Source organism: Bufo gargarizans, chromosome 3 (genome assembly GCF_014858855.1).
Source record: "Bufo gargarizans isolate SCDJY-AF-19 chromosome 3, ASM1485885v1, whole genome shotgun sequence".
NCBI classification, from domain to species: Eukaryota; Metazoa; Chordata; class Amphibia; order Anura; family Bufonidae; genus Bufo; species Bufo gargarizans.
The window spans coordinates 482,581,382-482,725,560 of record NC_058082.1 but is presented as its reverse complement, the minus strand read 5'-3'; positions in this window follow the sequence as shown (position 1 = coordinate 482,725,560).

Below are 144,179 nucleotides of genomic sequence, written 5' to 3'. Positions count from 1 at the left end.
ACACATGCATGATCTGCTTGCGTGCATGCTGCAGAGCACCCATAACTAGTGTGCTCATTTACAACTGCACATTTTTTATTATTTTTTTTTCTGTGAAAAAGACCTGCAGTTAGTGGTAGGTAGTTAGTTTTATCTCTTATATATATAAAAATGAATTTCTGTCTGTTTGTCTAGACGTCTGTCTGTCTGGGCGTTCTTTATGCGCGACCAAACGACTGGACCGATTTTCACCAAATTTGGCACACAGGTACATCAGGAGTCCGGGAAGGTTTTAAACTGGGTCTCAGCTCTCCGTTCCTGAGATATTCCCAAAAAATAACCCACATTAGCCAATACAAGCCTGCAAATCTTTCTCTTTAAATCCCAACTGCCATAAACACAGTTTTACTCCAGGTTTCCATAACAACCCAGCCATTTTTATTTAATGCTTAAAGGGGCGGTCACTGTGAAAGTCACTGTTAAAGGGTCGGTCACTGTGAAAGTCACTGTTAAGGGGGTGGTCACTGTGAAAGTCACTGTTAAAGGGGCAGTCACTGTGAAAGTCACTGTTAAGGAGGTGGTCACTGTGAAAATCACTGTTAAAGGGGAGGTCACTGTGAAAGTCACAGAACCCCAGTAAATTCAGCAGAGGCGATGACCTTTTGGGGGCTCTTGCTGCATATGGGCTTAGTAAAATACCCAAAGATTAATCAGTAGTGCAGATGTATTGTACCACACTCCAATTTACAGTAATGCCATGGCCCGTAATCGATTCCAAGCAACACTGAAATTTCTGCATTACAACGATAATGCACAGTCCCTATCCCAGAATGACCCTGCATTTGACCGTCTCTTCAAAATTAGGCCCATCCCTGACCACTTCAACGGAAAATTCTCAGACGTGTACTGTACACCCCAGAACAAAATTTCTGCATAGACAAATCCCTATTACTTTTTAAAGGGAGGGTAATATTCGGCCAGTAGGTGCCCAGCAAGCGGGCAAGGTATGGCATAAAAATGTATAAAGTCTATGAGAGTAGCTCTGGGTACACTCACAAGTTCTGGGTTTATGAAGAGAGGGACTCCCGGATTTAACCCCCAGAATGCTCCCCTGTCCTAGGAGTTAGTGGGAAGATAGTGTTGGACTTACTGCACCCACTGCGGGATGAGGGTTACCATCTCTACATGGATAATTACTACACCAGTCTACCACTGTTCCAGTCGCTAGCTTCCAGAGGTACTGTAGCGTGCAGCACAGTATGCAAAAATCTGAGAGGCCTCCCTAGATCGATGGTAGGGCAACCACTAAAAAAAGCAGAAAGCCGAACTCTCCTCAATCAGAACACGTTGTACCCTATACGAGGTACCACAACCACTGTCCCCAAGCCAAACTGCATCCTGGACTACAATAAACACATAGGGGAGATTGATCTTTCAGATCAAGTTCTGAAGCCCCACAATGCCACACGAAAAACAAAAGTGTGGTACAAAAAGCTGGCTGTACACATAGTACAGATTGCGCTGTACAATGTGTTAATGCTTTTTAGATCTTGAGGCCATCCAAGATCATTCCTACAATTTTAAGTGGTGGTGATAAAAGCCCAAATTTTTTCAAACCAAGCAATGGAGGGTCCTAGGACTTCTGTAAGTTACCCTGCCCGAGTTGTACCAGGGCAACATTTCCCTGGTGAAGTCCCCCAAACAGCGAGAAAGGGAAGGACCCAAAAAAGATGCAGGGTGTGTTCCAAAAGGGGGATAAGAAAAGACACCATTAACCATTGTAAAACCTGCCCTAAAAAACCTGGCCTGTACATCAAATATTGTTTCAGAATCTATCACTCATCCATGGAATAATTTTATCCTTGATGTACCCTGTAGTTTTAACACCTTATAACTGAATTTGTCCACTGAGCTTACATATCCTCTTTTCACCAACCAATACATATTAATTTCTGTAATACACCTGTTTGGTCAAAGGTGCCCTTTCCACCACTTAAAATGTTCATACGGGGGTGCTCTTTCCAAAATGGGGTCACTTCTTGTGGTTTTTAATTTCTGGGGACCTCAGGAATTTTTTAACATGCAACATGTCACCTAAAATTCATGTCTATTTATTCAGACCTGCCAAATCCATATTTTGCAGTTTGCCTCAACAGCCCTGCTGTGTGCCTATACAGCAGGCTACAAGCACATATGGGGTGTTTCCTGAATGGGGAGAAAATGGTCAAGATCGGGAATACTAAACCCTGGGATTACTCCCGTGAACATAAATCGATCCCAGGAAGCGGTGAGATGGACAAATTCATTAAAAAAGCAGCGGCCGCTATCATGGCTAAATAATTAAAGATGGCGCCAGGCGCATAGGATAGAGATAGCGAGGCGGAGGAGGCAGGAAGCAAATATAGTCTCCCGATATCCAGAAAATTTCTGAAGACGGCTCTAGCCAGAGCAATGGAGCTGGTCCTTAACGAGCTCTCCTCCCTCTGCAAAGATATTAGACATGTTGGGACCAGAGTGGAGGCCCTGGATACGACACAGTCTGCCATTGTGGACTTTCAATTCGCTACCTCCACCAGCCTGCAAAAGTGCAAATCTTACCTTAATGTGGTCCACACAGCACTGGAAGACCAGGAGAACCGTGGAAGGAGAAACAACCTAAGGTTCGGTGGAGTCCCGGAGACTGTCCCAGCCTCTGAAATACCTGAGGTAATAAATAATATATGTGAAGATCTTCTAGGCCCAGGACGCCCCTTGCCTGTTATTATAGAAAGGGCTCACCGTGCTCTCCGCCCGCGCCCTAAACCCTCAGAGCCCCCCATGGACATTATTTGTCGCTTTCTTAACTTTCAATAAAAAGAGGCAGTATTATCTAAAGCACGGGATGTAGCTGAAGTGCTTTTCGCAAATAACAAGATAAATATATACGAAGATTTAGCACCAGTGACCCTAAAAAGCACAGAGCAGTCAAACCTTTAACTGACTGGCTCAGGTCTCACAATGTACCATACTGCTGGACATTTCCATTTGGCCTATCCTTTTTCCACAGTAGTCGCAGAAATCGGGACAATCCTATTCTCGGATCACTCCCTTAGCCAATCCTAAGCATCAACACACCTCTAGGACCTGGAGCTTGAATGAACAACTTTTGGGTTTGCCTGGCACTAAATCCCGTTATTGTCTGACTATTTCACTTTAAACGATATTCCTAAAATTTTACACCATACCCTGTGGGACTCCCATAAAGCCTTCATAAAAGGCCATCTGATTAGCATAGAATCTCACATCAAAAAGGAAAGAGCCAAACAAATTGAGGACCTAAATAATAAGCACAGAAACAATCCTTATTACAGGTCCACCTGACCAAATTATCCTCATACAGAACCACCCTCAAAAACCACCTTAACACAACATCAGCAAAGTATTATCCTCACTCTCAACACAAAATCTTTGCACATGGCAATAAAGCTTCTAAATTTATGATCCAAAGGATAAAAAAGAGAAGATTAAGCAATTATGTCCACAAACGTACTAGTATGTCTGGGCGCCGCTCCGTTCGCCCGGTATAGGCTCCGGTGTCTGCAGCTCCCTCTGTTGTACTGGATGGATTTTTTGTATTAGGCATGTCCCTTGCTGCAGCGCTGGCCAATCGCAGCGCACAGCTCACAGAGGGAGCTGCAGACACCGGAGCCTATACCGGGCGAACGGAGCGGCACCCAGACATACTAGTAAGTGCAGGGGGACCCCTGGGCGCCACTCTGCCCACTGATATAGTTAGTTTGTAGTCTTTAAACTAGTGAAAGGTCCTCTTTAAAGGATAACTGTCACATTTAGACCCTTATTTCAATTTTCATATATGTAGTTACTAATAACATGATATTCCACAATCAGTTACTATTAGACTGACTTACCCCATATTTAATAAGATTCAGCCCTTAGCAACCAGTCTGCATAAAACTGCAATTTCACTATTCAGTTGAGATGGCCGCCACTGCCCTCACCCTGAGGCTAATCCCGCCTGCCCTCACTAGCCAGTCACAATAGCTGTAAACAGAATGGAAATGGTGATTTTTATTTAACACCTAACTTTTAATTACTCAGGTAGAATAAGGTCCCTAAATATTTAGATTTGATACACAAAAGAAGTGCATGATAACACAAGGGATAGAAGATAGATTACTGCACGGCGGCACCTTAAATAACCAGTGGTCCTACCGTTTTAGCTGGGATCCTCCGGTTTCGTAGATATCCAGTAAGTATAGGCTTACTGTGAAAAAGAGCAGTTAAGGCTGGGAAGGGGTATTAGTGGGTTAGAGGTACCTAGACAACCCTAACATATAGGTGCTATCTCGGCTCTAGCATCCTATTCACGGAGCACCTGTTCTAATAAGAACGACCCCGTCCGGAACCTTGCCCTTTTGCTACTTGGCCCTATTTTGCCCTAGTGTAGCTAATCCCTACACGCATGTTTCGTAAAAGAACTCATCAGGGGAGTATTAGGCACACACAAAGGGGCAATATAATGTAATAACATCAGGTGTTGATATCTTTAGTTAGTGGTCAACACACACAGTTATACACAGTTATGGTAGAAAATGGATGACACAATTGATACCTTAAGGTGGTAGCCTTTAACCCAGGCTCCACTCATGTATCAGGGCGCAGTGCTTGCCTAGCGATAAGCAGACAGTGTTGAGATGGCAGTCTGGTGATGATCGGGTCCCTCTCATGAAGCGCAGCGATGTGTCCAGAGGCCGTGACATCAGGCTGCCTCTGGACACATCACAGCCTCTGGACACATCGCTGCGCTTCATGAGAGGGACCTGATCATCACCAGGCTGCCACCTCTCCCCACCTTATCTTAAACTGATAGACAAAGTCTAGCTCTCCCGTTTACTTCCTAAGAACTCTCAGAAGCCATCCAACAATCCCCCAAAGGGAAAAGCCCAGGCCCAGATGGCCTCCCAACTCCTTACTACTCCACACTTCTAGCTATATTAACTCCGCATTTACTCAAAGTATTCAATTACACATTTGACGGTACCTCCTTATCTATTGAAATGACCAAAGCCAATATAACACTCACCCCAAAGGAAGGCAAAGACCACACTCTTTGCCAAAACTACAGACCAATTTCACTCCTTTATGTGGACCTTAAACTCTTGGCCAAGTTTTTAGCAAATAGACTAGCAAACCTCCTACCCTCTCTGATACACAGAGACCAAGTGTAAAGAGGAGAGAGGGAAGAGACAATATAGCTAGAGTTCTAAACATCCTATATTTCGCAAAACGTGAACACATCCCCCTTATCCTTCTCAGCACAGACGCTGAGAAGGCCTTTGATGGTCCTTCATGAAGCAGGTACTAATAACTCAAAACTTCAGCATCCATCTCGGTCAACAACCAAATTTCCGACCCCTTCCAGATAAAAAACGGCACTCTACAGGGATGCCACCTATCCCCCCTTTTATTCGTATTAACTCTAGAACCACTTCTACAGACAGTTAGAACTGACAAAGAGATTCAAGGCATAACACTAGGAGACCAGGACCACAAAACAGCCGCATTCGCGGATGATTTGCTTATTATGATTAGCAATCCAGACATTGCTCTCCCTAAGATTTACCAACACCTAGAGTCTTACAGCTCCTTTTCCAACTTTAGTATTAACCTTAATACTTAATAAGTCCCTGATTTTTATAGTATAGGCATTTCAGCCCCTCATAAGAAAAAACTGGAACAGAGATCCCCTTTCAACTGGTCCTCGCCCTACTTAACTGATCCCTAAAATGTACTACAATCCCCTAAGATCTATCGTCAGATCTTTCATCTGGAACAAAAAGAAAGCCTGTCTCTCATATCACACTCTGAGCCACCCCAAAAATATAGCTGGGATAGCCCTGCCAGACCCCGAATGCTACAGTAGAGCAATCCCCCTCGCTAGAGTGATTGATTGGCTGAGAACCCCTCCAAGCATATCCTGGGTCTCCATGGAACAATCAATGCTAGGTTCTTCTTTCAGAGCTTTACTCATGGGCTCCAAAACTAGCCAACTGGCCCTCACCACCCCATACCAATTCTCTGTACCAATTCTCTCAAAACGTTAACCAAAGTGACCTATATAGGCCCCAGGTATGGTTTGAGAGCCTAGTTTGTAATTCCCAAAACGCCCTGAAGCCTATATCACAATTATATAAAAGACTTAGAATCCCTCCAATTAGGACTACCCCAGCCTTCATCAGACAATGGGAAAAAGATTTCGATATTACTTTCTGCAACCCAGAAATAGAATATATCCTCTGCTCCCCCCCCCCCCCCCACAAATCCTCCAGATGAATAATATTACAAGAAAATGGCTATTATATTATAAGATTATCACAAGATGGTATAAAACCCTTGATAAAACCTGCATGTTCTCGATGTCTGCCTCCGACACTTGTTGGAGATGCCTGAAAGAAAGAGGCACCTTCCTCCACATCTGGTGGTCATGCCCCAGTATCAGCCAATGGTGGTCGCAAATTTTCCAAAAGAGTAACCAAATTTGCGGGAGCGCGTTTGAACCCTCTCCTGAATCCGCCCTTCTAAACCTTTATCCATCTACCTACATCAACCCCGACAACTGTTTAGATACTTGATAATGGCAGCTAGGTTCTTAATCCCGAAACATTGGCTAGAACAAAACATCACTAGAACAATAGTGTCACGGACGGTGTACAGGAAACAAGACAAAGCAACATGCATATATTACTCACTGGATCCAAAGCTAAGGAATCAAAAGGGAGACCCCTGCACAAGACCTGAGACTTTCCCTGGCTGCTCAGCCTATGCAAAGATCCCAGAGGTGGATGGTTGCATATCCACGTACCTCGACTATATAACCCCTGAACACCCTACAATAGTGAGGGGACACGACCACCGGCTCCCTACACCAGACACGGAGGGAGTCAGGGTCACCTGGGATCCAGCAAACAGAAAATAACAGATAAATGTTCAGCACTTAACTTTGTAATAGACTGGAAAACAGGATCAGCATGCACACACACTCCAGGAAGTAGTATAAGCCGCCCAGTAATGCATTATGGGGAGGAATTTAAAGGGAAGCAATCAGTCCAACTACATGACAGCTGAGAGAGGCTAACGAGATGAGGAACTGAACATCACAACAAAGAAAACTCAAGGAGGAGGTTCTGAAAGGCTTCTGTCAGAGCTTCTCAGCTGTCTGGTTGTGACAGTACCCCTCCCTCTACGAGTGGACTCCGGACACTCAGAGCCCACCTTCTCAGGATGGGACCTATGGAAAGCCCTGATGAGACGAGAGGCCTTAATGTCCGTCACTGGGACCCACATCCTCTCCTCAGGACCATAACCCTCCCAATGAACAAGGTACTGAAGAGAACCGTGGACAAGACGAGAATCTACAATCCTAGAGATAGATCCTAGACCATAATCGGAGGAGGAGGAGGCAAAGGCGAGGATACAATGGGTTGAACATAAGGTTTCAATAAGGACTTATGAAAAACATTATGGATCTTCCAAGTCTGAGGAAGATCAAGACGGTAGGCAACAGGATTGATGACAGACAGGATTTTGTAAGGCCCAATAAACCTAGGACCCAACTTCCAGGAGGGAACCTTCAATTTGATATTCTTGGTAGACAACCACACCAGATCACCAACATTCAGGTCTGGACCAAGCACACGTCTCTTATCTGCCACACGCTTATATCTCTCACTCTTGCTCTTTAGATTATCCTGAATCTTTTGCCAAATAGATGACAAAGACGAGGAGAATCTGTCCTCATCAGGTAAACCAGAAGACCCCTCTCCCGAGAAAGTCCCAAACTGCGGATAAAACCGATATGCACCAAAAAAATGGTGACTTATCAGAGGACTCCTGACGACGGTTATTTAAAGCAAACTCAGCAAGGGACAAAAAAGAACACCAATCCTCTTGATTCTCCGCCACAAAACAGCGCAGATATGTCTCCAGATTCTGATTGACGCGCTCTGTCTGGCCATTCCACTGCGGGTGGAAAGCAGAAGAGAATGACAACCGAACCCCCAAGCGAGAACAGAAAGCCTTCCAGAATCTGGAAACAAACTGCGTGCCCCTATCAGAGACTATGTCTGAAGGAATACCGTGCAATTTGACAATGTGATCAATAAATGCCTGCGCCAGCGTCTTAGCATTGGGCAAACCAGGAAAAGGGATGAAATGCACCATTTTGCTAAAACGGTCCACCACCACCAGAATCACAGTCTTCCCCGAGGAACGAGGCAGGTCCGTTATAAAGTCCATGGACAGATTTGTCCAAGGACGGGAAGGAATGGGTAAGGGAAGGAGAGGACCTGATGGCCGTGAATGAGGGACTTTGGCACGAGCGCAAGTCTCGCAGGCTGCCACAAAACCCTCAACCGACTTACGAAGCGCAGGCCACCAGAATCTCCGAGCGATGAGATCCAGTGTGGCTCTTGCCCCCGGGTGCCCAGCAAGGACCGTATCGTGGTGTTCCTTAAAAATCTTGTGTCTTAAAGCGAGAGGCACAAACAACCTCCCAGGAGGACAAAGATCAGGAGCCTCTGACTGGGCTGCCTGCACCTCTGCCTCCAATTCAGAAAAAAGAGCAGAGACCACCACACCTTCAGCCAAAATGGGACCCGGGTCTTCAAAATTCCCGCCTCCCGGAAAACAACGTGACAGGGCATCTGCCTTCACACTCTCCTTGATATTAGAAAAAGCCTTACGCGCCTCTACTGACCAAGAAGAAAAATCTACCCCCTTTCTGGTCATATCAGTGAGTGGTTTAACAATAGAGGAATAATTCAAAATAAACTTCCTGTAATAATTGGCAAAGCCCAAAAAACGCATCAGCGCCTTCTGATTCTCAGGAAGCTCCCACTCAAGCACAGCGCGGACCTTCTCGGGGTCCATGCGAAAACCAGAAGCGGAGAGAAGAAACCCCAGAAATTGAATTTCTGGAACCGCAAACACACATTTTTCCAGTTTCGCATATAATTTATTCTCCCGCAGGATGAGCAAGACCTGACATAAATGTTCCTTATGAGTTTTGAAATCAGGAGAAAAAATCAAAATGTCATCCAAATACACTAATACAAATTTTCCCATCAAATGATAAAAAATGCTGTTCACGAAATGCTGAAAAACGGCTGGGGCATTCATCAAACCAAAAGGCATAACCAAATTCTCAAAATGGCCCTCAGGGGTATTGAAGGCCGTCTTCCATTCGTCTCCTTCTCTGACCCTGACCAGGTTGTATGCCCCTCTTAGATCTAATTTGGAAAAGACTTTAGCCCCAACAACCTGGTTAAACAGGTCCGGGATCAGAGGAAGCGGATAAGGGTCACAAAGAGTGATACGGTTTAGCTCTCTGAAATCCAGACAAGGTCTTAAAGAACCATCTTTTTTCTTAACAAAGAAAAAACCAGCGGCAACAGGTGACTTCGAGGGTCGTATGTGTCCTTTTCTCAGACTCTCAGAGATATAAGCACGCATAGCGATCCTCTCAGGTTGGGAAAGATTGTATAAACGAGATTTAGGCAGTTTGGCACCTGGGATGAGATTAATAGGGCAATCGTACTCCCTGTGCGGGGGCAAATCCTGAACTCCACTCTCAGAGAGGACATCCGAAAATTCAGAGAGAAAAGATGGTACAGTCTTAGTAGCAACCTCAGAAACAGATGTCGTGAGGCAATTCTCTCTGCAAAAGTCACTCCAACCATTTATTTGCCTCGCTTGCCAATCAATGGTGGGGTTATGTTTAGTGAGCCAGGGTAGCCCCAACACTAGAGGAGTAGGCAAACCGCTAAGGACGAAACATGACACATCCTCAACATGAGCATCACTCACAATTAAACGGATATTGTGAACTATGCCCTTTAATGATTTCTGAGAAAGTGGAGCGGAATCAATAGCAAAAACAGGAATATCCTTTCCCAAAGTGCGCACCTGGAAACCATGAGTTATTGCAAATTGATTATCAATGAGATTGACAGCTGCTCCACTATCCACAAAAAATCTCACAAAAAATGTTCTTGCTCTCTATCAAGACGGGAACTACAAGCAAATGGAAAACCTACAATTTCCGCCTCAACCCTGCCAATAGTAACAGACGGAACATTTTCAAAAGATTTTTTCCTGTTTGTTTCTATATTACTCCCAGAAAACTGCCTGAATCTCCTAGAGGGACAAACATTTGCCAAATGATTTATACCTCCACAACAAAAACAAACCCTCCCATGCGAGCTGAATCTTCTATTGTCAGAAGCAATCAACCCCAGCTGCATGGGCTCCTGCTCAGCAGGGGCTGACAGTGACCGAGACCCCTGCGCACAGAATGAGACCGCTGCACTGTCCTGGGACTGAGTATGACAGGAAGGGGACATCTCTCCTCCCTCTCTAAGACGCCTGTCAATACGCACGGCCTGAGACATAGCAGAGTCCAAAGAAATAGGCCTCTCATGAAAGGCAAATGCATCTTTCAATCCCTCTGAAAGACCATGGCAAAATTGACTTCGGAGTGCAGCATCATTCCAACCAGTATCAGCTACCCATCTCCGAAATTCTGAGCAGTATATTTCTGCGGATTGTTTACCCTGGCATAATAGACGTAGTCTAGACTCAGCCAGAGCAATATGATCCGGATCATCATATATCTGACCCAGGGCTAAAAAGAATTCATCCACTGAACGGAGAGGCCGTGCCCCCTTCGGCAGCGAAAAGGCCCAAGACTGAGCGTTACCCCTGAGCAGCGATATAATGATCCCCACCCTCCGTTCCTCATCACCAGAGGAATGGGGAATAAGGCGAAAATGGAGTTTGCAAGCCTCTCTAAAACGCACAAAATTCTCACTACCCCCGGAGAACGTATCCGGGAGCGAGATCTTAGGCTCAGAACAAACTCCATGAACGCAAGCTGAACTGGTCACTTGAAGCTGAGAAAAAGTCTTACGGAGATCAGCTACCTCCAATGAAAGACCCTGGAAGCGTTCAGCCAAAAGTGAAACCGGATCCATGCTTGAGACGGTTTTGGCGGCTTATAATGTCACAGACGGTGTACAGGAAACAAGACAAAGCAACATGCATATATGACTCACTGGATCCAAAGATAAGGAACCAAAAGGGAGACCCCTGCACAAGACCTGAGACTTTCCCTGGCTGCTCAGCCTATGCAAAGATCCCAAAGGTGGATGGTTGCATATTCACGTACCTCGACTATATAACCCCTGAACACCCTACAATAGTGAGGGGACACGACCACCGGCTCCCTACACCAGACACGGAGGGAGTCAGGGTCACCTGGGATCCAGCAAACAGAAAATAACAGATAGATGTTCAGCACTTAACTTTGTAGCAGACTGGAAAACAGGATCAGCATGCACACACACTCCAGGAAGTAGTATAAGCCGCCCAGTAATGCATTATGGGGAGGAATTTACAGGGAAGCAATCAGTCCAACTACATGACAGCTGAGAGAGGCTAACGAGATGAGGAACTGAACATCACAACAAAGAAAACTCAAGGAGGAGGTTCTGAAAGGCTTCTGTCAGAGCTTCTCAGCTGTCTGGTTGTGACAAATAGTCTCTTAAAGTAGACCAGATCTACAAGTTTTAAGAAATCTCCTCATGGGAACTGCATGCAAACCATAAGTTTACTAAAATCTGGCATAAATGGAAAGTCTTAAGAGAGCAATGATTCACCCAAAAACTGAACAGTACATTCACTGAAACACATTTCCACCCCCCAATCACAAGGACCTGCGCCCGCCCCAGAACACCCACCCTAGAACATCTATCCAAGGAGATCTGCATCGATTTGCTCAACCCAAGTTCATATGTCTTTAGCTAGCTTGTGAACTGTATTTTTCCAGATACAACTATACATAGAACCACAACAGAGACTCAATGTTTAAAACCTCGTTCTTGATATGTTCTTTACGATTTATCTTTAGGAGGAAAGTTCGACCCTCCAAGATCTGTATTGAAGATTTTACTCAATAAAATAATAAAAAAATACATAAATAATAATATTCGCACGGGCCTCAGGAATTATTTAATACAAACCTTTAAATACTCCTTGAGGGGTCTAGCTTCCAGAATGGGGTCACTTTTTGGGCATTTTCACTGTAGGGGTACCTCATGGTGTCTTCATATGCAACATAGCTCCAAAAAGCCAATGCTGCAGAATCTGTCCTCCAAAAGCCCTCTGGCGCTCCTTCCCTTTTGAACCCTGACATGCACAAAAAAAATCAATTTTTTAGCACATGTGGGGTGTTGCCATATTCAGGGGGAAATGGGTAACAAAATGTGGGGTGCATTTTGTCCTGTTACCCCTTGTGAAAGTGAAAAATTTTCACAGCAAAGTATTTCCTAATTATGTGAAAGGCCTGATGGGTCAAAGTGCTCACTACAGACCTTGAAATTCTCCTTGAGGGGTCTAGTTTCCAGAATGGGGTCACTTTTAGGGGGTTTACACTGTACCTCAGGGTGTCTTCAAATACAAAATGGCGCCTAAAAACCATTCTAGCAAAATCTGCCTCTAAAATCCATATGGCGCTGCTTTCCTTATGACCACTGGCGCATGCCCATAGAGCAGTTTTCTGCCACATATGGGGTTTTTCTGTAAACTGCAGAACCAGAGTAATGCATATTGAGGTTTATTTTGCTTTTAACCCTTGCTGTGTTGCAAGAAAAATTTATTAACATAAAAAAATCTACCAAAAAAGTGACATTTTTAAATGTAATTTAAATTTCTTTCTTGTGGAACACATCAAGGGTTAACAAAGTTTGTCACATCAGTTTTGACTAATTTGAGGGGTATAGTTTCTAGAATGGGGTCATTTATGGTGGTTTCCATTGCATAAACCCCTCAAAATCACTTTATAACTGAATTGCTGCTTAAAAAAATGATTTGGGAAGTTTTAGAAATTTTTTAAAAATTACTTCTAAAATTTGAAGCCTTCTAACGTCCTAAAAAATGAAATGACATTTACAAAATGATGTCAACATAAAGTAGCCATATGGGGAATGTTGATTGATAGCTATTTTATGAGGTATTACTATCTATCTTAAAAGTAGAGAAATTCAAATTTAGAAAATTGTGAATTTTTTAAGATTTTGGTAAATTTGGGATTTTTTCATAACTAAAGGTGTAATATATTGACTCAAATTTATGACTGTCATGAAGTACAATGTATCACTAGAAAACAATCTCAGAATGACTTAGATAAGTAAATGTGTTCCAAAGTTAGTAGCACATAATGTGACGCATGTCAGATTTGCAAAAATCGGCCTGGGATTTAAGGTGAAAAGTGGCTCGGTGCTGAAAGGGTTAAGTACGTGAACGCCATCAAGCATAGAGATGGGGGATTGGGAGAGAAAAAGCAAAAATACATAAAAAATTAATGAAAAGAGTTAACAAGTTTTCCTAACAATTCTGCTTCCTAGGAAACAAGGGCAATTGAAGCCACTTTGGTCCAGGCCAAATTGACGGGTTCCAACCAAACTTTAAAAAAAATCTCGACAGGTTCTCCCATATCTACTTTCTTTCTTTTCCAGTAAGTTGAATGGTAAATATTCAGATTTGGAAGGTTTTTTTGGGTAGGACAGTATAAAGCTAGATTGTACTGCATAATGATTAGAGATGAGCGAATTTTAAAAAAATTTGATTTGGACAGTTCGTCGAATTTCTTGAAAAAATTTGGTTCAATCTAAATTTATTTGCAGTGAATCGGTTAGGAAAAAGGTTATTTCCTGGCTGCAGAGAGTCTTTATAGTGGTGTAGAACACTGTGCCTTGCAGTAACACCCATAGGGAGTCTGCTCTGGTAGTGAAATAATACTGTGAGTTAGTATGACATTCAGATGACAGGCGTCGCTTTTAGAATCACTGCACACTTCACTTATTTGGGCAGTCATGGGCCAAAACTGACCAAATTACTCAAGTATGAACTCAGCCCTACAGGTTGATGTCCGCGCCAAGAAGAAGCACACTCCTTTTACACCGTCATCACTCGTCAGCTGATTCCACATAGATGTCTACAGTACCTATTCTATTAAACGCTTATACAAGTAGAGCCCCCCGGACAGAGTGGAGAGGTGTCAGGAGTAAGTTTGTGTTGACGTCACAGATCATTTTGCCCTTCCTCTAAACAGTCAGAACAATAACCCCCAAAAAATGGATCCTGTCTGTAGAGCATCCGCCTTCACTCGGTCAGCAATCCATCAGTATTTCTAATGCCAAAAAAAACAGGAGTGGATCCAAAACAGAGATGACCGAGTCAACCATTCAAGAACCGCTGGGTTGCTGGTCAAGACACGACCGCTGGCTGACACTGGGAGCTCAAGCCTCTCGAAGTGACATTTAGGCCTCTGCCACTACCCTGTGCAGGGCCTGGCACTTCTCTAAATAAATAGGAAATTAAAACACCCCAAAAAAGTCTGTAATTTTCTCACTTCACCACACAACAGCTAATAAGTTCTTTTTTCCCCCACTAATACACACAAAAAGGGCTTTAGTACATATAACTGCACCAGTGAACGGCAAATATATTTTACTTTTGCCACTATTTCACGGCAAAAGGGGCTTTAGATTATATAACTGCACCGCTGAACAGCAAATATTTTTTTCTTTTGCCACTAATACATGCCACAAAAGTCTTTAGAACATATAACTCCACCGGGAAATAAAATTATTTTTGTGCCACTAATACATGCCAAAAAGGGCTGTAGTGTTCTCACTTCACCACACAATGGCTAATAAGCCCTTTCCCACTAATACAAGCCAAAAAAAATGCATTAGAACATTACTGCACCGCACAAGAGCAAATAAGACATAGAAATATTTCCTTGTAATAAACCCTGTTAATGGCTGAATCAAACAGCACTTGCACCCCAATAACAAGAATAGTTTGCTGGAATTGCAGAGCTGTACAATGGCAATTTGTATCGTCAGTCAGTGTGGTAAGGTGTAATAGGATTCTTCCTATTAACCAGGCTGTAACCTCCCCTACTGAACCCTGTTCAACATAAATGCTGTGGAATGATTCCTCCTTATCCTTTCCCTACACCTTGAATAATCTTTCCCTGCACTTGTAAATACATGTTTTTTTTGCACAATAAAGTTTTTTCTATCACTGTCCCTAGCGCCTGCTGACGTCTATCCCTGCACTAGGTACACTGGAAAATGACAGAATCCAAGATGGTTGAGGCTATTTATAGGGCTGTAACATCACAGGGCTGGCTGGCTGCTGATTGGCTGCATGCATGGCAGTATGGGTGATCCTGCCTTCCCAGAGTTTCTTGCTCCAAGTCCTCGCACGTGCATCAGCCATTTTAGGAAAAAATGCAATTCATTACTACATAAATCACAGAAAAAATGCACCAAACAGATATGTCACTGACTAGCTGGTCATACAAGCAGATATTAAAAGCTGAGACTTTTGCCAATATATTCCTGTCAGGAAGATATCGGAGCCCATCATGCACCACGTCACGGTCACTCAGCATGGCAAGGGGTCCTACCACTGCGCTAACTCTGGTTCACTAACTATGGTGTGAACACAGTCTGAACATGATGAAATCCAGCTCACAGCCTAGCTTCCACACAACCGCATAGCAGGACAACTAATGCAATGTGAACAAAGCAAGACTGTGAGCCACACCCATATCAGACCATGTGATGGAGGTCTCCAGGTGCAAAAGAATGCACACATTAAATACATATAAACAAAAATATAGTGGCCAATATGGGGGAACCACCCAGGCCCCAAACACTGTAGCGTGTTTCTCATTGGGGCGAGCAGTGCCACCACATATGAACCACAGAAATACAGTGGCAAGTATGGGGAAACTGCTCAAACCCCAAACACTGTAGCGTGTTTCTCATTGGGGAGCAGTCCCACCGCATGTGGACTGCAGCAAACGACCATCCCGAGCAAATAATGCATACAAAGGAAGCCAGTGTAGTCCACATGCACCACAAAAACATTCTACACAGACTGGAACATTGTGCGGATGAAAATACAATTATATAAATCACTGAAAAAATTCACCAAACAGATATGTCACTGACTATACTAGCTGGTTATACAAGCAGATATTAAAAGCTGAGACTTTTGCCAATATATTCCTGTCAGGAAGATATCGGAGCCCATCGTGAGAAACACGCTACAGTGTTTGGGGCCTGGGCGGTTCCCCCATATTGGCCACTATATTTTTGTTATATAATTGTATTTTCATCCGCACAATGTTCCAGTCTGTGTAGGATGTTTTTGTGGTGCATGTGGACCACGCTGGCGTCCTCCTTCGCTCATCTCTAATAGTCATCTACGGATTTTCTGAAATTCATACACTGATATGAATATGGTACTGTACATGTACATGCAAGGTGAGGCCGGAGGTCTCCTTGACTAAGCGCCACCCCTCTTTTAAGAGCTGAGAACTACTGTTGCTCGGATGTGCAGAAATGGGGATGACACTGCAGTCGCTTATGTTTCTCACGTTGTGCTAATTCAGTCTGACATGTCACTAAGGCCTCATGCACACAGACGTTGTTTTGGTCCGCATCCGAGCCGCAATTTTTGCGGACCCATTCACTTCAATGGGGCCGCAAAAGATGCGGACAGCACTCTGTGTGCTGTCCGCATCCGTTGCTCTGTTCCGTGGCCCCTCAAAAAAAATATAACCTGTCCTATTCTTGTCCATTTTGCGGACAAGAGTAGGCAGTTATAACAATGGCTGTCTATGCGTTCCGCAAATTGCAGAACGCGCACGGACGCCATCCGTGTTTTGCGGATCCGCAACTTGCGGACCGAAAAAAAAAACACACAACGGTCGTGTTGCAGCATACGGGTAGGCTACCCGACACTGCTAAGATTTGAGTGCGTAGTTCCCTTTAAGCCAGTCAGGCCGGTTACCGGCAATCCTTATCACAGCCAGCAGAGGGAGCCCCCAGTTCAGTATAAATAGGCTAGGGCCTAGCTCAGGAAGTGGGAAGTTTCCAGACTCAGTGCAGAGAGGGTTCCCTCCTGAGTCCATGCATAGAAGTCAGAAGGGCATAGCTAATCAGCCTGAAGACACAGAATACCACAGAAGCCGATCAGATAAAGCAAGAGGTACTCAAGATAACAGAGGAGGTACTAGATAAGGACAGCTTCAAGGGTACGCCAGATAAAGGGCATTAGACCTTGGAGAGAAAGTCACATGTAGCAGGACCAGTCAGGAATAGTGAGCAAGCCGCCTGTACTGCATCTCCTGTAATCAACACTCTGTATAATGCCTTGCTAAGACCGGCCATTCTGTACTTTCAAGAACCAGCTGTATTCACTGATATTCAGTAAATGTTCCAGTTTTTGTTGGCTACCCTATGCTTGCTTCATTCTTTTATAACATCATACACGGCGTGTCACCGTTTAATTGACACTGGCGTCACGAACTCTTTAACTACCTGCCTGTTCCAGCATTTGACCAAAATTTGAAGACGACAGTGGATCCCAGGTTAGTGGTCAATCTGCACTACAAAGCCCAGCATACACTACTGACCCCCTGGGACACTGCATCGCTCTTTTTGGCGTCACGAACAGGATCCGCATACTTCGACAGTGCAGAGAAGTGTGAACTGTGTGCTTTAACTATTCCACCACCGTATTGCGAGGACTGTACCCTTTATTTCCAAGCCGGTGGATTGAAATTGTGCCTGGGAGGAATCAGAGACGCTGTACTGTGTTGCGCTACCCCCAGAGAGAAAATCGTATTTGTGGACTGTGATTTATTGGACTTTGCAACACCCTGCTTGCTGTCAGGGAATCGTGATCAAGATGGCCACCGGCCGCCTGGAGTAAAGTTTCCCGCGCTGCTGAGGACCTCCGTGGGCGGATCCCTTCAAAGACACAGAGAATCCCGCCCCTCTTCATCATCACACCGCCGCGGCCCTGCTTTTCCTGCGTCAGCAACGTCACCGCGTACACAGGACGTCCGGAGTCTCACGAGATTTGGCCTGCGCACACCCGGCGAAACCGGTAAGAACTTGTATCCGGAGGGAAGGGGATTGTTCCGGCCCCTTTAGTCACCAGCGGCCACCTTGTAATAAGTTAACATGTCAGATCCGGGAGTTGCCGAGCGGCCGGACCCGGGAGAGCTTGCGGCTCCTAATCATCCTATAGCCCCCAGCATGATGCCCTTTACCATGCCTTACTACTTTGGGGCCCCATGGTTTCCCCGCTATAACGGAGAGGTCCATACCCTAAGAGACTTTAAAGAAAAGTTGCTGGCATTATTCAAACTATACCCCGTAAATGCCGATCAGCAAATGGAAATCTTGCTAGCGCAACTGGAGGGGGCTGCCCGCAGAGAGGTATTATCCTGGCCTGCTGCTGAAAGGAGTACTCTGGAGCAGATATTCACCCGCCTCAGGGCCACTTTTGAAACGAGGACTGCCTCAGAGATAAAGATGCACTTCTTTGGCAAGAAACAGAAGTCCGGTGAGTCCCTCCGTGACTATGCCCTATCACTTCAGGAGGCTTTGGGGGCTGTAATCCAGATAGATCCCAAGGAAGCTGATAACCAGGATCAGACCCTGAGGGAACAATTTATTACCGGAGTGTCTAGTGAGCAAATAAGGACCCAATTAAAGATGCTGTCCGCCCAACACCCTAACAGTACCTTTCTGGACTTTAAAGAACTGGCTATAAAAATTCTGGGGTCAGCAGTATCTACAGAGTTGAGCACCCCACCTGAGTTATCAGCCTGCAGGTCAAAACCGTTTATTATTAACCGAGCTGAGGCCGGTCAAGCTGTTCAAGCTACAGCTACCGATACTATCGCCATGCTGACAGAGCAAGTAAATCACCTCACTAAAAGCCTAGAGAGAGTGTGCAGAAAAATGGAGGAATGGGAAAAACCTATGATGTCAGAAGAAGAGTTCCTGTCACCCTCTAAGCCGTTCCCACCTCCATACCAAGAGACTCACCCCAGGGATCCTGGGAGGCGCAATAGGGGTCGCCAGCGGCCCGTGTGTACATACTGCAAAAAGATGGGACACACAGAATCCACTTGCTGGCAGTTAAACGGGCAACCCCTGAGGCTGAGGACCACCCCTCGGGAGGTAGAACACTAGGTCCAAAAGATCCAAATTGGATGCCACGGTATGTAGGATCCCATCCTAAAATCAATGTGGAGATTAACGGGGTCCCCTTTGAAGCCCTATTAGATACTGGGTCTCAGGTCACTACTATTCAGCTGCCCGCCTTTGAAAGATTCTGGGACACCAATCAATTGACCCAGCCGCCTGAATCCTGGGTAGAGATTATCGCCAGCAATGGCAAACCGGTAAAGATCCATGGATACTGGGAACCCACCCTGCAGGTGGGAGAAGTAACCTTGCCTCAACAGGGGGTGATAGTAGTACAGGCCGGCGACAGAGGAGGACATCCTGTCATTCTAGGCACCAATGTCTTCAAAAACTGTTATGCTGAAATACTTGCCGTATTACACCAGACTCTGCCCACCGCTTCCTCTGCGTCCAAGAGGGTGATTCAAAAGACTATCACTGTGTTAAGTGCCCAGCAGAGGTTTGCTAACGGGAAAGGAGAAATTTGTACTGCCAAGATTCGTGATAATAAGCCTGTGACTTTGCCTCCTAATTCCCAAACTCTCTTATGGTGTCGTGCTGTCCTGGGAGTCCAAGGCCAAGATTATCCAGCCCTGGTGGAACCTATCCAGATGGAGAACTACCCTTATGTGAGAGCTGCCAAGTGCCTGGTGAATGTCTCCCAAGGTAAAGTACCTGTCCGTCTGATTAACCTGAGTGACCATCCTGTTGCGCTTACTAAGCATTACCCTGTTGCCCAGCTTTCTCAGGTGTTCTTCCAAGACATCATCCGTCTTCCAGTGACAGAAAAGCCGCCAGCTGCAGTCAGCGGATGTCCGCCGGTGCCTCAGTCACAAGTACCCTGGTGGGAAGAGCTACATGTCGGGGACGAGACTACCCCCCAACATCAACAAGAAGGGATACTACGGCTTGTCAAAGAGCACCACCAGGCCTTCAGTAAACATGCTGCTGATTATGGAGAGGTTAGTGCCATACAACACACCATACCTACTGGCTCTCATCCTCCTATCAAGGAGAGATACCGACCCTTACCGCCTACTTCATATCAGACTGTAAAAGAAATGATCCAAGAGATGAAAGACTCTAATGTAATCCGGGACAGTCGTAGCCCGTGGGCGGCACCCCTGGTCCTTGTAAAGAAGAAGGATGGTGGTATCCGTTTCTGCGTGGACTATAGGAAGATTAACCAAATAACCCACAAAGACGCGTACCCACTGCCCCGCATTGAAGAGTCACTAACTGCTCTGGGCTCCGCTGCCTATTTCTCCACATTGGACTTGACCAGTGGCTACTGGCAAGTACCCATGGCCCCGGCAGATAGGGAAAAGACTGCTTTCACCACTCCCATGGGCCTGTTTGAATTTAATTGTATGCCGTTCGGGTTATGTAATGCCCCAGGAACTTTCCAGAGACTAATGGAGCGGTGTTTGGGTCACAAAAACTTCGAAACAGTGCTGCTGTATCTAGATGACGTCATTGTGTACTCAAAAACATATGAAGACCACCTGAAACACCTAGCAGAGGTCTTTGAAATCCTTGTCAAATATGGCCTGAAGGTAAAGCCATCTAAATGCCACTTGCTCAAACCTGCGGTAAAATACCTGGGGCATGTGGTAAGCGGAGAGGGCGTACAACCTGACCCTGATAAGTTAGCGGCTGTCCGTAACTGGCCGGTACCCACTACCGTCAAAGAGGTGAGGGGTTTCCTTGGTTTTGCCGGCTACTATAGACGTTTCATTCCCCATTTTGCTCAAATAGCCGATCCTATCCAGGAACTCTTGAGGGGGCAGCCCAAGAAAAGTCCTAGAACTCCAGTGCTCATTGAGTGGAATGAAGAAAGAGAGATAGCGTTCCAGTTGTTGAAAAAGAAACTGACCGAGCCTCCCGTGTTAGGTTATCCAGATTACAGCAAGCCCTTCCATCTGTATACTGATGCTAGCAAACGAGGCCTGGGGGCTGTGTTAGCCCAGATTCAAGAGGGAAAAGAAAGAGTGATAGCTTATGCAAGCCGCTCCCTGAAAGGAGCTGAGAAAAATGACCAGAATTATAGTTCCTTCAAACTAGAGTTCCTGGCATTAGTGTGGGCAGTGACGGAAAAATTCTAAGATTATCTAGCCGCTACCCCATTCATTGCATTCACTGATAATAACCCTCTGGCACATCTAAATACAGCTAAATTGGGGGCTTTGGAGCAAAGATGGGCCTCTCGCCTCGCCAACTATGATTTCTCTGTAAAATATCGTGCTGGACGTACTAATGACAATGCTGATGCTTTATCCAGACTTCCCACAGAGACAGCTCCTGATGATGTGCGAGATGCCTGGGAAGATGTAGAAATGCCGGCCTTCTACCATAAATTTGCTCAACAGGATCAGGCTCGGGCTACCAGTAACAGCGCTGCAGTTCCTTCACCCTCCAGTAGGCCGGAACTCAAAGAAGAAAGGTGGGTGAAACTACAGTCTGAAAGTAGAGTGCTGGGTGAATTGCTGGACTTCATTACCAGTGGCAGAACCCCTGAGAGGATTCGGCGTAAGAGTACAGATCCTGAGCTCATCAAACTGTGGAGACAGCGCCATCAACTCTTCATACAAAAGGGCCTGCTGCTACGGAGAAGCCTAGACCCAGTGTCCAACGAAAGAGTGCATCAAATTCTCATACCCCGACGAGATGCAGGTATGGTGTTGGAGATGTACCACAATCAATCCGGTCACTTTGGGGTCCAAAAGACTGAGGCAAATATCCGCCAGCGGTTTTACTGGGTGGGCATGAGAGAAGACATGGAGAAGTGGTGTCGGGAGTGTGTAGCCTGTGCCTTGAAACGAGGTGAACACCATGATCAGAGGGCACCACTGAGACCCATTGTAAGTACTCGTCCTCTTGAACTTGTCGCCATCGACCATGTGAAACTGGAGCCTAGTCGCTCAGGGTATGTGTACGCTATGACTATTATTGACCATTTCACTAAGTTTGTTGTAGCGGTGCCTGTGAGAGACCAGACGGCCAAGACTACAGCCGAACTGTTCTGGAAACACTTCCTCCTGCCCTACGGTTGTCCAGAGAAGATCCTCACCGATCAAGGTCCTGCTTTTGAGTCCCATCTGTTCCATGAACTGTGCCGCCTGCACAACTGTAAGAAGATCCGGACGACGGCCTACCATCCGCAAGGTAATGGATTATGTGAAAAAATGAATCAGACCTTGATAGAGATGCTGAGGACCGTGCCTCCTGAAACCAGGGGAGATTGGCCTAATCTGTTGCCACAGCTCATGTTCACATACAATCATACCATACACTGTTGCACCGGGTATACCCCCTTTTATTTGATGTTTGGGCGCCAAGGATTATTGCCTGCTGACCACTCCTTGGATGTACTCGTACCTGATTGCATCAACCCATTCCCTAATACCGACTGGGTTGCTGAACACCAAAGGCGATTGAATACGGCCCAAGCTATTGTTCAGGAACGTATGGACTATGCTAGAGACCGGCAGCAGAGAGACTATGACCAAGTAGCCCATGCAGAACCCTTGACAATAGGGGCTGTGGTATGGTTAAAAAATAACCGCCGTACCAGTAAACTGGACAGTAAATAGGAGCAAAGTCCTTATGTTGTCACTGCAATCCCAAATGTTGGAACTCACACTTATGAGATCACCCGGGAGGGCAGGGGATCCCAAATTGTACACCGAAACCGGTTAAAGCTCTGCCTGACACCAGGACCCAGTGCCGAGAGTTCTATATCTGAACCCCCTGTGTCAGAGTCATCGATACAGCCCGAGGATCCTATGCAGGCTGTCCGAAATCTAAGGTATGACGCCGATCCCATGCATTGGCTTCTGACACCATGGTTGAACTTGTTGGTGCCCGCTCCGGCACCTACTGTACCTTTACTTCCAGAAGAGCCGGTTCAAGATGCCCCGGATCCAGTTCCCCCTCCAGTGGATCCTGTTGTTCCTGTTGTTCCTGTTGTTCCCGTTGTTCCTGACCAAGGTCTCATGGATGGAGATCCTCCTGTTGCTACTCCCTCTTCTACCTCGGTGCTAAGGGAAGAGGAAACCCCTGTGTTGAGAAGGTCCACCCGGATGACCAGGGGACGTCCGCCAGTCCATTTAAGAGACTTTGACTATGCTGGTGGTGTCTCCTCCCGAACAGTTACTATCGGAAATAGCCTGCTTGATGTTTGTGCGCAAGAATGGACTCCTCCACGTGAGCCCTTGCCTGTTCTACACCCACGGGGAATCCCTGTGTAGTTCCCTATTATACTTCAGTCAAGAAAAATAGACTAACCTGGTTCACCTTAAGTCCGCTGTGCCAGGTCAGCGGCCGTGCCTAAGAAGAAAGAAGACGCCCCTTTTTCTTGCGTCATTTGTTGCAAATGTTATATTTTTTGTGTGAAATAGTTGTTTATCATATTTATAATGTCATGTTTAAATTACGCATCAGCTTATGTTGGTTCAGGCATGTGTGTGAGTACGAGGCCTTACTCACGTTAAAGTCTGGGGGTGTGCAGCATACGGGTAGGCTACCCGACACTGCTAAGATTTGAGTGCGTAGTTCCCTTTAAGCCAGTCAGGCCGGTTACCGGCAATCCTTATCACAGCCAGCAGAGGGAGCCCCCAGTTCAGTATAAATAGGCTAGGGCCTAGCTCAGGAAGTGGGAAGTTTCCAGACTCAGTGCAGAGAGGGTTCCCTCCTGAGTCCATGCATAGAAGTCAGAAGGGCATAGCTAATCAGCCTGAAGACACAGAATACCACAGAAGCCGATCAGATAAAGCAAGAGGTACTCAAGATAACAGAGGAGGTACTAGATAAGGACAGCTTCAAGGGTACGCCAGATAAAGGGCATTAGACCTTGGAGAGAAAGTCACATGTAGCAGGACCAGTCAGGAATAGTGAGCAAGCCGCCTGTACTGCATCTCCTGTAATCAACACTCTGTATAATGCCTTGCTAAGACCGGCCATTCTGTACTTTCAAGAACCAGCTGTATTCACTGATATTCAGTAAATGTTCCAGTTTTTGTTGGCTACCCTATGCTTGCTTCATTCTTTTATAACATCATACACGGCGTGTCACCGTTTAATTGACACTGGCGTCACGAACTCTTTAACTACCTGCCTGTTCCAGCATTTGACCAAAATTTGAAGACGACAGTGGATCCCAGGTTAGTGGTCAATCTGCACTACAAAGCCCAGCATACACTACTGACCCCCTGGGACACTGCAGTGTGCATGTAGCTTAATTGAAACATGTTTACCTCTAAATTTCCAAGATAGGAACTTGAATACATGAGTCTCAAAACTAACAGGACAGACACTGGTACATATGTTAGTAGGCAATTTGAGTATTTAATGTTATAATCTCCCACCTGAAACTTCAAGCTATCCAATTTCTTATTGTACAATTGTTTTTCGAGCAGATTTCCTTCCGTAACTGTTTAAGGCTTCTTTTACACTGGCGTTTCTAGGTCCACTTGTGAGATCCCTTTCAGGGCCCAAAACGGATCAGTTCAGCCCCAGTGCATTCAGAATGGATAAGGATCCGTTCAGAATGCATCAGTTTGGCTCTGTTGCTCCTCCATTCCGCTCTGGAGGCGGACACCAAAACGCTGCTTGCACTGACACAATATGGTGCAATTGAAAACGGATCCGTCCCCCATTGACTTTTTCAATGTAAGTCAGGACAGATCCGTTTTGAATTAGACTTTTTTTCAAAAAGAATAATGCAAACGGATCCGTTATGAACGGGTACAAGTGTTTGCATTATCGGTGTGGATCCGTCTGTGCAGATACAAGACGGATCCGCACCGAACGCAGGTGTGAAAGTAGCCTAATACAACTTTATTCAACATTATAAATGACTTTGCTTTTCAGTTTCTCACTAGTTAAAATCGCTTCATAATGTCAGGGAATAAAAATGCTATTCACATCCAGAGGCTGAAAAAATTGCATAATTAATACCTCTCACAGACTTTGTAATGTACTAAAAAAAAAAAAAAATGAGCACAGTTTTCCTCTCTTGATAGTTTCCCGCAGTGTATTTTCATAGGTAAGAACCAGTGCAGGACAGTAGTTAGACCCCTTCACATTTTCATCTTTTTGTTACACTACAGCTTTATAACATGAATAATAGTCATCTAAGGACAAAGCACAAACATTTGTGAAAATCTATTTAGAAACAACTCTAGTATTACACTTACAAAAATATCAAAACTGTCACAGGAAACCGGCGACACAATGTTCCTGCACTGCACCGCCGGCGTCCTGCCTCTCTCCCTGAGCAGCAACGCTTGCTGCGTCCCTGTCTCCCAGGTAACAGGGGGCGGCGCAGACCCGACTGCACTCCTGCTGTCTGTGCGGTCGGCGTCCTCCGTTCCCCTGGCAACAGTATCATGCTGAGCACCGAGCTGGCCACTCGGCTTCTGTGTCTGAGCGGGTCATGTGACGCTGGCCACGTCACATGACCTTAGCCTTTCACTATTTATACAGGCAGCCTGCTGGCCACAGGTTGCCTACGATTTTGGTTCTGTGCCTAACTGCTATTACTCTGTGCTTCTGCTACTCTGGATTTTGACCCTTGGCTTTTGTTCCTGACCCGACCTCGTCTGCCCTTGTGTACTGACGTTACCTCCAGGTTTGACCCTCGGCTTGTGCTCTGACCCGTCCTTGCTGTTTCTTGTGTACTGACGTGACATCCTGGTTTGACCCTAGGCGTGTTTGTTTACCGTCCTTGTTACCCCTGCTCGCCTATGTTAGTGTTGATCTCTGGCATTTCAGTATTGCTCCTGACACTTTACTTGACTTCGGATCCATCTGCAGGGTTTCTTCCTACTGCCTCTGCCTGGCTATATTCTGTCTCTGTCCGCTATGCCTCTCTGCACTTATAGAGGTTAGGGACCGTCACCCAGTTACGCCCCGTCACTTAGGACGGGTAGTGTAAGTAGACAGGGACAGAGACGTGGGTGGCAGCTAGTGGGTGCACTTCCTCTTCCCCACTCCCTAGTGCATGACAGAATCGCAGGCCTTATCTCCCTATGGACCCCCTGCAGAGCCTTACTGACAATGTCCAGAACCTCACACAGATTGTGCAGAATTTGAGGGAGAGATTACAACTCCAAGAATCCACTCAATCTCTCCCTACTTCTGATCTACCTTCAGGCAGAACCCCATGTCAAACTGCCTGATAGATCTTCTGGGGACCGCAAGTGTTTTTCTTACCTTCAAGGAGGGTTGTAAATTATACTTTCACCTGCGGCCCATTTCGTCTGGGTCCGAGCCGCAAAAGGGTGGGAATTGTTATTTCCCTCTTACAAGGGGACCCTCAAGAGTGGGCGTTTTCTTTGCCTTTCGACTCTCAGTGTCTTAGGTCGGTTGATGCATTTTTTCAGACCCTAGGGGTCCTTTATGATGAACCTGACAGAGCATCCGTAGCTGAGTCCCAGCTTAAGTCCCTAGTCCAGGGTGATCGGCCGGTAGAGGATTACTGCACTCAGTTTCGTAAATGGTGCATTCCTTCTGGCTGGAAGGAATCGGCGCTCAAAAGCCAGTTCAGGTCCGGACTCTCTGAGAAACGTAAGGATATGTTAGTGTGCTATCCCTGTCCCGAGTCCTTGGAGGACACTATGACCCTGGCTATGTCACCACCAGTTCTGTGAGAACGTCTGACAGACGTCCTTCTCTACCTCTTGCATGATGTCCTTTGTTTTGGCTTCACTTTCTCATCTCATTTCCTTCTCCCAGGTGTCACCTATTTAGACTAATCCTCTTTCCTTTATATTCCCTCCCATACTACCTCACTTTGCAGTTTATACTACTTCCTGGATGAAGTGTTCAGTGCTGGAGGCTTCTGCTGCTGCTTGTTCAGATAAGGCTACTTTCACACTTGCGTTCGGGGCTCCGCTTGTGAGTTCCGTTTGAAGGCTCTCACAAGCGGCCCCGAACGGATCCGTCCAGCCCTAATGCATTCTGAGTGGATGCGGATCCGCTCAGAATGCATCAGTCTGGCACCGTTTGTCCTGCGCTCCGCTCAGCAGGCGGACACCCGAACGCTGCTTGCAGCGTTTGGCTGTCCGCCTGGCTGTGTGGAGGCAAACGGATCTGTCCAGACTTACAATTTAAGTCAATGGGGACGGATCAGTTTGAAGTTATGGCTCAATTTTCATTTATTTTTATTTTTTTGTTCATGGTAATGCAAACGGATTAGTTTTGAACGGATCTAAGCGTTTGCAGACGGATCCGCACCTAAACACAGGTGTGAAAGTAGCCTAAGTCCTTTCATGTATTGTGTCTCCTTGCTGGCTTAATTCTAGGTGACCCTGACTCCCTCCGTATAAAGTGCAGGGAGCCGATGGTCGTGTCCCCTCACTATTATAGGGTTTTCAGGTGTCACACAGTCTTAGGTACGTGGGCATACAATCGTCTACCTTTGAGACCCTTGTATGTGCTTAGCAGTCAGGGTGAGCTCTTAGGGTTTTATAGGGGTCACCTATATGCTCCTTAGTTTGGGATCAAGCTAGTCGGACGTTTATTCGTTACTTCCAGCTATCTGCAACATCATCCGTGACAGGATATTAGATTGGACAGACGTGTTAGGGAGAGACAGCGGGAACATTTCTTTCTGTCACAGACTGTCCCTAACCCTGAATCCGTTCCAGTGGGACTCAGGGTGGAAGTGCCGACTTAAGACCCTGTGGAATTAGGTATGACCAGAAGGGAACAACGCCGACAACAAGGTACCTGCTTCTACTGTGGTGGCACTGGTCATTGGGTCCGTCAATGTCCTAAGATTCCTCCCTCTGAAAGCTTATCCATTTCTGAGGGATCCAAAGGCAAGGTACTTCCTGTGGTGGTAATAAAAAAAGTTGCTGGTACCCATTACTGTTGTTTTGGGGCCTAATAAGGGTTCAGGTAATGCTTTTATTGATTCCGGTTCTGCAGCTAGCTTTCTAGATCTAGAAGGGCCCTACAAGTGGGAATACTGGTGTTAACCTTGTCCACTCCTATAAGTCTTGTAGCCATTGACTCTACGCGGTCAGATATTGCACCCCAGAGATAACCTTGTCCGTGGGAGTGTGTCATACTGAGAAATGCTCCCTATTCATACTGGAGAATTTGCCCGTTGAAGTGGTTTTAGGAATGCCGTGGCTCCAAGTTCACAACCTGACCATCAACTGGGCAATGGGGGAATTAGAAAGGTGGGGTCCTAACTGTTCCTCTTGTGTATCCTTAGTGGTAGCGGGGGTTGCTTCTACCCCTATGGCCATTCCTCCATATATTGAGGACTTCGGCAATGTTTTTTCTACCTCCGAGGTCGAGGAACGTCCACCCCATAGGTCTTACGATTGTGCTATTGAGTTAGTGCCGGGATCCAGGTTTGCCAAAGGTCGTATTTTTAACTTGTCTGGGCCGGAACGTGGTGCCATGAAAGATTATATTAAAGAGAGCCTAGGTAAGGGGCATATCCGACCATCTACTTCTCCTATGGAAGCTGGTTTCTTTTTTGTTAAAAAGAAGGACGGTGGCCTCAGACCCTGTATTGATTACAGACAATTGAACAAGATCACCGTTAAAAATCAATATTCCCTTCCTTTTATTCCTGACTTGTTCAATCAGGTTCTGAGAGCATCGTGGTTTTCTAAACTTGATTTAAGAGGGGCATATAACCTGATTCGTATCAAGGAGGGAGATGAGTATTGAAGGCAGTTTTCCACTCCGGAGGGACATTTTGAGTACCTGGTAATGCCATTCGGACTCAGTAATGCCCCAGCAGTTTTTCAGAATTTTATGAATGACATCTTCAGGGAATTTATCGGCAGGTTTATGATTATTTATCTGGATCACATCCTTATTTTCTCTGCGGATTGGGATTCCCATATGTCCCATCTTAAACTTGTGCTCGAAGTTCTCAGAGAAAATAAGCTATCTGCCAAGTTAGAAAAATGTGTGTTTGGGGTACAAGAGATATTGTATCTGGGTTATGTTCTTACCCCTCACTCATTTAAGATGGATGTGGGAAAGGTGTGGGCTATTCTGGAGTGGGTGAGACCATCTTCCCTAAAGGCATTACAGAATTTTGGGGGGTTCTCGAACTATTATAGAAAATTTATTTAAAAAATGTCTGTTACTGCCAAGCTGCAAACCGACCTAACCAAGAAGGGGGCAGATCTTGTTAATTGGCCGACTGAGTCCATCGAAGCCTTTGAAACCCTTAAGAAGTGCTTTCAAGACGCCCCAATCTTGATTCAGCTGGATCAGGAGAGATCTTTTGTGGTTGAAGTTGATGCTTCTGAGGATGGAGTGGGGGTGGTTCTTTCTCAAGGATTGAGTGGGGGTGGTTCTTTCTCAAGGATCGCCTAAGCTAAGACCCTGTGCTTTTTTTCCCCGTAAATTTTCTTCTTCTGAAAGGAATTATGACATTGGGAATCGTACATTACTGGCCATTAAGTGGGCAATTGAGGAATGGAGACACTTTTTGGAGGGGGCCAAACACTGTGTCACGGTTCTTACTGATCATAAAAATCTATTGTACCTTGAGTCCGCTAAATGTCTCAATCCTAGGCAAGCCAGGTGGGCGATGTTCTTTACTAGGTTTAACTTCTCTATCACTTTCAGACCAGGAAGTAAGAATGTTAAGGCTGATGTCTTATCTCAAAGTTTTTGTGCCTTCCAACCTCCTGACACGCCTCCTGAACCCATTTTACCGGCTAACATAATCATAGAGAAAAAATATATATAGTGTTAACTGGTATGGAAATAGACAATAGCAGCGGTGCCCTTAAGGGAGTAGGGTCAAACTCCTAAAGTATATAAAGTTAAAGGATGCGGGAACCGCGCTCTAAATACAAAGTAAATGTCAGTGAGTCTCTCCTGCAAATATAGGGAAAAAATCCGGTAAAATGTCCAGTTAATGAAGATGGAAAGTTCACTGGACCAGGATGTTCATAAGATGTTTAAACAGTTCCCCTGCTACTGATCCATAAGTAGCATAACTGACCAAATTCCGGACCCAAATGAGAGGTGAAAGCTGCTGGAAAATGTCAGTAATTCATCCACAGACACCTCCTACTGATCCACAGATCTCGTGCTGAGTATCCAGCCTCTAAATCCAACCACCGAACCTTCAAAGGAATAAAGACAGATGGTGCAGTACCCTCGGTATCTTCAATAGTAAGGATTTTATTATACTTACAATCAAGAAGTTTAAAATTTGCACATAAAAAAGGTCCGACCCGGGTTTCGCTGTTCGCTTCGTCAGGGGCTGCGGTATACTGACCGCTGCAAACCACGAGTGGAAGTACTCTCCCACCCCGGAACTGAAACGGACTTCCGTAATCAGTCACATGTCAATCACAAGGTCGGCTATTCAAACTATAAAAAGTGCATTCAGAATCACAAATAACAATCACATATAAATACAAATTCATATATAAATATAAATAGACATATAAAATGTTCAAGGTATAAAATTCAACATAAAAATCCATATATAAAAATTGAATATATAAAACGGAAATATAGATATCATCTGGATCAAGCCATACAGACTGATTTAATGTCCCACTCAATATTCAGCCCTCGCGGTTGTAAAGTGCCCAACTCAAAAATCCACTTCGCTTCTATTTTATTAATTTGTGTTGCGGGATTACCTCCTCGCCAATGTTGTTTAACCAGTTCAATACCACAAAATTTCAAACCACTGGGGTCTTTCTGGTGCACTCTCTTGAAATGGGCAGAGACACTATGCGTCTCTAAACCTTTTTTAATATTTCTAATATGCTCTGCCACCCTTACTTTGAGCTTCCTTAGAGTCCTACCTATATATTGGAGCCCGCAAGGGCATTCCAACATATAGATGACCCCCTTAGTTTCACAAGAAATGTTACCTTTAATTTTTAAGACAGTTGCATTGGAGGTAGACACAATCTCTTTTATCTTTGACTTTTTCTTTTCGTCCCTAGAGCGGTTCTTACAACAAGGGCAAAAACCGCACCATGTGAACACACTGCAGGATTTAATAGTGCTGGGAACCTCCTTCACAAAACTATGTATAATACGATTCCTAACAGTGGGGGCTCTTTTATAAATAAATGGTGGTTTCTTGGGGATAAGATCTCCAATAATACGGTCATTCTTCAGAACATTCCAGTTCTGATGTATGATCTTTCTAATTTGGGGGCAAATAGCAGAATAAGAAGTAGAAAAAGCAAATTGATATTTATCCCTCATGATTTCTTTCTGTTCCTTTGAATCATTATTTTTATTTATTAACATATCACTATCTAATTTTATTTCTTCCTTTTGCTCATATAAAATTTCTTTTTTATATCCCTTTTCAATGAACCGATCTATGATAATGTTACTTTGATTGTCATAATCTTTAATATTGGTACAATTTCTTCTAATGCGTTTTAGTTGGCCTTTCGGTACATTACATAACCAAGGCTTATAGTGACAACTACTGCTTTCAATGTACCCATTACGGTCAGTTGGTTTAAAGTAGGTTTTGGTTACGATTTCATTCTCCTCTAGTCTAATTTCAAGGTCTAAAAAATGAATAACGGTGTTGCTTATATCCTCCGTGAATTTTATATTCCATTCGTTTAAATTCAAATGCGAAATGAAATCCAACAAACCCTCCTTTGTTCCATACCAAATGCCAACGCAGTCATCAATATATCTCCTCCAAAACTGGAGGCTGCCGCCCTCAGCGTCTCTTCCCAGGGCAGGGGAGATGGTAAAATGTTCCCAATATGACATAAAAAGATTTGCAAAACTAGGTGCAAATTTCGCACCCATCGCCACACCAGAAACCTGTAAATAATAATAATCGTCGTACCAAAAATAATTATGTCCCAAACAAAACCGTATACAATCCAGAATAAATGTTTTATGAGCCTCACTCATTCGTTCGTCACTATCCAAATAAAACCTAACTGCATCTATACCAATATTATTGGGTATTATAGTATATAATGATGTAACATCCAGTGTCATTAAAAGGGTATTTTCTGGGAATTTATCAAAAGCTTTTAACAATTCCAAAACATGCCCTGTATCTCTCAGATAATAGGGGGTGGTGGTAACAAAACGTTGTAAAAAAATATCTATATATTCAGAAACACGGCTGGTAATTGAGTCGATACCAGAGACTATCGGTCTACCTGGGGGGCGCTCTACATCCTTGTGTACCTTTGGCAAGTAATATATAGTTGGAGTTTTAGGATATAAGTTATTCAAATATTGATGTTCCTTCTGATTAAGGACACCTAGAGCTAGCCCTCTATCCAGAAGTATTTTTAATTCCTTCTTATAATCATTGACCGGATCTTTTTTTAGTCTCCTATATGTATTAACATCACTCAAAATTCTTTGCATTTCAGCATTGTAATCTGCTATATTTAATACCACTATCCCTCCCCCTTTATCGGCCGGCTTAATTATTATTTGGTTATTTTGTTCTAAACTCTTCAAAGACGCTTTTTCTTTTTTGCTCAAATTATTATATTTCATACCCCTTGTATCTATTTGATCAAGCCCCTTCAGAACCCCTTGTTTAAAAGCCTCAATACATTCATTTTCTTTGTTATCTGGGTAGAAGGTAGATTTATTCCTTAGGTCTGTGTAAATCCCTGTTCCATCTGTTTGGGGGTTTTTAATAGGGTTACTCGTAAGATATTTGCGAATGTTCAATTTTCTGATGAAACGATGTAGGTCCAAATAGGTCTCAAACTTGTTACCCCAGTAAGTGGGGGCAAACTTGAGACCCTTATTGAGGACCGACCGCTCATCAGACGATAGAACATGAGAACTTAGGTTGTATATTCCTAATGATTCCCCCTGCCCTTCTTTGCATCGGGGCTTATTGTGTCTCTTTCCTCCCCTGTTGCCTCTGTTTCTCTTTTTTTCTTTCTCGGTGTATCGTCCTTCTTTTGTGGTATTTGTGGTGTTTTTCCATTTATTAACTTGTGTGGAAAATTTTCATCATGGACACTATTGTCAATTCTCTCATTAGGGTAGGCTCGTGCCTCTTTCTTATTACTCATATCCATTTGATTTTCATAATCATAGCATCGGTGTCTGCTGACCTCTCTTCGGAGAATAAATCTGCACAACATCTCGCTCCTGCACGAACAGCCACAGATAAGTTATTTGTTCCGGGCCATTTCCATCTCTGACTTCTGGGTGAGTGCCATGATTCTGTGCTCTGTGGTCATCCTGGTGTTGAAGCCACTAAGGAATTGGTATCTAGAACCTTCTGGTGGACTACATTATTTAGTGACATCAGTTCGTATGTGTCCGCCTGCGAGATATGTGCAAGGTCCAAAATTCCTAGAACCCGTCCTGCAGGTGAGTTGCTACCACTACCTATTCCGAGTAGACCTTGGTCACACATCTCTATGGATTTCATCACTGACTTGCCACCCTCCGAAGGAAAGTCAGTGATCTAGGTCATAGTAGACAGATTCAGCAATATGGTACATTTTGTTCCTCTAAGTAAACTCCCTAGTGCCAAGACTTTGGCTTCCTTGTTTATTGATCACATTGTGCGGTATTATGGAATTCCTGAGAATATTGTCTCTGACAGGGGTGTCCAATTAGTTTCCAGATTCTGGAAAGCCTTTTGCCAGAGATGCAAAATTTCATTGTCCTTTTTTCGTCTGTCTTTCATCCCGAGACTAATGGGCAGACGGAACGCTGTCGAACAATTCCTTAGGTGCTATATCTCTGACAACTAGTGTCTGTGGGTGAAGTACCTTCCATTGGTGGAGTTTGCCATTAACAATTGGGTGAACTCATCCACGGGGGTATCTCCGTTTTAATACAATTTAAGGTTTAATCCTCGTTTTGGTTCTTGTTCTTCTGTGGCTTCACCTAATTCTGAGGCGGATGTGGTAACTTCAGAACTGTACAGAGTCTGGGCCCAGGTTCAGTCGAACCTGGAGAAAGCCCAGGAGGTTCAGAAAAAGCAAGCTAACAGGAAACGCACTAAGGGAGCTAATTTTGAGGTCGGTAAGAAGGTGTGGCTATCCACCAGAAATTTGTCCTTAAAAGGGGTGTCTAGGAAATTTGCTCCTCGTATTATAGGACAATATGTTAACCCGGTATCTTTTAAGCTGAAACTACCAGACACGTTTAAAATTCATGATGTGTTTCATAAATCTTTGCTCAAAAAGTTTGTTTCGCCTGTTGTTCCTCCACAGGAATCTCCATCTCCGGTGGAGGTTAACCGTCAAGATGAGTTTGTTGTTTCTAGGATCATTGATGTTAGGAAGGTCCGAAACTCACTACAATACCTGGTTCATTGGAAGGGTTTTGGACCTGAAGAAAGGTCCTGGGTACCTGCTCATAGAAAACACGCTGATAGGTTGATTAAGAGGTTTCATCTTGAAAACCCAGGGAAGCCGTCTCCACTGTCCTTGGGTCCTGAGGACTCTTGTGAGGGGGGGGTACTGTCACAGGGCGCTAGCGACACAATCTTCCTGCGCTACGCCGCCGGTGTCCTGCCTCTCTACCTGACCAGCGATGCTTGCTGTGTCCCTGTCTCCCAGGTAACAGGGGGCGGAGAGAACCCGACTGCACTCCTGCTGTCTGTGCGGTCGGCGTCCTCTGTTCCCCTGGCAACAGTATCAGGCTGAGCACCGAGCTGGCCACTCGGTGCTCGGCTTCTGTGTCTGAGCGGGTCATGTGACGCTGGCCACGTTACATGACATTAGCCTTTCACTATTTATACAGGCAGCCTGCTGGCCACAGGTTGCCTGCAATTTTGGTCCTGTGCCTAACTGCTATTACTCTGTGCTTCTGCTACTCTGGATTTTGACCCTTGGCTTTTGTTCCTGATCTGATCTCGCCTGCCCTTGTGTACTGACGTGACATCCTCGTTTGACCCTAGGCGTTTTTGTTTACCATCCTTGTTGCCCCTGCTCGCCTACATTAGTGTTGATCTCTGGCATTTCAGTATTGCTCCTGACACTTTACTTGACTTCGAATCCATCTGCAGGGTTCTCTCCTACTGCCTCTGCCTGGCTATATTCTGTCTCTGTCTGCTCTGCCTCTCTGCACTTATAGAGGTTAGGGACCGTCGCCCAGTTACGCCGCATCGCTTAGGACGGGTAGTGTGAGTAGGCAGGGACAGAGGCGTGGATGGCAGCTAGTGGGTGCACTTCCTTTTCCCCACTCCCTAGTGCATGGCAGAAACCCTATACTCATTACTTTGCTGAGTCCTTTTTTGCAGCAATGGAAAAATCTTCGTAGATTTGACACAATAGGTTTCGTACACTTGTATTCTGGGGAGTTAATCACATTTTTCTGTGCATATCGTTTCAAGCTTTGTCAGGTCGCATGGAAATTTTGCACTTTTATCTGGTACAGTATCTTCATAATTAGTGTAGAGGTTCGACGGGTTTGGCCGAACTTCAGAAAAAAGTTTGAGATCGGGACCCGAACTTGACCCCAACTTGACCCCAACTTGACCCCGAACCCCATTAAAGTGAATGGAGACCAGAACTTTTTAGCACAAAAATGGCTGTAAAAATGTCATGGAAAGGGCTAGAGGGCTACACATAGCATCACAATGTGGTTAAGAGAATGGCAAGTGCTCTGCAAACAAATCTGGATAGGGAAATGACTTTAAATAACATAAAATACGTAAAAAAAAAAATATATATATTGATCTAGGAGGATGAGGTCCATATGGAGTAGGAGGTTGAGGAGGCAGTGGATGTGGCGGTGTAGGTGGAAGCAGCGGTGGAGGAGGAGGTAGCCTACACTGGTTTTTGGATTTAAATTTTATTTTTTTAATTAGGGTACACCCCAAAACATTGAGAAATATAATTTGTGATAACCCCCTGCAGTCGTGCTAAACACATGTTCAGACAATACACTGGCTGCAGGGCAGGCCAGCACCTACAAGGGGTAAAGGGCAAGCTTAGGCCATGTGCCCAATTTGGAGACCCAGAAGTTGCAGGGGCTGACCCTTGTCAGTCAGTTTGTGTAGGCGTGTGCAAACTTACTGCCCCACCATGTCTAAATTATTTAAGCATAAAAGTGTGACAACTTTTTAAAGTTTAAGCATTGAGTGAAAGGATGTGGAGTGCATTAATTACTGAAGAATTTATAAAATTTTATTCCCTGTCACCTATGCAGAGCAGGGGTTTATTCACGTCTAAAATTGTATAATGTCAACCCAAGAAAAGAGTTGAGCGGACATCTGGATGTTAGGGTTCGGCAGGTTCGGCCAAACTTGAAAAAAAAGTTCAGGTTCGGGACCCGAACTTGACCCGAACTTGAACCCGAACGCCATTGAAGTCAATGGGGACCCGAACTTTTGGCCACTAAAATAGCTCTAAAATAGCCTTGGAAAGGGCTGCAAAAGGCAGCAAAATGTGCTTAAGAGCCTGGCAAATGTTCTGCAAACAAATGTGGATAGGGAAATGAATTTCAAAGACCTTAAAAAAAAAAAAAGGAATGATGTAGGAGGAAGAGGAGGTTGAGGAGGCGGTGAATGGGTGGATATGGCTGTGTAGGCTCACGTTGCGGTCTAGGTGGAAGCGGTGGTGAAGGAGGAATAGGTAGCCAACACAGATGTGTGTTGTTTTGCATTTTTACATAGGGGTATTCCCCAAAATATTGGGACATATATAAAAAAAAAAAAAAAAAGGGATAAGTGCACTAGAGGACAAGGATGGATGGTTGAGGCTGTTAGAACTGTCTATTCTGCACAAGGTCTTGTGGGATCCAGGCCTGGTTCATTTTAATGAACGTGAGCTTGTCCAGGCGGCTCCGTCTGTCTGTGATGACGCCTCCTGCCGTGATAAATACACGTTCAGCACCTCCAAGGCATACAGGGCAAGCTCTGGCCATGTGGACAATTTGGAGACCCAGAAGTTGAATGGGGCAGAACCATCAGTCAGTACGTGTAGGCGTGTGCACAGGTACTGTTACACCATGTTGTTCAAATGCTGCCTCCTGCTAACACGCTCCCTATCAGCAGTTGGGGCCGGTTGTTGCAGCGAGGTGACAAAGCTTTTCCACATGTCGGCCATGCTAACCCTGCCTTCTGAGGTGCTGGCGCTGACACAGCTGCGTTGGCAACCTCTTCCTCCTCCTCTGCCTTCGCCTGTGTTTTGCCTGTCGCTCATGTGTGCCAGGCTGCCCAGAGGTAAGGACAAGCTGTTCTCTGTGGGAGGCGTATCGTCTGCGTCCTCCGTATCCCCCCAGCCACGCACCAATGAAGGGCCCGAGCTGCGCTGGGTGCCACCCCGCTGTGAACATGCTTCATCCCCATCCTCCTCGTCCTCCAGTAGTGGGCCCTGGCTGGCCAAATTTGTACCTGGACTCTGCTGTTGCAAAAAACCTCCCTCTGAGCCACTTCTAAAAGACGGGCCTGAAAGTGTTAGAGATTACCCCTCTTCCTCCTCCTCGTCCTGGGCCACATCCTCTTCCATCATCGCCCTAAGTGTTTTCTCAGTGAGACATAGAAGTTGTATTGTAACGCTGATAATGGCGTCATTGCCATTGGCCATGTTGGTGGAGTAATCGAAACAGCGCAACAGGGCACACAGGTCTCGCATGGAGGCCCAGTCATTGGTGGTGAAGTGGTGCTGTTTCGCATTGCGACTCACCTGTGCATGCTGCAGCTGAAACTCCACTATGGCCTGCTGCTGCTCGCACAGTCTCTCCAGCATGTGCAAGGTGGAGTTCCACCTGGTGGGCATGTCGCATATGAGGCAGTGAGCAGGAAGGCCGAAGTTACGCTGTAGAGCAGACAGCCGAGCGGCGGCAGGATGAGATCACCGGAAGCGCGCACAGACGGTCCGCACTTTATGCAGCAGCTCTGAAATGTCGGGGTAGTTGTGAATGAATTTCTGCACCACTAAATTCAGCACATGCGCCGGGCAAGGGATGTGCGTCAAACCGGCTAGTCCTAGAGCTGCAACGAGATTTCGCCCATTATCGCACACCACCAGGCCGGGCTTGAGGCTCACTGGTAGCAACCACTTGTCGGTCTGTTGTTCTATACCCCACCACAACTCCTGCGCGGTGTGGGGCCTGTCCCCCAAACACATCAGTTTCAGAACGGCTTGCTGACGTTTACCCCGGGCTGTTCTGAAGTTGGTAATAAAGGTCTGTCGCTGACCGGATGAGGAGGTGGTAGAAGAGGAGGAGGAAGCCGAGTAGGAAGAGGAGGCAACAGGAGGCAAAGAATGATGCCCTGCGATCCTTGGTGGCGGAAGGACGTGCGCCAAACAGCTCTCCGCCTGGGGCCCAGCTGCCACTACATTTACCCAGTGTGCAGTTAGGGAGATATAGCATCCCTGGCCGTACTTACTGGTCCACGTATCTGTGGTTAGGTGGACCTTGCCACAGATGGTGTTGCGCAGTGCACACTTGATTTTGTGCAGGGAGGGCACGGCTCTCCTGGAGAAGTAGTGGCGGCTGGGAACAACGTACTGTGGGACAGCAAGCGACATGAGCTGTTTGAAGCTGTCCGTTTCCACCAGCCTAAATGACAGCATTTCAAAGGCCAGTAGTTTAGAAATGCTGGCATTCAGGGCCAGGGATCGAGGGTGGCTAGGTGGAAATTTTCGCTTTCTCCCAAAGGTTTGTGAGATGGAGAGCTGAACGCTTCCGTGTGACATGGTAGAGATGCTTGGTGACGGAGGTGGTGGTGTTGGTGGCACATCCTCTGTTTGCTGGGTGGCAGGTGCCAATGTTCCTCCAGAGGTGGAGGAAGAGGCCGAGGCAGCAGAAGAGGGAGCAGGAGGGGCCTGAGCCCTTTCTTGGTTTAGAAGGTGCTTACTCCACTGCAACCCGTGTCTCGCATGTAGATGCCTGGTCATGCAGGTTGTGCTAAGGTTCAGAACATTAATGCCTCGCTTCAGGCTCTGATGGCACAGCGTGCAAACCACTCGCGTCTTGTCGTCAGCACATTGTGTGAAGAAGTGTCATGCCAGGGAAATCCTTGAAGCTAACTTTGGTGTGCTCGGTCCCTGGTAACGGTGGCCAGTAACAGGCAAACTGTTTTGGCGACGGCTACTCTGCTTTTGAACCCTGCTCACTCTTTTGCTACGCTGTTGGCTCGGTCTCGCCACTGCCTCTTCCTCCGAACTCTGAAAGTCAGTGTCACGACCTTCATTCCATGTGGGGTCTAGGATGTCATCACCCCCTGCATCGTCTTCCACCCAGCCTTCCTCCCTGACCTCCTTTTCGGTTTTCGGTCTGCACACTGTAGAAAGACGCAGCAGTTGGCACCTGTGTTTCGTCATCATCAGAGACATGCTGAGGTGGTATTCCCATGTCCTCATCAGGAAACATAAGTGGTTATGCGTCAGTGCATTCTATGTCTTCCATCCCTGGGGAAGAGATAGGTGGATGCCCTTGGGAAACCCTGCCAGCAGAGTCTTCAAACAGCATAAGAGACTGCTGCATGACTTGAGGCTTAGACAGGTTCCATGATATGCACGGGGGTGATGTGACAGACTGATGGGCATGGGTTTCAGGTGCCACCTGTGCGCTTTCTGCAGAAGACTGGGTGGGAGATAATGTGAAGGTGCTGGATCCACAGTCGGCTACCCAATTGACTAGTGCCTGTACTTGCTCAGGCCTTACCATCCTTAGAACGGCATTAGGCCCAACCAAATATCGCTGTAGATTCTGGCGGCTACTGGGACCTGAGGTAGTAGGTTCAGTAGGACGTGTAGCTGTGGCAGAACGGCCACGTCCTCTCCCTGCACCAAAGGCTCCACCACCACCACGACCATGACCGCGTCCCTTATTAGATGTTTGCCTCATAGTTAGCGTTCACCAAGCAAATTAAAAAGTGGTTAAGTCTGTTAAAAATAATTAACCTCCAATAAAAAACCCTGATGTAGGGTATTGCACTCAATTTTTTTTTTTAACTCTATATGACAGCCGTATTTGTGGCCTAAATTTCACAGTCACTTATGCATGTCTAATCCCAGATGTGCAGTATATGAAACAGAGGGGTTTGTTTCACCCAGTATGCCCCAGTATGCCAAAGCTGTATTTCTGGCCTAAATGTGACACTCACTTAACCCCAGTAAGCCCCAGTATGAGAAAGCTGTATTTTTGGCATACATTTCACAGTAATTTATGCACATCCCAGATATGCAGTATATCAGAGGGTTTTTGAACCCCAGTAAGCAAAAAGCTGTATTTGTGGCCTACATTTCACAGTCACTTATGCACGTGCTGTATATGAAACAGAGGGGTTTGTTTCACCCAGTATGCCCCAGTATGCCAAAGCTGTATTTCTGGCCTAAATGTGACACTCACTTATGTACCTATAATCCTAGATGTGCACTATATGAAACTAATGTTTTTTTTAACCCCAGTATCTCAAAGCAGTATTTATGGACTTGTAGACATGCAGATATCCTGTGCTGGCAGTGGCGTAGCGTGGGCAGCCAGAACCCGGGGCAAGCAAAGTACCCCACCTGTGACCACACCCCCTTTTTTTTACAAATAATGTAGTACAGCGGTAGGCAGCCCCCGGCACTCCAGCTGTTGGGAAACTACAACTCCCATCAGGCATACTTGCTCTGCTCTTCTAAGAACTCTCATCAAAATGAATGGAGCATGCTGGGAATTGTAGTTTCACAACAGCTGGAGTGCCGAAGGTTGCTGATCCCTGATGTAGTAGATGTCACCTGCAGTCCTATGTAACACCACAGATAACACAGTGATAACTCTGAGTACAGATAATGTAGTAGATGTCTCCTTGCAGTCCTATGTAACACCACAGATAACACAGTGATAGCTCTCTTAGTACAGATAATGTAGTAGATGGGTGTGAGGCCCCAGAATTCAGAACACACACAGTGTGACCTCAAGTCTGGGGCCAGGCTGAGGCAGTGTGGGACAAATTCTATATACCCCCTCCCCCCTACCCTACCGTGAAACAGATATTTGGATGGACATAACATAAATTGCTATGAAATATACAGGAGAATACAGCACCACATACCTGTTACATCCAGTGACATCTCCTGTGATATAGACTTTCCTCAACGTCCTCATTCGGAGATAGGACCATCATGACAGCTTCTTTCAGCCGCGTCTCGTCTCTGCAAAGTTTCGCAGAAAATGTTTTCGATTTCTCACTTTACTATCATCCTCAGATAACAGATATCCTCTTCCCCCGTAGTGCCCATAAGTATAATGCTATCTGTATAATTATAATATATAATGGCCCCCTCTGTGTTATTATTATTATAATGACCACCTCTGTAGTATTATAGTAATAATTATGGGCCCCTTCAGCCCCTCCAGCATATAGTTCCGTGTAAGATACATCACTCCCCCTGCCTTCAGTCCTTCTTGCAAACAGTCCCATGTAAAATACATCACTCTCCCTTCAGCTCCTCCAGCATACAGTCCCATGTAAGATACAACCCCCAGAGGATGCCATCTGCCCATCTCTCCTGTCCATATACCAGGCCTACCAGTATTACCCCTTCAAATACCGCCTGGTCACCCCACACCTAACAGTCTGAGTCACTTGTCTCCCTGAGTGTTAGGTGGGGTGACCAGGCAGGCAGGTGGTATATCAAGGGCTAATGCTGGTAGACCTGGTATATGGACAGCAGAGATGGGCAGATGGCATCCTCTGGGCAGTACTGTCTCTCTGGTCATCCTTCACCAGCACCCTGACTGCCACGGTCCTGCTTGGCCTGGCTCTCATGGCACTTCACTGCCTGGTGCTCGGCTATCGGCACTGAGTGACTCAGTCAATGTCGCAGTGTGACTGAGTCACTCAGTGCTGATAGCTGAGCACCAGGCAGTGAAGTGCCATGAGAGCCAGGCCAAGCAGGACCGTGGCAGTCAGGGTGCTGGTGAAGGATGACCAGAGAGACAGTACTACCCAGAGGATGCCATCTGCCAATCTCTGCTGTCCATATACCATGGTAGGCCTGGTATATGGACAGCAGAGATGGGCAGATGGCATCCCAGAGAGGCAGTACTGTCTCCGTGTCCCTGGTCATCCTTCACCAGCACTCTGACTGCAGTGCCATGGTGCCATCTGCTTGGCAGCCTTGGCCTGGCTCTCATGACACTGACTGGCATATTATCATATATTACCCCTAAAGCCTGCCTGCCCTCAGCCTATACCAACACAGTACACTACTGACCTAATTACACACTCAGGGTGGGACTTTGGGACTCTGGGACAGTGACACTGACTGTCACTCACTCTGTCTCAGGGTCGCTTGAATCACTGTCTCTAGGCTGGACTACAGTCTCCTACCGATTCAGCTGCAACCATCTTCTGCTTCTTCTTGCTCCGGCTCCTGGCTCTGCAGTCTGCACTGTCTTTCCTGTCTGGAAGATGGGCGGAGCCTATCGGGAACTGCCGTGCATGCCCCGCCCCCTCTCGCCTCCTCACTCTACTCTGCAGCGGGAAGCTGTGTGAAGAAAAAAAAAAACACAGCGTCGGCGATTTAACTTGTGCAGTGTGGCGCCCGGGGCAATGGCCCATCCGCCCCCCCGCGCTACACCCCTGCGTGCTGGTGCACTATCGTTGTATAAAATGGCTGATGATTATGTATTGATGTTGACTAACTGAAGGAAAAAAAGGTTGTTTTCAGTAGTAGTTGGCTCAGGGAAGGCTTAAAACAATTGTGCACTGCACCCACAAAACACATTTGCTGTAGATCGCTGAGTAAAGTAGCAGTTCTTCATAAGATTCCTCCCTGATCTCTCCCTCACAACAGCTGCATCCTCTCCCTACACTAATCCGAGCAGAGTGACGGGCGGCACTACGTGACTCCAGCTTAGAGTCACATGCTGCAGTTGGCCAATCACAGCCATGCCAATAGTAGGCATGGCTGTGATGGCCTTTTGGGGCAAGTAGTATGACGCTTGTTGATTGGCTTTGCAGCCTTCCAAAAACCACCATAAAAATCGCCGAACACCGAACCCGAACTTTTACGTAAATATTAGGGTTTGGGTCCAGGTGCCGAAAAACCTAAAGTTCGGGTTCGCTCAACTCTACCCAAGAATGTAACAGAAAAATTATTGAAATTTATTAAGCTGTCAACTAGGTAGAGGAGGGGTATAATACACCCCAAAATTTTTGAATTTCACCCAAAAATGTAACAGACTAATTAATATTTTTTTTTTAAACTGTCTACTCGGTATAGCAGTGGTACATCACACCCATAAATTGTGGAATTTCAACTGAAAATGTAACTGACAAATTAATTTTTTTTTTTACCGTTCTTATAGGTATAGCAGTTGTACATCACACCCAAAAATTTTTGAATTTCACAAGAAAATGTAACTGACAATTAGTTTTTTTAACAGTCTACTAGGTATAGCAGTGGTACTATACACACAAAAATTGGTGAATTTCACCCGAAAATTTAACTGACAGTAGTGAAATGATATAAAATAAAATCCGTACAAATAAAAAAAAATTGATTTATAAGGTGCAGTCCCATATGGAGTAGGAGTTTGAGGAGGCGGTGGACGTAGCAGTGTAGGTGGAAGCGGCGGTGGAGGAGGACGAGGTAGCCAACACAGGTTTTTGGATTTGATTACATTTTTTTAAATTAGGGTACACTCTAAAAGAGTGTGACATATCCAAAATACAAGAATGAGCAATTGCGCTGCAGTATAACAATGGCTGGTTAGTGCCAGTATGCAAGTCTATTCTGCACAAGGTACGGACAAGTCCTGAGGGATCCATGCCTGGTTCATTTTAATGAATGTGAGCTTGTCCACATTGGCTGCGGACAGGCGGCTGCGCTTGTCTGTGATGACCCCCTGCCATGCTAAACACACGTTCAGATAATACACTGGCTGCAGGGCAGGCCAGCACCTCCAAGGCATAAAGGGCAAGCTCAGACCATGTGCTCAAATTGGAGACCCAGAAGTTGAAGGGGGCAGACCATCATTCAGTACGTGTAGGCGTGTACACACATACTACTCCACCATGTTGGTGAAATGTTGCCTCCTCCTAAGAAGTTCCATATTAGCTGGTAGTGCTGGTTGTTGTGGCATGCTGACAAAGCTTTTCCACATTTCGGCCATGCTAACCCTGCCTTCTGAGGTGCTGGCGGTGCCCCAGCTGCGTTGGTGACCTCTTCCTCATCCTCTGCCTTCCCCTTGTGCTTCCACTGTGCCCCCCGCTGTCAGGTGGAAATGCTACCAGCGTGCACTTGTACTTGCGCCTCTTACGATTACGCTCCAGTGACGGCATTAAGGACGGTATGTTGTCCTTGTAACGGGGACAATTGTCCTGGCTGGACAATTGAGTACCTGGCATTTGTGGGTGCAGGAACCCACCCTCTGAGCCACTTTGGAATGACTGGCTGGAAACCCTACGAAATGATCCGTCTTCCTCCTCCTCCTGTGCCAGATCCTCTTCCATCATTGCCAGGAGCGTTTTTTCAAAGAGGCATAGAAGTGGGATAGTAACGCTGAGAAGGGCGTTATCGACACTGGCCATGTTGGTGGGGGTATTCGATTCAGAACAACGAGGAACACAGGTCTCGGATGGAGGTCCAGTCATTGGTGGTGAAGTGGTGCAACTCACCGTACGTGCTGCAGTTGAAACTCCACTATTGCCTGCTGCTGCTCGCACAGTCTGGCCAGCATGTGCAAGGTGGAGTTTCACCTTGTGGGCACATTACATATGAGGCGGTGAGTGGGAATGCCGAAGTTACGCTGCAGCACTGACAGGCGAACAGCAGCAAGGTGAGAACGCTGGAAGAGCGCACAGACGGCCCGCACTTTGTGCAGCAGCTCTGACATATCGGGGTAATTTTTAAGGAATCTCTGCACCACCAAATTCAGCACATGCGCCAGGCAAACCAGCTAGTCCCAGAGCTGCTACGAGATTTCGCCCATTACGCTGACCGGATGAGGAGCCGGTAGCGGAGGAGGAAGCGGAGTAGGAGGAGGAAGCAACAGGAGGCAAACTGAAGTGCCCTGCAATCCTCGGTGGTGGAAAGACATGTGCAAAACTGTTATCCGCCTCAGGCCCAGCCACCACTGCATTTACCCAGTGTGCTGTTATGGAGATATAACGTCCCTGACTGTGCTTACTCGTCCACTTATCCGTAGTGAGGTGCACCTTGCCACAGATGGCGTTGGGCAGTGCACACTTGATTTTGTCCCCCACTTGGTTGTGCAGGGAAGGGATGACTCACCTGGAAAAGTAGTGGCGGCTAGGCACAACGTACTGTGAGACAGCCACCGCCATAAGGCCTTTAAAACTCTCCATCTCCACCAGAAGGAATTACACTCTACTTATTTGACGCTCTCCTCATATTTCTCAAATTTATGATCTTGCCCTAAATGGGTGTTTAATTAATAGCAGAATAGAACAACAGTATGAAAAGGTTGTATCTCACACGTACAGATGCAGACTAGGCCACAATTAAAGTTTTCCCCCCAAAATGGCTGTTTTTCAAATGGCAGAATATAACCACAGTATCTAAAGGGTGTATCTCACACGGACTGATCCAGACTAGGCCGCAATTATAGTTTTTTGCCCAAAATGTCTGTTTTTCAACTAACTGAATAGAACCACAGAATCTAAAGGGTGTATCTCATAATGACTTATGCAGCAAAAGCTGCAAAAGTAAATTGTTTGCCCAAAATGGGTGTTTGTTTAAAAACTGAATATGACAGCAGTATATAACCCTTGAATTGCTGATGCAGCAAGGGCTGTAAAAGGGCTGTAAAATTGTGCATTTTGCCCAAAAAGGGTGTTTTATTAATAGAAGAATATAACCACAGTATCTAAAGGGTGTATCTCACACGGACTGATCCAGACTAGGCCGCAATTTAAGTTTTTTGCCCAAAATGGCTGTTTTTCAAATAACTGAATAGAACCACAGTATGCAAAGGGTGTATCTCACATGTCCTGATCCAGACTAAGCCGCAATTCAAATTTTTTGCCCAAAATTGCTGTTTTTCAAATAACAGAATAAAACCACAGTATCTAAAGGGTGTATTTCACACGGACTGATCCAGACTAGGCCGGAATTTGCATTTTTTGCCCAAAATGATTGTTTTTCAAATAACTGAATAGAACCACAGTATGTAAAGGGTGTATCTCACACGTACAGATGCAGACTAGGCCGCAATTAAAGTTTTTTGCCCAACTGTTTGTTTAATAACTGAATATGACAGCAGTATATAACCCTTGTGTAACGGCATACAAGGGAATGCTCCAAACTTCGAACGGAACCTCACGAATAGATACTAGCAGACGAATAGGAAAAGCTCCCAAGCGGCTTACACTCCTAGCAATCAGTCTCTAACAGCATACAGTAAATCCCCCCAAGAACGAGACCAAGCTCCGTGTTGAGGGTAAAGCAGTGGACAGGCAGAGCTGTGGGTTTATTGTTCTTATATAACATTGTTACACATTAGTACCACCCAATAAACACGTATAATACACTCAGACATTTTGCCAAAAAAAGGTGTTTTTAAAAACCCAGAAAATCATGGCTGTATTTCTAGCTTAAATTGAACACTGACTAATCCTGCAAAGGCACCAGATGTTGGATATTGCCAAAAATTTGTGTTTTTTCAAAGCCTGAAAATTATTTAATTTTTTAAAACTTGTTTTTAACAATCACAGATACAGCAAAGTGACTGACTAGTCCTGCAAATGCACCAGATGTTGTATATTGGCAAAAAGATGTGTTTTTTTTACTAACAGAATATGAAAGCTGTATATAACGCTTGAATTTCACACGTGCAGATGCATCAAGGGCTGTAAAATAGTGTATTTTGCAAAAAAAAAAGGGTGTTTGCAAAAATCCAGAAAATTATGGCTGTATTTCTAGTTTAAATTGCACACTGACTAATCCTGCAAATTCACCAGATGTTGTATATTGCCAAAAAAGGGTGTTTTAAAAAATAAATAAAAGATTATTAGTGCAGTATTTCAAGCTTGGGTTTGAATGTCACAATAGCTGAGATCCAGTGCTGGTGCAATGAGCTTGCATAAAATGGCCGCCGCCGCCACCCAACTAACTGACGGATAAAAGTAATTTTTTTTCTGTCACTGGGCTCAGGGCACGGTAAAAAGATTGTGCACTGCACCCACACAACTAAATGTATGTAGATCGCTGAGTTCATTTGGAGTTCTGATCACAGATTCTATCCTATTCTCTCCCTCAAAGCACCAGCAGCATCATCTCCCTACACTAAGCACAGCAGAGTGACGTGCAGCACTATGTGACTTCAGCTTATATAGAGGCTGGGTCACATGCTGCACTGGCCAATCACAGCCATGCCATTAGTAGGCATTGCTGTGATGGCTTCTAAGTTCACCCAGTTAAACGCTTGTCTATTGGCTGCTCTGTAGCCTTTCAAAAAGCGCCAAGAAAGCGCTGAACCCCAAACCCGAACGTTCACTGAAATGTTCGGGTCCGGATCCCAAAAATCCTAATGTTCGGTACAAACCCGATCTTTACAGTTTGGGTTCGCTCAACCCTAGAAATAACCCCTTTTTTTTCTTTTCCACTTTGAAGCTTCCTAAAAAGACACACATAAATGAAATGTCCTTCTTTACCACAGAAAAAAACAGAATCTTCTCTGACCTCTATAGTTCCTATTATCAGGGCAAGAAGAGACCTGACCTAACTGCATAGGTTCATCCCCAGGCACTGCACTGGTTCACGTGTCACTGTGCCCCGAGGGACAGGAGAAACAATTTCTCCACATGATAGTGCATCCTGGTTGAGGGGACTCTTGCACCTCTAACTCAGGCGTCTATCAATCCGTGCAGCCAGGGATATGGCTGCCTCCAAAGAATCAGGGTTTTTATTAAATCAAGGGCGTCTTTTAGTCTCTCAGACAGCCCATGACAGAACTGACTACGGAGAGCTGGGTCATTCCACTCCGAGTCAGTCGCCCATCTTCTAAATTCAGCACAATATGACTCAGCAGAGCGTTCTCCCTGACTCAAACTACGTAGCTTAGATTCAGCCAGAGAGACCCGGTCAGGATCATCATGAATCAGGCCCAGGGCTTTAAAAAAATTCATCCACCGATCAGAGGGACAGAGAACCGATCGGCAGTGAAAAGGCCCAAGACTGAGCATCACCTTTTAGCAGAGAAATGATAATCCCCACTCTTTGATTTTCATCTCCAGATGAGTTCGGACATGGACGAAAACACAATCTACACGATTCTCTGAACCGAACAGAGTTATCACTTAACCCAGAAAACCTATCTGGGAGAGCGACCTTAGGTTCAAGGCTGGCCTGGTATCCACCAGTGGAGCCAGACACCAGAAATTTCTGACACAGTGCAAAGGAATTACGGAGGTCAGCTACCTCCCATGATAATTCCTGCATGTGATCCACCAGTGCATCAACAGCATAATGTCACGGTAGGTGATGGAAGGGAAGCAAACCAAATACGACAAAAGCAACAGCACACCATACTAGGCCCCAAAGTAAGGGAACAGGGAAAGGTCACCACCTGACAATCCCTTAGTCTTTCCCTGACTGCTTACAACATAAGCAAATCCTAAAGGTGGAAGGAAGTGCTCATGCGCTGGAACCTAAGCCTAGCTGAAACTGTAACAAACCCTCAGTAAGGGAGTGTCACCGCCAGATATCTAAGAAGCTCTGACAGACGTTCTTCAGAACCTCTTGCTTGAGGTTCTTATGTTTTGCTTTCGTTTTGTCATCTCGTTTCCCTCTCTCAGCTGTCATCTAGTTGCACTGATTGCATCCCTTTAAATCCCCTCCCATACTGCATCACTTTGCGGTTTATACAACTTCCTGGATTGTGCGCATGCTGGATGCTGCAACTGATGCTTCTACAGATAAGTCTGTTCCATTATTTGTGTTTTCCTGTTGGCTTGATCCTAGTTGAGAAACCTATATATAGCCCAAACAAAATTTAGGGCTCACCCCTAATCACAATATATATAACCGACCATAAGAAGTGAGACAAGTATAGTACAAATAAATCAAGTGATGCTAAAGTGGTCCAAAAGTCACATAATTTATTTGAAAATCACAGAAAGGACACATGATCAGCACTGGTCACAAAAGAACAATAGACACAGGTTACAATACACATTAAAAACCAAGAGGACCGATGGTGAACTGTCGATACATATATATAAATATAAAGTGCATGTGCATAAATATTACCAATTGGTCATCAAGTAAAGGATATATAGTATCCACAAACTATGGCTCATAACCACCAAGAAGATACCTACATGCATTGTACATCAGAATTTGTCACAAAGTAAGTGTGATAATACACACCACATTTGTCAAAGCTGAAGCAGTAGGATGATTGGAGTTATACTCAGCACATAATAAAAGAAATACTGACCACTTGGTTTAAATGTACCGTACAGCAGCACCACCGTTCCACTCCCCAACGCACATTTCGCGTACAGCTTTTTCAAGGGGTACTTAATCCTAGGTGACCCTGACTCCCTCCGTATTAAGTGTAGGGAGCCGGTGGTCGAGTCCCCTCACTATTGTAGGGTGTTCAGGTGTTATACAGTCGAGGCACGAGGGCATGCAATTATCTTCATAGAGATCTTTGCATGGGCTGAGAAGTCAGGGAGAGTGCTAGGGCTTTTACAGGGCTCACCCTTATGTTCCTTAGTTTGGGATCAAGTCAGTCAGATCTTCATTTGTTGTCTTCTAGTTTTCTGCAACACCGTCCGTGACATTATAAATCGCCAAAACCGTCTTAAGCATGGATCCGGTTTCACTCTTGACTGAACGCATGCAGGGTCTTTCTCTGGAGGTAGCAGATCTCCGTAAAACTGTATCTCAGTTTCAGGTGACCGGTTTAGCTTGCGTTCATGGAGCTTGTTCTGAGCCTAAGATCTCGCTTCCGGATACGTTCTCTGGGGGTAGTGAGAATTTTGTTTGTTTTAGAGAGGCTTGCAAACTCCATTTTCGCCCACTTCCCCATTCCTCTGGTGATGAGGAGCAGAGGGTGGGGATCATTATCTCGCTGCTCAGGGATAATGCTCAGTCTTGGGCCTTTTCGCTGCCGGTGGGGGTGCGGCCCCTCCGATCGGTGGATAAATTTTTTGCAGCCCTGGGTCAGATATATGATGACCCAGATTGTATTGCTCTGGCTGAATCTAAATTGCGTCTTTTATGCCAGGGTAAACAGTCCGCTGAGATATACTGTTCAGAATTTTGGAGATGGGCAGCTGATACTGGTTGGAATGATGCTGCACTCCGAAGTCAATTTTGCTATGGTCTTTCAGAGGGATTGAAAGATGCATTTGCCTTTCATGAGAGACCTGCCTCCTTGCAGTCTGCAATGTCTCAGGTTGTTCGTATTGACAGGCGTCTTAGAGAGAGAGAGGAGAGATTACTCCTTCCTGTCCTATTCAACCCAAGAACAGTGGGGCGGTCTCATTCAGTGCACAGGGGTCTCAGTCTCTCTCAGTCCCCCCTGAGCAGGAAACCATGCAGATGGGTTTGCTTGCCTCTGATAGTAGAAGATTCAGCTCTCAGAGGAGGGTTTGTTTCTGTTGTGGAGGTATAAATCATTTGGCAAATGTTTGTCCCTCTAGAAGATTCAGGGAGAGTTTTGAGGGTAATAAAGAAACTAAAATGAAAAAATCCTCTAAAAGCTTTCCATCTGTTACCATTGGCAAGGTTGATGCGGAAATTGAAGCTTTTCCGTTTGCTTGTAGTTTCCGTTTTGTCCTACCTGCCAGGGTGGCGCTAGAGAGCAAGAACATTTTTTGTGAGAATTTTTTAGATAGTGGAGCAGCTGTTAATCTCATTGATAATCAATTTGCTATAACAAATGGTTTCCAGATATGCAGTTTGGGAAAGGACATACCTGTTTTTGCTATTGATTCCGCTCCACTTTCTCAAAAATCGTTAAAGAGCATAGTTCACAATATCCATTTGACTGTGGATGATGCTCATGTTGAGGATGTGTCATGTTTTGTCCTAAGCGGCTTACCTACTCCTCTAGTGTTGGGGCTACCCTGGCTCACTAAACATAACCCCACCATTGATTGGCAAGCGAGGCAAATAAATGGTTGGAGTGACTTTTGCAGAGAAAATTGCCTCTCGACGTCTCTTTCAGAGGTTTCTACTAAGACTGTACCATCTTTTCTCTCTGAATTTTCGGATGTGTTTTCTGAGAGTGGTGTTCAGGAGCTGCCCCCTCACCGGGAGTACGATTGCCCTATTAATCTCATCCCAGGCGCCAAGCTGCCTAAATCTCATTTATACAATCTCTCCCAACCTGAAAGGGTCGCTATGCATACTTATATCTCTGAGAGCCTGAAAAAGGGACACATACGACCCTCGAAGTCACATGTTGCCGCTGGGGTTTTTTTTGTTAAAAAAAAGATGGTTCTTTAAGACCTTGTCTGGATTTCAGGGAGCTGAACCGTATCACGATTCGTGACCCATATCCGCTTCCTCGGATCCCGGACCTGTTTAACCAGATTGTTGGGGCTAAGGTTTTTTCCAAGTTGGATTTAAGAGGGGCATACAAGCTGGTCAGGGTCAGAGAAGGGGACGAATGAAAGACGACCTTCAATACCCCTGAGGGCCATTTTGAGAATTTGGTTATGCCTTTTGGTTTGATGAATGCTCCAGCCGTCTTCCAACATTTTGTGAACAGCATTTTTATCATTTAATGGGGAAATTTGTACTAGTGTATCTAGATGACATTTTGATTTTTTTTCTCCTGATTTCAAAACTCATAGGGACCACCTACGTCAGGTCTTGCTCATTCTGCGGGCGAATAAAGTGTACGCTAAACTGGAAAAATGTGTGTTTGCGATTCCAGAAATTTAATTTCTGGGTTTTCTCCTTTCCGCTTCTGGTTTTCGCATGGACCCCGAGAAGGTCCACGCTGTGCTTAATTGGGAGCTTCCTGAGAATCAGAAAGCGTTGATGCGCTTTTTGGGTTTTGCTAATTATTACAAGAAGTTCATTTTGAATTATTCCTCTGTGGTTAAGCCACTCACTGATATGACTAGAAAGGAGGTAGATTTTTCCTCCTGGTCGGTAGAGGCGCGTAAGGCCTTTTCTAGTATCAAAGAGAGTCTCTCTGCCCTTCATTGTTGAGGTGGACGCTTCTGAGGTGGGTGTGGGTGCGGTCTTGTCTAAGGGTCCCTCTCCTGCCAAATGGCGTCCGTGTGCCTTTTTCTCGAAGAAACTCTCCTCCGCAGAGAGAAATTACAATGTGGGAGATAGGGAGTTGTTGGCCATCAAGTTAGCTTTTGAGGAATGGCGCCATTGGCTAGAGGGAGCCAGACACCCTATTACTGTGTTTACCGACCATAAGAATCTGCCCTACTTGGAGTCAGCCAAGCGTCTGAACCCGAGACAGGCCAGATGGTCTTTGTTCTTTTCAAGGTTTAATTTTGTTGTCACGTTCCACCCTGGGGTTAAGAATGTGAAGGCGGGTGCCCTGTCACGTTGTTTTCCAGGAGGGGGGAACTTTGAAGACCCGGGTCCCATTTTGGCTGAAGAGGTGGTGGTCTCTGCTCTTTATCCTGAATTGGAGGCAGAGGTTCAGGCAGCCCAGGCAGAGGCTCCTGATCTTTGTCCTCCTGGGAGGTTGTTTGTGCCTCTCGCTTTACGACACAAGGTTTTTAAGGAGCACCACCATACTGTCCTTGCTGGGTACCCGGGGGGTAGAGCCACAGTGGATCTCATCGCTCGGAGATTCTGGTGGCCGGAGCTTCGTAAGTCAGTTGAGGGTTTTGTGGCAGCCTGCGAGACCTGTGCTCGTCCCAAAGTCCCTCATTCAGGGCCATCAGGTCCTCTCCTCCCGTTACCCATTCCTTCCCGTCCTTGGACACATCTGTCCATGGACTTCATTACAGACCTGCCTCGTTCCTCAGGGAAGACTGTGATTCTGGTGGTGGTGGACTGTTTTAGCAAAATGGCGCATTTAATTCCTTTTCCTGGGTTGCCCAATGCTAAAACGCTGGCAAGGGCATTTAGGTATTCCTTCAGACATAGTCTCTGATAGGGGCACGCAGTTTGTTTCCAGATTCTGGAAGGCTTTCTGTTCTCGCTTGGGGGTTTGGTTGTCATTCTCTTCTGCTTTTCACCCGCAGTCGAATGGCCAGACAGAGTGCGTCAATCAGAATCTGAAGACATATGTGCGCTGTTTTGTGGCGGAGAATCAGGAGGATTGGTGTTCTTTTTTGCCCCTTGCTGAGTTTGCTTTAAATAACCGTTGTCAGGAGTCCTCTGATAAGTCACCATTTTTTGGTGCATATGGGTTTCATCCGCAGTTTGGGACATTCTCTGGAGAGGAGTCTTCTGGTTTACCTGATAAGGAGAGATTCTCCTCGTCTTTGTCATCTATTTGGCAAAAGATTCAGGATAATCTAAAGAGAATGAGTGGTGTGCGACAACGGTGCCAATCTGCTGAGCGCGCTGGAACAGGGCAAAATGAGAGATATAAGTGTGTGGCGGATAAGAGACGTGTGCCTGGTCCGGACCTGAATGTGGGTGATCTGATGTGGTTGTCTACTAAGAATATCAAATTGAAGGTTCCCTCCTGGAAGTTGGGTCCTACATTTATTGGGCCTTACAAAATTTTGTCCGTCATCAATCCCTTGCCTACCGTCTTGATCTTCCTCAGACTTGGAAGATCCATAATGTTTTTCATAAGTCCCTATTAATACCTTATGACCAACCCACTGTACCCTCCTCTTTGACTCCTCCTTCGATTGTGGTTGATGGTAATCTTGAATTTTAGGTCTCTAGGATTGTGGATTCTCGTATTGTCTGCGGTTCTCTCCAGTACCTCGTTCATTGGGAGGGTTATGGTCCTGAGGAGAGGATGTGGGTCCCAGTGACGGACATTAGGGCCACTCGTCTCATCAGGTCTTTCCATCAGTCCCATCCTGAGAAGGTGGGCTCTGAGTGTCCAGAGTCCACTCGTAGAAGGAGGGGTACTGTCACCGCCAGATATCTGAGAAGCTCTGACAGACATTCTTCAGAACCTCTTGCTTGAGGTTCTTTTGTTTTGCTTTCGTTTTGTCATCTCGTTTCCCTCTCTCAGCTGTCATCTAGTTGCACTGATTGCATCCCTTTAACCACTTCAACCCCGCTAGCTGAAACCCCCTTAATGACCAGGCCACTTTTTACACTTCTGCACTAGACAACTTTCACCGTTTATCGCTCGGTCATGCAACTTACCACCCAAATGAATTTTACCTCATTTTCTTCTCACTAATAGAGCTTTCATTTGGTGGTATTTCATTGCTGCTGACATTTTTACTTTTTTTGTTATTAATCGAAATGTAACGATTTTTTTGCAAAAAAATGACATTTTTCACTTTCAGCTGTAAAATTTTGCAAAAAAACGACATCCATATATAAATTTTTCGCTAAATTTATTGTTCTACATGTCCTTGATAAAAAAAAATGTTTGGGCGAAAAAAAAATGGTTTGGGTAAAAGTTATAGCGTTTACAAACTATGGTACAAAAATGTGAATTTCCGCTTTTTGAAGCAGCTCTGACTTTCTGAGCACCTGTCATGTTTCCTGAGGTTCTACAATGCCCAAACAGTAGAAAAACCCCACAAATGACCCCATTTCGGAAAGTAGACACCCTAAGGTATTCGCTGATGGGCATAGTGAGTTCATAGAACTTTTTATTTTTTGTCACAAGTTAGCGAAAATGATGATTTTTTCTTTTTTTTCTTACAAAGTCTCATATTCCACTAACTTTTTTTTCTGGAAAATTGATGGGTGATTGTACACATCCTTTTACTATATGGACCGAATTACATAGTGGTGAAATTTTTTTTATGTGAAACAGGCTTTTTGGGGGAAATTTGATGGGTGATTGCACACATCCTTTTGCTGTATGGACTGAATTACATAGTGGTGATCTTTTTTTATGTGAAACATGTTTTTAAACACTGTCACTGGCCCACACCACTGTGGTCTCCTCATGCTGATGCCACCTCACTACCTTGTCACTGGGCCACTCTATGGTCTCCTCATGCTGCTGTCACCTCAACACTATGTCACCTTGCCATTCTGTGGTCTCCTCATGCTGCTGCCACCTTACCACTATGTCACTGGGCCATTCTGTGGTCTCTTCATGCTGCTGCCACCTCACCACTCTGTCTATGGGCCACTCTGTGGTCTCCTCATGCTGCTTCCACCTCACTACCTTGTCACTGGGCCACTTTGTGGTCTACTCATGCTTCTACCACCTCAACATCCTTTATTTGACCCCATTTTCGGATCCTTTTTTTTGGGTTATTATTCTGACGAATCAGAGGAAGGGCAACATAATCAGTGACGTCAACACAAACTTACTGCTGACACCCTCTCTACTCTGTCGGGGGCTCTACTTGTATTAGCGTTTGATAGAACAGGTTCTGTAGACATCTATGTGGAATCAGCTGATGATCATACTTGAGTTATTTGGTCAGTATTGGCCCCGTGACTGCCCAAATAAGTGAAGTGTGCAGTGATTCTAAGAGCGATGCCTGTCATCTGCATGTCATGCGGACTCACAGTATTATTTCACTACCAAAGCAGACTCCATATGCAAGTTACTGCAAGGCGCAGTTTTTAACTAAATTTGCCGTGAATATATTCGGATCAAACTGATTTTTAAAAAAAAAAAAAATCAGCGAACCAGCGAATTGAATTTTTTTTTTTATTCGCTCATCTCTAATAATAATAAAAGAAAAATAACATTATTCTATTGGTGAAGCAGGCAAACATGAATCATGTAAAAATATGAATCATGGTCAAACATGAATCATATTCCTTTCTGTTCCTGTTCCTTTCTATTAGATTACTGTACTGAGTGGACTTCTTTTATTTTATTCCACAATGCAACTAACTAGATTTTTGTCTTTTTTTCCCCTTTGCTCAGCAGAAATCATCCCCACTGTTCAATACTTCATGGCTCGCATTTTAATTACCAGCCAGTGGTTTGGCATCGATAATTGCAGCTACAACTCTTTCCATCAAATCCTCTTTCATCATTTTTGATGGGATGACTGTCAATGGGTATGTTTAAAATGTATTAAATCGTTAAATTATAGCTATTTAGCCGAGGAGAAAATAAATAGCTATCATTTGCTGCTATTCATTATTTGAAAGGCTAAGCCATGGATTTTTGTATTAAATGAAATATACAATTTCACTGTACCCTAAATGTATACTTAAATGGAGAGTTCAAAGTACAGAGTTCAATTGTAAACTTATGCTTGAGTATCAATAATACAGCTGCATATAGTAATATCACTTGTACATTGTAGTCTCAATATGAATATTTTCAGATTTGCTTACAGCCTCATTTCACACACCAGTCTTGGTAAAAGTCTAGTGCAATAAGATGCGGCAAATTTATTAAGAATATATTTGTCGCATATTGAGCTGTCTATGCTGTGAACTGAAAATGACACCAACTGTGCTGGCATACTTTTCAACTATTGTTTTCATTATTGTTTAGCATAAATTGTAACAAATGTGTTGATCCAAAAAAGGCACCATGCTCTTCAGCTTAGTCCACTTAAAAAATAGTGGAATATAGTGCCATACATTCCAGAAAGTTGCTATCTTATGTACAAAAATACAAGAGGTTTGTATGGAGCCGATGACGGAGAGTACCTAGTGGAAAACTCCCCCACTTTACTTATTTACATCCCAGCACTGGCTATTTGCTCCTCCAGGCCTTGGCTGCTCCTCTGCAGAGGAGACAGGATGCCCTTGTGTAATGTGGCCAATTGTAATGGCAAAGGGGAGCCGGTCACGGTTGTGGCGAAGTCAAACCAGATGTTTACAGCAAGGTTGCCCAATGGAGCATTGCAGGCATGGATGAGTATGAGCGAGAAGCCAGCGCCGGGAAGCAGATAAGTAATCTTCCCTTTACAGGTCCGGTAATTTGGGGGGGGGGGGGTTGCCAAAATCCCTCCCATTCTTGAACAACCCATCTAATGGCTGTGAACACCTTTGGTACAAATTGTTTTTAATAAAAATTTTGCTCCGTTTGCATTCTCATATTCTCATATGTTGCAGGCTGTTCAGTCCCATTCAGTGTAAAATCCATCAGACAAGCTTTGTAATGGGTGAGTCTTTTGTCCCTCTCTATGCTCTTCTGAATACAAATCTAACATTAAAAAAATATAAAAATATTAACTTAAATCAAAAAGAATATCCACTTTATAAGTCTTCAGAAATGAAGAGAAAGGGACTACAGTCTGAGTAATCATAGAACTAGTCTGACAGATTTCACTGTGAATGGAACTGAGCAGCCTGGTATGTGCAAGAATACATGCAAACTGACAAAGAAAAAAAGTTTTAATAACACCAATAATACAGCCAATGCAATAAAACAAGCCTAAAAGGTGTCCATAGCCTTTAAATGTGGGGGTTTACAAGCAGTAAGCCTTTCTTAGGTTTAAACACTATGGTGGTATGAGCCAAAACCAAAAGGGATGCTCTAACCTGTCTGTGTATTGTGGGGATTCGCTTTGGTAGGCAGGGTAAGCGGACGCAGTACAGAGGCAAAAAACAAGGTTTAAATCAAAGTTCAGTGTTTATTCACACATAGCCAGAAACAAGCCAAAAGAAAGTGTTCAGTTTTGGTGCCTGTTCACACCACACAAAGTTCACAGTGCAAAAAGACGTCACCTGGTCAGCAGATGATTTTCACCCAGAGTCCGCAGCAGTCTTTAGTGGCCTGTTTCCCCAGCCTATGGCTCACACAAACAGATCCCTCAGTGTCTCAGACCACAGACTCCTCAGCTCCTCTGTCAAGGAGGATAATCCACACCACCTGAACATGCTGGCTGGGTTTTTATATTCCAGCCAAAACCCGGCCTGGAACCGTGGGGAACAGCCACCCACCCTGCTCTTTGGCTGCTCCCAATAAGAACCGGCCCGGATTGGCTTTACAGCCATTCTAACAGTTGAAGTGTCAGATTGCACTACAGACCTGACACTTCAGGAAAAAACCCGGTTCTTACCTCACCGAGGCCAGGAACCTCGGTGACACGTATCTTCCGTCAAAGACGGCTCCTTGTTCCTTCTTACATACCTCCCCCCTTTGTTCAACCCTGAGGGGGTGAACACTTGCCAGACAGTGTACGCGGGATAGGGCATCCGCGTTTCCCTGTAACCTGCCTGCCCTGTGTTCTACGGAAAACTTAAAATTTTGCAAAGATAAGAACCACCTGGTGACCCGAGCATTCCTCTCTTTGGCCTGGCTCATCCATTTCAAAGGGGAGTGGTTGGTCACCAGACGGAACCTTCTCCCCAAAAGGTAGTAGCGGAGAGACTCGAGTGCCCACTTGATGGCCAGGCACTCTCTCTCCACTATACTGTACCTAGTCTCGGCTGGGGTGAGCTTCCGGCTGAGGAAGACAACGGGATGCTCCTCCCCGTCAATATCTTGAGATAGTACAGCACCGAGACCTACCTCTGAGGCATCGGTCTGCACTATAAACTCCCTTTTGAAGTCGGGTGTCACCAAAACCGGGGACCCACACAGGGCCGACTTCAAAGCGGAGAAAGCCTTTTCCGCCTGCTCATTCCAGTGGACCGTCACTGACTTGCGTCCCTTCAAAAGGCCTGTCAATGGTGCAGCGACTGTAGCAAAATTGGGGACAAACCTCATATAGTACCCCACCATACCCAGGAACGACTTTACTTGCCGAGTAGTGACAGGTCGGGGCCAATTCCTAATTGCCTCAATTTTGTTCACCTGAGGTTTGATCATTCCGCGCCCAATGACATACCCCAGGTACTTGGTCTCTTCTAACCCTATTGAGCACTTTTTCGGGTTAGCGGTTAAGCCAGCTTTCCTAAGGGAGTCCACTACAGCCTGTACTTTAGGTAAGTGACTTTCCCAGTCGGTGCTATGGACAACGATATCGTCCAGGTACGCCGAAGCGTACCGACGATGTGGACGGAGTACAATGTCCATTAACCTTTGAAACGTGGCGGGAGCGCCATGTAGACCAAAGGGTAATACCTTGTACTGATACAGCCCCTCTGGCGTGACGAAAGCCGTTTTTTCTTTGGCAGCCTCCGTCAAGGGTACTTGCCAGTACCCTTTGGTGAGGTCCAACACAGAAAAATACCGGGCTTGGCCCAACTTTTCAATAAGCTCATCCACTCGGGGCATGGGATACGCGTCAAACTTGGACACCTCATTAAGTTTGCGGAAGTCATTACAGAACCGCAACGTCCCGTCTGGCTTGGGTATTAATACTATCGGACTGGCCCACTCACTTTTTGTGCGGTGTGGTTTGTTGTTCCCACGCCTCTTTGGCGACGTCCAATAAACCACGAGGGTGTCTGCCGTATAGCAGTTCGAAGGGCGAGAACCCGGTAGAGGCCTGGGGTACTTCTCGCACTGCGAACATGAGATAGGGCAGAAGAAGGTCCCAGTCCTTCCCATCCTTAGACACCGCTCTTTTCAACATATTTTTTAGCGTCTGGTTAAACCTCTCTACCAGGCCATCCGTTTGCGGATGATACACGGATGTCCGTAACTGTTTTATTTGGAGCAATTTACAGAGTTCCCTCATGACCTTGGACATAAATGGGGTCCCTTGGTCAGTTAGAACCTCCTTAGGCAGACCCACTCTAGAAAACATTTCCATTAACTCCTTAGCTATGAGTTTGGCTGACGTATGACGCAGGGGCACCGCCTCCGGGTACCGCGTGGCATAGTCGAGGATGACCAGGATGTGCTGGTGCCCTCTAGCTGACTTCGGTACTGGGCCTATGAGATCCATAGCGATCCGCTCGAAGGGAACCTCAATAATCGGGAGAGGGACCAGAGGACTACGGAAATGTGGCTGGGGGCTGGTTATCTGGCAGGTTGGGCAAGACTTGCAAAACTCTTCTACCTCTCTGAACACACTGGGCCAGTAAAACCGCTGTAAAATCCGGTCCTGCGTTTTCTGCTGGCCCAGGTGTCCCCCAAGAACATGTTGGTGGGCTAATTTCAACACGAGCTTGCGATATGCCTGGGGCACCACCAGCTGTTCAATATGTTCACCCCGTAGTTTATTTACCCGGTACAGCATCTCCTGTTGAACCACAAAACGGGGGAACATAGATTCGGCCCCCGGTTGTTGCGGCTCACCCTCAACTACTACCACATTTTCCCAGGCTCGAGATAGAGTCGGATCCTGGTGTTGTGCTGTACCGAAATTATCCCTAGAGACATTGAGGTCTGCCAGCTCAGGACCCGGCGGCAAATCCTCTACGTCTCCCACCATCACACTTAACGGGGTTGTCTCCCCCTCTTCCACCGAAGTGGCGGTCACCCCTACAGCTGGTCCTTCGGACTCGGGTTCCCAAGGTTCTGGCCTCCCCCCTGAGTCAGGCCACTCTGCTAGGGGTACATCTGTCTCACGGGTAACTTTCGTATCCGGCCAGAGTGCCGGGAACCCGGGGAAGTCTCTCCCAATGATCAATTCATATGGTAGCTTTGTGGCGACGGCCACCTCATGCATCCACCTGCCGGCCACCATTGACAGAGAGACCCGGGCGGTGGGATACTCCTTTAAGTCCCCATGTATGCAAACAACACCGACTTTTCGGCCAGTATACTCAGCCGGCCGCACCAGGGCAGCTCTTACCAGGGACACCAGGCTCCCTGAATCCAGCAGAGCCACTGCCAGAGTGCCCCCCACTTCCACCTGGCACAGGTGGCTATTGTCCATAGTCTCTGAAGTTCCTGTGGCACACAACATGCTGGCATATAATGAGTGGCGGAAGCCATAGTTGGTGTCCATGGGTTCCCCCCTATGGGGACAGTCCGCCCTTATGTGTCCAGGCTCCTGACAACGCCAGCAGACCACCGGGTTTAGGTCGGCAGGGGGTACATCCCGGGCGGGTCTAGCTGGCACCGGCCGCCGGGTCTGGGGCGGAGTTTTCCGGGGTTTGACTGGCCCCCTCCCAAAAGAACCCCCCTGTAGACTTCTGGTGGCCTCATAGCGCTCCACCAGGTCGACCATCTCCAGGGCATTATTCGGAGACACCTGGCCGATCCAGTGCTGGAGAGGGTACGGCAAAGCCCTCCAAAACACATCCGCCAACAGCCGATCCAACATAGCAGTGGGAGTCAACATGTCCGGCTGCAGCCATTTTTGCAAACGGTGCAGCAGATCATAATATTGTGGTCTAGCAGGTTCAGCCGGGTTAAATTCCCACCGATGCACCCTCTGGGCCCGGACCAATACATTCACCCCGAGTCTCGCCAGGATCTCACCTTTTACTGTCGGGTAGTCGGCCGCTTGATCATCGGGGAGATCAAACAATACTTGCTGGGGACCGGACGCCAGGAACGGAGCAACGACCTCAGCCCACTGGTCTCGGGGTAACTTTTCCCTCACGGCCACTTTTTCGAAGACCGCCAGATAGGTCTCGACGTCATCCGAGGGGGTCATCTTCGGAATCGCCGCGCGGACAGCTTTCCGGGCATTGTGGACATTGTGGGACGCTCCTGACGCCTGCAACGCCATCACATGTTGCAATAGCAGCTGGTTCGTTTCTTGTTGCTGCTTGTTAGCCTCCCGCTGCTGCAAGTTAGCCTCCACGAGGGCCTTCACGACCGCCTCCATTTTGTCAGGGGATACGGGTCGTAACCTTGCCGGCTTAATGTAAGACATGCACTTGTGCCCGGATAAACAAAAAACTTTTCAGCCTTCAGGCCTGCCTCACTGCGTTTGCCCGCATCCGACACCAAATGTGGGGATTCGCTTTGGTAGGCAGGGTAAGCGGACGCAGTACAGAGGCAAAAAACAAGGTTTAAATCAAAGTTCAGTGTTTATTCACACATAGCCAGAAACAAGCCAAAAGAAAGTGTTCAGTTTTGGTGCCTGTTCACACCACACAAAGTTCACAGTGCAAAAAGACGTCACCTGGTCAGCAGATGATTTTCACCCAGAGTCCGCAGCAGTCTTTAGTGGCCTGTTTCCCCAGCCTATGGCTCACACAAACAGATCCCTCAGTGTCTCAGACCACAGACTCCTCAGCTCCTCTGTCAAGGAGGATAATCCACACCACCTGAACATGCTGGCTGGGTTTTTATATTCCAGCCAAAACCCGGCCTGGAACCGTGGGGAACAGCCACCCACCCTGCTCTTTGGCTGCTCCCAATAAGAACCGGCCCGGATTGGCTTTACAGCCATTCTAACAGTTGAAGTGTCAGATTGCACTACAGACCTGACACTTCAGGAAAAAACCCGGTTCTTACCTCACCGAGGCCAGGAACCTCGGTGACACGTATCTTCCGTCAAAGACGGCTCCTTGTTCCTTCTTACAGTATATACCTAACTACTGTACGTCACACAGGAACGGCATAGCCAGTTAACACTGAAAGAGGTAACATAAAGCCTTTTATACAGATTTTAAAAAAAAAATCTGTTATTTAGTTAATGAATCATTTTTTTTATTATTATTATTTTATTTTTTTATAAATGGCACCATCTTCTAGTGCAATATTTATGCACGTTTTACTCTTAGCTGTTTTAGGCTGTTTAATAAGATGATGCCAAGTTATTTATTTCAAATGATAAAAATAATTAGGAGCACATTTCATGATTCATTTGATTTTATGCCACAGAATCTGTGATGTTCCTGTTAGCAAATAATAAAAACTGATGCTGTCAGCTCCTATTAACCATTCAAACCGTAACATACACCACACACACTGCATATTGATTCATCTGGAGGTTATCAAAACAATGACAACTGCAAGGTGCTGTATATTCACGACATTCGGGAATGTATTGTGTGTATGGTATGAATGCCCTTCAGTACAGTGATGCCAGCCTTTTGCCATATTTCATTATTATTTATCTTGGTTACAAGGTGCCAGTGATATGAAGCATTTGTACCTGAGGTCTGCAATCATGAGGTACCACAGGAGAAAAAACTTTAATAATAAGATCTTTAATAGTTAACTTGATTATACCTTAAAAAATATATTCACATTCAGTTTGGCTGAATCGGCTGCCCAATGCGATTCGAGTCTGAATCGATTCTACCTGATTTGAAAGTACTTCAGTTGGCCTGAAAAGTTATGTATGACTCTCTGGGGTCTTCTTGGACTTGTCATTTTCTATCTTGTCTCTCATTTAAAAAAAAAAATATAATCTCTCTCACTCATAAAAACTCACCTGAAACGAATCGCCAAGATTTGGATTTGGATGCAACGTGAAGTTTTACAAAATACAGTGCCCAAATATATCTGCCAAGCAAATATATATAAAATTATCAATAATGCTGTTAATTGCTGCACACTGCACAATCCATTGAATCAGAGCACATGAATCAGGACTAGCACAATTCTTGAATTTCGAGACTAGTGGCCATCCAGTATACAGACTTCTACTTTTTATAAATTATCTGATTGACAAGTTATTGAAGTTTATAAAAAAATAAAATAAATGATAAATGTGCATTAAGCAAATTGCTAGACTGTTTTCATTCTTTTATTTTCTAAGAAGAGTGACGGAGCATAATTTTGTAAGAAAAATAATTACTTTCTTACATACCACTGTTGTAAAACGTATTTTATCCATCCTGATTTTAATTTACAGTATTTCATTAAAATAGTGAAATTAACGTTATGGACTCATTGCAGTACTGCCAAGGGGTACTCAATATGTCTAGAAAATATCACCTAGAATTAATTGGAAAAACATTTTTTATACAAATAAATACAGCAATGTAGACTTTATTGGTCAATTACAACCTATGGTAGTAGTGGAAACTAGGAGCCCATCCTTGTTGGTCCCTGCCTTCAATCTCTCTTGTGCAAAAGGAACTAAATCATATACAAATACTGAATGGTTTAAAGAAGACTCCTCCATCAATTAAATGGGCTGTCCAGGATTTTAATATTGATGACCTATACTCAGGAAAGGTCATCCATATCAGATCGACTGGGGTCCGGCACCCCCACCAATCAGCTGTACTAGAAGACGGCATGCGCAGTGCACACGTGCCATCTCCCATCTCTCTGCCTACTCACCACTCCTTTGCAATAGACAGCAGCCGTGAGCAGTGAGCAGTGAGAGAGAAGGGAAATGGCACATGCACACTGTGCGCACTGTCCCTTTGTACAGCTGATCGTCGAGTATGCCGGGTGTCGGACCCCCACTGATCTGATATTGATGACCTATCCTGAGAATAGGTTATCAATATTAAAATCCCAGACAACCCCTTTAAAGATAGTGAGATGGTTGCCTGCCCTTGTTAGTCTCAGTCTATTTTCTGTTAGGCGTTGAGAACCTGTGCAGGTTTCCATTCTCCAGAGGAACTACATGGGTGTGGAAATGGCCTTAAAAGGGTTGTCCACTTATTTATTGTTAATGGCCTATACTCGGGATAGTTCATCCATATATGATCAGATATAGCATTTAGTAATATCCTGTAGGCCTATGTCTATTTGCCATATATTGACTTAAAGGGGTTGTGCAGCATGTTTGTATCGCCATGATAGGTCATCAATATTTGATCGGCGGGGATCCGACACCTAGGACCCCTGCCGATCAGCTGTTTGAAGAGAAGGCTAGCACTGCTTCCTGTTCATTACGCTGTCTGTTGTCTCGGAAATGTGTACAAGTACAAGTACACTTGCATGAAGGGAGTACTTATAATTAAAATATACCACAGCTACAGGGGAGACAACTCTTACTGTAATGAAAAGGAAGTAGCGCTCGCATGGAGCTCAACATTCTCTTCAAACAACTGATCCGCAGTGGTGATCAGATATTGATGACTTATCCTGAGGATAGTCCAAAAGCGAAGAGGTAGAGCAGTATCAACGGACCTCACCAACCAATCCCGGAATGCATCAGCCACAACAGGACCGCAGATCCGTAGCAGTCTACAGAACAGTAGAAAGAAGAAAGGTTACAGCAGCATCTCCGGTATATCCTTTATTGAGGCCATGAGTGTGTACAAATAGCAAACAAATACGACGTTTCGGCTACATAGTAGCCTTTATCAAGCTTTATCAAGGATATACCGGAGATGCTGCCGTAACCTTTCTTCTTTCTACTATCCTGAGGATAGGTCACCAATATAAACAGGCTGTGCAACACCTTTAGTAGAGATTTGCCTATTTTATGTTCTCTATTGGCTTGAAGGTTTAGAATTGTAGTTTGTGCTCAGAACCAGGAGCATTTTAACATTGACTCCTCCAATTCAGGATAACCTACAGCTTGTCCTAAAAATCCTTTAGCCCTGCGTCCAACATTGTACAGATTTAGATTGCTATTTGCCCTGTAGTTTGGATTATTGACTCTTTCCAAAATCTGTGTGATCTGATGCCATCTTAATACAAGTCAGCAGATTACTGGCTGATTACATTCTAAAATCAATATTAATGTAGATGTTCATTTCAATACAGGCAATGACTCATTAGGAGTCAGATCTTGTACAATAGAAAGTGCCAAGGAGATTAAGGTAATATGAATATAATAATATTGGAAGGTTCAATTTGGTTTCAAAATGCTCCTTTTCATAGCACTTTTAAAACCGCCTAACATTAAACATTTATAGTTTCTTGGGATGTTAGATGAAAATTTAACAATGAAGGACTCTGTTCTTTTCTAATCGGTGAAACGTGCGGCTGTGTCTTTATCACCATGGTTGGGTACAGTCTATTAAAAATACCTGCCATTAACTCAAAATGTAGATTATAATACTGAATGAATTAAATGTTCCATGGAAATCTACTCAGTGCTGCCATTTCAATCACATTGCTGAAATAATGCTCGTTATTGGTTCCTAAAATACTACAAATATTCTGTAAGTTTTCTTGTGCCTGCGTGAGTTTCCAACTCCAAGTACATTCTTAGGCCAATTTCAATTCAGCGTAATTCAGGCACAACTACATCCCAAAAACAGGTCATATGACCTAAAGTAACATTATGATAGGTCTTTAGTTACAGCGCTTACCCCTTTAAAGATGACTTTTCTCCTTCCTTGACATGTCTATTTTAGTAAATATTTGTATTCCAAATGAAATACATTTGTGAAGTATTTTATTTTATAACCATGTGGCTCCTCTGTTATTCCTTCTAGAATTTTGTGAAATAGATTGACAACTGGGTGTTATCATTCTACTTGTCAACGGGCTGTATCCCCACAACGTCGGGCACTGTAAGCTCTCATCGTACAGTATAACATTTTGTAGAGATACTTCCCCAACTGGTAACACCCAGTCTTCATTTGAGGAAAGGTACGATTCAGAGTTCCAAGAAATGATGCCAAAGATGTTTTATGGGAAATGCAAGCATATGCTAAAATAGACATGTCAGGAGAGGTGACATGTTTTAATTAAACTGTGGATATTTATTCATGGACATGTAACACATGCTGCTATAATAATTAACTTTAGCAGAGGGAATCGCAACTGGATGGTCAGGAAAAGAGATTCAGCCCATAAAGGAAGTGGGTAGGGAGCAACTGCTCAAGTGTGTACAGAGTCCAAGTGTGTAGGAGACGTTATGGCCTCATAGCCCTATTGGAAGCATATTGTCATAATCAGCCAATTACTGGAGCATCTAGGAGGACATCTAGGAGAACTTTGCATTGTATACAAACTAATGCTGGATGTATTATAAATTCAATTCTGCATACATTAAAGAGAGATTCTTGTTAAGTTTCATCTGGCCTGGTCTTGGATTCTCTTAACACCACATGCTGACCTTTTCATTTCCATCACATGCCCTGCCTAGCACCCAGATGGATATTAACACCATAGGCACCCCTGAACTACCATCAGGCAGAGAGCCCACAACTACAGGGAGTGTCCCGAGGGTACACAGAGTGCCCCTCCTTCACTGCATCGTTCCCGACGGCCTGAGAAATACACTGACATATCATCAGGGACACTACTGATCCTCGGCTCTGGCTCCTCAGGAGCTCGGTACAAGGGGATAATAAATATCCTCCTAGTTCATTACAGTAATAGAACATCTTTCCTTGTTATATTTGCAGGACTAGGAGTAGATAATTACTTCTTAAAGATGATCTTTCCTTCAGAAGAAATAATAAAAAAAAATAGAGATGTGGAGCACTGGCCTCATATTGTACCTACATATTACTCCAGTTTCATATTTATGGACACATTGGGTTCTAGCAGATTTATATGGTATTGGACAGCAAAAGAATTGTACCATATTAAATGGTACAATTCTCCTGCATAATCATAAAGCCAGATTGAGAATAACAAAAAAACCTAGACATTTGCAGCAAAAAAAAAAAAAAGGGTGTTCATGCCTTCCACCACATTTATTAACCAATTTATGGGAGGGCATGGCTTCATGTGAAAGAGCATGGTCTAAATGTGCCTTCAGGCACCAAACAATGCACCAAAATTTTGTGTCAGATTTATCTTCTAGTATCAGCCACTGTGATAACTGTGGCACAGTTTAAGACAAAGTTTTACACTGTCTTACTGTTAGACATTATTAAATCTGCCCCCTATAGTTAAATAAGAGACTACTGGCTACATGCAACCACCATTAGAGGGAGCTTAAGGGATTGCTCCATACTGTTTATAGTTCTCAATAAACAATATTCAGTCAGCTCTTAAGTGGCACTGTTACTAGGGCCCGGTGAAGCACGCTTGCTTTGCAGCATCGCCAGCACCCTTCCTGAGATGAGGAGCAAGGATGTGAGCTGCGTCCTCATTCCCATGACAACGGTGGTGCAGGGAGGACCCGGCTTTGCACACCTCCTCAGTGTGGCCGGCGTCCTCCGTTCCCCGGGAGACAGAAGGCAGGGAAACTGAGCGCTGAGGTTGATGATTCAGCACTCAGCTACAGTAGACCTGGAGTGACGTCATGTGACTCTCTTACCTCCGGTATTTAACAGTCAGCCTGCTGGCCACAGTTTGCCTGTTATTGGTTCTGTATTAGCTACCTGCTACGTTTGTGTTATTTGGATCTTCTGACCTCGGTTTCTGTTCCTGACCTCGCTCCTGTTTATTCCCTGGATTTTGATATGACCTCCTGGCTATTTGACTATTGTTATTGTCTATTGTTTATTGCTTGTGTACTGACGTCCTCTCCTGGTATTGACCTTGGTTTGCTTCACCTTACTTTGTGTTATGTGTGTCCTTTTGCTTCTCTGTGTTCCTCCCTTTCCCTACCCTGCACTTACCCAGGTTAGGGACTGTCACTCAGTTGTGCACCGTTACCTAGGATGGATCGTGCAAGTAGGCAGGGAGAGAGGCGTGGGTGGAAGTCATGGATGCATACTTCCCTACCTCCCCTTCACAGGCACCTGCAGGTATTCAGAAGCTTGTGACTTGAAGCTCGCATTAGAAAGACTAAACACCAATCACTAATAAACAAACAGACAAATTAACCAGCACAAAATCCAAAAGAGACATTCATTTTAAAACAAAACACCAGTATTTTAGACTAGATTTCTATTTTAGATCTCCTCTAAATGTATGTATGTATATATATATATATATATATATATATATATACAGGGAGTGCAGAATTATTAGGCAAATGAGTATTTTGACCCCATCATCCTCTTTATGCATGTTGTCTTACTCCAAGCTGTATAGGCTCGAAAGCCTACTACCAATTAAGCATATTAGGTGATGTGCATCTCTGTAATGAGAAGGGGTGTGGTCTAATGACATCAACACCCTATATCAGGTGTGCATAATTATTAGGCAACTTCCTTTCCTTTGGCAAAATGGGTCAAAAGAAGGACTTGACAGGCTCAGAAAAGTCAAAAATAGTGAGATATCTTGCAGAGGGATGCAGCACTCTTAAAATTGCAAAGCATCTGAAGCGTGATCATCGAACAGTCAAGCGTTTCATTCAAAATAGTCAACAGGGTCGCAAGAAGCATGTGGAAAAACCAAGGCGCAAAATAACTGCCCATGAACTGAGAAAAGTCAAGCGTGCAGCTGCCAAGATGCCACTTGCCACCAGTTTGGCCATATTTCAGAGCTGCAACATCATTGGAGTGCCCAAAAGCACAAGGTATGCAATACTCAGAGACATGGCCAAGGTAAGAAAGGCTGAAAGACGACCACCACTGAACAAGACACACAAGCTGAAACGTCAAGACTGGGCCAAGAAATATCTCAAGACTGATTTTTCTAAGGTTTTATGGACTGATGAAATGAGAGTGAGTCTTGATGGGCCAGATGGATGGGCCCGTGGCTGGATTGGTAAAGGGCAGAGAGCTCCAGTCCGACTCAGACGCCAGCAAGGTGGAGGTGGAGTACTGGTTTGGGCTGGTATCATCAAAGATGAGCTTGTGGGGCCTTTTCGGGTTGAGGATGGAGTCAAGCTCAACTCCCAGTCCTACTGACAGTTTCTGGAAGACACCTTCTTCAAGCAGTGGTACAGGAAGAAGTCTGCATCCTTCAAGAAAAACATGATTTTCATGCAGGACAATGCTCCATCTCACGCGTCCAAGTACTCCACAGCGTGGCTGGCAAAAAAGGGTATAAAAGAAGAAAATCTAATGACATGGCCTCCTTGTTCACCTGATCTGAACCCCATTGAGAACCTGTGGTCCATCATCAAATGTGAGATTTACAAGGAGGGAAAACAGTACACCTCTCTGAACAGTGTCTGGGAGGCTGTGGTTGCTGCTGCACGCAATGTTGATGGTGAACAGATCAAAACACTGACAGAATCCATGGATGGCAGGCTTTTGAGTGTCCTTGCAAAGAAAGGTGGCTATATTGGTCACTGATTTATTTTTGTTTTGTTTTTCAATGTCAGAAATGTATATTTGTGAATGTTGAGATGTTATATTGGTTTCACTGGTAAAAATAAATAATTGAAATGGGTATATATTTGTTTTTTGTTAAGTGGCCTAATAATTATGCACAGTAATAGTCACCTGCACATACAGATATCCCCATAAAATAGCTAAAACTAAAAACAAACTAGAAACTACTTCTAAAAATATTCAGCTTTGATATTAATGAGTTTTTTGGGTTCATTGAGAACATGGTTGTTGTTCAATAATAAAATTAATCCTCAAAAATACAACTTGCCTAATAATTCTGCACTCCCTGTATATATACAGTACAGACCAAAATTTTGGACACACCTTCTCATTCAAAGAGTTTTCTTTATTTTCATGACTATGAAAATTGTAGATTCACAGTGAAGGCATCCGAACTATGAATTAACACATGTGGAATTATATACATAACAAAAAAGTGTGAAACAACTGAAAATATGTCATATTCTAGGTTCTTCAAAGTAGCCACCTTTTGCTTTGATTACTGCTTTGCACACTCTTGGCATTCCCTTGATGAGCTTCAAGAGGTAGTCACCTAAAATGGTCTTCCAACAGTCTTGAAGGAGTTCCCAGAGATGCTTAGCACTTGTTGGCCCTTTTGCCTTCACTCTGCGGTCCAGCTCACCCCAAACCATCTCGATTGGGTTCAGGTCCGGTGACTGTGGAGGCCAGGTCATCTGGCACAGCACCCCATCACTCTCCTTCATGGTCAAATAGCCCTTACACAGCCTGGAGGTGTGTTTGGGGTCATTGTCCTGTTGAATAATAAATGATGGTCCAACTAAACGCAAACCGGATGGAATAGCATGCCACTGCAAGATGCTGTGGTAGCCATGCTGGTTCAGTATGCCTTCAATTTTGAATAAATCCCCAACAGTGTCACCAGCAAAGCACCCCCACACTATCACACCTCCTCCTCCATTCTTCACGGTGGGAACCAGGCATGTAGAGTCCATCCGTTCACTTTTTCTGCGTCGCACAAAGACACGGTGGTTGGAACAAAAGATGTCAAATTTGGACTCATCAGACCAAAGCACAGATTTACACTGGTCTAATGTCCATTCCTTGTGTTCTTTAGCCCAAACAAGTCTCTTCTGCTTGTTTCCTGTCCTTAGCAGTGGTTTCCTAGCAGATATTCTACCACGAAGGCCTGATTCACACAGTCTCCTCTTAACAGTTGTTAGAGATATGTCTGCTGCTAGAACTCTGTGTGGCATTGACCTGGTCTCTAATCTGAGCTGCTGTTAACCTGTGATTTCTGAGGCTGGTGACTCGGATGAACTTATCTTCCGCAGCAGAGGTGACTCTTGGTCTTTCTTTCCTGAAGCCGTCCGCATGTGAGCCAGTTTCTTTGCAGCACTTGATGTTTTTTGTGACTGCACTTTTAAAGTTTTCCCAATTTTTCGGACTGACTGACCTTCATTTCTTAAAGTAATGATGTCCACTCGTTTTTCTTTACTTAGCTGCTTTTTTCTTGCCATAATACAAATTCAAAAGCAGTCTATTTAGTAGGCCTATCAGCTGTGTATCCACCTGACTTCTCCACATAGCAACTGATGGTCCCAACCCCATTTATAAGGCAAGAAATCCCACTTATTAAACCTGACAGGGCACACCTGTGAAGTGAAAACCATTTCAAGTGACTACCTCTTGAAGCTCATCAAGAGAATGCCAAGAGTGTGCAAAGCAGTAATCAAAGCAAAAGGTGGCTACTTTGAAGAACCTAGAATATGACATATTTTCAGTTGTTTCACACTTTTTTGTTATGTATATAATTCCACACATGTGTTAATTCATAGTTTTGATGCCTTCAGTGTGAATCTACAATTTTCATAGTCATGAAAATAAAGAAAACTCTTTGAATGAGGTGTGTCCAAACTTTGGGTTTGTACTGTATATATATATATATATATATATATATATATATACACTGAGGGTGAGCTAAGAGATAGAACTTGCTTTGTAAATTTTAAATTGTAGTGTAAAAACTTAAACTTACCAAAAATTTAGATTTGTTCAGTCTTAACTACAGTAGGTATAAAGGGTTGTGAAGTGGTCTTAGTTTTGTAATGATTCCTCGACTTTCTGCCACGTGAGTTAATCTGTAGCAAGTTACAATAGTCAGCCACAATACATTGGTTTTTAGATTGATTTACAGTTCTTTATAGACTGTTCCCAGGCAGTCTTCTTGGGGGCTGCTACGTGCACATCCAGAGGGGTTTCACTGAGGAAAATAAAGTCACACTGATGAGTCAGATTGTCAAATGTGTTTTTAAATCTTTACTGTAGTAAATATAATCTGTGTAAACAACCACAATATAGTTATCCCCAATAGAACCTTTTCTACTCACCATGGGAGCAGACATTCCTTTTGAAGAAGCCTGAAAATTAATTGATTTTTTTTAATTAAAGGGAGTCTGTCGCCAGGAAATTCACTATTAAATCAGGAAAGATGCCTTGTAGGGATAGCTCAGCTGAATTAAATAATAGCTTTCACTTAGCGATCTGTTCCCTCAGTGTGGAGAAAAAATACATTTAATCCATATGCAAATGAGCAGTTAAGTGCACCAAGGGCCGGCTGAAGCCACTCTGTGCACCCTGGCTCATCCTGTTTTATTTGTCAGCCCCTTGTACTCCTTCTTCATTGACAGGGCCCAGGTCCCTGCAAAGTTATCTTGCTTGGGCCTGTTAATGAAGGAGAGGGAGGGGCTAGCAAAGGAAAAAGGAGGAACAAGGGAGCACAGAGTTTCTTAGGCCTGCAGCTCTGAGTGGGAAGGATGCCCAAAAAGCAGGCACGCAGGCCTTTGTAAGCCAACCCTTGCAGATCTTTAATGTTTGCATATAAAGCAGAATGTATAGGTGATATAGGTGATATTGTAAATATCTGCATGTATTTATGAGTATGTTTCAGCCAGCAACTCTCATATAATGTCCGAAATTAATAATTTATTTGCCACCATATTGTGACTAATCTGTAAACTGTTTGCAGGTCTTGCATCGTTTATTACAGTCTGATAGCAGCCATGTGCTTTCTATTCTATTCTATTCTAACCATGCGAATTTCCTCGTGCTTAGTGGTAATAAATCGCAATTTTTCAAAAAATGGCGGCTACACATGTACTTAGGGCAAAAAATGGCGGCTACACAAGTACTTAGGGCAGTGATGGCGAACCTTTTAAAGACCGAGTGCCCAAATCGCAACCCAAAACCCACTTACTTATCGCGAAGTGTCAATGGCAATTTAACCTAAATGTTGAGGTTTTATTTTATAAAAACTCATACATTCACATCTTTTGCTTTAAAAGAAAACCGAAATTACCGGTAATTTTGTTTCCATGAAATCACCATGACGGTCACAAAGGAGGTTGACCCATGACCTCTGTAGGGGCAGGAACAGAGAAGAGATTAAATTGCCCTCTCCCACCTCCATTCCCCAGTGTTTTAAAGATTACTGAGTGCCAGAATCATAAGCAGAAAAAGTCAAGGTATTACATCATACCCCGAAAGGGAGACACAAGGTATTACTTCATACCCAAAAAATAAAAAAAAGGGGGGGAAATATGGGCCGTCATGGTGATTTCATGGAACCAAAATTACCGGCAAGTCTAATTCCGGTTTTCCATTTCATCACCATGACGGCCACACAGGAGAATTATAAAATTATAAATTTTAGGGGGGGGGGGGCAACCGCTTGAAGGACCTTGCGTCCACAGGAAAGGTCGGAAGACCTGGATAAGTCTAAGCGGTAATGTCTGACAAAAGTGTGTATGCTTGACCAGGTGGCCGCCCTGCATATGTCATCTAGCGAAGCTCCTGCTCTTTCTGAAAAGGTGGTGGAAACTGCTCTAGTGGAATAGGCCCAAACGTTTATGGGAGGATCCAGGTTCTGAAGCTTGTAGGAGAGAGAGATGGTATCTTTAATCCATTGGGCAATGGAAGACCTAGAGATCTTCGAGACCCTATTCTTTCCTGCAAACTGGATGAGAAGACTGTCAGATTTTCTAAAGTCTTTTTTGGCTTCCAGGTATCTTAGTACAGTGCATCTGACGTCAAGAGTATGGAAGTCACTCTCCCTCTGGTTTTTTGGTTTGTCGCAAAAGGATGGGAGGATGATTTCCTGACTTCTGTGATAGTTGGAGACTACCTTGGGCATAAATCCCGGATCTAGTTTTAAGATGATTTTGTCGTCAGAGATGGTGAGATAAAGTTATCTTATGGAGAGTGCTTTTATCTCTCCCAGCCTCCTGGCTGAAGTAATGGCTATGAGAAATGCAGTCTTTAAGGAGAGTATTTTTATTGTGCAGTCTTCCAGAGGTTCAAAGGGAGGATGCATAAGTACGTTAAGGACTAGGTTTAGGTCCCAGGTAGGAGTACGAGACCTTAAGGAGGGCCTTAGCGTGATTGCTGCTCTGATAAACCACTTAATCCACCTATGATCAGCGAGACTGGTGTTGAAGAAGGTACTAAGTGCAGGGATTTGCACTTTCACTGTAGAGGGAATAAGCCCCATCTCCAGACCGTTCTGTAGGAAGTCAAGGATTTTCTGGATGTTAGGTTCCCTGAGGTTTGGTTCTATCTCTCCAGACCATGAGCAAAACATTTCCCATAATTTAAGTTATATTGCTGATGTCACTTTTTTCTGACAGTATTTAATTGTAGAGATAACTCTGTCAGAAAGACCTTGGTGTTTCAGTATGGCGACCTCAGGATCCAGGCTGTGAGCTTGAAGAACTTTGGATGAGGGTGGAGGATAGGACCTTGGTGAAGAATGTCCCGGATGGGTGGTAAGTCCTAAACTGCAAATCGCAGGAATTTTTGATGGTTGGGATGGATTGGGATATGATAATATGCATCCCTTAAATCGACCGAGCACATGACTGCTCCCATATTTGTCAGGGGTCAGGGGGATAATCGACTTCAGGGATTCCATCTTGAATCTCCTGTATAGGACAAATTTGAGTCGAATAGTATCCCTGTTTTAATTGGGAAACTGGGACTGGAACAACCGCTCCTTTTGGATACCTGAACATTCTTTCAGGTGTCCAAGAACTATTTTGTATCCTGACCGAATGATTTCCAGAGCCCAGGGATTTTTTGTTATCTTCTCCCAGTGGCCAAGGAAATCTCTCAGCCTCCCCCCAACAATGGCGTCATTGCTTGTCGTCAGACTTAGTCTGGGGTTTGAAAATGAAGCCCCTACCTTTACCCCCTTTAGGGTAGGCCCAGCAGCCTGATTTGCCCTTGCCCTTATAGGACCTGTTCTGAATGGCTTAAGGACGAAAGGACTGGTTCCTTCTATAGGGTCTATCTTCTGGGAAGCCCTTCTTTTTATCCGCCGCCTTCTCTGGGATTTTGTCTAAGACAGGGCCAAACACGTATTCCACTGAGAAGGGAATAGAACAGAGCTTCATCATGGAGGCTTTGTCCCCCAACCAGGACTTCATCCATAGCGCTCTACTAGCAGCATTAGATAAGCTCGCATCCCTGGCGCTGAATCTAATGGATTCAGCCGAGGTGTCAGCTAAAAACCCTGTAGCAGATTTCAGTAGTGGTAAGGACTGAAGGATTTATTCTCTAGAAGTTCTGTTCCTTAAGTGATTCTCCAGTTCGTTCAACCACAGGAACATAGATCTGGCCACGGACGTGGCCGCTATATTCGTTTTGAGCCCGTACATGGATGCCTCTGATGATTTTCTTAGAAGGGCATCTTTTTATTTACTTTAGCCACCTGGACGTCTATTTTTGGAGTTTCATCAAACATTTTTGACTGAGATGGGTCAAAAACGAAACGGTTTTTGAATTCTTTGGATATTCCCAATCTTTTCTCCGGTTTAGACCATTCTTCCAACACCATATCTCTGATGTTCTCATTTATAGGAAATACCATTGCCCTTTTTACTCTCAGTCCCCCGAACATTTCATCCCGGATGGAATGAGTCTTAGGGGCCTCCTCAATCCCCAAGGTGGCATGAACCGCTTTTAATAGGTTGTGCATCTCCATAGCAGAGAAATAGAATTTCCTATCATTTTCCAAAATTTCTCCTTCGGAAAGGGAGGCGTCCTCCTCGCAAGGTCTGGGGAAGGAAGCCCTAATCCTTCCTGTCCGAATCCGAAGAAGAAAAATCTTTCCTCGGCCGTTTAGGTGGTTGAGATTGGGGATCGGGTACCCCGGACCTGTCGGCTCTCAGCTCCTCCTGAACCACCGAACGGATGCTTTCCATAAGCGAAGGCTGTTCTTGGCGGATTACATCCGAAATAAGTCTTTGCATAACTTTTTAGCATATCCCTCAGGTAGTTTTTTTGAGCAGGTTAAACAGCGGGAAGGCTTTTTAATCTTTTTCTGTGCCTCCTTAACCTGGGGATACAAAAAATAAAGATGGAGGAGAGCAGTCAGGGAAGACACGAGGATACCAAAAAGTTTAAAGATTTAAGTAATAGGGGTCCCACCAGGGGAACTTACGGGAGCCAGCATGGGGGCATCAGGCTCCAAAGAAACCTGCAGCTTAGCACCTGACATGCTGGGGGTGCCAATGGATATCTGGTACTTACTCAGACCTCAGATGAGCGTCTACCATGGCTTGCCTGCTTCTTATACTGCTCTGCCTCCCGTCCATGAAGACTTCCGGGTTGGTCACATGACCGGGACCCGGAAGTGACGTCATTTCTCGTCAACTTGCACGCACGCCGGCCGCTGCACTGCCCGCCCCACTGGGGAGAGGAGGAATCATGCAGCACAGGAGCAGGCTCCGGATGAACCAGAACAATACCCCCAGCCCAGCATAAGCACTCGGCCGCCGGCAGACTGGGGAGCTCCCACTGGAGCTAAGGTAAGAGAAACCAGGAGACCGTCCTTGGACCTTCTGGCGCTAAGGTAAAATAAACAATAAAAAGAGATATCTTCCTCTTCATCTCCCTGACGCTCATGGAGACTCTTCTCCGCCCCTGGCCTCAGTAGCAGAAACACTGGGGAATGGAGGTGGGAGGGGGCAATTTAACCTCTTCTCTGTTCCTGCCCCTACAGAGGTCATGGGTCAACCTCCTGTGTGGCCGTCATGGTGATAAAATGGAAAAATACAATAACAGACCTTTCAATGATACAAACAACTTTTCATTGAAAAGTAAAAAAGTAAAAGATTGCAATTAATGTGATTTTTGCTGTTGTATGCATGCTGAGAATTTGTCAAATCTTGGCTCATACTTTGTAAGTTTGAGAGCAACACATGCAGCACTGAGGTGGTCTGTTAGTCTGTTTCTGATGTCAGATTTGATATAATTCAAAGCTGAAAACAGCTGCTCACAAGCATAAGATGATCCAAACAAAGTAAGTAAAGCAATTGCAAGTGCTTTCATAGACGTAAAGTTATTTGGCAGAGAATTCCACACTTTAAGGATCTCATTTTCAGAACTAACTGTGCTGTCCTTTGTCATCCCTTCCATCTTCTCAAGTGTTTCACGCAGGTCAGAGAATTAATTTTTCCAGATAGCGATTTCTTGAAATTCCATTAGCTCCATTTCCAGACTTCCTAAAACTAACCAGTCTAAGCAGGAAAGATCAAGGTCTTAAAATTTCGCTTTATCTGGAGAAGTGAGAAAACACAGGGTTGTCTCCAATTTTCGGAATTGTAAAAATATTTTACTAAAATTCACCTTTGCAGCTGCTAGGATGCTAGAAAATTCCTTGTAGATTTCCTGGTGGCTGGTAGGATTGTCTGCAAATGCTGTAGCATTTTCTAAATGCTTTTTTACATTTGGAAAATATTTTAGCTGCCCACTTTCAAGGTCTCTTTCAAAAGCCTGTAGTTTTCTCTCAAATGTTTTGATATTGCAAAACATCCTTTCTGCTGTTTTCCCTACACCTTGCAGTTGTTTGTTCAGTACATTGAAGTGCAGTGTAAAATCTGTAAAAAACATGAAGTTGGTAAGCCAGGCCATATCAGTGAGCTGTGGATATTACTGCTCTTTTTCATTCATAAAGAGCCTAATTTCATCCAAACAGGCTACAAATCTCTCCAAGACTCGTCCTCTGATCAGCCACCGTGCATTATTGTACATAAGTAAACAATTATACTGGGCCTGAACCTACTCAAGAAGTGCTTGAAACTGTCGAGAATTCAGAGCGCGAGCCATGATGTAATTCACAATTTTTGTGACATCTTGGAGGACATCGTCAAATTTTTTGCTGCTTTCCCTGGCACAAAGAGCTTCTTGGTGTATAATACAATGGAACTGAATGACTTCATGTTTCGTTTATTTAACAAAGAACTGTATGAAACCAGATGTTTCCCCCACCATAGAAGGCGCCCCATTACTAGTAATTGAAACCACTTTTTCTGGTCTTATGTCTTGTGACAAAAAACCCTCCATCACAGCATTGTAGCTATCTATCCCTTGTGTTCTTTTAGGCAAAGACACTAGTTTCACCAGCTCTTCTCTCATGATGTCACCAGCAGCATAACGCAAAATTACTGATAGCCTTGCATGATTAATTATATCTGTGCTTTCGTCCAAGCACATGGAGTAACAGGCTGCCTTTTGTAAGTCAGTGGTGAGCTGCTGACTAACATCACTGGCCATGCGCTGGACTCGGTCTTTAACAGTATTTCTGCTAAGTGCCATCTCAGAGATGCGCTGAATAATTTTATCCTTATTTAGGAAATCATGGAAAAGGGAATTACTCCTAGACAGCATGGCCATTTTGATAATATCCCCATCAGAGAGGGGCTTACAATGTCTTGCTAGGCATAGTGAAATTTGAAAACTGGCATTTGTCAGATGATTTGTTTTAGAAAGGTAGTTGGAAAAACTACGGTACTGGGAATGATAGCTTCTTAATTTCCCTTCAAGAAACTATTTTATTTCAGTTTCCCCAAGTGCGGCAACACTTTTGTGGTTGGTGTCCAAATGCCGCCCGACACTTGATGTGCGACACTCAACAGTTTCATTACACAGAATACATAACGCTTTCCCATTACAGTCAATCACTCCAAATGACTCTGTCCAGGCCTCTTGGAATGATCTTCCACTATCTGTTTTTGCTTTTTTTGCTGCACTCATTTTTGGGTGTTCAAGACTTGGAGTCTACAAATACACAACATAATACAAAAAAATGAAGCACCCAATAAAATCTATCCCTATACCAAAAATAGCTAATACTATTAGTTAACACTAAAGACATGGATATTAATTTAAATCAACAATCTACGGCAGTGATTCTTAGCTGGGGTTCCATTTCAATTTGCTGATTACTAGCACAAGAGGGCAATGGAAATGGATTACTAGCACAAGAGGGCAATGAAAAAAAAAAAAATATATATATTGTGTGCATCAGTTATGCATGTTTATTTCTATCTCAGATATGTTTTTTCAGGTGGAAAAAAAAATCCTGCATGCAGGACAAGGCTACCTTTACATCTGCATTAGTGCATTAGCAGATGTCTGGTAGTATGTTCCAGCAGGCAAGTAGAAAATCATAAAGACAAAAAATGGCAGCATTCTGCTATTTTTGTCCATCCTTCAGGGGTCAGCCAGATGTACTGTATTTTTCACCCCATAAGACACTTTTTTTCCACCAAAAGTGAGAGGAAAATGCTCCAGCGTCTTATGAGGCGAATACTAATGAGCGCTTCCATTATGGCAGTGGCATCCGGAGCAGGAGAGGTGTTTATTTTATTTTATATGCTCTGTGTCTGGGGACTGGTGAGACACATGGGGGCGGATGAGAGGCAATTCTTAACTGATGTCTGATTGGGGCACATTCACATTTGGGTCTGAGCTAAGTCTGATTGAGGTTCTTATTAAAATTGGAGGTTTGATTGGTGGTCTGATCTGAGGTCTAATGAAAAATATTTTTCCATTAAAACCTAGGTGCGTCTTATGAGCTGGTGCATCTTATAGGGCGAAACATTTTGTAAATGCAATGTCATCTGTACCCCATTATACTCCAACAGGGCTGGAAGATATTGCATTTTCATCCGTCTTCGCTGAATCAAGGTTATCCTGGCAGGCTGTTCTCAGAGGGAACAGCCTGCCAGAATGCAAAGCGCATGTGTGTAAGTAGCCTAAGGCTACATGCACATGACAGGGGAAAAAAATGTCCATTAAACACGGACACACTGTCAGTTTTTGATGGCCATTTTGCATCAGTGTGTACATCTATTTTCTGGCCATGTGTCCATTTTTTATGTCCGTTTTGCATCAGTTTTTCATGTCCGTTAAAAACGGACGTGAAAAACTGATGAATTTGTTTGGCAGTCATTTCTAGACCCACCCTTCGAGAACACCCACAGGATGGTAGGCCCCCATCTAAAATAATGTCCCCAATAGTGTAGGATTTTTTTTTTCTTTTGCTGCCCCCAGCATTAATAATGCTCCCATGTAGGCCCCCTGGTAAAATAATGTCCCCCATAGGGTAGGATTTTATTTTTTTACTGCCCCGAGCTTTAATAATGCCCCCTATTTTGTCTCCAGTTAAAATAATGTCTCCCACAGTGTAAATATATATATTTTTTAGCACCCTCAGCTTTCATAATGCCCCCAATGTAGGTCCCCATCTTAAATAATGGCCCGCCGTAGGGTATGAATAATTTTTTTAATGCCCCATCTTAATTTCCTCCATGCTTTAAACAATGCCCCCATAACGGTCCACCGTTGTTTCTGTTTTCTTGATTTTACACGGAAAAAAAAAAACACACCTTATCCACTTGCTCACTCTGCAGTAGTCTCTTCTATCTTCACTGAACAGGACCTGCGATGTGCGTGATGACGTAACTGCACGCTCCCACGTGGTTACGTCACTACACATATCGCAGGTAATTCGGCGCACCGCGAGCAAGTGGATGAGGTGAGTTTTTTTTTTTTTTTTTTTGCTGCGGGTCACCATGGGGGCATTATTTAAACCACAGGGGACACTTTTTTAAACCCCTAATGAAAGTGTACTGGTCTTATTGATTTCAGTGGTCTTATTGATTTCAGTGGGGTCCGCATGGCTGTGAAAACTGACAAAAATAGGACATGTCCTATTTTTGGACAGATGCTATTCACTGGCTGTTAAAAGAACGACCATGTGAATAGCCCCATAGACTTTCATTGGTGCTAAAAATGGCTGTGTGACGGACGTTACTGAGACGGCAGTCACACGGCCATTATTCACTGTCGTGTGCATGAGGCCTAAAGGATCACACAGAAATAGATCAAATAAATGCTAAATGTGCACAGGATTTCTTTTTCTTTTACAGGATTCTTTTTTTTTTTTTCTTTATTTAGAATGGAAAAAATAATGGTAACTTGAACACTTCCCAACTTAGGCTACTTTCACACTAGCGGCATCCTTCTCTGGCAGGCTTTTCCGGTGGGGGAACAGCCTGCCGGATCCGTAACTACCACGTGCACTGCCAGAAGTTCACCTAGCCCTGTTCGCTATAATTGGGGAACGGCGGAGATCCATTTTTTTCATTAAAATAACGTGAGCAGATCAGATATCCTGGACTGGCATTGATTGTGTATAGGGGAGCACACAACATCATAGGTTACTGTGATGCTGTGCATGTTGGGCTGTCGGCGGAACAAATGTCCCACAATCATAAGAGCCTATGATGTTGTGTGCTCCCCTGCACATAATCAATACCAGTCCAGGGCATATGGCCCACTCAGACTAGTTTCACACTAGCGACAGGATGGATCCCTGTTGGATCCGTCCTGCCGCTAGTTCACGTGTGGCCCCGGACTGCTGCTCATCCCCATTGACTATAATGGGGGTGGAGTTCCAGTGGCAGCACTTGATGAGAGGCTGCCGTACTAAATGTCGGACATGTCGTAGTTTTAGTCCAAGTGCCTATCGCCGAGTGCTGCTGCTGGAACTCCGCCCCCATTATAGTCAATGGGGATGAGCAGCAGTTCGGGGCCACACGTGAACTAGCGGCAGGACGGATCCAACAGGCTGTTGGATCCGTCCTGACGCTAGAGTGAAACTAGCCTTAGACTGGTCGTGTGCATGGGCCCTTAGGGAGGAGGACACGTCTACCACCTCCCATACACTGGGCTGGAGTCTGAAGGTGTATGAGTGGAGAACAGGGGTGCTCCTTGAGTCCCCTCAGTCAGTGTGAATGTTTACATAAAAAATTATTATACCAGGGCAGATGTGATTCTCTCACTGCTTGTTCTGCTCCCAGGAACAGCTCATGGGTCCAGGCTGCACCACTCACAGAGCAAGATGATTTTCTACTGACACAGCAGAGGAAGAAGCATAACGCTGATTGGCAGAAGTTCAGCCAACCAGGGTTATGTTTCGACCTGAAACCCACAAGCAGTCACTGACGGAATACTGGAGGGTAGTGAGCTCCCCTGCAATGTTCCATTCGGTCCTCTGGTTCTGCCTCCGCCCCTCCCATATCACATGTTGTTCCCTCTCTGCTTCCTGATTGCAGGAGGTGCGCAGTGATGTGAGTCCCTCCCCTCTCAATCCTATCTGTGTTCGCAGCGCTGATGCCAGTCCCTCCCCTCTGTTTTCGGCGCACATGATGTAAGTCCGCTGGAGTCCGGGACGGCGATCCTTCTCTTTATACATATGGGCTAGGGTGCGCGTGCCGACAGAGAAGGCTCTGCGTGCCCTCTCTGGCACGCGTGCCATAGGTTCGCCATCACAGACTTAGGGCATGGGGCAAGGAACTTTGGGAAGGAGGGATCACCCAGATTGACATGCATGCAATCAGCAGCCAGCCATCCCATTTTCCTGTGTTGTGAGTGCAGGGACAGATATGAGAAGGTGCTAGGGATAGAAATAGGAAAAACCTCATTGCGAACAAAGAAACTGAAATAATTGAAATTATTTGAAATGATTTCACAGCAGGTAGAGAGATACAGGGAGAGATGTCAGAAGGCACTAGGGACATTGCTAGAAAAGCAATTTACATGTGCAGGGAAATAGTGCAGGGATTCAAATAACCATTAGACAGCTCTGTCATTCCAGCAATTTGTTCTTGGGTTGCAAGTGCTACATTGAAATGCCTTTAGTGGCTTATATCTGTGGAAAAAGAAAAATATATGCGCAGTTCACTTCTGCAATTATTTGCGGTGAAAGCGTTAAGTGATGTATTTCATTAGAAAAAAAAATATATATACGCAGTTCACTGTTTAAGTTATTTGCAGTAAAAGCGTTTAGTGACGTATTTCAGTTCTAAAAGAAAAATATATACGCACTTTACTGTTATTTGCAGTGAAAGCATTTAGTGGCATATTTCAGTGCAAAAAGAAAAATAAATACGCAGTTCACTGTTGCATTTATTTTTGGTAAAAGCGTTTAGTGGCCTATTTCAGTACAGAAAGAAAAATATATACGCACTTCACTGGTGCAGTTATTACTGGTAAAAGCGTTCAGAACAGAAAGAAAAATACGCACTTCACTGGTGCAGTTATTTGTGTTAAAAGCATTTAGTGGCCTATTTCAGAACAAAAAGAAAAATATATTCTCAGTTTATTTCTGCAGTTATAGGTGTTGAAAGCGTTTAGTGGCTTATTTCAGTACAGAAAGAAAAATATATACACACTTCACTGGTGCAGTTATTTCTGGTAAAAGCGTTTAGTGGCCTTTTTCAGTACAGAAAAAATATATATACACACTTCACTGGTGCAGTAATTACATAGAAACATAGAAACATAGAATGTGTCGGCAGATAAGAACCATTTGGCCCATCTAGTCTGCCCAATATACTAAATACTATGGATAGCCCCTGGCCCTATCTTATATGAAGGATGGCCTTATGCCTATCCCATGCATGCTTAAACTCCTCCACTGTATTTGCAGCTGCCACTTCTGCAGGAAGGCTATTCCATGCATCCACTACTCTCTCAGTAAAGTAATACTTCCTGATATTACTTTTAAACCTTTGCCCCTCTAATTTAAAACTATGTCCTCTTGTAGCAGTTTTTCTTCTTTTAAATATTATTTTCTCTTTTACCTTGTTGATTCCCTTTTATGTATTTAAAAGTTTCTATCATATCCCCTCTGTCTCGTCTTTCTTCCAAGCTATACATGTTTAGGTCCTTCAATCTTTCCTGGTAAGTTTTATCCTGCAATCCATGTACAAGTTTAGTAGCTCTTCTCTGAACTCTCTCCAAAGTATCAATATCCTTCTGGAGATATGGTCTCCAGTACTGAGCACAATACTCCAAATGAGGTCTCACTAGTGCTCTGTAGAGCGGCATGAGCACCTCCCGCTTTCTACTGGTAATTCCTCTTGCTATACACCCAAGCATTCTGCTAGCATTTCCTGCTGCTCTGTGACATTGTCTGCCTACCTTTGTCTTCTTTAGTGGCCTATCTCAGTGCAGAAAAATATATACAGTACAGACCAAAAGTTTGGACACACCTTCTCATTCAAAGAGTTTTCTTTATTTTCATGACTATGAAAATTGAAGATTAATACTAAAGGCATCAAAACTTTGAATTAACACATGTGGAATTATATACATAACAAAAAAGTGTGAAACAACTGAAAATAAATAAAATGTCATATTCTAGGTTCTTCAAAGTAGCCACCTTTTGCTTTGATTACTGCTTTGCACACTCTTGGCATTCTCTTGATGAGCTTCAAGATGTAGTCACCTGAAATGGTTTTAACTTCAAAGGTGTTCCCTGTCAGGTTTAATAAGTGGGATTTCTTGCCTTATAAATGGGGTTGGGACCATCAGTTGCGTTGTGGAGAAGTCAGGTGGACACACAGCTGATAGCCCTACTGAATAGACTGTTAGAATTTGTATTATGGCAGGAAAAAAGCAGCTAAGTAAAGAAAAACGAGTGGCCATCATTACTTTAAGAAATGAAGGTCAGTCAGTCCGAAAAATTGGGAAAAATTTGAAAGTGTCCCCAAGTGCAGTCACAAAAACCATCAATCGCTACAAAGAAACTGGCTCACATGCGGACCACGCCAGGAAAGGAAGACCAAGAGTCATCTCTGCTGCGGAGGATAAGTTCATCCGAGTCACCAGCCTCAGAAATCGCAGGTTAACAGCAGCTCGGATTAGAGACCAGGTCAATGCCACACAGAGTTCTAGCAGCAGACAGATCTCTAGAACAACTTTTAAGAGGAGACTGTGTGAATCAGGCCTTCATAGTAGAATATCTGCTAGGAAACCACTGCTAAGGACAGGCAACAAGCAGAAGAGACTTGTTTGGGCTAAAGAACACAAGGAATGGACATTAGACCAGTGGAAATCTGTGCTTTGAGTCCAAATTTGAGATCTTTGGTTCCAACCACCGTGTCTTTGTGCGACGCAGAAAAGGTGAACGGATGGACTCTACATGCCTGGTTCCCACCGTGAAACATGGAGGCGGAGGTGTGATAGTGTGGGGGTGCTTTGCTGTTGACACTGTTGGGGATTTATTCAAAATTGAAGGCATACTGAACCAGCATGGCTACCACAGCATCTTGCAGCGGCATGCTATTCCATCTGGTTTGCGTTTAGTTGGACCATCATTTATTTTTCAACAGGACAATGACCCCAAAGACACCTCCAGGCTGTGTAAGGGCTATTTGACCATGAAGGAGAGTGATGGGGTGCTGCGCCAGATGACCTGGCCTCCACAGTCACCGGACCTGAACCCAGGGGCGTAGCTATAGGGGGTGCAGAGGTAGCAGTTGCTACCGGGCCCAGGAGCCTGAGGGGGCCCAAAGACCCTTGTGCCACATATAACACTGGCATTACAGAAAGTGCATACTGGTCAATTTACACCTCTGGCTGGAGGGAAGGGGTTAGGTTAAGAATTCGGCATGAGGGGTGCCCTTTCAATGTTTGCCTTAGGCAGCAGGAAGGCTATGTGCTCCCCCCCCCTGCCCCTTGCCAACAAGCACTGAGGGACGGGGGCCCAAGCTGAACTCTTGCACCAGGGCCCATGAGCTTTTAGCTACGCCCCTGCCTGAACCCAATCGAGATGGTTTGGAGTGAGCTGACAGAGTGAAGGCAAAAGGGCCAACAAATGCTAAGCATCTCTGGGAACTCCTTCAAGACTGTTGGAAGACCATTTCAGGTGACTATTTCTTGAAGCTCATCAAGAGTGTGCAAAGCAGTAATCAAAGCAAAAGGTGGCTACTTTGAAGAACCTAGAATATGACATATTTTCAGTTGTTTCACACTTTTTTGTTATGTATATAATTCCACATGTGTTAATTCATAGTTTTGATGCCTTCAGTGTGAATCTACAATTTTCATAGTCATGAAAATAAAGAAAACTCTTTGAATGAGAAGGTGTGTCCAAAATTTTGGTCTGTACTGTATATACGCACTTCAATGGTGTAGTTATTTCTATTAAAAGCGTTTAGTGGCCTATTTCAGTACAGAAAGAAAAATATATTCTCAGTTCACTTCTGCAGTTATATGTGTTGAAAGTGTTTAGTGGCCTATTTCAGTACAGAAAGAAAAATATACATGCACTTCGCTGGTGCAGATATTTCTGGTAAAAGCATTAAATGGCCTATTTCAATATAGAAAGAAAAATATATACACATTTCACTGGTGCAGTTATTTGTAGTAAAAGCGTTTAGTGGCACATTTCAGTACAAGAATAAAAATATATTCTCAGTTACCTATGCAGTTATATGTGTTGAAAGCATTTTGAGGCCTATTTCAGTAGAGAAAGAAAAATATATATGCACTTAAATGGTGCAGTTATTTGTGGTAACAGCGTTTATTGGGCTTTTCAGTATGAAAATAAATATATATACATCCTTTATTGGTTCAGTTATTTGTGGTAAAAGAGTTTAGTTTAAAAATCACTGTGAAAGGTGCACCACAATGATATGCAACTGACAACACTGGCTAATCCCTCAAGCTGATGTTAAAAACTGAGACTTTAGCCAATGTATTCCAGTCAGGAACACATCTGAGCCCTTTTGCACCACTATCAAGGTATCTCAGCATGGCATGGGATCCTACCACTAGACCACCTACGGTGTGTAAACACGGTCTGAGAGGTGCTAAGATACAACTTACAGCCAAGCTCCCTCAAAGCTCCATAGTGAGATCACTCAGGTAGTGGGAGAGATGATAAGGATGTAAGCCCCACCTATAACAGGTCATGTGACACAGGCTACCAGGTGCAACAGAATGCTACCAGCAGTACGCAATGGCACATTCTAAACATATCAAGAAAAATAACTGAAATAAAGTGGCCTAAATAGTGGGAAATGCTCAAAAAACCCAAACACTGTGGCGTGTTTATAACTGGGGAAGCAATTCCCCTGCATGTGATTCGTTGCTAACGGCAATCCCCAGCAAAAATGCATACAATTGAGGATGTTGGCAGCAGAGCATCTGCACCACAATGGCATCCTACACAAGATGGGATAATGTGTGGATGCAAATATAAAAATAAATAAATCACTGTGAAAGGTGAACCACAATGATATTCAACTGACAACACTGGCTAATTCCTCAAGCTGATGTTAACAACTGAGACTTTAGCTAATGTATTCCTGTCAGAAACACATCGGAGCCCTTTTGCTCCACTGGCAAGGTATCTCAGTGTGGCATGGGTTCCTACTACTAGACTACCTACGATGTGTGAACACGGTCTGAGAGACGTATTTTTATATTTGTATCCACACAATATCCCATCTTGTATAGGATGCCATTGTGCATGTGGTCCGCTGCCGACATCCTACATGGTATGCATTTTTGCTGGGGATTGCCGTTAGCAGCGGATCACATGCAGAAGAATTGCTCCCCTGATTATAAACACGCCAGAGTGTTTGGGTTTTTTGAGAATTTCCTCACATTTAGGCCACTTTATTTCAGTTATTTTTCCTAAAAGCGTTTAGTGGCCAATTTCAGTACAGAAAGAAAAATATATACCCACTTCACTGGTGCAGTTATTTCTGGTAAAAGCATTTAGTGGCCTATTTCAATATAGAAAGAAAAATATATACTCACTTTACTGGTGCAGTTATTTGTGCCAAAAGCATTTAGTGGCTTATTTCAGTACTGAAAGAAAAATATATGCACACTTCACTGGTGTAGGTATTTGTGGTAAAAGAGTTTAGTGGCCTTTTTCAGTACAGAAAAAAATAAAAATAAAAATAATAATAATAATATATATATATATATATATATATATATATATATATACACGCACTTCACTGGTGCAGTAATTGGTGCCGAAAGAGTTTAGTGGCCTATTTCAGTGCAGAAGAAAATATATATACGCACTTCACTGATGTAGTTATTTCTGCTAAAAGCGTTTAGTGGCCTATTTCAGTACAGAAAGAAAAATATATTCTCAGTTCACTTCTGCAGTTATATGTGTTGAAAGTGTTTAGTGGCCTATTTCAGTACAGAAAAAAAATAAACATGCACTTCGCTGGTGCAGATATTTCTGGTAAAAGCATTAAGTGGCCTATTTCAGTATGGAAAGAAAAATATATACACATTTCACTGGTGCAGTTATTTGTAGTAAAAGCGTTTAGTGGCCTATTTCAGTACAAAAAGAAAAATATATTCTCAGTTCGCCTCTGCAGTTATATGTGTTGAAAGTGTTTAGTGGCCTATTTCAGTAGAGAAATAAAAATATATACGCACTAAAATGGTGCAGTTATTTGTGGTAAAAGCGTTTAGTGGCCTATTTCAGTACAGAAAGAAAAATATATACACACTTCACTGGTTCAGTTTTTTGTTGTAAAAGTGTTTAGTGGCCTATTTCAGTACAGAAAGAAAAATATGTACGCACTTCACTGGTGCAGTTATTGTGATTATGTGGCTCGAGGTACATTATGCAGTCAATGGATATACATTTTTATTGTAGGCCACTGGAGTACAGGCTTCAAACATTAGTCATTCACCAGACAGAAAAGAACAAATAATTATGTGGCTGGAGATATATTAGACCGTCATTGGATATAAATTTTACTGCAGAGCAGTGGACTACAGGCCCCAAACATTAGGCTTTCACCGGACAGTAAAGAACAAGTAATTATGTTGTGGCTGGAGGTATATTAGACAGTCATTGGATATCAATTTTAATGCAGGCCAGAGGACTACAGGCCCCAAAAATTATTAATTCACCGTACAGAAAAGAACAATTGAAAATTTGGCTGGAGGTACATTAGGCGGTCACCGTATAACAATTTTACTGTTGGCCAGTTAGATTACAGGCCCCAAAAATTATGCATTCACCATTCATAAATGATCAAGTGATTATGTGGCTGGAGGTATATTAGACGGTCAATGGATATCAATTTTCCTGCAGGCCAGTGGAGTACAGGCCCCAAACATTTAGGCATTCACCGGACAGAAAAGAACAAGTAATTTTGTGGCTGGAGGTAGATTAGACGGTTATTGGATATCAAATTTACTGCAGGCCAGTACAAATAGACGTCAAATACATATGTTAAAAAATATAAAATTGGATTAAAAACATGGCACGAAATCCCCCCTCTTAAAAAAAATCAAATGGTGATAGTTGAAATTCGATAACACGTGGTCATTAGTGTTGATCGAGCACTGTAGTCAGGGACGTGCACAGACATTTTGAAGGGCAGGGGCTTAAGTAAAAAAAACTTACAATTACTTGGTTTGGCCCTTGGGGATCTCGGACACCACTTCAACACTTTGGCTGGGGGGCTCGGTGGAGCTGATGTTGTGTTTTATCCTAATGAGAAATATTTTATAAAAAGCAGTTGGAGAAGGGTCAGAGGGATCCCCCATAGTGTCCCCCATAATGTGCCAGTATAAAATACCCCTATATAGTACCCCCAGTAAATTCCCCATAGTGCTCCTCTCCCCCTTCCTCCTAGTGCCCCCATAATGTACCAGAATAAAATGCCCCTATATAGTGCCCCAGTAGATGCCCTCATTGTCCCCTATAATTTGCAAGCATAAAATATCCCTTCTTAGTGCCCCCTGAAGATGACCCCATATTACTCTTCTCCTCCTTCCCATTGTACCCACCATAATGTGTCCCAGTATAAAATGCCACTATACAGAGCCCTCCATATAATATACCCCTTCGTTGTGGCCTCAGTAGATGCCCCTATAGTGCCCACCAATAATGTGCCAGTAAAAAGTGCCCCCCAATGATGCCCCCCCGGCCTTAATGTCACATTACTCCCCCTCCATTCACGTTTCATTTCTCCCCCTCCATGTCACATCACCCGCTCCTTTTTACATCGCCCACTTTGTGTCACATTTCCCCCCCCCCCCAACTCCATGGCACATTTCTCACCCTCCATGGCCCTGACAAGTACAACACGAGCTCAGTCACAGACCGGTGAGCAGTCGCAGTTACAGTCAGCTAAGCTCCAGACTCCCTTTGCGCCTCCCCACGTGACTACTACTGACTGACCCTGACTTCAGCGCTGAACACTGCTACTTGGATGCGCCGCACAGGCCCGGCCTGACACACTCAGGCTGGGCGGGCGCCTGACACTTGCGTCAGTAAAAAAAAAAAAAAGGGAAGGTGGATCCAGCTCAAATCCAAATAAAAACAAACCAAGAAGTCAGACATGTGCAGCCAGTCTGACAGATCTCCGCACATTCACAGGGCAAAGCGTGACAGTACCCCCCCTTTTACGGGTGACCTCCTGACACCCCGGGCCAACTTTATCCGGGTGTGCCCTGTGAAAGGCCCTCACCAGGCGGCTTGCACTGACATCAGCATCCAGAACCCACATTCTTTCCTCGAGACCGTATCCCTTCCAGGGCACCAGGTACTGGATGGAACCCCGAAGAACACGTGAGTTGAGAATCTTATAGATTTCAAACTTCAAATTGCCATTCACCAGGACAGGGGGAGGTGGCAATGGAAATGGTTCCACAGATTTCTTTAATAAAGACCTGTGAAACACATTATGGATCTTCCAGGTCTGCGGAAGATCCAGACAAAACGCCATCGTGTTGACAATCGCAGATAGACATTTTGTAAAGGCCAATAAATCTTGGACCCAATTTCCAAGATGGTACCTTGAGCTTAATGTTTCTAGTGGACAACCTCACCGAATCACCCACACACAGGTCCGGACCAGTCATATGTCTCCTGTCAGCCATCCGTTTATATCTTTCATCCATGTTTTCCAAATTAACTTGGATCTACTGCCAGATAGATGACAAAGCGGAAGAGAATCTCTCCTCTTCTGGCATCCCTGAAGATCCAGTCCCAGAAAAAGTACCAAACTGTGGGTGAAAACCATATGCACCAAAAAATGGCACATTATCAGTGGACTCCTGTCTATGGTTATTCAAGGTAAATTCGGCTAGAGACAAGAACGAGGACCAGTCATCCTGGTTCTCGGCAACAAAACACCTCAAATAGGTCTCCAGGTTTTGTTTAGTGCGTCTGTCTAACCGTTCGACTGGGGATGAAAAGCCGAAGAAAAAGACAGTTGAATTCCCAGACGAGAGCAGAACGCCCTCCAAAACCTGGAAACAAATTGTGTACCCCTATTAGATACCACATCAGAGGGAATGCCATGTAGTTTCACAATGTTATAAATAAAAACCTGAGCGAGAGTTTTGGCATTGGGCAAGCTATGTAACGGTACAAAGTGGGCCATCTTACTGAAGTAGTCCACTACCACCAATATGACAGTTTTCCCAGAGGAACACGGTAAATCGGTAATAAAGTCCATGGACAAATGCGTCCAAGGATGAGACGGGATGGATAAAGGAAGAAGAGATCCTGAAGGCCGAGTGTGAGCCACCTTCGCGCGTGCACTGGTCTCACAAGCTGTCACATAACCCTCCACACCCTTGCGCAACCCTGGCCACCAGAATCTCCGGGAAATTAGATCTATGGTGGATTTGATTGCAGGATGTCCCGCAGGAACAAACAACTTGTCTGGAGGACAAGAACCAGGAGCCTTCTCCTGGGCCCCCAACACCTCCATCTCCAACTCGGGGTACAGAGCGGAAACCACCACCCCATCAGCCAAAATCGGAGCGGGATCCTTCGAATCACTCCCACCAGGAAAACTACTTGACAACGCATCTGCCTTGACGTTTTTAACCCCAGGGCGAAAGGTGACCACAAAATTGAACCTAGTAAAAAACAGTGACCTTCTAGCCTGTCTAGGATTAAGGCGCTTAGCAGACTGTAAGTAAGACAAATTCTTGTGGTCAGTATATACCGTAATAGGATGATCAGGCATCCTCAAACTGCGGCCCGCCAGCTGTTGTAAAACTACAACTCCCACAATGCCCTGCTGTAGGCTGATACCTGTAGGCTGTTCGAGCATGCTGGGAGTTGTAGTTTTGCAACAGCTGGAGGGCCGCAGTTTGAGGATGCCTGTTCTACATCGTAATTTCTTTCAGCGGCCGAGAGTTTTTTGGAGAAAAAAGCACACGGACGCCATTTACTAGGGGATGGACCCTTTCACAGTCAGAAAGCAGGTATCCTAAAAACGGTATCTCCGGGACAGCAAATACACATTTTTCCAATTTTGCATACAATTTATTCTCCCAAAGGATCAACAACACCTGTCTCACGTGATCCTGATGGGTCTTCCATTTGTGAATGGAAAATACCATTCACAAATCACTAAAAGACCGCTGGCACATTAGTTAAAACAAAGGGCATGACAAGATTCTCGAAATGACCTTCGGGTGTATTGAAGGCCGATTTCCACTCATTTACTTCCTTGATTCTGCTCAGAATATAAGCTCCTCTTAAATCCAACTTGGAGAACACCTTGGCTCCAACAATTTGATCAAATAGATCAGAAATCAAAGGAAGGGGATATGGATCAAGGACCGTAATGAGATTCAATTCCCGTAAATTTAAACACTGTCTAAATTATCCGTCTTTCTTTTTTATGAAAAAGAAGCCGAGGCCACAGGGAACTTAGATAGCCTAATATGTCTCTTTGTCAAACTCTCTGCAATATACTTCCGCATAGCTTCTCTTTCAGGTTGGGAAAGGTTGTATAGTCTAGATTTTGGCAGTTTAGCTCTAGGGATGAGATTGACCGGACAATCATATTCTCGATGTCGAGGCAGCTCCTGGGCTACACCCTCCGAGAAAACGTCCTCAAAATCAGAGAGAAACTGAGGTAGGACCATAGTTGACTCCTCTGAGATAGAAGCACCAAGACAGTTGTTCAAACAAAATTCACTCCAGCTACTGATTTGTATTGTTTGCCAGGCAATAGTAGGGTTATGCTTTATCAACCATGGTAAACCCAGAACCATTGGAGCAGGCAAGCCCTTTATAACAAAACAAGAAATGGACTCAACATGTAAATCACCCACCCTTAATTTAATGTCATGAACAATATGAGTCAGACTCTTTTGTGAGAGAGGGGAGGAATCAATAGCAAACACTGGTATCTAAAGTGAGAGTTCAAAAACCAAGATTTTGTAGGAACTGAAAATCAATAAGGTTTACCCCGCACTACAGTCAACAAATACCTTAAAATCAAATTTTCCTGAGTCTAGCACCACCATGGCAGGTAGGAGGAAACAGGTATTGCAGGGAGAATGCATATTTGCTTGCTCAGACTCCCCATTCACACTATCAAGAGTCAGGAAAGTCTTGTTTTTCTCTTTATGTGAATACCTCTGTAGTTTTTCATTACCGCTTTGAGGTTTAACAAAAGGACATGCACAAACAAAATGACCTTCTTTTCCACAGAAGCTTCCTAAAATCCCTATCACCTGAGCGAAAGGAAACCTGGCCCAACTGCATAGGCTCCTCTCCTGCCCCATATTCAAAAGTAATATTACCCCGGGGACAAGGTGGGACGGATCCACTTACAGACGGGACCCCCGCTCGATAGGAATTTTATACCTTTCTCTAAGACGTCTATCAAGCCGCACTGCCAAAGACATGGCCCTCTCCAATGAATCAGGATACTCATGAAAAGCAAGGGCATCTTTCAACCTCTCAGATAGCCCCTGACAAAACTGACTCCAGAGGGCAGGATCATTCCACCCCGATTCAGTTGCCCATCTTCTAAATTCTGCACAATACGACTCTGCAGTACGTTCTCCCTGTAACAAACTGCGCAGCTTAGATTCAGCCATAGAGACGCGGTCTTGGTCATCATAAATCAAGCCCAAGGCTCTAAAAAATTAATCCCCTTTGAGCAGAGATATAATGATCCCCACTCTTTGATTCTTGTCACCAGAATACATTGGCCGCAGATGAAAATACAACCTGCAGGAATCCCTGAACTGTATAAAGTCATCACCACCCCCTGAGAACCTATCAGGGAGAGCGACTTTAGGCTCTAAGCAGACCTGATTTCCTCTAACGGCGCCAGACGCCACAGCATTCTGACACCGTGCAACAGAACTGCGGAGATCAGCAACCTCCAGCGATAATCCTTGCATGCGATCAACCAAGGCATCCATAGCCTCCATTTCGCAAACAGCAGGGATATGACAGTTTTTTGGCGGGTTATAATGTCACGACAGGTAAAACAACCAAATACGGGAAAACAAACTGAACAAACGACTAGGCACAAAAGCTAGGAAGAAAGGGTCATCTCCTAGAAATCCCTAAAAGCTTTCCCTAAGCTGCTGTGACCATGTGCATACCCTTAGGGTGGATATGCACATGCCCGTGTGCCTAAACCTGAACTCCCTGGGCAAACCCTAAGCAGCATGGAAAAGGGAAGAGGCAACCTGCTTCTTCAAACCAGGAAGAAGCAAGAGTCTCCCTAGAGGCCTAGTTAAAACACACAAAGGGAAATGAAGGAGAGGACTTATCTTGAGCAGAGATGGAGCAGACGATCCACCACAAATCAAGAGCTCCCAGGAAAAGAACTATAACCTTCACAGGCCAAGGGGGAGGAATAAATTGCCTCACTAACAATGAAACCCAGTACACCTGAGGGAAGGTGAATCCAGCTCAAATCCAAATCAAAACAAACCAAGAAGTCAGACATGTGCAGCCAGTCTGACAGATCTCCAAGGCCGAGAGGGAGCCTGAGAAACAGCTATCACATCCAAGGGAGGTCAATGGCTGAAATCTGATTGGCTGTTGTTACATTGCCCCTTTTTATTCCAAATTGTGAACCACCCAGAGATGGTGGGTAAAGTTATTAAAACACAAGCATCCAAGGAAGGCAGCAGGTGTGCAGCAATTACCCACTCCCGACTCGGGGAGGTAGTGATGATAAATAACAAGAGGCCCAGGAAATGGACTCATGGCTACTGAGACTGGACTTGTAGGTGAGGGCTTGCTGCCGCTTTGTTGACTCTAGATAACTTCTAGGCGAATGCACGTCCCCGTGACGGCAACGATCCATTTGGATGTCTGCCCTATCAACTTTGGAGCAATTTTTTAACAAAGACCTTCTGGTATAGCACAGTTTTGCTTGTCCTTTCCACCAGAGGAATGAGAGATGAGATGTTCTCTTTGTAGCAGGGGTCGAGAAGGGTGAACAACCAGTAATCCGTGTTGTCTAAAATGCGTATAACGAGCGGGTCGTGGGAAAGGCAGCCTAACATGAAGTCAGCCACCTGTGCCTAAGTACCAACAGGCAAGACTTCGCTGTCATCATCAGAAGGTGAGCTGACCCTGTAAAAGATTATATGGGAGGGCCTGCTGGTGAGCTGACACTCTAAAACTTCACATGCGAGGGCCTGCAAGTAAACTGACCCTGTAAAAGATTGTAGGTGAGGGCCTACTAATGAGCAGACCCTCTAAAAAATTATATGCAAGGGCCTGCAGCTGAACTGACCCTGTAAAAGATTGTAGGTGAAGGCCTGCTGGTGAGCTGACCCTCTAAAAAAATTATATGGGAGGGCCTGTAGGTGAGCTGACCCTGTAAAAGATTTCAGGTGCGGGCTTGCTGGTGATCTGACCCTCTAAAAATTATATGCAAGGGTCTGCAGCTGAGCTGACCATCAAAATAATTATTTGCTAGGGCCTGCAGCTGAGCTGACCCTGTAAAAGATTTTAGGTGCAGGCCTACTGGTGAGCCGTACCTTGTAAAAGATTTTTGGTGCAAACCTGCTGGTGAGCTGACCATTTAAAACATTATATGCGAGGGCATGCAGGTGAGCTGACCCTGTAAAATATTTTAGGTGTGGGCCTGCTGGTGAGCTGACTCTCTAAAAAATTATATGTGAGGGTCTGCAGGTGAGCAGACCCTGTAAAACATTATATGCGAAGGGCATATATGTGAGGGCATTATATGAGACAAATAAGGATGTTGATATGATGGAAGAGGAGGAGGATGGGAAAAGGAAGATTAAACTATATACCCTTGTTTGTGGTAGAAGGGGTGCATGGGAATACAGTGTATTCAGTACATTATAAACAACACATTTAAAGTGCTTTTATGTTCAGCCGCTTTCCTCTGGTGGAGTCGAGAAGTCATGGTCAATCCAGGCCTTGTTAATTTTTATAAGAGTCAACCTGTCAGCATTTTCAGTTGACAGGCGGATACACTAGTGAGGAGTGAGCATGCTCAGCCCAACACCGGTTCGGCTGTATACCACGTGTGCTTGTTGCATTACTCGAGTCTCCTCCTAAGCAGCCAATCAATGTTCAGGTAAGTAATTCCCTTCAATGTAATGCCATAGCCATGTTAGCTATTAGCCTTAGGCCTCATGCACAAGACCGTTCCATTTTTTGCAATCCGCTAAATGCGGAACCGCAAAAAACTGAAGCCACCCTTCTGCCTTCCGCAATTTGCAGAACAGCAATTTGTAGACATGCCTATTCTTGTCCGCAAAATGGATAAGAATAGGACATGTTATTTATTATTTTTTTGCGGGGCCACAGAACGAAACAACGGATGCGGACACGAACAACGGTCGTGTGCATGAGGCCTTACACTGATTGGCTGGCCAGAACACGTGATACCAGTTTATATAGGAGCCAATGTCCCGCGCTCGGATCATTCAGCGTCAGGGAGAGCAGACAGATTTAACTCCCAAAAAACTATTAAAAGACCAAACAGTCCTCTTAAGGACTACAGTACTCTTAAGATGCCCTGTTATTGGAATGATTCATAAATAATTATAGGGAATGTCACTGGGGTATTTTGGATTTGTAAACGTTAGACAGCCCTGCTGCCGCTTTGTTCACTCTAGATAACCTCTGCCTGATCGCACCTCCCCGTCACGTCCACCATCCATTTGGATATCTTCTCTATCAACTTCCGATGTTCTTTTCTGCGCCTACCATGTTGATCACAGTTAATGGCGAATCAGGGTTCCACGCCCAAGAGGGAGCATGAGAAAGAGATGCCACATGTGATCGAGCGGAAATGCGGGACAAGTTGTTAAAGTTAAAGCATCAAATGAAAGGAGGGGGAGCGCTTCAATTAAAGAAGAATTTTTGACATTTTATTCCATGTCACCTATGCAGAGAAGGGGTTTTTCATCGCCAAAAATGGGTTAATGTCACCCACAGATGGAACAGATGATTTTGAAAAATTTCGGTCCCTGTCACCTATGCAGAGCAGAAGTTTATTCACGGCAAAAATTGTAAAATGTCACCCAAGAATGTAACAGACGAATTAGTGAAATGTATTTCCTTGTCCACTAGGTAGAGCAGGGGTATATCACAGCCAAAAATTGGTGAATGTCACCCGACAATGTAACAGATTTTTTTTTTTAAATGTATTAACCTGTCTACTAGGTAGAGCAGGGGTATATCACAGCCAAAAATTGGTGAATGTCACCCAACTATGTAACAGAAAAATTTGTAACATTTATTAATCTGTCTGCTAGGTAGAGCAAGGGTATATCACAGCCAAAAATTGGTGAATGTCACCCGACAATGTAACAGACAAATTTGCGAAATTTATTAACCTGTCCACTAGGTAGAGCAGGGGTATATCACAGCTAAAGATTGGTGAATTTCACCCAAAAATGTAACAGACAAATCTGGGTACCACCCTGCTGTGAACAAGGTTCCTCCTCCTCCATCTCCTCCACCTCGTCATCCTCCACAATTGTGTACCTGGCGTTTGTGGGTGCAGGAACCCACCCTCTGAGCCACTTGTAAATGACTGGCCGGAAACCCTACGAAATGATCCCTCTTCCATAGAAGTGGGATAGTAACGGAGAGAACGGCGTTATCGGCACTGGCTATGTTGGTGGAGTAAACATCGAAACAAAGAACACAGGTCTTGCATGGAGGCCCAGTCATTGGTGGTGAAGTGGTGCTGTTCCGCAGAGCGACTCATCCGTGCGTGCTGCAGCTGAAACTCCACTATCGCCTCCTGCTGCTCGCACAGTCTGGCCAGCATATGCAAGGTGGAGTTCCACCTTGTGGGCACATCACATATGAGGTGGTGAGCGGAAAGGCCGAAGTTACGCTGCAGCGCTGACAGGCGAGCAGCAGCAGGGTGAGAACGCCAAAAGCGCGCACAGACAGCCTGCACTTTATGTAGCAGCTCTAAAATATCTGGGTCATTTTTAAGGAATCTCTGCACCACCAAATTCAGCACATGTACCAACTCCTTGGAGCTAGCTTTGGTGTTCTTGGTCCCTTGCTGCGGTGGGCAGTAGCAGGCGTACTGTCTAGGGGACGGCCGCCCCGCTTTTGCACCCTGCTCCCTCTTCTGCTGTGCTGGTGGCTCTGTGCGACCATCCCCTCTTCCTTTGAACTACACAGGTCACTCGCATGACCTTGATTCCATGTGGGGTCAAGGACCTTATCGTCCTCCACGTCATCTTCCACCCAGTCTTCACCCCTGCCCTCCTTGTTAGTCTGCACACTTTCGAAAGCCCCAGCAGTTGGCACCTGTGTTTCGTCATCATCCGAGACATGCTGCGACGGTCCTCCCATGTACTCATCTTGAAACATAAGGGGTTGGGCATCGGTGCACTCAATCTTTTCCACTTCTGGGGCAGGGCTAGGTGGATGGCCCTGGGAAACCCTGCCAACAGAGTCATCAAAAAGCAGAAGAGACTGCTGCATGACTTGGGGCTCAGACTGCTTGGCTGATTTGCAAGGGGGTGAGGTGAAAGACTGATGGACATCGGCTGCAGGTGCCAACAGATGCAGACTAGGCCGCAATTTAAGCTTTTTGCCCAAAATTGTTGTTTTTCAAAAAACATAATAGAACCACAGTATGTAAAGTGTGTATCTCACTCGTACAGATCCAGACTAGGCCGCAATTTAAGTTTTTTGCCCAAAATTGTTGTTTTTCAAATAACAGAATAGAACCACAGTATGTAAAGGGTGTATATCACACGTCCATATCCAGACTAGGCCGCAATTTAAGTTTTTTGCCCCAAATGGCTGTTTTTGAAATAACAGAATAGAACCACAGTATCTAAAGTGTGTATCTCACATGTACAGATCCAGACTAGACCGCAATTTAAGTTTTTTGCCCAAAATGGGTGTTTTGCTATTAGCAGGATAGAACCACAGTATCTAAGGTGTGTATCTCACAATGACATATGCAGCAAAGGCTTCAAAATTATTTTTTTTGTGTTTAATAACAAAATATGACAGCAGTATATAACCCTTGAATTTCACACGTGCTGATGCAGCAAGGGCTGTAAAATTATGTATTTTGCCCAAAAAGGGTGTTTTATTACTAGAAGAACATAACCACAGTATCTAAAGTGTGTATCTCACACGTACAGATCCAGACTAGGCCGCAATTTTAGTTTTTTGTCGAAAATGGCGGTTATTGAAATAACAGAATAGAACCACAGTATGTAAAGGGTGTATCTCACACGTACAGATGCAAACTAGGCCACAATTAAAGATTTTTGCCCATAATTTGTGTTTATTAATAGCAAAATAGAACCACAGAATGTAAAGGGTGTATCTCACACGTACAGATCCAGATAAGGCCGCAATTATTATTTTTTTGCCAAAATGGGTGTTTTATTAATAGCAGAATAGAACCAAAGTATCTAAAGGGTGTATCTCACAATGACATATGCAGTAAAGGCTGCAAAATTAAGTTTTATGTCCAAAATGGGTGGGTTTTTTTTATAACAGAATATGACAGCAGTATATAACGCTTGAATTTCACATGTGCAGATGCAGCAAGGACTGTAAAATAGTGTATTTTGCCCCAAAAGGGTGTTTTTAAAAACCCAAAAAAATATTGCTGTATTTCTAGCTTAAATTGCATACTGACTAATCCTGCAAAGGCACCATATGTTGGATAGTGCCAAAATTGGGTGTTTTTTCAAAACCAGAAAATTATTGAAGTTTTTAAAACTAGTTTTTAACAATCACAGAAGCAGCAAGGGTTGGATATTGCCAAAAAAGGGTGTTTTTTTAAAACCAGATTATTATTGCAGTATTTCAAGCTTGGATTTGAATGTCACAAAAGCACAGATGCAGCCTATCAAAAAGCGCTAAGAAATCACCGAACACCGAACCCGAACTCCAATTTTTACTGAAATGTTCGGGTTCAGGTATGTGGTCCAAAAAAAACACTAACGTTCGGTAAGAAACGGAACTTTAAAGTTCGGGTTCGCTGAACCCTACTGGTGACAGCATTGACGTTATCAGCGGTATATCTCCTATGTGACATTTTCACATACCAAATACCTGTCACATTCCCTGTAATTTTTTATTAGCTGCTAGTGACGTCAGTGACATTATTTGCGGTATTTCTCCTGTGTAACATTTTCACATCACAAAAACATGTGAGATTCCCTGTAATTTGCCACTGCTGACATCAGCAAAATTAGCTTCTAGGGAAATCAGCGACATTATCTGTGGTATTTCTCCTGTGTAACGTTTCCACATCCCAAATACCTGTGTCATTCCCTGTATTTTTTTATTAGCCGCTTATGACAGCATTGACAGTATCTGCAGTATATCTTCTGTGTGACATTTCAACATTCCAAATACCTATGACGTTCCCTGTCATTTTTTATGAGCCGCTGGTGACATCATCCACATTACCTGCAGTATTTCTCCTGCGTAACGTTTCAACATCCCAAATAACTGTGACATTCCCTGTATTTTTTTATTTGCCGCTGGTGTCAGCATTGACATTATCTGCGGTATTTCTCCTGTGTAACGTTTCCCCATCCCAAATACCTATGAAATTCCCTGCATTTTTTTATTAGCCGCCGCTGACATCATCCACATTATCTGTGGTATTTCTCCTGTGTAATGTTTCCACATCCCAAATGCCTGTGACATTTCCTGTAGTTTTATATTAGCTGCTGCTGACATTAGCGACATTATCTGCGGTATTTCTCCTATATAACGTTTCCACATCCAAAATAAATGTGAAATTCCCAGTAATTTTGTATTGGCCAATGGTGACAGCATTGACAATAACTGTGGTATATCTCCTGTGTGACTTTTCCACATCCTAAATACCTGTGTCAATCCCTGTAACTTTTTATTTGCCGCTAGTGACAGCATTGACATTATCTGCGGTATATCCCCTGTGTGACGTTTCCAGATCCACAATACCTATGACAATTCCCTGTAATTTTTTATTAGCCAATGGTGACATCAGCGACATTTTCTGCAGTATTTCTCCTGTGTAACGTTTCTACATCATAAATATCTTTGACATTTAATGTAATTTTATATAAACTGCTGCTGAAATCAGCGACATTATCTGATGAATATTTACCTGTGAAATTCTCTGTAATTTTACATTACCCACTGCTGACATCAGCCACATTATCTGTGTTACAGTATTTCTAATGTGTAACATTTTTACATCCCAAATACCTGTGAAATTCCCTGTAATTTTATATTAGCTGATGATGACATCAGCCACATTATCTGCAGATTTTCTCCTGTGTAATGTTTCCACATCCCAAATACATGTGACATTCCCTATAAGTTATTAGCCGCTGGTGACATCAGCGACATTATCTGCTGTATTTCTCCTGTGTAACTTTTTTACATCCCAAATACCTATAACATTCCCTATAATTTGGTGACAGCATTGACATTATATGCGGTATATCTTCTGTGTGACGTTTCCACATCCCAAATACCTATGACATTCCTTGTAATTTTTCATTAGCCACTGGTGACATCAGCGACATTATCTGCAGTCTTTCTCCTGTGTAATGTTTCTACATCACAAATATCTTTGACATTTAATGTAATTTTATATAAACCGCAACTAAAATCAGAGACATTATTTGCTGAATTATGCTCTACTATGTAATAGTTTCCACATTTAAGATACCTGTAATTTTACATTAGCCACTGCTGACATCAGCGACATTATCTGCAAATTTTCTCCTGTGTAATGTTTCCACATCCCAATTACATGTGACATTCCCTATAATTTTATATTAGCCGCTGGTGACATCAGCGACATTATCTGCGGTATTTCTCCTGTGTAACTTTTCCACATCCCAAATGCCTGTGGCATTTCCTATAATTTGTTATTAGCCGCTGGTGACAGCATTGACATTATATGCGGTATATCTCCTGTGTGATGTTTCCACATCCCAAATACCTGTGACAATCCCTGTAATTTTTAATTAGCTGCTGCTGACATCAGCAACATTATCTGCGTTATTTCTCCTGTGTAACGTTTCAACATCCCAAATAACTGTGGCATTCCCTATAATCTTTTATTAGCCGGTGGTGACAGCATTTACTTTATATGCAGTATATCTCCTGTGTAACGTTTCCACATCCCAAATACCTTTGACATTCCCTATAATTTTATATTAGTCGATGCTGACATCAGCCACAATATCTGTGGAATTTCACCTATGTAACGTTTCCACGTCCCAAATGCATGTGACATTCCCTATAATTTTATATTAGCCGCTGGTGACATCAGTGACATTATCTGTGGTATTTCTTCTGTGTAACTTTTCCACATCCCAAATACCTATGACATTCCCTGTAATTTTATATTAGCCTCTGGTGACATTAGAAACATTATCTGTGGTATTTCTTCTGTGTAACTTTTCCACATCCAAAATGCCTGTGACGTTCCCTGTCTTTTTATTATTAGGCACTAGTGACAGCATTGACATTATCTGCGGTATATCTCCTGTGTGACGTTTCCAGATTCCAAATACCTATGAATATTCCCTGTCATTTTTTATTAGCCACTGGTGACATCAACGACATTATCTGCAGTATTTCTCCTGTGTAACGTTTCTACATCACAAATATCTTTGACATTTAATGTAATGTTATATAAACCGCTACTGAAATCAGAGACATTATCTGCTGAATTTCTATTATGTAATAGTTTCCACATTTAAAATACCTGTGACATTCCCTATAATTTTATATTAGCCGCTGGTGAAATCAGCGACATTATCTGCGGTATTTCTCCTGTGCAACGTTTCCACATCACAAATGCCTTTGGCATTTCCTATAATTTGTTGTTAGCCGCCTGAGATAGCATTGACATTATAGGCGGTATATCTCCTGTGTGATGTTTCCACATCACAAATGCCTGTGACATTTCCTGTAATTTTTTATTAGCCGCTGGTGACATAAGCAACATTATCTGCTTTATTTCTCCTGAGCAATGTTTCCACATACCAAATACCTGTGATATTCACTGTAATTTTTTATTAGCTGCTGCTGACATCAGCAACATTATCTGCGGTATTTCTCCTGTGTAACGTTTCAACATCCCAAATAACTGTGGAATTCACTATAATCTTTTATTAGCCGCTGGTGACAGCATTTACTTTATATGCAGTATATCTCCTGTGTAATGTTTCCACATCCCAAATACCTTTGACATTCCCTGTAATTTTATATTAGCTGATGATGACATCAGCCACAATATCTGTGGTATTTCTTCTATGTAACTTTTTCACATCCCAAATACCTGTGACATTCCCTGTAATTTTATATTAGCCGCTGGTGACATTACCGACATTATTTGTGGTATTTCTTCTGTGTTACTTTCCCACATCCCAAATACCTGTGACGTTCCCTGTCATTTTATTATTAGGCACTGGTGACAACATTGACGTTATCTGCAGTATATCTCCTGTGTGACTTTTCCACATCCCAAATACCTGTGACATTTCCTGTATTTGCCGCTGGTGACATCAGCGACATTATCTGCAGTATTTCTCCTGTGTAACAGTTTTATATCCCAAATACCTATGACATTCCCTGTAATTTTTTTATGTTCCGCTGCTGACCTCAACAACATTATTTGCGGTATTTCTCCTGTGTAACGTTTCCACATCCCAAATACCTGTGACGTTCTCTGTAATTTTTTATTTTCCGCTGTTGACAGCAGCGACATTATCTGCGGTATTTCTCCTGGGTAACGTTTTCACATCCCAAATAGCTGTGACATTCCCTGTAATTTTTCATTAGCAGCTGGTGACATCAGCCACATTATCTGCAGTATTTCTCCTGTGTGTCATTTTCACATCCCAAATAACTGTGACATTCCCTGCAATGTTTTATTAGTTGCTAGTGACATTAGCGTCATTATTTGCGGTATTTATCCTGTGTAACTTTTCAACATCCCAAATACCTATGTATATATATCAGAGCTAGTGGTAAGATGTATACACATACTCTAATGAAAGCATTGAGTTGCTGAAACGCTTCACTATGATGTAATATGTGACTGAATAAATTTGCAAGATTATTTATCAAAAGCGAGTGCCGGTCTTGTTCTTTACAAATTATCTACTGGGATTCCTGCCCGCAGACACGTGCACCACCAAATTATTCAAGCAGTGCAGACCTTCTTTGACATACATTATATGAGGTATATTCCAGATGACGATTTCCACATCCCAAATACCTGTGCCATTCCCTGTAATTTTTTATTAGCTGCTGGGAAAATCTGCGACATTATCTGTGGTATTTCTCCTGTGTAACGTTTTCACATCCCAAATAGCTTTGACATTTCTGTAAAATTTTTTTAGCCACTGCTGACATCAGACACATTATCTACGGAATTTCTCCTGTGTAACATTTCAACATCCCAAATACCTGTTACATTCCCTGTAATGTTTTATTAGCCGTTGGTGACAGCATTGACATTATCTGTGTATATTTCCTGTGTGACGTTTCCATATCCCAAATACCTGTAACATTCCCTGTAATTTTATATCAACCGCTGCTGACATAAGCGACATTATCTTCGGTATTTCTCCTGTGTAACGTTTCCACATCCAAAATAACTGTGACATTCCCTGTAATTTTTTATTAGCCTCTGGTGACAGCATTGACATTATCTGCGGTATATCTCCTATGTGACTATTTCACATTCCAAATACCTGTGACATTCCCTGTGATTTTTTTATTAGGCGCTGGTGACATCAACGATATTTTCTGCATTATTTCTTCTGTGTAATATTTGTACATCCCAAATACCTGTGACATTCCCTGTAATGTTATATCAACCACTGCTGACATCAGCGACATTATCTTTGGTATTTCTCCTGTGTAACGTTTCCACATCCCAAAAACCTGTGTCATTCCCTGTATTTTTTTATTAGCCGCTGATGACAGCATTGACAGTATCTGCGGTATATCTCCTGTGTGAGGTTTCAACATTCCAAATACCTATGACATTCCCTGTCATTTTTTATGAGCCTCTATTGACATCAGCAAAATTTTCCTGCGGTATTTCTCCTGTGTAACGTTTCCACATCCCAAATACTTATGGAATTCCCTGTAATTTTTTATTAGCCGCTGCTGACATCAGCTACATTATCTGCTGTATTTCTCCTGTGTAAAGTTTCAACATCCCAAATACTTGTGATATTCCCTGTAATTTTATATTAGCTGCTGCTGACATTAGCGACATTATCTGCGGTATTTCTCCTATGGAACGATTCCACATCCTAAATACCTGTGACATTCCCTGTAACTTTTTATTTGCCACTAGTGACAGCATTGACATTATCTGCGGTATAGCTCATATGTGACGTTTCCACATCCCAAATACCTATGACATTCCCTGTAATTTTTTATTATCCACTGGTGACATCAGCGACATAACGTTTCTAAATCACAAATACCTGTGACATTCCATGAAATTTTATATTAGCTTCTGCTGACATCAGCAACATTATCTACAGTATTTCTCCTGTGCAATGTTTTCACATCCCAAATACCTGTGACAATCCTTGTAATTTTATTATTAGCCACTGGTGACAATATTGACATTATCTGCGGTATATCTCCTGTGTGACTTTTCCACATCCCAAATTCCTGTGACATTCCATGTCATTTTTTATTTGCCACTGGTGACAGCAGCGACATTTTCTGTGGTATTTCTCCTGTGTAACGTTTTCACATCCCAAATAGCTGTGACATTCCCTGTAATTTTTCATTAGCCGCTGGTGACATTGGTGTCATTATCTGCCTTATATTTCCTGTGTAACGTTTTCACATCCAAAATAACTGTGACATTCCCTGTAACTTTTTAGTAGCCGCTGGTGACAGCATTGACAGTATCTGCGGTATATCTCATGTGTGACTTTCCACATTCCAAATACCTGTGACTAGAGATGTCCCAAACTATTCACCTACGAACAGTTCCCGGCAAACATTGCTTGTTCGCGTTCGCCGCAGCGGGCGAACATATGCGATGTTCGGTCCTCCCCCTATTTGTCATCATTGAGTAAACTTTGACCCTTTACATCACAGTCAGCAGCCAATCAACGCATGCTGTTGCCACCACCAGAATGCCATCATTGCAAAGCTCAGCAGTGTGGCATTTTTTGTGTGTGTCTGCCTCTGATAACAGCGATGCCATTTGCAACCTGTACCACAAGAAACTGAGTCGTGGGAAATCCAACACCCACCTAGGTACAACTGCTTTGCGAAGGCTAATGATCTCACATCACAAACGCCTATGGGATCAACACATAAGTACAAGCAACACACAAACTCAAAGCCACCAACCTCCTCCTGGTCCAGCATCTTCAGCCACGTCAACCACTGCTGTCCTCCTTGCCCCCTCTCAACCACCCGCCACTCCGTCTCTCTGCCCACAGTCAGGTGTCTGTCAAGGACATGTTTGAGCGTAAGAAGCCAATGTCACAGAGTCACCCCCTTGCCCGGCGTCTGACAGCCGGCTTGTCGGAACTCTTAGCCCCTCCAGCTTTTACCATACAAGCTGGTGGAGTCTGAGGCCTTAAAAAAAATTGTAGCTATTGGGACACCGCAGTGGAAGGTACCTGGTCAAAATTTATTTTCACAAAAGGCAATCCCCAACCTGTACTCTATTGTGCAAAAGGAAGTCATGGCATGTCTGGCACACAGTGTTGGGGCAAGGGTCCATATGACCACTGATACCTGGTCTGCAAAGCACGGTCAGGGCAGGTATATCATCTACACTGCGCATAGGGTAAACCTGCTGACGGCTGCCAAGCATGGAAAGCATGGCTCTGCAGAGGAGTTGGTGACACCGCCACGACTTGCAGGCAGACCTGCTGCCACCTCCTCTACTCTTCCTACTCCATCCTCTTCGCTAACCTCCTTGGCTGAGTTCTTTTCTGTTGCTGCGTCTTGCTCCACATCAACTGCACACCCCCAGCTCCCCAGGGGCTAATCCACATCCCGGATATGACAGTGTCACGCCGTCTTGGGGTTGACTTGCCTGAAAGCAGAGAGTCACAACGGACCAGCACTCCTGTCCGCCCTGAATGCACAGGTGGATCAGTGGCTGACTCCGCACCAACTGGACATCGTCAAAGTGGTGTGTGACAACGGAAGCAATTTGTTGGCGGCATTGAATTTGGTGAAGTTGGCACGTGTGTAATCTGATCGTAGAACGCTTTGTGCATAAGTACCCAGGCTTACAGGACGTCCTCAAGCAAGCCAGGAAGATATGTGGCCATTTCAGGCGTTCCTACGCGGCCATGGCGCACTTTTCAGATATTCAGCTGCGAAATTACATGCCAGTGAGGCGCTAGATTTGCGACAGCCCGACACGTTGGAATTCAACACTCCTAATGTTCGACGCCTGCTGCAACAAGAAAAAGCCGCCAACGAGTATTTGTATTACTGGGGTGCTAGGACAGCCTCTGCAGAGCTGGGATTTTTTTGGCCACGTTACTGGACGCTCATGCGCAATGCCTGTAGGCTCATGCGTCCTTGGAGGTGACAAACCCAGTCAGTCAAACCGAAGGCACCATCAGCGACATCATCCCATTTGTTTTCTTCCTGGAGCGTGACCTGCGAAGAGTGCTGGATCAGGCCGTAGATGACCATAAAGAGGAAGAGTTGTGGTCACCATCATCACCACCAGAAACAGCCTTATCAGAATCACTTGCTGGAGCTGCGGCAACGCTGGAAGAGGAGTCTGAGGAAGAGGAGTCAGAGGAGGAATGTGGCTTTGAGGAGGAGGAAGACCAACCACAGCAGGCATTCCAGGGTGCTCATTGTCACCTATCTGGTACCCGTGGTGTTGTACGTTGCTGGGGGGAAGAACAGACCTTCAATGAGATCAGTGAGGACGAGGAACGGGACATGAGTAGCTCGGCATCCAACCTTGTGCAAATGGGGACCTGTACTGGGTGGCCACACTACTAGACCCCCGGTATAAGCAGAAAGTGCCTGAAATGTTACAGAGTTACCGGAAGTCGGAAAGGATGCAGCAGTTCCAAAACAAGTTAAAAAGTATGCTTTACACAGCGTATAAGGGTGATGTCACAGCACAACGGGAATCTAACAGGGGAAGAGGTGAAAGTAAGCCTCCTACCACGACTACGCCGGCAATGACAGGATGCTTTACAGACGTGTTGTTGATGGAGGACATGCAGAGCTTTTTAAGTCCTACAGCCCTTCAGGGTCCACCCTCAGAGAACAACTCGACCGACAGGTAGCAGACTACCTCGCCTTAACTGCAGATATCGACACTCTGAGGAGCGATGAACCCCTTGACTACTGGGTGTGCAGGCTTGACCTGTGGCCTGAGCTATCCCAATTTGCGATAGAACTTCTGGCCTGCCCGCTTCAAGTGTCCTGTCAGAAAGGACCTTCAGTGCAGCAGGAGGTATTGTCACTGAGAAGAGAAGTTGCCTAGGTCAAAAAAGTCTAGATTACCTCACCTTTATTAAGATGAATGAGGCATGGATCCCGAAGGGACTGACAGTGGGCGATATATTCGACTAAAAAAGGCCTGATAAGATGAGCTGCCTTGGGCTAAAAATGGTCCACACGCTGCTGTATTTTATCTCTGAATGCCGGATGACTTGCGTCACTTATCCGCCACCAACTAGGGTTCAAGCCACAATGTTTTAGGGCACTTTCTGCCTGGAAAACATCAATTTTTCAAGCGGCTGCAACAATACCTAGTTTTTCAGGTGTATATGCCAAATTTTTCTGGCCTCTGGAGCTGCACTGTGGCTGCAAAAAGAAAACAAAACAAAGGCACATGCATGTGTTAATTCCCCTTCGTGATCGTTACCTTGTTGTGGTGAAGGGGCTTGCGTATCACAATGAAGCGATCACCTTTATGAGTGTGTTGGCAATGGCAATGTTGGCACGTCCCAGATGATATGGTCGTTGCTTCATTGTGAACAAACCAAAAGCGATCGGCTGGATAATCTTGCATAGAAAAAACTTTAAATTTTCTTTGTGATCATCTAAGGTGATCATTAAAGCCTACTAGGCCAACAATGGGCCCACACTGCAGAATCATTTTCTGGGTCAATTAACTGTCACTGAACTACCTCAGCACGACCATAGGCTTTGAAAAACCGCCATTGCCTGCAATCTCCCAAACGTGCGCACGAGCACAGTCATCACTACACCAAGATTGACGCATAGAGGAATAAAATTTATGTCATGAGTGTGTCAACTATTGACAACTCTTTGCGGTTGTCTAAAATCTATTTGATACACGTCCCCTGATAGGGGACGTAACAGGGATTAAACTGATAAGAATAGTACTACTTAACACACCACTCATATAGGGTGGCACAGTACATTGCACGGCGCACGCACAATGCCACAAATTGGAAGTAGGAGGACCAACCAAGCATCTTTTTCCATCTCCCGGTTCCTAAAATCTATTCCATACACGTCCCCTGATAGGGGACATAACAGGGATTAAACTGATAGGAATAGTACTACTTAACATACCACTCATATTGGGATTGCACAGTACATTACACGGCGCACGCGCAGTGCCCCAAATTGGAAGTAAGAGGACCGACCAAGCATCTTTTTCCATCTCCCGGTACCTAAAATCTATTCCATACACCGGCCCCTGATAGGAAACAAAACTGAGATTAAACTGTTAAGAATAGATTTTTTTTAATAAAAAAAAAAAGAGGACAGCCTCTGCAGAGCTGGGTATTTTTTGGCCGCGTTACTGAACGCTCATGCATAATGGCTGTAGGCTCAAGTGTCCTTTTGCGGAGGTGACAAACCTGGTCAGTCAAACCCAAGGCAACATCATCGACCTCATCCCATATGCGTTTTTTTCTGGAGCGTACCCTGCGAAGAGTGCTGGATCAGGCCGTAGATGAGCATGAAGAGTAAGAGTTGTGGTCACCATCACCACCAGAAGCAGCCTTGTCGTCGTCGATTGCTGGACCTGCGGCAACGCAGAGAGAGGAGTCTGAGGAAGAGGAGTCAGAGGAGGAAGGTGGTTTGAGGAGGTGGAAGACCAACCACAGCAGACGTCACAGGGGGCTTGTTGTCACCTCTCGGGGACCCATGGTGTTGTAAGTGTCTGGGTGGAGGAGGAGACCTTCAATGACGTCAGTGAGGACAAGGAACGGGACATGGCTAGCTTGGTATCCAACCTTGCGAAAATGGGGAGTTTGCAGTTGTGCAAATGGACTGTTTGCGGTGCATTAAAAGGGGAGTTTGGTCTGTCACTGTGAAGCGGGCGTAACCCTTGCACTACCTGATCGATACAACATCATACCTGATCGTACACTGGATGTTTTAAGCACTTTATAGATTAAAACCCGACTCTGCCTCAACTACGTAATTTTCCATGGGAGTTTTGCCATGGATCCCCCTCCGGCATGCAACATGTCCCCTTGAAACAACTTTTCCATAACTATTGTGGCTAGAAAGAGTCCCTGTGGGTTTTAAAATTCGCCTGCCTATTGAAGTCTATGGCGATTCGCCCGTTCACGAACATTTGCGAAAAATCGCGTTTGCCGTTTGCGAATGGAAAATTTATGTATGCGACATCTCTAGTGACACTCCCTGTAATTTTTCATTAGCCGCTGGTGAAATCAGCGTCATTATCTGCGGTATTTCTCCTGTGTGTCATTATCACCTCCCAAATAACTGTGACATTCCCTGCAATCTTTTATTAGTTGCTAGTGACATCAGCATCATTATTTGCGGAATTTCTCCTGTGTAACGTTTCAACATCCCAAATACCTATGACATTCCCTTTCATTTTATATTAGCTGCTGCTAACATCAGCGACATTATCTGCAGTATTTCTCCTGTGTAACGTTTCCACATCCCAAATACTTATGACGTTCCCTGTAATTTTTTATTTACCGCTGGTGACAGCAGCGACATTATCTGCAGAATTTCTCCTGTGTAACATTTCAACATCCCAAATACCTGTGACATTTCCTGTTATGTTTTATTATCCGCTGGTGACATCATTGACAGTATCTGCGTATATCTCCTGTGTGACGTTTTCACATTCCAAATACCTATGATATTTCCTGCAATTTGTTATTAGCTGCTGGTGACATCAGCGACATTATCTGCAGTATTTCTCCTGTGTAACGTTTCTACATACCAAATACCTTTTGACATTCCCTGTAATTTTTTAATTAGCTGCTAGTGACATCAGCGACATTATCTGCAGTATTTCTCCTGTGTAATGTTTCCACATCCCAAATACCTATGACATTCATTGTAATTTTATATGAGCCAGTGCTGAAATCAGCCTCATTATCTGCAGAATTTCTCCTATGTAAAAGTTTCAACATCCACAATACCTGTGACATTCCCTGTAATTTTACATTAGCCGCTGCTAATCTTTTATTTGCCGCTGGTGACAGCAGCGACATAATCTGTGGTATTTCTCCTATGCAACGTTTTCACATCCCTCCCAAATACCTTTGACAATCCCTGAATTTTATTTTTAGCTGCTGCTGACATCAGCGACATTATTTGCAGTATTTCTCCTGTGTAACGTTTCCACATCCCCAAAAACTGTAACATTCCCTGTCATTTTTTATTTGCCGCTGGTGACACCAGCAACATTATCTGCGGCATTTCTTCTGTGTAACGTTTCCACATCCCAAATACCTGTGACATTCCCTGCATTATTTTCTTAGCTGCTGCTGACAGCATTGACAGTATCTGCGTATATCTCCTGTGTGACTTTCCACATCCCAAAAACCTGTGACATTCCCTGGAATTTTAGATAAACCGCTGCTGACATCAGCGACATTATCTGCGGTATTTCTCCTGTGTAACGTTCCACATCCAAAATAACTGTGACATTCCCTGTAAATTTTTATTAGCCGCTGGTGGCAGCATCGACAGTATCTGCGGTATATCTCCTGTGTGATTTTTCCACATTCCAAATACCTGTGACATTCGATGTCATTTTTTATGAGCCGCTGGTGACATCAGCGACATTTTTTTCGGTGTTTCTTCTATGTAACGTTTCAACATCCCAAATACCTGTGACATTCCCTGTAATTTTATATTAGCTGCTGCTGACATTAGCGACATTATCTGCAGTCCACGCATCCACAGTCACAAGAAGACGATGGTGGGGAACGGCAATTAGTGTTTTACAAGTTGGATGATGATGAGACACAGTTGTCAATAACTGAGGTTGTTGTTAGGTCAACAAGTCAGGAGGATGAGCAGAGTGAGTAAGTAAAAGAGGAGGTGGTGGATGATGAAGTCACTGACCAAACCTGGGAAGGTGGTAAGGATAGCGAGGAGAGCAGTACAGAGGGGGAAGGATTCACAGCATCTCAACAGGCTGGAAGAGGCAGTAAGTTGGCAAAAGGGAGAAGGAAGGCAACACCAAATAGACCCACAACTGTTCCCCGGAGCACACCCTTGAGGAAATCTCCCTTGCCAAGGGTTAGGTGCAGGGGCGGACTGAGAACCCTCAGGGCCCCCGGGCAAAATAAATCAAGGGCCCCCTTACAGGCCCCACCCATGTTCTTCTGCAAGCCCCACCCTTGTCCCGCCTCCATGCCCCGCCTCCAGCCACACCCTACACAATCTTTAATTAGATTTCAAAGTTAAAGTGACACAAAAGGCACCCAGACCACTTCAGCTCATTGAAGTGGTCTGTGTACAGTGTCCCTTTTGCAAATCGAGCTGCAATGTTATAGAGAAACTGCATTGTTTATGTTCCAGCAATAAGTCAGCCTCTAGTGGCTGGCAGCCACCTGAGGGCTTCCTGGATTAAAACAGACCTTTGGTCTGGTATCTGACGCTGGACGTCCTCACACCCTGCATGATGACCTCCAGGGTCACATTGATTCAATGCTTTCATATGGGGTGATCTAATCTCAGCGTCCATTAGTGATCCTCTGTTAGAAGCAGTGTGGGCATAACTACTGTGAAGGGGGCACATATCTGGGCATAACTACTGTGAAGGGGGGGGCCTTTACAGTAGTTATTAATCCCTTGTTTTAGTGTTTCCATAGTCTGAGAGCCATAATTTTTTCAGTTTTTGGGCGATTACCTTGGGTAGGGTATGATTTTTGCAGGATGAGATGTCGGTTTTATTAGCACTATTATGGGGTGCGTGTGACTTTTTGATTACTTGCTATTACACTTTTTGTGATGTAAGGTGATAAAAAATGATTTATTTAGCACAGTTTTTATTTTTTACGGTGTTCATCTGAGGGGTTAGCTCATGTGACATTTTTATAGAGCCGTTCGATACAAACGCGGCGATACCAAATATGTATACTTTTTTTTATTTATGTAAGTCTTACACAATAACAGCTTTTTTAAAACAAAAAAAAAATGTTTTAGTGTCTCCATATTCTGAGCTATAGTTTTTTTTATTTTTTGGGCGATTGTCTCAGGTAGGGGCTAATTTTTTGCGGGATGAGGTGACGGTTAGATTGGTACTATTTTGATCGCTTGCTGTTGTACTTTTTGTGATGTAAGGTGACAAAAACATTGTTTATATAGCACAGTTTTTATTTTTTACGGTGTTCATCTGAGGGGTTAGGTCATGTGATATGTTTATAGAGATGGTCGATATGGACGTGGTGATACCTAATATGTCTTTTTTTCCCCTTTATTTTTTACCAATTTTTTTTTTACTTTATTTGGGGAAAATTACGTTTTTGTTTATTTTTACTTGAAACTTTATTTTCTCAACTTTTTTTCACTTAATTTTTTTGTCCCACTTTGGGACTTGAACTTTTGGGGCTCTAATCCTTTACAATGCATTCCAATACTTCTGTATTGGAATGCATTGGCTGTATGAGTAATACTGTGTGTATTAATCATACAGCTTCCGGACTGTGAGATCTGGGGGGCTGGATCTCACGGACACGTCACAGGAAGGCAGCGGCGATGCCTCAGGAAGGCATCACCCTGCCTTCCATGCCATCGGGTCCCCCCCTACAGCCCCATGGGGACCCGATGGCACCACCGCCGCCTCACCAGGTAAAAGTCGCAAACCGCAGGTCTGAATTGACCTGCGGTTTGCGGCGATCGCTGATGCGGGGGGGTCACATGACCCCCCCGGCGTTGTGACAGGATGCCCGCTGAATGATTTCAGTGGACATCCTGTTCTGATTAACCCATGCCGCGCCGCAATGTATTTTTAAAGTTAGGACGTACCGGTACGTCCTGGGTCCTTAAGGACTCGGCAAACATGGCATACCGGTACGTCCTAAGTCCTTAAGGGGTTAAAGGTTCATTCTACCAGCAGGCCCTTACCTACAATCTTTTAGAGGGTCAGCTCACCAGCAGGCCCTCACCTACAATCTTTTAGAGGGTCAGCTCACCAGCAGGCCCTCGCATATAATGTTTTTGAGGGTCAGCTCACCAGCATGCCCTCAAACATAATTTTCTACAGGGTTAGCTCACCATAATTTGAGCAATGGTTAGCTAAACAGTAGGCACTCACCCATCATTTTTTCAATGACCAGCTCGGCAGCAGGCACTCAAACCTAATGTTTTAGAGAGTCAGCTCTGCAGCAGACCCTCACCCCTAATGTTTTAGATGGTCTTCTCAGCAGCAGGCCCTTGCTCTTAATGTTTTTGAGGGTCACCAGCAGGTCATAAATCATAATATTTCAATGGTGTATATTGTCCTCCTTTATGTGTAATAAAGGGTGTATTGGAGTGTCAGTTCCTTGTAATTTTTGCCAGCCCTTTCACTTAGTAAATAGGCTTTATGAGTGTAGGAGTCCCACTACCTGAACAATTGTACCACAATGTGAATGAGGCCCTCCATTGTGTGATATGCAGGTTGTATCGGAGTGCCTCTTCCTTGTAATTTTCGGCAGCACTATACAAGTAAATATACAGGAAAGAATGTTTCCTAACAATTTTTCCTCTAAAATCGTTTTTCTTTAATTCGGTTTTGTGCGTATCATTGTCAGTCTTTAAAAGTGACGTACTACTCGGACAACATCGTTCCCAGCAGCGACCTGGGAGTCCAAGATGCATCCAGACAGATTTCTCCCCATGCTGTTCCCAAACCATTTTGGTGGTGTTTTTATCAATTTCTGACCGTTTCCTATGAACCAGACCCCCTCTGCTCTTCAGAGCAGGGGGTGCCTGGTTTAATGCTCGGGTTCTCCCATTGACTTCCATTGTGCTCGGAAGCTCGGTAGAATTACGTCGATAAGCCATTCAGTGGTAAACATTTTTTGTGAAACACCCTTTTTTGGGGAAAATTGATGGGTGATTGTAGACTTCCTTTTGCTGTATGGACCGAATTACGTTGATTAGCCATTCAGTAGTCAAATATTTTTGTGAAACAGACTTTTTTTGAAAAATGTACTGGTGATTGTAGGCTTCCTTTTGGTGTATGGACTAGTGTTGATCAATGGGAGAACCAGAGCATTAAACCAGGCAACCCCTGCTCTGAAGAGGGGAGGGTGTCTGGTTCATAGGAAAAGGTCAGAAATTGATGGAAACACTACCAAAATGGTTTGGGAACAGCATGGGGAGGATGTCTGGATGCATCTTGGACTCTCAGGTCGCTGCTGGGAATGATGTTGTCCGAGTAGTACGCCACTTTTACAGACTGACAATAATACGCACAAAACCGAAGATAAAATCGATTTTAGAGGAAAAATTGTTAGACAACATTCTTTCCTGTTTACTTACTTGTATATAAAGTGCAAGTGCTGCCAAAAATTACAAGGAAGAAGCGCTCTGTTACAACCTGTATATCACATAATGGAGGGCCTCATTCACCTTGTGGTATAATTGTTCAGGTAGTGGAACTCCTACACTCATAAAGCCTATTTACTAAGTGAAAGGTCTTCCAAAAATGACAAGGAACCGGCACTTTATTACACATAAAAGATGGCATCATACACCCTTGAAAAATTATGAATGATGGCCTGCTGGTGACCCTCAAAAACATTAAGAGCAAGGGCCTGCTGGTGACCCTCTAAAACATTTAAAGTGCCTTTATGTTCAGCCTCTTTCCTTTGATAAAGTAGAGAAGTCAGGGGCAATCCAGGCCTTGTTCATTTTTATAAGAGTCAATCTGTTAGCATTTTTAGTTGACAGGCGGATGTGCTTAACATCTTAAGGACATAGGGCGTACAGGTACGCCCTGATGTCCTGGTACTTAAGGACACAGGGTGTACATGTACGCCCTGTGTATTTTCGATCACCGCCGCGCGGCGGGTGGCGATCCAAAACCCCGTGCCTGCTCAAATTATTGATCAGGCACTTGGGGCAAATGCGCCGGGGGTCAGGTGATCCCCCATGTATGCCATCACAGAAAACCGCAGGTCAATTCAGACCTGCGGTTTTCTGCGTTTCCAGGTTATTCGGGTCTCTGAAGACCCGATAACCTGGAACAGAATGGTGATGGTGGTGTGATTTCACCCCATCAATCACCATCCAGCGATCCTGAGTAGTGATTGTGACATCACCACTCAGGATCGCTTCTGATTGGTCTGTGGGCGGTCCTCAAAAGAGGCAGGCGCTCCTCTCTTCCTTCTTTTGTGTTCCGGAGCCGGAGGAGAGAGGAGCTGCCTGAACGTGTCCCCCATCGCTGCCAGCAGCACCCGATCTGTGCCCCCAGGACCCGATCTGTGCCCCCAGCACCCCCCATCAGGTACATAGGGAAAGCATTGGGAAAGTTTGGGTTAGGCAGGGGGAAAAAAGGGAAAGTTAGTTTGTGAAGTTTTATTGCATCACCCTAAGTTAGGGTGTCTGGGGTCCACAGCACAGCTGTGTGACCCTAGACCCCCCAGGGGTGCTGCCGCTTGCCCCCCCACTTTTTTGGGGTGCAGGTTTTTTCTTTGTGTACGCTGACTGTGGCCGGCACTCTTAGCGTCCGGCCACTGTTAGCGCATCGCACACCCCACCGCTGATCAACTTCGGACGGTTGATCAGCGGTTTTGAATTTTTTTTCCACATTTTTTGCCCTTTTTTTTTTGTTATTTTCTATTTTTTTCTGTTAGTTTTAGGGTGAGTTTGTGAACACCCGTCCCACCTCACACACGCACACCAAATAAAGATTTACACACACGTACATATACACGCAGACACACACTCCCCTATGGCCCGCCGGACGTTCTCGGCCGAGGACGCATACGCCCAGCTTGCCTCCGACTCCGAGAGTCCCAGTGAGGACGAGGATGACTCCACATTCCTGTTGTCATCCGCGTCCTCCTCATCATCTAGCGATGATGATGAGCCCCCAAGGCGGAGCAAGGGGACCGCCATGTTAGGGACCCTGTGGCCCACACTAGTTCGAGCAGCTCTGGGGCTCGTACTGGTTTCCCGGCCCACCAGTTAAATCCACCGAAGCACCCTGCCGGTGAACTTGTCTGGTGTAGCCCAGAGCGATAGGAGCCCGTGATTCCTGATTTTGTAGGCCAATCAGGAATCCAGATTTCCACAGTGGGCTACACTGAATATGAATTTTGTGTCATTTTTTCAGTGACCCACTGGTAAATCTGATGGTGGAGCAGACGAATCTGTACGCCCAACAGTTAGTCGCTCAACACCCGGGCTTCTTTTTGGCCAGGCCCGGTGGCTGGAAGCCAGTTAGTGCAGCCGAAATGAGGACATTTTGGGGCCTCGTGCTGCATATGGGCCTGGTCAAGAAACCCAGTGTCAGGCTGTACTGGAGTGGGGACGTCCTATACCAGATCCCACTTTACAGTACGGCCATGACACGCTCCCGGTTTGAGGCCATCCAGAAATGTCTGCATTATTCCGATAATGCAGCATGTCCCCCCCCCGGAGGTGATCCTGCCCATGACCGTCTATATAAGATACGGTCGGTCATCGATCACTTTGGGGCCAAATTCATGGAGGCCTATGTACCTGGAAGGGAGGTCGCAGTTGATGAGTCTCTCATTGCGTTCAAGGGGAGACTCATTTTCCGCCAGTATGTGCCCTCCAAGTGGGCGAGGTATGGCGTGAAGCTATACAAAATTTGTGAGAGTACCTCAGGGTACACTTACAAATTTTGTGTATACGAGGGGCGAGATTCCGGGATTCAACCCCCACAATGTCCCACCACTCTGGGTGTTACCGGGAAACTTGTGTGGGACCTTATGTACCCACTGCTGGATAAGGGTTACCACCTTTACGTGGATAACTTTTATACCAGTATGTAAGGTACCTGTAAAAGGTAGTGTCCGAAGTGGAAATAGTGTGCTTGAGATCCAGGCAAAGCGTCGTCAGGCGAATAGTTCAGAATCAAAATCCGGAGAAGAGTCAGGCAGGCTAAGGTCATTCACGATCTGGCGGCAAGGTACAAAATCAGCAGGCAGTAGAATAGTCGGGATATCAGGCAGGAGTTCAATACAAGGAAGATCACTGAAGTCAAAACACCCAGGGAAGAAATCCAAATAAATGGGCACTGAGTGATGACCTCACTTCCTATTTAAAGGCTGTCCAGATTGAGAATTGTCCACAGCTGGCAGCAGGTGGAGCTAGAGAGTATGATGTAGTGTTGAACACAGTAAGGACATTCCCAAAGTCTAGATCTCTTCTGTAGCACAACAGGTAAGGCTATGGTTTAAGAGACCAGGAAGATCCCCGGTTCGAATACAACCTGGGTCATGACAGGGCCCCCTCCCCAATGGACCCCTCCGGGGGCCTAGCGGGGCTTAGTGGGAAACGAGGTATGGAAGTCTCGTATAAGAGAAGGGGCATGCAGATCTTTGGCTGGAACCCAGGAGCGGTCTGTGACAGGATACCCCTTCCAATGAACCAGATACCGAAGGCCACGGCCCTGTCTTCTGGAATCAAGAATCTTGGAGACTTCAAACTCATTTTGTCCATCAACAAGAACAGGAGGAGGTAGTTTTTGTGATCTGGAGTAGCGGTTGAAAATAGCTTTTTTGAGGAGTGAAACGTGGAAGACGGGATGTATCCGGAGAGAAGAAGGTAATCTTAAGCGATAGGAAACTGGTCCAACTCGAGCAATGATCCTGTAAGGACCGATGAATCGAGGGCCCAATTTGGTAGAAGGTTGTTTCAGTCTCACATACTTGGTTGATAGCCAAACTCTGTCCCCCACCACATATGGAGGTATATGGCGTCTTCGTCTGTTGGAAAAAAGCCTGTACTTGCCTGCTGACTTCTGTAGTAATAAACGAATCTTCTTCCAATGTAGTAGAATATTTTTCACCCGCTGATCTGCTGCTGGTACACCAGAAGAAGGCTGGAGTAGGGGAAAAGTCTGAGGGTGATAGCCTAGGGCTGCGTAGAATGGTGTGGTATGAAGAGCACTGTGCCAACGGGAATTTAGGGCGAACTCAGCTAAAGGCAAATACTCAGACCAGTTGGAGTGTAAGGCATTGACATAATGTCGAAGGTAGGTTTCTAGGGTCTGGTTCATGCGTTCGGTTTGACCATCAGTTTGAGGGTGATGTGAGGTAGAGAGTGAGAGCGTTACTCCCAGTTTCTTGCAGAACGCTCTCCAGAATCGGGAAACGAACTGGGATCCGCGGTCTGAGATGATATTGGTAGGTATGCCATGATGTCTTACAATATGGGAAAGGAAAAGAGTGGACAGTGCTTTCGCTGTAGGTAATCCCGGAATCGGCACAAAATGAGACATTTTGGAAAAGCGATCCACTGTGACCCATATAGCAGTCATGCCCTCGGACTTGGGTAAGTCTACAATGAAGTCCAAGGTCAAATGGGTCCAAGGCTGGCGAGGTGCCGGAAGTGGATGTAACAGTCCAGCAGGTAATGTGCGGGGTACTTTATTAGCAGCACAAGTTGGGCAGGCAGCCACATAGTCAGTAACATCCTTTTTCATACGAGGCCACCAGACATGACGCTGCAAGGTCTTAAGAGTGATGGTGACACCAGGATGACCGGATAACACACCACCATGTGCCCAGAGGAGTATAGGTTTTCTGAGACTAGGGGCTACGTACAGGCGACCTGGTGGTATCTTCAAGCCCTGGGGAACACGATTCTGGGTTTCTTGTAGTTGTTGGGAAAGGGCCGTAGAGATCTGTGCGACAATTTTGTGAGGTGGGATTCTATACTGCTCGGCTGGTTGATCTTCTTCAGAGGAAGCGAACTGTCTGGAAAGAGCGTCGGCTTTTTTGTTTCTATGTCCTGGAACGTAAGAAAGGACAAAATTAAAACGGGAGAAAAACAGAGCCCATCGAGCCTGACGTGAGTTCAGACGTCTAGCAGTCTGAAGATACAGTAGGTTTTTATGGTCAGTGAGGATAGTAAAAGGTTTGGAAGCCCCTTCCAGAAGATGTCGCCATTCAGACAATGCCAATTTGATGGCCAGTAGTTCTCGATTCCCAACATCATAATTCATCTCTGCCGGAGAAAACTTTCTAGAGAAAAAAGCTACTGGATGGATTCTACCAGACTTTGGCTGTCTCTGGGAGAGTACGGCACCTGCTCCAACCTCAGAGGCATCAACCTCAACAGTGTACTGGAGGTCAGGATTTGGATGCAGAAGAATTGGAGCTTTACTGAACATGTCCTTTAATCGCTGGAAAGCTGATTTTGCTTCTGAAGACCACACCTTGCAATTTGTACCCTTCTTAGTCATGGCAGTAAGGGGTGCCGCAATGGAGGCAAAACTCTTAATGAAGCGTCTGTAGTAATTTGCAAATCCTAAAAAGCTTTGGAGTCCTCTTAAAGTGGTTGGTTGGGGCCATTGCAAGACGGCGGAAAGTTTTTGAGGGTCCATTTGGAAACCGTCAGCACTTATGATGTACCCAAGGAAAGGAATACAGCTTTGATGGAAACTGCACTTCTCGATTTTTGCATTAAGATGGTTTTCTCTAAGCCGTTGTAATACCTGTTTCACATGCGAGATGTGCTCTGGAAGAGTCTTGGAAAAGATTAAAATGTCGTCCAAGTAGATGATCACAAAACGGTTGCTGAAATCATGAAAAATTTCATTCATGAAACGTTGAAAGACAGCAGGTGCGTTACACAAGCCAAATGGCATGACCAAATATTCAAAGTGTCCATTACGAGTGTTGAATGCTGTCTTCCACTCGTCCCCCTCATTAATTCGAATCAGGTTATAAGCCCCTCGTAGGTCTAGCTTGGAGAATATAACAGCCCCCTTAAGTAGATCAAATAGTTCAAGAATGAGTGGCAAAGGGTAGGAGTCCTTTATGGTGATTTGATTTAACCCCCGATAGTCTATGCATGGTCGAAGGCCCCCATCTTTCTTTTCAACGAAGAAGAAACCTGTTCCTACTGGAGAAGAAGAGGATCTGATAAAACCTCTTTCCAAGTTGTCTCTTACGTATTCCTCCATAGATTTTTGTTCGGGCAGAGACAGGGGGTAGGTCTTTCCTTTGGGAAGAGGTGCTCCGGGAATCAATTTAATTGTACAGTCAAAAGGACGATGTGGGGGTAACACCTCTGCCTTTTGTTTGCAAAATACGTCTGCAAAGTCATGGTATTCACGAGGCAAGGTAGGTGGGATAGTCACAGGAGCCAACATGCAAGCAGAAAGTCTTTTGGGTTGAGACAAACAGCGAAGGCGACAGGACGATCCCCAGGAGGTTAGTTCTCCATTTTCCCAATCAAAAGAGGGGTTGTGAAGTTGTAACCATGGGTAACCAAGGATGATAGGCAGAAGCGGAGAATCAATAAGAGACAAGACAACTTCCTCTTTGTGGAGGAGGCCTACCTGCAGGGTGATTGTCGTAGTCTCGAATTTCACAATACCATCTCCCAAGGGCTGTCCATTCAGGGTGGTAATGTTCAGGGGTCTAGACTTAGGAACAAACGGGATGTTGTTCTTTCTTGCAAAAGTGTAGTCCAAGAATATACCCGCCGCTCCGGAATCCACAAAAGCCTCACAGAAAACAAGCTTAGAAGATAAATGGATAGTAGCCGGAACAGTAATCTTGGTCTTGGAGGATCTACCTGTAAGGTCTAAGCCAGCTCCTCCAACACTGGTTAGACCCTGCCTTTTACTGGACGGGAGGGGCAGACAGATACTAAATGTCCTTTAAGTCCGCAGTACAGGCACAGGCCCAATGAACGCCTCCTTTGTTTCTCTGACTCAGTTAGGTGGAGACGGCTCACCTCCATGGGTTCCACAGGTGTCTGGGGTTCAACAGAGGCTTCAGGTTCTGGCTGAGGTGGTGCTTGGAAGTTAGGGGCCAAACGGTAAGCTGGCCTAGGAAACTTGCGGGTTCTAAGTCTCTCTTGGCATCTTTCATGGTACCGGACATCCAGACGAACACACAGCTCTATGAATTTCTCAAGGTCTTCTGGGAGATCCTTATAGACTAATTCGTCCTTGATGCGATCCGTAAGACCTTTTCGGAAGGCTGCACGTAATGCCCTTGAGTCCCAATTTGTTTCAGCAGCAAGGGTACGGAACTCAATAGCATACTGTGCCACAGATCTGGTGTCTTGTTGTATGTCCAAGAGGGAGTACTCAGCTGCAGAAACTCTACCTGGCTTGTCAAATACAATCTGGAGAGAGGCCAGAAATTTTTCAGCATCTTGGAGTACAGGATCGTTGCGTTCCAAATAAGGAGAGACCCAGGCCAGGGCCTTCCCCTTTAACAAGGAAATTACAAAAGTCACTTTGGCAGACAAAGTGCTAAAAGTTGCAGGGTTGTTGCGGAAATGCAAACGGCAAACATTTAAAAAGCCTCTGCAGTCCTCAGTATCGCCACCAAACTTGTCAGGCAAGGGAAGTTTTGGTGGTACAGAAGAGGCGGGTTGGACCGTAGTAGGAGTAGGATCCGGAGTCTGAACCGTTGCAGAGGAACCAGGCAAACAAGATTTGAGCATGGTGCAAAGTTCATCTAACTTGGCGTCCAGGGAAGCAAGATGCTGTTCATGAGCTCCGATCAATTGTCCCTGACGTGTAATCGCCTTAACAATCTCAGCAGGGTCCACTGCCATTGTGGCCCGTTTATTATGTAAGGTACCTGTAAAAGGTAGTGTCCGAAGTGGAAATAGTGTGCTTGAGATCCAGGCAAAGCGTCGTCAGGCGAATAGTTCAGAATCAAAATCCGGAGAAGAGTCAGGCAGGCTAAGGTCATTCACGATCTGGCGGCAAGGTACAAAATCAGCAGGCAGTAGAATAGTCGGGATATCAGGCAGGAGTTCAATACAAGGAAGATCACTGAAGTCAAAACACCCAGGGAAGAAATCCAAATAAACGGGCACTGAGTGATGACCTCACTTCCTATTTAAAGGCTGTCCAGATTGAGAATTGTCCACAGCTGGCAGCAGGTGGAGCTAGAGAGTATGATGTAGTGTTGAACACAGTAAGGACATTCCCAAAGTCTAGATCTCTTCTGTAGCACAACAGGTAAGGCTATGGTTTAAGAGACCAGGAAGATCCCCGGTTCGAATACAACCTGGGTCATGACACAGTATCCCCTTGTTCCAGTCCATTGCCGCCAGATCCACGTCCGCTTGTGGGACTGTGCGGAAAAATCAACGCGGCCTCCCTGCCCACCCCCTCCAGGTACCTATCCCCAGGGGTGAAACCCATGCCCTTACCACTGGAAACCCCTGTTGCTGGTCAGGTATAAGGACAAGAGGGATGTCCTTATGCTGTCCCCAATTCATGGTAACGGCATCACCCCTGTCCCTGTGTGAGGTACCGCGGCAACTGTCCTCAAGCCCGATTGTATCGTCGACTACAATCGGTATATGGGAGGAGTTGATCTCTCGGCTCAAGTCCTCAAGCCATATAACGCCATGTGCAAAACCCTGGCATGGTAGACAAAAGTAGCGGTCTACTTGGTACAGGTTGCCATGTACAACTCTTTTGTACTATCCCGAAGCGCTGGCAGCACAGGGACATTACTCCAGTTCTATGAGGCAGGCCCTGATCTTTTCGGACCGGGAAAGAGTAGGCCGGAGTACCTCGGAAACTGTAGGCGCCCGGATCGTCCCTGGCCAACACTTTCCAGGTGTGGTCCCTCATACTGGAAAGAAGGGACGAACTCAAAAAAAGTGCACACTTCCATGGAGTACTAAATTTATATCCCAATTTAGCACTGAGATCGGATAAAAAAAAACTGGTTCTCAGACTTGAGACACCCAAAAAAACTAAAATAATTTATTAAAAGTAGACATATTAGGTATTTTCGCATCGGTAATAATCTCCTCTATAAAACTACCCCATGACCTAACCCCCCAGATTAACACGGTCCCGAAAAAAAAAAATAAAGGTGCCCAAAAATTTTTTGGGGGTCACCTTACATAACAAAAAGTTTAATAGCAAACGATCAAAAAGACATATAGCCCCCAAAATAGTGCCAATAAAACCGTCGTCTCATCCCGCAAAAAATGAGCCCCCACATAAGATAATCGTATGGGGTCACTTTTAGGGAGTGTCTACTCCAGGGGTGCATCAGGGGGGTTGAAACAGGACACGGTGTAAATAAACCGGTCCATATAAATCAGCCCTCCAAAAACCAAACGGCGCACCTTTCACTCTACGCCCCGCTGTGTGACCGTACAGTAGTTTACGGCCACATATTGGGTGTTTCTGTAAATGGCAGAGTCAGGGCAATAAAGATACAGTCTTGTTTGGCTGTTAACCCTTGCTTTGTTAGTGGAAAAAATGGGTTAAAATGGAAAATTAGGCAAAAAAATTAAATTCTCAAATTACATCCCCATTTGCCAATAACTCTTGTGCAACACCTAAAGGGTTAACAACGTATGTAAAATCAGTTTTAAATACCTTGAGGGGTGTAGTTTCTTAGATGGGGTGACTTTTAGGGAGTTTCTACTCCAGGGGTGCATCAGGGGGGTTGAAACAGACCGTGTCCTTTGAATACCTTGAGGGGTGAGTGGTTTTTATTATGTAAGCCTCGCAAAGTGACTTTAGACCTGAACTGACATATGGGGAATGTAAAGTCATCAACATTTTTGGGGTTATTATTATGTATTACAGAAGTAGAGAAACAGAAACTTTGAAATTTGCAAATTTTCCCATATTTTTGGTAAATTAGGTAATTTTTTTTGCAAAAAAAAATGTTTGGGACTTAATTTTACCAGTGTCATGAAGTACAATATGTGACGAAAAAACTATCTCAGAATGGCCTGGATAAGTCAAAGCGTTTTAAAGTTATCAGCACTTAAAGTGACACTGGTCAGATTTGCAAAAAATGGCCTGGTCCTTAAGGTGAAATAAGGCTGTGTCCCTAAGGGGTTAATGGATAATTTGGATTATGCCCCCAGCAGCACTAAATACCCGCTTTGACAAAATGCTGGCGGCAGGGCAAGCCAGCACCTCCAAGGCATAGAGCGCCAGTTCGTGCCATGTATCCAGCTTGGACACCCAGTAGTTGTAAGGCACACACGAATCATTGAGGACACTGCTACGTACTCCTTCACCATCTTCCAAAATGATTCCCTCCCTGTGACACTAGGCCACATATCAGTGTGAGGGTGCTGGTGGGTTGTTATGAAACTGTCCCAGACTTTGGAGAGTGTTGACCGGCCTATGTTGGAACTGCAGTGTGCTCCTCTCGTCTCCACTCCTCGATTGCCCAAGGAACTACGTACTCTGCCGCCAGTGTTGTTAGCTGGAAATTTTTGGAGCAATTTTTCCACAAGGACCTTCTGGTATTGCAAGATTTTGCTCATCCTCTCCACCACAGGAATGAGAGATGAGAAGTTCTCTTTGTAGCTGGGGTCGAGAAGGGTAAACAGCCAGTAATTGGTGTTGTCCAAAGTGCGTAAAACGCGTGGGTCACGGGAAAGGTAGCTTAACATAAAGTTTGTGTCACAGGGCGCCAGAGAATTGCTTCAACTCTCCTGCGCCGCCGGCGCCCTGATAGGACACGGAGGCAGCCACGCACTCTGCGTCCTGCTATGGCGCCGGGGTAACGGGGACGGAGCGCGCCCGGCCGCACGCTCCCTCTCTGTGTGGCTGGCGTCCCCAGTTCCCTTGGTAATGGGCAGGGGGCTGAGAGCCGAGCTGGGCACTCGGCACTCGGCTGCAGTCTTGGTGGGAGATCATGCGGCACTGGCCACGTCACATGACCCTTGCCATTCAGTATATAAACAGGCAACCTGCTGTCTTTAGGCTATTTCTATTGATTTCCCTGCGCTAATTTGGATATTGACCCGTGCCTGTTTTTTGACCCACTACTGCCTGCTCCTAGTACCTGACATGACCTCTTGGTTTGACCTTCGGCTTGTGACCTGAACTGTCTTTGTCCACTCCTGTGTACTGATGCTACCTCCTGGTTTTTGACCCTTTGGCTTGTATTCGGACTAGTCTTGTTGTTTCTCGCTGTGTAGACTCTTACTCTGTGTTGATACCCTGGCCTTACCAGCCGCCCTCTTGACCTAGCCTGGTCTTTTACTGTGTCACTGCTCCGCCCGCTATTCCATCTCTGTCCTCTCTGTCTTTCCGCACTTACCGACGTCAGGGACCGCCGCCCAGTTGCGCTCCGTCACGTAGGATGGGCAAGTGCAAGTTGGTAGGGACAGAGGCGTGGGTGGCAGACAGTGGTTGCACATACTCCCTTCCTATCCGGCGGCGTGGCAGTCAGCCATGTGTGCCAGAGTCCCAACAGGCAAGACTTCGCTGTCGTCATCAGGAGGATGACTCTTAATCTCCTCATCCTCTTCCTCCTCGCCTGCCCATACATGCTGAACAGATGGAATAAACCTGCTATGGGTACTACCCTCCGTAGCGGAGGGAACCATCTCCTGCTCCTATTCCTCCTCATCATCAATCAATTTGCGCTGAGAAGACGAACTGAGAGTGGTCTGACTATCACCCTGTGTAATGTCTTCCCCCATTTCTACCTCTTCCATATGCAAAAGCGTCGGCCTTAATTGTGAGCAGCGAGCAGACATCCATGCCCACTCCTCGCTTTTGAAGAGCAGAAGCTGACTGGAAAGGTGACGACCATATTCGACTACTGCCCTCTGCTGCTCACAAAGCCTGGCCAACATGTGGATCGTTGAGTTCCAGTTCGTGAGCTGGCATTTGGAAGCGCTGCAGCATTGACAGACCAGCGGAAGCTTTCGATGACTTGTGGAAATGGGCACACATGCAGCGCACCTTCACCATTAGCTCAGTCAAATTGGGGTAGGTTTTGAGAAACCGCTGAACCACTGAGTTGAAGACATGGGCTAGGCATAGGATGTGTGTGAGCTTGCAGAGCTCCAAAGCCGCCACCAAGTTACGTCCATTATCAGACACACCCATGCCTGGCTCTAGGGTGAGTGGCAAGAGCTCAGTCTGGTCTCATCAGCTGCCACCGCTCTGTGGTGGTGTGCTGTTTGTAACCTAAGCAGATCAGCTTAAGCACAGCCTGTTGATGCATCCCCACTGCAGTGCTACACTGCTTCCAGCTACCAACTGATGGCTGACTGGTCCTGCAAAAAGATAATTGTGAGGTGGAAGTGGAGGAAGAGGCAGAGGAGGAGAATTGGGGGTTGGAGCCACTAACATAGGTGGTGGCGGAAACCCTGATGGAATTGGGGCCCGCAATCCTTGGCGCCGGTAGCATCTGTGCCATCCCAGGGTACGACTCGCTCCCGGCCTCCACAACATTCAGCAGTGTGCCATCACTAAAATGTAGCGTCTCTGTCTGAAAGAACTTGTCAATGTGTCATTGGTTAAGTGCACCTTCCCAATAACTGCGTTGGTCAGGGCACCGGTGATGTTACGGGACACATGCTGGTGTAAGGCGGGCATGGCACACATTGAGAAATAGTGGCGGCTGGGGACTGCATAACGAGGTACGGCTGCTGACATCAGGCTGCGGAAGGCCTCAGTGTCCACAAGCCTAAACGGCAACATTTCCAGGGCCAGCAATTTGGAAAGGTGCGCATTTAGTGCTATGGTCTGTGGGTGAGTGGCTGGGTAATTGCGCTTTCGTATAAAGGCCTGGGTATAGACATCTGTATGCTGTGCTGGGTCACAGAAGTGGATGTACTAGCTGATGGTGCTTGCGAATGTCCAGGTGCATGGTGAGAGGCATCTGGGCCTGCATCTTGGGCATGGGATTGGCCAGCACGTAACACCGGGGAAGAGGAGGCAGTGGTGTGACCCGCAGACACTGGTTGTGGACTCAGGCGTTCAGCCCACCCATTACAGTGCTTGATGCCATGTGGCGGATCATGCTGGTGGTGGTGAGGTTGCTAGTGTTCACACCCCTGCTAGTTTTTATATGATATGGCAGAGGTGGCAAATTACCATTCTTTTTTCGTCCGCGCTTTCCTAAAAAAAGCGTCAGACTGCGGAACCACCCCACCCCCCCATCTTGGCAAGGGAGATTCGGGGAACAGTTGTGGGCCTGTTTTGTGAGGCCCACCTTCTCCCTTTTGCCACCCCACTGCCTCTTCCAGCCTGTTGCGGTGCTGCAGATCCCTCCCCTTCTGTACTGCTCTCCTCGCTATCCTTGCCACCTTCCCAGGTTGGGTCAGTGACTTCATCGTCCACCACCTCCTCTTCCACTTCCTCACTCTGCTCATCATCTTTACTTGTTGACCTAACAACAACCTCAGTTATTGACAATTGTGTCTTATCCTCATCATCAACCTTTTGAGACACTAATTGCCGTAGAATTATTGGCAAATGTGTCTCATCATCATCATCATCCACCTAGTGAAACACTTATTGCCGTTCCCCACCGCCATCTTCTTGTGAATGTGGATGCTCAAAAGTTTCGGAATCAGGGCACAATATCTCATGTCCCTCTACAAGCGGGCTTGTCTAGAGGCCCAAATGAAGTAATGGTGCTGAAAAGCACTCCTCAGAATATCCTAGTGTGAGATCACTTGTTTGGCAAGACTCTTCATGGTGGGAGGAAGGTGGATCAGGGTGAGGATTGTGTTGACCAGACTCTTGGCCACTGAGACTGGACTATGTGGAAGACAGAGTGGTGCTTAACCAACTGGATGCATTATCTTGTGCATTCCAACTGACCACCTGGTTGCACTGCTCTGACGTCGAGAGTGTTGTGCTGTGCCGCCCTGCAAACTGAGACATGAAGCTAGGTATCGTGGATGTTTTTTTTCTTGTGCTCTGGCAGCAGGCACAGTTTCAACGCACCCAGGGCCACGGCCTCTGCTTGCACCATAAGCATCATGGCCACTTCCCTGTCCCTTACTGTTCGCCTTCTTCATATTAAATGTTATATATGCTTGAAAGTATGTAACACGTACATTAGCGTAGGATTTGTAAGTGTATGCGCAAAAAAATAAAATAAAGGTAGTTGGGATGTGGAAACGTCACACAGGAGATATACCTCAGATAATGGTCGCTGATGTCAGCAGCGGCTATTCAAAAATTACAGGGAATGTCACAGGTATTTGGGATCAGGAAACGTTACACAGGAGATGTACAACAGGTAATGTCACTGTCCGCGGCAGACACCGTGTATGGAAAAAGTACATTGGATGTCACTGAAATTTTTGGGATGTGCACACGTTACACAGGAGATCTAGCACAGCTAATGTCACTGTCTGCAGAGGACACAATCTACGGTAAAAGTACACTATATGTCACATAATATAATATTACAGGAAATGTCACAACAGTGGCGTGCCCAGGGTGTTTGGCACCCGGGGCGGGACATTTCTCTGCCCCCCCCCAATACTTGATCACATACCTCTTACATCCAGGGACATCTCCTGTCATGTAGACCTTCTCTTCCCTCTTCTCCTCCGTTAGACCGCCATGAGAAATTCTTTCAGCCGCATCTCGTCTCTACTGAGTTTATAATACAGACAAGTTAGATTTCTCAATTTTTCCATCAACCTCCCCATCCTGGTGTCCCCACAGGGTCATCTTGCTGCCACCCCCAATTCTGTGCCCATTGTGCCCCCCAATGCACCAGGTACTATACTGCTGAAAAAATAGTGACCCTAATAGACATAATTAGGGTCATTTATCAAACTGGTGTAAAGTAGAACTGGATTTCCAAAAGAGCTGTCAAATAAGAAAGGTGCTACTTTACACTAGTTTGATAAATTACCCCAAATGTCCCAATAGTGTCTACAGCAGCTATAATGTTCCCTAGAGTTCCCCCAGTAATAATCACACCCTATATTGTGCCCCTAGGTAATAATCCCTGTTTAATGTCTCCAGAAATAACAGCTGTCCCCATACAGTAATTTCCCCCACACTGCCCCCATACAGTAGTGTCCCCCACACTGCCCCCATACAGTAGTGTCCCCCACACTGCCCCCATACAGTAGTGTCCCCCACACTGCCCCCATACAGTAATTTCCCCAACACTTCCCCCATACAGTAATTTCCCCCACACTTCCCCATACAGTAATTTCCCCCACACTGCCCCCCACACAGTAGAGACCCCCACACTGCCCCCCACACAGTAGTGTCTACCATACTGCCCCCAAACAGTAGTATCCCCCACACAATAGTGTCCCCCACACTGCCCCCCATGCGCTTATATCAATTTTTTTTTACCATAATAAGTATATAAACCATGTTTCACCGATCCTATGTATTTACCAGCCTCTGGACACCATCTTACTTTGCTGCTATAACTATATCAAATTATGCCCTTTTTTTGCTTGTAGATTATTTATCGTTAGATTATAATTTTGATACTTAACTCTATGCTCTGCCATCTGAAAACGACCCATTCCAAACAATTATTTTATATTATTCCAGATAATATGACCACTAATAAAGGTCCATCGTGACCGAAACCTCTGGTCAGAAATATCAAAACACAGATTTACTGCTGACACCCTCTCTACTCTGTCCGGGGGGCTCTACTTGTATAAGTGTGTAATAGAACAGGTTCTGTTGGCATCTATGTGGAATCAGCTGATGACAGTGTAAAAGGAGTGCGCTTCTTCTTGCCGCTAACATCGATTTGTAAGGCTGAAGTTCATATTTGAGTTATTTGGTCAGTTTTGGCCCCGTGACTGCCCAAATAAGTGAAGTGTGCAGTGATTCTAATAGCGACACCTGGCATGTTATACTGACTCACAGTATTATTTCACTACCACAGCAGACTCCCTATGCGTGTTACTGCAAGGCACAGTGTTCTTTACCACTAAAAAGGCTCTCTGCAGTCAGAAATAGCCTTTTTTTAACGCGATTCGCCGTGGATAAATTCGGATCGAACCAAATTAAATTTTTTTATTCGCTCATCTCTAGTCCTAGTTTTACCAATGGAATCATCCAAGTTTCAGATTAAAAAACACTTTGTCTAAAATGTTGTGTTACATGGAAGATAAAGCAACAAGACAACGTTGCAAATGAAAAATTAACTACCTCCTTATTATTTGTACATCAGTTCAGTTAAATGAAGTCACTTGCTGCTTATAAAGTGCATTTAATCACCGGGATATGCTACCGCGTCTATATATGAGCACAAATGTTGGCAGTTCAGCCTTCAGCATTCATATTTGTGTCAGCACCATGCCAAAGAGCAAAGAAATCCTCACTGATGAAAAATCCAAGAGATGACGACGTTTTGAATGTTTATTTACCTTAACGTGAAAAGGAGTTTAACGGCTTCCAATAAACTTCTCTTTTATTCTTCCAATGTGTTAACACATCAGGTAATATTAATGCTGGACGTACAGAGCCTACTTCATTCTCTGTGCAGAAGCCAAAACCTTGCTTGATATGCAAAAACTCCAGCTAAATGAAAGCAGAATTTGCTGGATGCTCTTGCTTTGGTTTGCTAGAATTTTGACTTTTCCCTTCACATTGGAATAAACAAGATTCTGCTCTCCTGATGTTTACTTAGTCATCACTTCATACATCGTGTTTGAAGTTACAGCTTGCAATTTTGTCAGTAGTGCCACTAGAGCCGAGTGAAGACATGATTTTATACAATTACAGGCAATATGAAGGAACAAAATTCAATAGTACACATAAAGTGTGAATAGAAGTTCCCTTACGTTTTCCTAACATTCTCCTCCATTCTACCTCATGACCATCATTACTAAGGTGGTCATACCAAAGAAATAGCTGCTGGGCAACATCCATTTCTACCGTCCACCATAAACATGAAGGCATTGCCTACTGTGAAAAGTTATTTGAATCACTTTGCGAAATCATGTTTTTCTCTAAGCTTTTTCTCAGGATATGTTGAGCCAAAAGCAAAGGTAAAGATGGATACATCTATATGAGTCAATACTTAAAAGGGTTATCCCATGATTAATATAAAAAATGAAAATCAAATATCATAGAGGACATGGCAATCTCTTTCTAACAAAGCTAGAACCTGCCCTGTACCTCCCATAGATCCAGGGATCTCCCCAGTCATTGCTCCAATTTATTTCAAGCTGGCAGCTTAGGAGGTGTGTCCTTACTCAGAGGGCATGTCCTGACTGCTGCAGCTGGTGTCAGTTGAAGGATAGAACTGAGCATGTGCTTCCATCTTGGTGAGCAGGACAGAGAAATTAGAAAAAAGAGAAAACAGCAGATGGCGCTATACGGATAGGTTTCATTGAATAACTCAGTAGCTATAATAAAATTTTAATTACATACAATTAGATAAGTATTGAGATCCAGGTGTTGGTTTTGAAACTGTAGAATATTTTTCAATATTTGATTGTTGGTTTGATTCTTATAGTCTCTATTAAAGGGGCCCCCTAACCCTAGTCTTACTTACTCCGCTCCCCAGCACCCGTGACGCTTCTGATGCCTGCACGGCCGCCACTACATCTCTCCGTCATCTCTCCGTTAGCCAATAGCAGGTTGCGATGGGGATGAGACTCCCTAGCAATGTGGGTGATGGTAGGAAGGTGCAGTGGTGGCCGTGCGGACATCAAAAGCGAAGTGGGTGCTGGGAGCAGGGTAAGTAAGAGGGGAGCATTGGAAGGGTCATTATAGGGTTTGGATAACCCCTCAAACACACATGGAAAAGAGATCTTGAAAAGATGAAGCATTATAGAGGTTGTCCTTTTTTTGTGATCGAGATGGGAATAAACACAGTAAGTGCCGACTATTTTCGTAAGTGGTAACATTTGGAAACAGCATAACTTACTGTGCTATGCTACTGTATTTGCATAGCTCCCATCTGTTTCTATGGAAGTTATAGAAACAGCTGAGCACTGGCCACTCCACCATTTTCATAACTCTGCCTCCACTGGCCGGTGCTTACTGAGAATAATGCCAGCTTAGCCATGAAAGCCCAAGATGGGACAACCCCTGTATCAAGGAGAGCACCAAAGTACAGTACGCCACGGTGATCTCCAAATTTTTTTAACTCCTTCCCCCAAAATGATTAAACTAACTGGTAAACATATTTGCTATTGGATAAACATTATATATTTGTAATAGTAAGTAAAAGAAAATATTTTGTAGCTTAAAATGGCTAAAAAAATCTAAACATATTTAAATAATAATATAAAGTACAACAAAATGTTCTCGAAATTGGCTAAAAACAGGAATGGCAGTAAAATAAATTTTTGGCTGAGAAAGATGTAAGTCGTCTGAACCACTATATGCATGCATCGATGTCTTAGCCTTGACGTATAATTAAACACATTTTAACTAGATTTCTGTATGCCATGTGACAAAACAAGAACGTAAGTGTAAAGTGGCTGCCATAAAGGCTCATCGCAAAAAGTGATTTTTGTAACCATGGAGATTATAAATGATGTAAAATAAATCATCATGTGGTAAAAAAAAAAAATACTACTTTACATCTAATGATAAATATAATTTAATGCAATGCTAAGCCAGCTTTTCTCTGAAGCAGGACATTTTACTATAGTATCCATACATGATTGTGGGACCCAAATTTAATTTAGAAACAAACTTGTTCTTAAAGGGTTTTTCCAACCCTTTACAAATAATGGCCTATTCTCAGGGCAGGTCATCACTGTTTGAATGGTAGGGGTTTGTGTAATTTGGGGGGAATTCGGCACCGGAGCTATACAGCCCCATCCGTTGTCCAGAGGACAGAGCTGGTTACTGCAGTGCTGTTCCAATTGAAGGGAATGGGAGCTGTGCTGCATTAACATCTCTGCTCACTGCACATTGGCAGGGGGGGTGGGATGTCTGACCCCCACCTATCAGATAGTGACAGTCATTGCTAGGGAAAGACCATCACTTGGACAACTCCTTTAAAGAGAATGCATCAACTTTTTTTCCCTACAGTATAAAAATATCTTCTGAATCATACTATTTTTCCAATTCATTTGTATTTATTTTCCAGTTGTAGATTTATTTTATCTTTTAATTTAGACATCTGGCGCAGATTCTGTCGCACGCCATGTTGCAGCAGAATCTGCGACTTCTTCTCTGCTCACGCCAAGTCTAAAAAAGGGAACGTAGCATGGCAGGTCCGTCTCATTCATCATTTTCTACACCTGGTTTAGGTGTAGAAAATGGTCTAAATGTAAGACACAAGGAAGCTGTCTTACATTTAGAATTGGTGGTGGATGCGCAGACATATAGGCCGGCGCCTCTTCATAACTTCGGCAGATATTAAGACCGGCGTCTAAAATGCCAGTCTTAATAAATGCGCCCCTATATTTTTTATTTAGATTTTATTATTGGATTATTTTATTATTATTATGGGGAAAATGATCTTGCCTGAGTTAAAATTGTAGTTCGAGACCATAAGTTGTTTTACAGCAGGACGCCTGTACGAAAATGATTCATTGACTTTGATGAATGCAGTGAGTGTAGGGAGAATGTGACATAAAGTCGATTTACAGGGAGATGAAGGAGGAGGTGAGTTATTTGCATCACCTATAGTCAATGGTCTGATGCTGTGTTCTAATCCTGCCACCTAATGATAATGAGATGACTGCCCCAATGTACACAGCACAGGCTGAAACATGACATGAAGTATTAGCCTATTGATTGCTCAATGACACTATTTCAGGTTTAATTTTGCATATAGTAGTTGACATGAAAAGAGAGGCAGACCATCATTTGAGCAGATTTGACCTCAGCAAGAATAGAAGAGAGAATCCCCTGGTTAAAGGGGTTTTCCAGAAGTAAAATATTGATCACCTCCTCTCAGGATAGGTCATCAATATCTGATTGGTGAGGGTATGACTCATGGTTTCCAAGCTATTTGAAGAGGTCTAGGCTGCAATAACCAAGCATGGCTACTACAGACGGTGTAGTACGGTACTATGGTTTCAAGATACTGCAGAAGATACTGAACAGCTGATTGGCGAGGGTTTTGGGAGACAAACTCCTACCAATCTGTTATTGATGACCTTTCATGATGTTAGGTCATCAATATTGTAGTCCTGTAAATCCACTTTAATGCTTGGATTATGAAATAAAGGGGCTGGCCTTTTCCTTAGATTTTTATGTAAATACACCCTTATTTGAGACTACTGCATTATATGGATGACCCTACTACATACATCAACCAAAGCTCTGAATAAACAGTGCTGCCTCTTCATGGTTAAACACAATCTCACTACTAGACATGAGAAGCTTGAGACTGAGTATGAATAAAAAGTAAATCCAACTGACTAGCTCTAATATCAAAGGATCAGCTTTGTATAATGATTGATATAAAAAGCTGATGCATAAATCTGGAGGAAATTGCCTATGGGAAGGTGTTGGGCATGTAAGTTCACTGTATAATTCAAAAGAGAAATATGTTTATTAACATTTAAAGATGAGAAGGCGATTACGTAAACATACACAACATTTGGTTGAGCATACAAATCATAACAACTAGCGGAAAATTCAAATGGCTTCTATAATGGACCCAATCAGGGAGACATTATCATTACAGGCGTGAAATGGAATGTACTTGGTGACTTTTATAATGTAAAAACAATTATCAGGATAACAAAACTTTGCCCTTTCTGTTGCTGTGGAATGTTTTTATTATGTAGCACCAACATATTCCACAGTGCTTATTCAGACATTATCACTTACTGTCCCCAGCAAGTGAGGAGGAGAACATACAAACTCCATGCAGATGTTGTCAGATTTGAAACTAGGACCCCAAAGCTGAAAGGCACCAGTGCTAACCACTGAGCCACCATGCTGAGGTCAGTAGACTATGACATTTCTATGTTTGAAGCTATAGGAATTCAATCTAGTTTAATTTTCCTTAAAGGGGTTATCCGAGAAATAATATTGTTGACTAGTGTTGAATGAATCGAAGTTCACAAAGTGGACTTCGATCCAAATTTCAGGAAATATTTGATACGCCGCGAAGCCGAATTTCCTCATGCTTCGTGGTAACGAATCAATTTTCCCTAAAATGGCGGTAAAAAAAAAAATCATACTCACCTCCTCTCAGGATAGGTCATCAATATCTGATTGGTGAGGGTATGACTCATGGTTTCCAAGCTATTTGAAGAGGTCTAGGCTGCAATAACCAAGCATGGCTACTACAGACGGTGTAGTACGGTACTATGGTTTGAAGATACTGCAGAAGATACTGAACAGCTGATTGGCGAGGGTTTTGGGAGTCAAACTCCTACTAATTTGTTATTGATGACCTTTCATGATGTTGGGTCATCAATATTGTAGTCCTGGAAATCCGCTTTAATGCTTGGATTATGAAACCAAGGGGCTGGCATTTCCTTTGATTTATATGTAAATACACCCTTATTTGAGACTACTGCATTATAAGGCTGACCCTACTACATACGTCAACCAAAGCTATGAATAAACAGTGCTGCCTTTACATAGCTAAACACAATCTCACTACTAGACATGAGAAGCTTGAGACTGAAAAATATAACAGGGCGGGTTTGCATTGGCGAATGGCGTTATTGAATTCCGTTATAGGTTCAACAGGACAGTTTTTTCCGTCATGTATAATGGAACCAAATGGACATTTTCAGTGTCCCCATAGACATGTATTAGGAGGGAGTAAAACAGAATGCCTCTTAAAGGTTTCCATTTTGCATTATGTCCTAGAGTTCCGTTATTTTCCATTGTAACGTTGTTATAATGGAGCCTAAAACGGAATTCAATAACGCCAGTGTGAACCCACCCTTACTCATGAGGCAACCATGGATGTATATTATGTACACCTTAGTTCTGTGTAAACCATATTCTCTCTCCCGCTTACTTAGAGAGTAGAAGCTTTCAATTTAAGGGTTATGCTATGTTCTCTCCCTCTAAGTTCTCTCCCTTTGCTTCTCCTCCTCCCTCTCATGCATCTGTCCTAAAACATTGAGTGACAAGCTGCAGCTGCATCTCCCTCCTCCCATTATTGTTTGGCTGAGTTTTTTTGAACATATACGGTAGACAGAGTCTGCAGGTAGAGGAAGGGGTGCTACAGGTGTGTGAATGGTAGAGAAGATGCCATTATCCCCTAATAAGATATATTACAAAGCTTTATATATTTCCAGGACAGTTTATACATCTGAGATTGAATAGATCACATTTAATCGACTGCCATGTTTTTTTCCAATTTCATACTTACTCATTTGCTGACCCACATAAATAGTGATAACTGCAGAGTGTTCTTTATCTGAGTATCACTAAATACAAGCTGTCTTTGCCAGTACAAAAACGCCTCCTCCTTTGATAGGTTATTAAAGGAGTCTGTTAGCAATTTTGATCATGCTATACTACTAACAGCATTTGGTAGAGGCTGGGGAGAGAAGTGCATACATACCATTCATGGAGCTTTTATCATCAGGAGTAGTGAGAATATGATGCTTTATTCTGGAAGATTCTGCTCTCAATGTGAATTGACAGATGGAGCATCGAACCAGGAGACCACTACAACTGCTACTCAGAGCAGAGGAGAGGGACTGTGAAGCAGCTCGATGCAGACAGCACTTGACAGTGAAGCTTCACCTCCTTGGCAAAATTTAATATTCGAACTTCTCCTGATGATAAAATCTCGACAAAAGGTATGTTTGTACTGCTCTCTCCTGCAGCTATCTAGTGCTGTCATAGACACCTACCCTCATGTGCCTAGTGGAAAATGCAGTCCCTTATATTTTACAGTTTTATAAGAGACATATAGAGAGGCAGAGAGAGACAGACAGTCCTAAGAGACATCTTCAGGCAAAAGGGTAGATAAAGAGGGGGGAAATAAAGAGAGGAAAGAAAGAAAGAATATAATAGGTAGAGAGGGGAGGAAAGAGATAAAGCAAGCGATGTGGCACTACACAGTGCTCATTCAAGTTAAGTGCAATAGATTTACCTGGTGGCCTATGGAAAACCATGTAGAGTTGTTTATTAACCACCTCAGCCCCCCTAGCTTAAACCCCCTTAATGACCAGACCACTTTTTACAATTCTGCACTGCACTACTTTCACCGTTTATTGCTCGGTCTTGCAACTTACCACCCAAATGAATTTTGCCTCCTTTTCTTCTCACTAATAGAGCTTTCATTTGGTGGTATTTCATTGCTGCTGACATTTTGCAAAAAAAATGAAATTTTTCACTTTCAGTTGTAATTTTTTTTTTTTTTAAATGACATCTATATATAAATTTTTCTAAAAATGTATTGTTCTACATGTCTTTAATAAAAAAAAAATGTTTGGCAAAAAAAAAATGGTTTGGGTAAAAGTTATAGCGTTTACAAACTATGGTACAAAAATGTGAATTTACGCTTTTTGAAGCAGCTCTGACTTTCTGAGCACCTGTCATGTTTCCTGAGGTTCTACAATGCCCAGACAGTAGAAAAACCCTACAAATAACCCCATTTCGGAAAGTAGACACCCCAAGGTATTCGCTGATGGGCATAGTGAGTTCATAGAACTTTTTATTTTTTTGTCACAAGTTAGCAGAAAATGATGAATTTTTTTTTTCCTTACAAAGTCTCATATTCCACTAACTTGTGACAAAAAATAAAAACTTCCATGAACTCACTATGCCCATCATGAAATACCTTGGGGTGTCTTCTTTCCAAAATGGGGTCACTTGTGGGGCAGTTATACTGCCCTGGCATTTTAGGTGCCCTAATGTGTGGGAAGTAGTTTGAAATCAAAATGTGTAAAAAATGGCCTGTGAAATCCTAAAGGTGCTCTTTGGAATGTGGGCCCCTTTGCCCACCTAGGCTGCAAAAAAGTGTCACACATGTGGTATCGTCATACTCAGGAGAAGTTGGGCAATGTGTTTTGGGGTGTCATTTTACATATACCCATGCTGGGTGAGATAAATATCTCGGTCAAATGTCAACATTGTATAAAAAAAAGAGAAAAGTTGTCTTTTGCCGAGATATTTATTTCACCCAGCATGGGTATATGTAAAATGACACCCCAAAACACATTCCCCAAATTCTCCTGAGTACGGCGATACCACATGTGTGATACTTTTTTGCAGCCTAGATGGGCAAAGGGGCCCACATTCCAAATTTGGATTTCACAGGCCATTTTTTACAGATTTTGATTTCAAACTACTTCTCACGCATTAGGGCCCCTAAAATGCCAGGGCAGTATAACTACCCCACAAGTGACCCCATTTTGGAAATAAAACACCCCAAGGTATTTTGTGATGGGCATAGTGAGTTCATGGAAGTTTTTATTTTTTTGTCACAAGTTAGTGGAATATGAGACTTTGTAAGAAAAAATAAATAAATAAAAAAATCATAATTTTCCGCTAACTTGTGACAAAAAATAAAAAATTCTAGGAACTCGCCGTGCCCCTCACGGAATATCTTGGGGTATCTTCTTTTCAAAATAGGGTCACTTGTGGGGTAGTTATACTGCCCTGGCATTTTAGGTGCCCTAATGTGTGAGAAGTAGTTTGAAATCAAAATCTGTAAAAAATGGTCTGTGAAATCCTAAAGGTGCTCTTTGGAATGTGGGCCCCTTTGCCCACCTAGGCTGCAAAAAAGTGTCACACATGTGGTATCGTCATACTCAGGAGAAGTTGGGCAATGTATTTTGGGGTGTCATTTTACATATACCCATGCTGGGTAAGATAAATATCTCGGTCAAATGCCAACTTTGTATAAAAAAATTAGAAAAGTTGTCTTTTGCCGAGATATTTATATCACCCAGCATGGGTATATGTAAAATGACACCCCAAAACACATTCCCCAAATTCTCCTGAGTACGGCGATACCACATGTGTGATACTTTTTTGCAGCCTAGATGGGCAAAGGGGCCCACATTCCAAATTTGGATTTCACAGGCCATTTTTTACAGATTTTGATTTCAAACTACTTCTCACGCATTAGGGCCCCTAAAATGCCAGGGCAGTATAACTACCCCACAAGTGACCCCATTTTGGAAATAAAACACCCCAAGGTATTTTATGATGGGCATAGTGAGTTCATGGAAGTTTTTATTTTTTGTCACAAGTTAGTGGAATATGAGACTTTGTAAGAAAAAATAAATAAATAAAAAAAATCATCATTTTCCGCTAACTTGTGACAAAAAATAAAAAATTCTAGGAACTCGCCATGCCCCTCACGGAATATCTTGGGATATCTTCTTTCCAAAATAGGGTCACTTGTGGGGTAGTTTTCCTGCCCTGGCATTTTAGGTGCCCTAATGTGTGAGAAGTAGTTTAAAATCAAAATCTGTAAAAAATGGCCTGTGAAATCCTAAAGGTGCTCTTTGAAATGTGGGCCCCTTTGCCCACTTAGGCTGCAAAAAAGTGTCACACATGTGGTATCGCCGTACTCAGGAGAAGTAGGGCAATGTGTTTTGGGGTGTCTTTTTACATATACCCATGCTGGGTGAGAGAAATATCTCGGCAAAAGACAGCTTTTCCCATTTTTTTATACAAAGTTGGCATTTGACCAAGATATTTATCTCACCCAGCATTGGTATATGTAAAATGACACCCCAAAACACATTCCCCAACTTCTCCTGAGTACAGTGATACCACATGTGTGACACTTTTTTGCAGCCTAGATGGCCAAAGGGGCCCAAATTCCTTTTAGGAGGGCATTTTTAGACATTTGAATCCCAGACTTCTTCTCACGCTTTAGGGCCCCTAAAATGCCAGGGCAGTATAAATACCCCACATGTGACCACATTTTGGAAAGAAGACACCCCTATGTATTCAATGAGGGGCATGGCGAGTTCATAGAAAAAAAAATTTGGGCACAAGTTAGCAGAAATAGATTTTTTTTTTTTTTCTCACGAAGTCTCCCTTTCTGCTAACTTGGGACTAAAATTTCAATCTTTTATGGACTCAATATGCCACTCAGTGAATACATTGGGGTGTCTTCTTTCCAAAATGGGGTCATTTGTGGGGTGTTTGTACTGCCCTGGCATTTGAGGGTTTCCGCATCATTACATGTATGGCCAGCATTAGGAGTTTCTGCTATTCTCCTTATATTGAGCATACGGGTAATGAGATTTTTTTCCGTTCAGCCTCTGGGCTGAAAGAAAAAATGAACGGCACAGATTTCTTCATTCGCATCGAAAAATGTGGATGAAAAAATCTCTGCCCAAAAAAAAAAAAGGAGGGGAAAGGCGTCTGCCAGGACATAGGAGCTCCACCCAACATCCATACCCACTTAGCTCGTATGCCCTGGCAAACTCGATTTCTCCATTCACATCAATTGATGTGGATGAATAAATCATTGCTGGGATTTTTTTTTTTTTATATATATACAAAGTGTTTGCCAAAGCATATGAACACCGCCGCTCCCTCAGATCATATGCCTCGGCAAACGTATCTTTTACTGCAGAGGAGAAATCTCGTCTTGCAGCGCCGCATACACCGACTTTTGTGTAATCTGACAGTAGCGCAATGCTTCTGTCAGAATGCACATCAGTGCTGCAGCTACTCGATCGGTTGGTCTACCAGGAAGGTAAAAAAAAAAAAAAAAAAGAAAAAAACAGGCCGCAACGCAATAAATTTATTAACTTTATAATAACATTTGAACGGAACATATAAACTTTATTTAACTTTTTGAACAGAACGTTAACTTTTTTGGTTACCGGTGATTTTTTTTTTTAATTTTTTTTACCTTTATAGGACAAACCTCTCCTTCCCCATGGGACAATGTGCAAAGCGCAAATCGCCCAAAGATGTGGCGAAGTACATTATGCACTTTGTCCCAGGTGAATGGAGAGGTTTGCAGCAGCTCTGTGTGAATGGGCCCTAATATCCCTGTGTGCCTGTCCTGTGAGATGCAATCCCTATGCTAAGTGTACCTGTGTGTGGTACTTCCGGAAACACTCCCCTAAGCATAGGGCAGGGTGGTCAGGGTAGTCAGGACAGAAATAGCGGGTGTCACGCCTTATTCCACTCCTGCTACAGACACAACATTTTTTTCGGGGTGGCGGTCGGTTTGAGGTACCAGCAATGACACTGGGGAAATGTCGCTCGTGTAGACGCAGGATGGTCTCAAATCGTGTCCTGGACATTGCAGCAGATAACATGGGCATGTGATGAATTGGGTTCGTGGACCAATATGACCGCAATTCATGCTTTTTGGTTAAGCCCATGTTGAGGAGAAGGCCCAGAAAATTTTACATTTGGAAACTTGGACGGGTTTCCACCGGAAAGACTGGGCATAATAGCTTCTCGGGTTGGCGGCTATAAATTCAGTGGCATATCGGTTTATTTCTGCCACAACTAAGTCCAAGAGTTCCACAGTCAAGAACAGCTCAAAAAAAAACAGTGCCGAACCGATCTGAGCTGTCTCAACCCGAACTCCAGACTGGGCGGTGAACTACTGGTGCGGCTGAAGTTGGGGGCTGCCAATACGGGTTTGCCAACACCTCAGGGACTCTAGGGGCTCTACGGGCCTGTCTGTGCGGGGGAACTAATACACGTGCCGTACCAGTTTCAACTGCCCTTCTGGTGATCGCCACTTCACCATGTTGTACGGCAGTGCTGGTACTAGGTCCAGGATGGGCTGCGCTGCTGGTGTATGCCTCACCACGTAATCCGACAGCGCCAGCCCCACTCTGCTGCCCTTGAAGCGGATCCTGCGCAACCTGTGGTCTAGCAACACGGGGCCGGGTACGCCTGGTGGTATCAGGGACCTCAACCTCCTCGTCCGAACTTTGGGTCAGACTGCCACTGCTTTCTACAGGTTCATATTCTGACCCGCTGGATTCGTCAGATGAGGGTTCCCATTCCTCATCCGACTGGGTCAGAAGCCTGTAGGCCTCCTCAGAAGAATACCTCTTGTTTGCCATTTGGTCAACTAAATTTAAGGGGTATTCCCTAAGACTACCCAAGAAAAAAAGCAAGCCTGTCTTACAAATGGGAGGCTAGCGAAGTACCGGAGGTCGCTGAGATTATTAAAAAATATCAAAACTGATTTTTTTATCGCCGCAGCGCTTGTAAAGTGATTGTGCAGTGATCAAAAAACTTTTTTTTTACACTGATCACTTTTTTCCCTTTCACTAGGTGATTGACAGGGGTGATCAAGGGGTTAATTGGGGTGATGGAGGGTGATCTGGGGGCTAAGTGTAGTGTTGGGTGTACTCACTGTGAACTGTGCTCCTCTGCTGGAACCAACCGACGAAAAGGACCAGCTGAGGAGAAGAGAAGCCATTTAACACCTTATATTTATAAATATAAAGTGTTAACTGGCTTCTGATTAGATTTTTTGAAAATCATCAGCCTGCCAGCCACGATCATTGGCTGGCAGGCTGATGATGAAATTGTGCTTTAACTTTTGCCGGCCCGCGATGCGCATGCGCGGGCCGGCTTTGCCCGAAATCTCACGTCTCGCGAGATGACGCACCATTGCGTCCACTCAGAATAACAGTCCTGTAGTGGTTAATAAAGTATCAAAAGGATTTTCAATGTATGTCCATCCGTTTCCATGTATGCTATTTCCTCAGGTTCTGGGTATCTACCTCTCCCACAGCAATAGACATTAACTACCACAATCTCAAAATGAAATGACTACCGATGAGCGAAGTTTTCAAAAACTCGGTTCGGCTGCTTTGGTGAACTTCGACAAGAAATTAAATTTGTTACAAATTACTTTGTAACAGATCGCATTCTATTCTATGCAGCCAGTAAAATGACGGGGAACAGCGATCGTGGCG